Below are 121,700 nucleotides of genomic sequence, written 5' to 3'. Positions count from 1 at the left end.
CTCATCTAACAGAAATTCATTTCTAAATTTCAAGTCTCAGCAAAGCTCCAGAATATAATTACTATACAGCTTCTCACTGGAGCTGGCCATTTATTACTATACTCTTGAAGACATATTGATGATTTTCTTGATTACGTGCACCTACTTTTTTTTTATTTCTACTGATCCCTTTGCTAGAGGGGCTCTCCCACTCCTTTTGTATGTAATCATTAATGAAAGATTCATGGTCTCTATTACATTAAAAGTTGTCCTCTTTGAATGAAAAGCTACAGAACAAAACATAAACCTGATTGATTGTCAGCTGAAGTGTCCATGCTAAAGTTGGCCTCTCTTAGCTGTGAAATCACCTGTGCACCAACCACATTTGCAAACATCGTCGCAGATTCCTTATGTTCCGCAGTTAGACCAACATATAACATAGCATCCAACCTCTTCTGCAAGATTTACAAGCATCTACCATAATTGCAACCATAAGGAGGCCAAGTATCAGAAAGATAGTTGTCCATATATCCACTGTTCTAATTTAAGAAACCTTCGGTTGTTACCTTTGCCACATGAAGAACATGTTGACCAAGACTCCTGTGTTTCTGTACACAGTGACGTATCTCATGTCCTCCAGCTAGGTAGGAGTTGTTTGTCAGTCCTGCTATCTGAGAACTTTTAAACGGTCAATCACATTTTGAAAAGAATGAAAAAGTGCATGACAACAGGGTACCCACCAAGCAAACAAAATTCTGAATTGGTAAAATTTAAAAAACTTGATGTAGCTGATGGTGTCCAAAAGTACAAAAAACATCAACAAGTGTATAATAACTAAATACGTTTACTTGAAGGCCCCACAAGATAGCATTCGTTTGGTATCAGACACTCAACCAAATGAAGGATCAAATTAACTGGCCGACTTTCCAGGTCATTGAATTTAGAGTATATTGAGAAAACCAAAACCATTCCTAGGAAAATTACAAAAAAAAAAAAGAAAAAAAAAAAGGTTTAATTATATCACTGTTGTACCTTACATATCACATAAGGGCATTTGGGGTAAGGAGTGGAGTGCACATGTAAAAAGTTAATAAGTCATGGAATTAATGTTTTTTAGTCATGAGCTTAACTCCTTGGGCCCAACAAAGAGGAGAATTAGCAACTTCACTTCCCCACCTCCTACCCTTGAACAAAGGATGCACGTAATGTTTATGTGAAATGAAACTGAAGATTACATCAAATACAAACAAATATTTACATGTAGAGAACCAACAGTTAAAACTGTTAACTGTTGGTCTTATTCACGCGAATACAAAAATTAATTCAGAATTACCTGGAAAGTAGCCCCATTATGAACAAGATCATGAGCAATGGGGTCATCAACAAACTCCTTTAGTGGCATAAGCATGTCCTCCATGTCATATGGACTGTCGCTTGTAGCTTCACTTGAACCTTTCTGTCTTCTAACATCTCTCTGTTCATTACAGTGGGCAAACAGTAATCACTTTATAGGATTGTAGTAAATAAGAGAAATTGTCAAGATTAATTGATCACAAACATAGGCTAACAGAGCCAAAACAAAAATTATTTGTTGTTAGATTCTAAGATCTCCATCCAAAGCTACGCACTACTCCAAATTAGTTTGTGGCAGCAACTATTTTCCCTATTAGTTTGAGCACTTGAAAATCATTATTGACAAGCTAATGAAAAATAGTTTCACTTCCAGAAAAAAAAAATGAAAGGAAAAGATCATCCATTAAAGCAAGCCGAAAAACAAAGTTCCAGACGGGTTTGGCTTCAAACTATGAGTACAACTTGCTTAACTTATTGAATTCTGATTCATACTAAAACAGCTCCAAAGCTTTATATATAAAGAAACAACTACTTTTATGGAGAAGAAATGGAATAATTCAAAAACCCAAACCCACGAAACCCCCCATTAAAGAAAAGGGGTCCAACTGAGTATAATGTTGCCTAAAGAGCAACAACAGAAGGTCTTCAAAACCAATACCCAAAGGTTAACTTCCTCAAAAATCAGTCCATACAATTCACAAAACTGAGAAAAACTTGCCAAGAAAAGAAGTTGACTTTCTTCAAAATCTTCTCCACAAAGCAACCAAGACAGACTTACTAACGAGAGAGGGATCCAGCAAATGCCAAAAGACTTGCAAGAGAAACCCTCTAAGGAGTCGAGACTCCAAACTCAATATCCCTTCTCCCAAGCCTAAAAACCTGAACTCCCCAATTAAAGACAGAGAAGTGGCAACCTCCGTTGTTTCCCTATTAATCAACTATCGATGAAAACCAAACGAGAAAGAAACAAAGCTCCCCGACCAAACAAGAAAGTACTAAACATTATTAAAATGCACAAGATCTAATTATATTTATCTTCACTCCACTTGAGTTAAAAGAAAATAATCATTAAGAAGCACAAGATCAGCCAACAGTACACATACTCGAGTAAATAGGTCTCCCCTCATCCATGGAACCAAATACTTCCACGGCCAAATATCCAGTGTGCTCACTCCATTTGTCTTTGCACGCACACGTTTGGACATTTTGGTTGCAGAAGCTAGGTCAGGATGTACCAAAAATCTAGCTGCTACCTCAACTGAAAATTCATATGAACTAAGAACCCGGTCAACTGGATTCCTGACAATTGTCACCACCGAAGTCCTCTCCTTCTGTAGTTTTTCCATCATGCTATAATCATCATGAGTAGCTAACAATCTGCACTTCGTCTTGCTGCAATTCAGAATTCAAATATCATAAATACGCACAAAATTAGTTAAAACTATCAAAGAGTCAGTCTTGAATACAAATTTTTTTTAAAAAAAAAAACGGTTCAAGGTTCTGATTTTCCATCTGTTTCCCAATATACTTTGGAGGACCTTTCCCATACTCCCCACCAACAAAAAACAATAAAGAAAATATAATACTGAAAAAGAAGAAAAAAAAATTTAAACAATGTTCTTCCACCATACTAGTCCTAATGCCATTCTCAGTTCTCTTAAGAATACAATTAGACCTCCAGAGCTTTCTTATTCAGGTTTCATTTGTTTGTTGTTTATCTATATAAGCTAACCTTCTGCGCTAACCAAACTAAAAAAATTTGTAAACCGCTCATGCGCCACATCCTAGTTATTTTAATTCAATTACCAATTTATCAGGTTCATGCAAAGGTTGCATGTCACAGTTTTAACAATCATAATCAAACATAACTTCAGTTTGTAACTAAGGGTTGGTAATTATTTTACATCAAGGCGGCAGTAAAGCGAGTAAAACATAACATTTCAAAAGTTGAATGAATGTCATATGAAACAATTTATAAAATAAAATGATAATCATCTAGGAAAAATGAAATTATACTTGGGATCATAAAATTATACCTGGGATCAAACCGTAGCTTATCATAAGAACGGGGACACTCTTGAGAGCTTGGGTACAACTTTTTCAAGAAACTGCATAGTTACAGAACAGAACCAAATAAACACTTAAGACTCCGACACTAGAGTGATTAATACCCACCGAATGTTATGTTTTGAAAGTTACCAGTGATAGTACGATCGCCCTCCTGTTCTTGGAACATGTAGAAAGAACAGTAAATCTTTTAATGTATGTTTATCATTGTTGATACCTTGATGAAGAGAAGATAAGGCCCAATCCTTTACAACCCTTTCACAGTGTTCAAAATTTTTTTCAGTGGTTGAAGCACATGCTGGCATGTAACGGAAAGAACTTAGTTCATCAATGAGTTCAGTAATAGAAGAAAAACGACAATAAACATGATCTTAAAAAATACTACAAATTTTAAGGCTCCAGTTTATACAACGATGAATATGACCTAATCTGATTGAGCTTCAAATTTAAATTTATAGATTCGCATTATTTTACTAGATACAAGGAATATATATAGAGGTAAAAATGATTTAAGAAAAACAAAAGGTTGTATAAAGAAATCTAAACAAAGAAGGCAGGGGTGGGTAGGCACAAACCTATGCTGAAGAATATCAGAAGCAAAATTAACTTAATAGTAGGATCCATGCATCTCACACCTTCAACCACTGGATTAAAAATAAAAAGAAAAAAGAGACACAAGGTTAAAAAAAAAAAATGGAAAAGACCATTCACAGCAAAATCGATTGTGTATTGACTAGAGAACGGGGCAACAGAAACACGTATAGGGTTGTCAAATCCTTTACATAATTTCTTAAAAATTAAGAAACTGAGCTAGAAACAACATTTCAAGCAGACGTAAATTGTTTTATGAGACAATCTCCACACACATTCATAAAGTCATGAATTAAACATCTCTTTAAGGCTTGAACCAGAAATACCCACCTGAACAAAAACGCAACAGAAACACACCAGAAATCACATAGCCACTAAACCAGAAAGAAGAGCCGAATATAGCTCGAACGTTAATAAAACCCAGTACAAGCAAGAGTTAAAAAGAAGCATAGAATAGAAATCCCACAATTAAAACGGCAGAAAAACAGAGCATTAACCCGACAAAAAACAAAAATCAAGAACAAGAAAACCAAGAAGGAAAATGGATGTCCTACAAGTATCGGTTAAAGGGATATCGTGCTCATAAATTCTCGAGATCGTGTTGGGATTCCGAGAGACAGGCCTCGCGATCAATGAGGGCCCACAAAAATTCCGGCTTCAGAAAGTTGGAGCCACTTTTTCCCTCTCGAATTTTCCCAGCATCCAAACAGAAACACCCATCAAAATTTGGGGGAAAAAAAAGAGTTTGAAAAATGAAAGTTCCTTACTTTGCGTTGAAATGGGGAAGAAAAAGAAGGGCTAGATTTTCTCCAGTTCCTCCTCCGAAAACGAAGGGGAGGATTAATCTCTCAGCCCAACAATTGAAGACCTTTGTAGTTTTCAGAGAATTTGGAATGATTTCATCAGAAGGAAAGTTAGAAAAGCTTAAAATATAGAGTGCCACTAAATATATATACAGAGAGAGAGACAAAGATTGACAGAGTTTGACGATGTGAAAAGGACGTTTTAGGACGGCCTACGAAACCGCCAAGGGATTATTCTGAGGGTAAATTTGTAAAATAAAATCACCTCATGCATATGATACTCCTTTGGTTGTGTTGGGGGAATTTAGATCAAAAGTTTGATGGAGCTCCGTTTTTAGATCGAATTGTTATTGAACCAATTATAGTTCATTTAGTAGATGTTCGAAACAATTTTGATTACAAAAGAGAACGAATTGATCATTGGTCCGTCGATAGGTAGGTTTAATAAACCTTTGAAATTTTTTAAAAAATGTCAATTTTGATTTTTCTCAAACCAACATAGATGAGTCATTTTTTATCTTCGACCCCATCCTTGATTCGTTTGGTTTTGGATGCTCAATCTCATCCTAGAAAAATATTTGGAATGTCGCATTTATGTAAGTAAAAGGATTACTCTAATGTAACTCAAAACTTTGTAATCAAGGAGGTGTTTGAACCAAGAATTTGGGAAGTAGAAAATTGAGGAGAATCCTTATTTTCACCCAGCGAAGCTTCTCGATCTCACTACAATCCTTATTTGTAAACTTTTTTTAATTGTTATCTCTTAAAAAAAATATGATGTAGTTGGGACTTTGTTAGAATACTTATGGATTGATCTTTTATTTTGTTTTGTATGGATTTTTCAATTTTATGGATGGATTTCTAGATGTATCTCTAATAGTTGAATTTTTATTTTTTATAAACAATGAGAATATTTCTCCATGCGGAACCCGATCCTTGCAAAAAATTTCGTTCCGTTCCATGAGGAAAAATTGGTAGGGATGGGGAATGTGATAGGGAGCGGGGACAGGTACAGGTACGGGGAGTGGCTTCCCCAGCCCCGCCCCGCACACATCTCTAGTTGACATGGAGTGTTTTCTCTTTCTCCTTACTTCCTTTTCTAGTTCCACCCCTACCCAAAAACATTAATATATGTGTTGAATCGAGATATTTGTAGACATTGGTAAATGTTATCAATACTTTCTCATTAATTTAAAAATAATAATGTTTGAACAAACCTTACATAAATTTATATAAAAATAGTAAAGGTATGAATTAGACCCGTAAACTTTTATACACAAATCAATTTACTATACTTATCAAATTTGCCGTTGAAAATTGTTCATTCACCGATTCTAGTCATCCATTTCGTAGAACCAACATTTGGAGTAGTTTATTCATGTTTGAAAATTAGGCCACATTTATCCTATGTGAAACGTAATCGATCTATTGATAGAAATATAAAAAATAGTCCCTGGTTGTTTACGTTTGTTGTTTACTTATGTTTTGTAATCGTAATGAAACTGTGAGAATCACCTCCAAATCTATAATCAAACTGTTTCAACGTATTTTTCACATCGTCATAATTTATGCAAAAGAATGGTGTTTGATTTGATTTTGCATGAAAATTACATGGGACTCAATACTTTCTTTAATGTTGTTGTTATAATTATAGGTTGAAATATTGTTACATACCCGCATGAGAATTATAAATTTGTCACATTTACTATGACTTTTATCTTTACTGTAACACTTCAAATTTTGAGGTATTTATTATTAACCAAATTATTTTATTTTATTAAGAATCAAACGATTCTTAGTTGTTATTTTTCTTTTATTACTGAGGTTTGGTGAGGAAGAGAAATATAATTTTTCTTTTGTAAAGAAAAGAAAAGAAAAAATAATTATATTATAGCAATAATATTGAATATGTTATTATAATTATAATATTGTTTTCTCTTTCCCCAATAACAAGATTAATATTGGGGTTGTAATGTTGAATTAATCGATTGGTTCGATATTGTTTCTTGAAGGTGTCAATTGCATGAAGACAGTGTTTGAATTTATTGGGTCACGAAAGTTTGGTTGGAGTTCAACTCTCCATTGAATTGGGTAAGTTGTGAAATTTACATTGGTGAGTTAAAAGGATCTTAATGTTTAAGAAAGCATTGATTTTCTGTTCATTTATGTTTAGGATTTGGATTATTGGATTTTACTTCCATCAAGAAGCTTAGGTAATCTTAAGCTACGGAGTTCCTACTACTGGACTCTATAATGAAATTGGAACATATTGATTGTATGGATTTTACTGAACTGAGATGGGTTGACTGATATGTAAATTTAAATATGATGACTAATTGACTATATGGATCTTATTGAACTAAGATTGGTTGATTGATATGTAAATTTAAATATGGTGACTAATTGATTGTATGGATTTTACTAACTGAGATGGGGTTGACCAATATGTAGATGTAAATATGATGACTGGTGTCTAGTATGGTTGACTAAACTGTGATGTGCACCAGTGTTTGTTTCGACTGGTGATATATAAAAAAGGAGAAATGTTGATAGTTTTAATTGTGTTTTGATGTGTTTGTTATGAATTGTTAGAATGGACTAAGAGAAAATTGTTAGTTTTATTTATGGGGTAGTATCTCTTGCGGGTGTCCCACATGATCGCCACCTGTTGTGCATCCATCGAGAGCACTAGACTAATAGATGTATCGTTTGGGAGAACTAGACTGATAGGTACATCCTTCGGGAGCACTAGACTAATATGAGCATCTTTCGGAAGCATTAGATTGATTATGTGTCTCCTATGGGGTTACTTGACTATTAAGATGCAGAGTACCTCCCAATAGAAAGTTAAAAGTTTAATCTTTACTCCTAACAAGACCGACAGTAGGTCTCTTACTGGGTATATTTATATTCACCCTTCTATGTTTAACTTTTAAAATTACCCCTTCTATTTAGGCACAAGTCTTACAATTGAAGAATCAAAAGATTGAGATTACGAAATGTTAGAAGTTTAATTGACTCAAACTATAAGTTCTACGCAGTAATAATCTAACCAAATTTGAAAGAGGTGTAAATTGGTAGACATATAAAAGTTCAAACTTTAGATTAATATAACCCAAAATTTAAAGGTATATTGTTTACTGTTGAGGGTCTCTCGCAATTTCCCAAATTCACAAGTGAAAGTACTGGTTTAAATAAAAATCTAAAATTAGGGAGAAAATGATGAGCAGAGAGATTTGAATAATGTGATCACTAGAGATAGGAATACGAGACAAAGAAAACACGAAAAAATATTAGTTTAATTGAAAATTTTTATCAAAATCTTTACAAATATAGTAAATTACCGTCGTCAATATATGATAGATTACGATAGACAACTATTATATGCGTCTGTTATAATATGTATAGGTAAATACAGATAGGTAATCTATTTTGATTTATCACGATTCATTATAGATAAACTGTGATATTTTGCTATACTTTATAAATATTTTAATTTATTTTGTTATATTTGAAAATAGTAAAAAGAAATGGTATAAAATAATTTTGACTAAATTCTAAAATGGAACAAGTTTGAAGAAATTCAAATTTTGAGCTTGAAATTTAAAATTATTTGTAAAATGTATTCAATAAAATAAAATTACAATCAAATGAAGTATAACATATATTTCCCATATTATGACATAAACAAACCTACAAACAAAAAATAATCAACAAGAGAAGAAGAATGAGATAATGAATTTACATAATTTATTATTTATGTTTTAGATATGTCCACGAATAGAAAGAAGAATCAATGTTAATTATCTTCGAGAGATAATGTATAGAACATTATGAAAGAACGAAAATCAAGGTCATACGACCTTTTATGTTACTTGAAACTCATTACTTTCCTATCTTGCATTTGATCTATTTCTTGTAGATGCAAGAGCTCACGACTTTTCTATTCCTTTTAGATGTGAAAAGACAAATTTAAAGCATATAAAAATATTGACTAGGATTCTCTTCACATATACTTGATATGGATGCAACACAAGACTTACTACACGCACTCACGATTATTTTCCTTGTTTCGAAATGTCCGATAGGGACTATGGATAGATGTTACTACAGAAGCAACTTCTTTGTTAAAGACTTTGTCATAGGAAGACACTCAAACTTCTACTAGGGATCATCAACAATTTCTTGAGCATAAGCAACAATGACGATACCATTGCCTAAACATATATAACATGGTTATTAAATGAGCGTTCTCCCTGTACTATTCTACTCATTATCATTTGCATATGTTATTTTCAATTTTTAAACGACATGCACCACATAACACTATTACTTTGAAAGTGGTTGATTTACGATCGGTCGCAAATAATAAAAGTATTTCTCTCAAATGAATATATTGTTCTTCACATTCAAAGCAACCATTTTTGGATTTTGAAAAAAGTGTAAAGTTTCAAGTTTGACTGGTTTGGACTCTCTCATAGTAGCTTTTTATGATGTAAACAAAAAAATCGATAAACAAAGAAATAAATAAAAATAAGAAAAATGACACACGAACTGGCATGATTCACTAAAGATGTCTTAATTTTGTCCACGATCAGAGGAAGAACTAATTGAACTAGTTTTGTAATCTTGAGGAGAATAATACTACAAAATTAGTATAAAGAATAAATAACATTATCAAACAAAACTAAAATTATAGTCATTTTATACTACTTGAACCTCATTATTTTCCTACTACTAGAGTAAGAATCCATTCCTATTACTTTCAAATGTATTAATTTACGAGTTTAGGGTATTTCAAGCTCTCATTTTGTAGGACAATATAATTGAAAGATGCAGATAGATAAAATTCAAACATGATCTCTTAATAATAAGTATATATCTTTGTTTGGAAAAAAAGTTATTGTGATATCTTCCAATAAGCTTTATGATCAAAGTAATTAAAACGTATTAAACAACTTTTGGATGAAATAGTGTAAAAACATTTTTTTTCCAACACTCAATCATCAAGTCATTATATTATGAAAAAATTTCTAGTTATGATAATATGTATCATCTTTATTTATTATTTGACACATCATTAAATAATTTATTTATATGAACCCCACTTAATTCTCAAAAAGTTATGGGTGTGACATGCAATAAACGAAGATATAATATAGAAATTTATTGGCATGTCCTATTAATTATTTTTCCTCTTCTCTCAGTCTTATAATATCATAACACAACCCTCTCCTTATCCTTTCTCTTTCTCTCTCTCTTTTATTTAATTTTATTATTATCGAATGAATTAATATGGTCACCTCCTTCTATTTGGATATTATCAGTGTATATTAGAACATTACAAGGATTGAATATTTGGGATTATTTGACCCACTGTTCATAACATCACTACCTTTTAAAAAGGAGCCTTTCATGGTTGGTTAAGATATGTCTCCTCCTTTTCATTATGGTTATATTTAGACTTTTGAATTTTCTCTTCATAACTTTAATATCTTTCTTTACCTTGAAAATTCTAATGAGTTTTATATAGCTTTGAAGTTTGTTACTACTTTTAATCACAAGTATTTTCTTCTTTCAAAATTAATAACCAAAATAGTTGATCTTTATTCTTCTTTTACCATTCTTACTTCTACTATTCAGAATACCTTGACAGTCGTGTCAAGATGTTCCCATAGTTATTAGAAAATGTGTTAGTAGTTATACCATATATATATCCTATTGCAAATTTCATGTAATAGCAGAAATTGTCAAAGAGTCATAGGAGCCTTCCAATAGGATAAATGATTTGTTTGTTTTAAAGAATAATGCAATTAGAGGTATTAAAAGATCTAAATTATGAATGGACAAATGTCAAAAGGAATTCAAAAATTTAAAGATTTAATGAATGTTCACGTCAAGTTGTTTCAAATTGAATGTAAGAAAGGGTGCAAATTGATACAACAACAAATAATTTATAATTTAAATTGATATAGTTATTAGTTTAGAGTTTAAATTGATATGAATAGAAAGGTATAAAATGATATATTAAAAAGAGAAATGTTTAAATGGGGTGAGACATCAAATTTGTGTTTATTGAGCAAACTTTGTGTGTTTGAACCTCCAAGAATAAGATACATAAGCAAATAAAATGCTCTCTTGTGATTCTAACTCTAGAAAGAGAAAAAGAAAATAGAGTACAATAATCACTTGGGAGTTCTTCCATGAAACCAATGTGGTTTGACTCGAGATTATTGAAATTTTCAAATCCTAAATTTAACTCTTTTATGACTATTCTTTTCATCCAAAATATTTTATGATTTAATGTGCATTAAAAACGTTTGTAGTGTTATCTAAACTTTGGTATAAATAATAATTTAATTTTTTAACTTTCTACCTTTTAATAATTTAGTTATTAAAGGTTACTTTATAATTATTTAATTCTTATGTTGTAAAATTTATTGTGAAAATTTGGTGAGATTTCTTGCTTAAATAAATTGAGACTCGTACAATTTTATAAAAGTAAAAAGAAAGTAGATAGTCTCTCTACATCATAAAAAAATTATCGATTTTTTTTAATTTTAAGTTATGAACTAAATTGTCAAAAAATTGAAAGTAAAGTATTAAATGGTTACCTGTCAAAGTTTATAAATTGAATTGATACAAAACTAAAAATTTATAGACTGAATTGTTACACACCAAAATTTCGAAGTTAAATTATTATTTTTATAAATTTAGAGACTTAAACTTGAACAATTTTAACATTAAAATTGCAAAATTTATCTAAAAGGTGAAATTTAATAAAATTGAAAGTTTGAGTAGAAAATTGTGTAAGTTTAGGTCAAAATTGATTTTAGAAAAAAGTTACCATTTTAGTTTTTAAGATTATGTTTAAGTTACAATTTTAGTTTTGAAGATTATGTTTAGATTGCATTTGGACATTTGAGTTTTCAAACACAAGTATAGTTTTCAAGTTTCAATTTGGTAAGGTTATGGGTTGTTCTTCTTCTTCTCTCTTTTTTTCTTTTAATTACTTACGGAAATAATTTGTCATATTTTTTAAGAGATTTTTTTAAAAATATAACAAAGTTTTAAAATATTTACGAACAATTTGAAAAATGAAACAGTTGGTGTTTCGTTATAATAATGAGCAATATATTGGAAAAGAAAGAAAAAGAAGAGGCGAATGGAGAGATAGGAAGAAAGTTGTTTTACTTTATTCTCTATTCCCAATAATATAAAAATGTTTCAAATCTTTAGAAACTCTATGCGTTGCATGTGAACCGCCTGTTCTTCGCTCTTTTTTTTCCTTTCTCATTCAAATCACCATATTACCCTTTATAAACAAAGATTTCCAATTCTTTATTATTATTATTATTATATTTTCTCTTTTTTTTATAAAGAAACTTTTCATACCAATTTTTTTTAATGATAAAAAAGTTTATCTCACAACGTTTTTTAAATATGCTACTTTTAGAAATTTAAAAGTGATGACCATCTGATAGTTATATGATTATCATCTGATAGCACTAGTTTTGTCATATTTGTAATATAAAAAAAAATTGGTATCATGAACAGTTTTTTCCTAAATGTTTTCGTCATCTGATGTGGTTTCTCTTTTATAAATGTGAGAAACAAATGGTTGTTTTGGTTGTAGTTAGAGTCGATGAGAAATTAGAATTTTTAAATTAATAATTTAATTAATATTATTGTGGAGGGTATGACACACGGTTCCTTTCAATACTCATTATTAGTTAGTTATATTTACATCATTTCTATTTTCTAAGTGGTGGAGTTCACCCACTTATTTCTTGAAAGGTTTAAGTTTTGTTATAATTCTAAACAACTAGATTAAGTGTATTGAGAAAATATGAGGTGACAAAGAATAGAGACGTGGACATGTGGCATACTAACTTGAAATGAATAATAAAAATGTTGCATGTTTATAGTAATGTGATGAGTTTGTATGATTGACACTAAAGGGTAATGTAGTGTTACGGAAAAGAGAGAAATATAATACTACTTTGTTATGGTAAAGAGGGTATGAAAATAATAATAACAAATGATTAAATTATAGAGAAATTTGTAAGGTAGATGTCATAAATTAAACCGTTAGTTGAAAATAAGTAGAAGATTAGAACAACGTAGTATATTTGGAGAATTTTAGAACTTTTATTCAAATATCACGTTACAAGCTCTTCCAAAAAATACCCTCCCTAACTCTCCTAGACTCCATTTTATACACATGATAGGAGTTCAGAGTTGATTATGCATTCTATTTTACACGATACGTTCACACTTTTACAAGACACATATCTATTTCACATGACACGTAGACACACACTTTGAAGGCAAAATTACATGACATTTATTACTTTTGTACGAGACATGACACATATTTTAACGTAAAATTATCTTTTCATAGGGATTTGAATTTTGTTTTAATTGACTGGCTTTGTCTGTGTATGGATATGATTGAAGAAGTTGGCAAAACCATCTTGATCTTCTTCATGAACATTAGAAGTGATTTCTTCCTGACTCGTGGTGGATGGAGATGAAATCTATTGAATAATAATATTAAGTTCTTCTTCATTTGTAACTTGAGTCATGACAACTATTAACTTTGCTTTCTGGACTAAAATTGCTGGCTTTTTTTTGTAGATTTGGCTTCATAGTCCGAGATATATGGAAAACCATTTTTAGACTACATTCTTTGAGGCGACTGTTGTGTTGAATTCTTCCCACCATTTAATTCGATATGCGTAGAAAAGACCGGAGATACTATTGGTTTGTGTGATGGAGAAATTCCAACATAAATTTCAGGTGATATGAAAATAATTTGAAAAACGTGGTTAAATAAAAAACATTTGAAAAAATATTGTTGGAGAAGAACTTAGAAACTTTCTAAAATTGGAGACGGTAGAATAACCTCATTTAGGCAAAAATATCCCATCAATCATTAAATCATAATGGAAAATTTTGAATACAAATTTTGTGAAACATAATGAAGCCGAAATGATTAATAATATATTTTGATTTATTCAATAATATTGGAAATTCACATATAGTATTACATAATGAAAGGTTTTAGAGGTGGCAGATTTATTTTGATGAGCGGTGTTTTGATGGTGAAAAAATTTCCTCCATGTTGTGGGAATGGACACTCTTAGGATAATATTGTTGTTTTTTGCTTCTTATATTCATCTTTTGCTGTTTGTTAGAAGGGTTAGAATTAAATTTTCATCTTTCTATTCATTCAACTACTTTTCACTTGTAAATTTATCTTCATATTTGTTCTTGATTGTGGGATTAGGATGATTATATTTATGACCATATTCCACCTCCCATTACAACTTCACTCCTTCACATTGAATGCTTTTCTTATTACTTCGATTGTATCATATTGACCAAATTACAAACAACACATGAAATTCAACTCTCTTACACAAAATGAATGATTGGAAAGAAGCAAAGAATCATGAAGAACAAATCAGAATTTTGCACAATGTGAAGGCAAACCAGTCCCATGATTCACTACTACAATCTCAGAAACTTCGCATTTCAACACATCTTGCCTTAGCTTGGCTCCAGCGGACTTGAGGCCCTTCAATGACACTGGTTGATTGAATAGGTTCAATGATGGCAATCTCGAAGCTGCAGGCATTTTCTCATTGGGCAAGAAATTCACAAAGTTTTCTTTCAATAATGGAACCTCAAAATCTTCTTTCTTGTGCTTCACGATATTGTCTTTAGCACTTATGTGAGCCCCTGGTTCCATGTGGTTTGTTGAAAAACTGGCTTGATCTGGGAAGTTAGGGTAGAGACTTACGTACCCTCTTAAGTACATCATGTCAATTAGGAACTTCTTCCATGATGCCTGCCAACCATTTGTTCTAGATTTAGGAATTTGAACTGGGTTCTCTTTTGCATTTTCTGTAAACCTTGAGTTCATGTAAACGTAAAACTCCCTCCAATGTTTGGGAAAGAAAACTGCTCCCCAACTGCATGGGAGTTGATGGAGGTACGGTGTATTTGGATGAATCCGCTTGAAGAATTCTGTTGCATTCCATTTCGGTCTTTCTTTTACTACTTCCACTAATCGAGGTGTGTAGAGGGAGATTGACGATAGCTCTGGGAGAGATATTTGTGGATCATAGTGGTACGCTAGGAGGGCATATTTGATCCATAGGTAGTAGTATGGAGAGACTTCAATATCGTCTTCGAGTAGCAGTCCATAATCATCGTCTGAAGCAGGATACCAACTCTCGCTTACTGCTCGGATTAGCCCTCCTTGGATGATTCTCCTTCTGAGGCTTTTAGGCCCATGGGGCCACTCAAAGGAACTTACTAATTTTATAGTTTCCTCGTCTACTTTACTGTCCATGTTGAAGCTGATTGGTATCTCATCCCCCAAGTAATACGCATCTTTTAGTGATTTGAGAAGCCTTGTTAACGAGCTGGCACGGTTTTGTGTGATAATGTTGATCGAAATTCGCATCTTGTTCCAATCTGAAAGAAAAAAGAAAGGATTATGGTTCTGCTATTGCATGACAAGAGTTTCCATTATGAGACCTAGAGAAAAGGAAAACTAAGAAGTAGCATAGCATTCTTACTTGGAAGTGCTGTTGATCGAAGGTTAGCCATCCAAAGAACTTTCGAAATGGAAGGCCTTGGTAAAAGAACCAGTGTTGTACCATTCAAGTTAGCTTCTGATGCCATTTTTAAAGCTTTTTTCACATTAGGATCAATATCGGCCACGGTGATGATGACGCTAGGATTGTGTATTTTGATCAATCCCTTCATACTAGCATACACTGCTTGCACCACAGGAACCTCAGAGTTTGATATTCCAGAGAGAGCCCCAATAGCCAAGTCAAATATCTTGAACCTCCGTTCTTTACAAACCAGTTTCGGCCATTTAAGAGCATCTGCAACATCTTCACATGGGCAAAAATTGCCCCCCGACACTACAATATAAGCCTTCTTGCCAACAGTGGACCTAAACTTTTCAAGAAGTGGTGCTAGTGCTTTAGCTTCATCAACAGAATGAGCATAAAATAGAGCATCTATCTTTTGAGGATGCATAGCTGCCCATTGTGTGATATAACCCGTAGACAACGCTTTCCACCATTGATCGTCTCGAACTTGAACAATGTCCTTGAATATCACAGTTGTCTCAGACACGTAAGCCAGCCTGTGTTCACTGTCTCCCCATGTTTCTTTGTCTTTTGGATCTACAGGAAGAACAAATGAGCCTGCATCTCTATACTTCTGAAGCTGATAACTGCATAGTTTAGAATTAAGATAATTAGCTAATTAGAACTTCCAGGATAAGTAAACCAAATATGATAGATAATGCTTCATGCAAAGGAAGATTTATTACAGTTAGGAAAATTTCTATTCTAGTGTTGTGTTTGTTTGTTACACATTGTACAAAAAAAAAAAAAAAAAAGAGTTACTAGTTTTTTGAAATGTTGTCATTGGTTATCTTTACTTCCGAGTGCATGTAAGCTTTACACATGAATTCCATGATTGAAGTATTATATAGGGTGAAGGCTAGTTTTATAAAGAAAAGGCACTGAAGAGATTCTAAGTTTTCCATCTCACATTTTCCTAATATAATTAGAATAGTGACATAATACAAACAAATTAGAAGATATAGAAATATGAGTAAGGCATGATTTCTCTTATTGAAAATTCATTGAAATAGTGCATGATTTCTTTATTGTTTTCCTCCCACTATTGTAATTTTTTAATGCTTTCATTCATTACTTTATGTTATGATCCAGGTTCATTTTCAATATTGTAGGGAATGAAGAAGGCAGTAATGTAAATGGAGTGAAGTTACCTTAGATGAAGATCTTCACCAGTTGCAAAGGTGAAGGGGGTTTCAATGAAAAGTGTCTTCACAAGCTCTGCAGATAAGAACCAAGAGCTAGAGAGAAAATCGACCTGCACGATTTTATTGACGGTGATGTCATAAGCAGGATCGGGCAAGTAAAGCCCTGCCTCCTTGGAACGGAACTTTCGATAACTCGGGAATGTGAAATCCTTCTGTCGAAATGGTAAAATTCTTCCTATGCTACCTAAAACTGAATTCTTGTACTTGTCAGTCCCTGCTACATGAGATAAAATCTGTAGCATTTTACGTCCAGGAATCATATCATCATCAAGAATATATACTAAATCGGCTTCGGTTTGTAAGGCCATTTGGAACCTTCCATAGTACTTGAAGTCATAGCTTGAGCTAATGAAGCTAATTTTTGAGTTGTTGTAGCTATCTACAATTCTTTTCAAAGAGAGCTCATTTGGACTCCCAAATGCAAGCACCCAAACGTGGTGGAAAGGAAGGGTTTGATGTAGCAAAGAATTCAGCTGTGCACACAAAGTTTTTCTCTTGAAATGGTTCAAGATCACTGTAACTTTTGGCTTGTTTGGCCCTTTCAAATCCCACTTAGATTTCATTGCCATTAGCTGAGAAAGAGTTTCAGTTCCAAAGCTTTTGCTTTGAAAATCTAGAATCTCATTATAAAGCTCTGTTTTCAACTTTATCATCTGCCCATCATTGGACTTCTTTTGTTCAAAATCAATCTTCTCATTCTCACAAGCTTCCTCCGGAGTGATCGGTCTTAATTCTGCTTGCATCATCATAGAATTCGGTTCTTGGTATCGACCCACAACATGTGGCGGTATTACGAACTGTTTCCATTGTTGAGCAATTCTTGTAGCCCAAGAGAAATCCGGCTTGGTTCTCAAGTCTATTGCTGGACTGACATAATACAAAAGAAATGTTGCATATAATGCAAAGGCAAATTGAAGACATGTGAGGCCGGCGACAATCTTTGTTGAAGAACTTCTTTGGGGTCTTAACTTACCCTTCCCTCCAACATAATCTTTGATCATCCCTTCTATACAATCTCCATTTCCCATCGTGGGATTTCGAAACATACCCATCTTTTTGTTGACACAACCTGCAAAACCAACACAAGTCACACAATCACACATGGGACACGTCCTTTTGAAATGATACTCAAACGAAGGTAAAAAAATATAAAATTTTCTCACCTTAAAACTTCCCGTAGCAGGACGAAAACTACAACTTCCAGCTGAGAAATTCTGTGACAGAGAAATTGGAATGAGAAAGAGGTTTTGTGAAGGAAGTTGAGAGATGAATCAGAAGAGAGGGGGGAGGAATTAGGAGACTTAAAAAGGGCAGAAAGTTTTGAGTTAGTGTATAAAAGAGAAAAGAATGGTGTGAGATATGATAAAAAGAGAGTTTGTACATGAAGAAATGCACTCAATATCACATGGGGTTTGACACTTATAATAATACTGTTAGAGTTTTTTTTTTATTTTTATTTTTATAACAAACAGTGTGAAGAAACACATTACCCTCAATGCCTTTTTGTCTTATAATGTGAAAAGCCTTGAAGATAAACAACACTTTACAATACAAAGCCCCGGATCTGAAGCCTTAGAAAATGGCCATCTCCCCTGCGTTTTGGCACTTCTCTACTCCTTTGTCTCTCTCTAGAAAGTAATTTATAATATATATTTACCGGCCAAAGGAGTTTCATCCTATCTGTTGTTTTTCTGTTTAACTGTACGTAGCCATGGGGTATGGGTATTGAACTTCTAACCACTTGGTTGAGGACCTATACTTTACGTTCAGATATACCTAGTTGAACAAAGTGTTTTGAAAGAGCTAAATATTGTGTAAGACTAATAGATGTAAGTATATATAGTTTTATCTCCATATACTAGCTGAAAAATATTAATATTTGGTTAAATTTCTATCGTAGTTTTTATACGATTTCGAGAAAGTTATTGTTTAAATGTACCATTTTATTAAAAAAAAAAAAAAAGAAGCTTTTTAATTCAAAAGTTAAAAAGAGAAAAAAAGAAATGTTAAAATTATATATATAATGAAAGGTCAAAACGCCATATTTGAAGGCAGATCTAACTGCGAAAGCAACCAAAGGAAGAAGAAGATGGCAGAAAAAAGAAGTAAAAAAATAATAATAATAATACTTACAAAAACAACTTGAAGTTAAAGCAAAAGAATAAAGAAAAGATATCTTCTTCAGCAAACAATCCAAAGCTAAAATGAAGTCTCGAGAAAAAAGGAAAATCCACAGGTTGAAATTGAACACAAAAATGCATCAAAATAAGCCTTAAAATACTATCAAACAACACCAAGAAGAAGAAGAAAAGTGTTTTTTGACTTTTTTTTTTATTTTTTTTTATTTTTATACAGATTGAAACGTATAGAAATGAATTAGCAAGTTCTTGAAAATGGGTTTTAACCAAACTTTAGTTTTGGCCAATTTGAATGCAAAGAAGAAGAAAAAAGTGTTCTCTCCTCTCATGTTGGTTTTTAATTTGGTTAGGTTGTTTGTGAGTGGAAGATGATGAGACAGAGAAGGGTTTTTTTTATCTCTTGTTTTTTATAATTTCAATAAATAAATGAAAATGAGGATTATTTTGATTAGAAGATGAGTCAAGATGCATTAACATAATTATATTAGAGTGGCTAAATTATATATATAAAAAAATTATCTCAACTTTCCAACTTTCCATTTTGTATAAAAAATATTCCTATAATTTCGAAAAGTTAAAAACCACCAACAGTTTTGAATAGGAATCAACTATTGAAAAGTTTAATTCTTAAACTTAAAACAAAACTTTTAAAAACTACCCTCATAATTAGTATATGAATTGAAACCAAATCAATATCTGAAGCTGTTAGGTTTTATGAGATTGACAATATTTTTTTTATGTTATTTTGAAAAAATGTTAGTTGACAAAAATATTGATTTTGCAAGCTAAGATGCTTTCCTTATGGATGATTACTTTCTCTCATTGACATCTTCATTCATTCAATGTGTGACTGTTGAGGAAGTTAGGGTTGTTCCTTGTGATTATGTTGTACATAATCAAAGAACAATTAGTCCTCTGGTTACGATTGATTGTTCGGGTTGTCTTAAAAAGTAATATTTGCATTATCTTATTGTAGCTATTTTGGCTTGTGTCAGAAGAAGTGCATACTTCATTCTCCTTGTGATCCATTGAGAAGAGATTATGTAAACTTATGGAGAGCTTAAGTCATTTGAACAAAAAAGATTTTATTCTAATGCTAAAAATTACAAAACTTTGATAATTAAGAGAGCCTCACAAACTTGAGTGGAGCTCAAAGTTCTTCAGAGAGTGGGTCTCTATCTTTGGGAGCTTAAAATTGTTTGCTACAAAGTAAATATATAACAATTGAAGTAATTAATTTAGAAGTGGAATTAGTATTTATAAACTTTTTTTTTCTTAAATCCCAATTAAAATGAAATCACGTTACTGTCAAACGAGACAATATATTTGTTTGTAAATTCATTCTTTTCGTGCTCGAGAAAACTTCTTCAAATAAATTTATCACCATACTAACTAACGATTGAGATATTTTCAATTTAATTAGAGTTACTTTTGCAAAGAGTTGTTAATGGTTTTCATATACTAATTATGAGTTTCAATAGTTTAGTGGTATTTTTTAAACAAAACTGTAATGACTTTCATCCAAAACTAACACTAAAGTTATTTTAAACTCTTTTAGAAAGTTTGAGTGTATTTTTAAAACTTTTTGAAAGTTTAGAAGTATTTTTTACACAAAATTCAAGGTTAAAGATATTTTTACAAGGATAGATTACAGAAAATGCCCTTCAACTTTGATGTTTGTGTAAAAAGTATCTTTAAACGTTCAAAAATTTAAAATATACCTTTAAAATAATAATTTAGTTGTATTTTTTACTCAAACATCAAAATTAGAAATACAATTTTTATATAATTTAGCCAATTAATTAATATTTTAAAAGGCACTTTTTTGTTGTTGAAAGAAAGACATTTTGAAAAGCACTTTAACGCGTATGAAATAATAAATATAAAATATGCGTGATTTGTTCATTTAATCTATGAATAATTAAAACCAATTAAAGTTATGCTTATATAATAATTTAAGTAAGCACTCGTGGGTATATTTCTTCATAAATAATAAACTAAATTGCTTTCTAAATTTTATTTTAATAATTTTTAGAACACTTTTTAAAAAAACAAAATAAATTAAAATATTTACAAACTATAGAATTTTGTTGAGTTCTATCAATGATAACCTCTCATATCCTTCTATCACCGATATTTAGCTATAACTTGTAAATATTTTTTCAAATTTACTACTTTTAATAATTTTAACAATTTTTTTATCTTTGATAAAAATATTTACAAAATATAACGAAAATTTTAAATTCTATGAATGATAGACACTAATAGACTATCTATGTATTTATAGATATCAAAAGAAGTTTATCAACATCTATTAGAATCTAAAATTATGTAAATATTTTCGCTCGTATTCAATTTACAATCATTTTTAGAAAGTAATCGTGATAAGTTTATTATCTATTATAAATCTAAAGGATACATAAATTAATAGTAAGAATTTATTATTTATTTCATTTCATTAAAAGTACTACTTTATAAAATATGAATTTCAACTTTTGTTTTACATTTTCAATTGAATTTTGAAAATTTTATAATACCTCGACAAGATCTCATTCGTTTTTCAAAAAAAAGAAAAAAAACTAGAATAATAAAAATTCAAATGATTATCAAATAGCATAGGATAACGTTTTTAATAACATTTTTAGCTATAAATACTATTTTTACCGATACGTTTAACTCTTATAAGTTAAAATTTGACTAACTGTAACCATTTTTTTTAAGCTTAGCTTATAAAGTAATGTTAAAATCCATATAAAAAAAAAGAAGCTTTTAAAATTGGGATACAGATATAAAAGTGTTTTTAGAAATAAAATATAAAAAATATTGTGAGGATAAGATGGGAAGAATTTTAAATGATAAAGAATAAAGAATAGTTATGTGTAAGTTTGTTATTGATAAAATAAAGATAAAGAAAATGTGAAAAATGAAAGATTTTGAAAAGGTAATGAATTGATAATAAAATTGAATTCGAAATGAAAAGGTTTGAACAACTTGTAAAATTTACTATAACAAAAGCACTAATTGGGTTGATTTCATCACTTGCCTTTGACCATTATAATTTAGATTTTCTTTTAAGAAAAAGACTAAAGTTTGGTGAAGTTCTATATTTGGCCTGACAATGTGGAAATTTCAAATTAGAAAACTCAATAATAACAACAATTTTATTGCCTTTGTTTTGATTCAAATACATTGTTTCCCATTTGCATACAATATATAATAATATATATATATATAAAGTTTATGTTGAAGGGAAATTTCTGTTCATATTAGTTTTGTGTGGGATCATACCATTATTCAAACATTGAGTTCACTAATTTCCTAATAAGATACGTAGTAGAAATATTGTTATTTTGAATATATAACATTCAAAGAAAATTAGCAAATTGTAATCTTGATATTGTTAAAGAAGATTAATATTTGTTGCTAATTAATATTTTCTTTTGCTATAATTTCATAAGTAAAGGTGAAAACAAATCACAATTTTCATTGAAAATTTCATATTCGTTGAGCTAAAAGATAATTATATATAACATAGAGGAACATATTTGAGTCTGCCATAACAACATTTTGTTAGGTTGTGTTTTGAAATTTGATTTATATTTATACTCTTTGTTAAACACTATTCTTGAATATTTTTATTAATACTCTTGATTTATTTTATATAAAAATTTGTATGATTAAAAAAATAATTTCTCTTAAATTAAATAATTTACCATCACAAACACCAAATTAAATGATTTAAAAAGTGTATAAACACAGTTACAAAATCAATCAAACGCATCTTAGATATTATCTAAGCTATTTTAAATAATAATAATAATTAAATTCAAAACGTACGTTATTGTCACGTTTGAATAGAAATGATGTCAAGAGGTAAAATTTTGAAGGTTTTAAGAGATTTTGAAGTAGCGCAATCAAATTCTTTTAGTCATGCATGCATACCAAAGGTTAACTATTTTATCCTTCAAGATAACCTTAAACTAGATCGATAAAATGCAATGCAACGTGGTCGAAGAGTAAGACTAAAAGTCCAATAATACGTAGACCTAAGCTTAGGAAGAAGAGGAAAAGGGACATGGAGAAACATGTGTGGTGCAAAGGGAAAAAGTTAGAAGTTTGAGAGCCTCTTGAATTGTGGGAAAAAGTCTAATAAAATGTACTTCAATAACCCTAATGTGTTTTAATTATTCTTTTCTTATTTCCTCTAATATATATTTTCCTAAATTTATTTTAAACTCTATTGGTTATGAACATTTTTGTCTAAGATGCCTTTAGCATCTTCATTTTTTTTTGTTTTAAAGAAAATCAACTAATATGTATAATAAAACCCATCAATGTTATGCATAATAAAATTGAATATAATGGACGAAGAATTTAATCAAACCCAAAATTGAAAATTTTAACATTAGGTTATTATTAGTTCATGATTAATTTTAATTTTTACGTCTTCAAAAATAAAAAAATTTAAAAATACAACATGTTTGGTATATTTGTGTTTTAAAAATGATTTTAAGAAAACAACACGTGAAATAGCTTATTTACGAAAACAATAAATTGTTGTCTTTTATAAATTATGAACATGCATGAAATGCATCTTGTATTTTCGAATTCACACTTAACCAAACACAAATTTTAAATTTTAAATAGGAATTTCAAAATCTCAAATCGGAACCAAACATATTTTTTAATACAATAAAAATAAAAAAGAAGAATTTGTTTTTGTTTTTCAAAATAATTTTGGATCACCAACTAAATGAAAACTTAAAATTTCAAACCTCTTTTATAACTTATAATGCTATAGTTTTAATATTTGTAAAGTCAACATGGTGATAAAATAATCATATTGTTAAATACCTAATTAAATTATAGATTAAGATTTTCCTTTTCTTTGAACATTGTGATTCTCCAAACGACCCATCTTTGAAGATAAATACCAATTAGTCAACTAAACCTAAAATGATAAAATATATGTTGATTGAAGTACTAGTAATTAATAGCATGCATTAGAAAGAGATTTACAATTAACAAATTTGGCTTTAAAAGATGTCAATTATTCGAGGGACAAAAGTAATTAAACATGTTTAGTTGGCAAGGTTTGTCTAATCTCAAAAAGTTGGTCAAAAAGTTGTAATATAACAAAGGAAAGAAATCAAATAATATTAATATATCTTGACCTTGTGATCAAATCAAATTCAAATTATTCTAAAGATGGATAGTTTAATTAATAAAATACAATTAATTATACAGGTTAATATAAAGTTTGTATGAACAAAAGAGATTTAGTTGTAAAGAGGTGAATGGTCAATAGAGGGAGGTCATTAATGGTATACTTCAAGTTGAAGTAAGTGGAAGTATACCCAATCACATTTCATTCTCTATCTCTTATGAAACTTCATTGAAGTTCAAAACTTATAATAAACCATGACAAGAATAACATATAATCTTTGAAAATTGACTACAAATACCAAACTTTTCATATATATATATATAAACAACTACAATGGCTAATAAAAGTCTATTAGCAAGTTAAATTTTTTTTTCAAAACCCCTCCATGTGAAACAAAACCTACGTACCCACTCAACATTTAATTGAACCTTTTTTTTTTACTACTAAGTGTTTTTCTCTTTACGAAAAAAAGTGATATAATTGCATGGCAATTGGAAAAGAAAAGTGTTAAGTAAGGGAGAAGGGAGAAGGGAAAGAAAGATATTATATAAGATTCTCAAACTTAATTACTTTCGTGATATACAACCAAATATAGTTATCTTTAATTTTTACAAGCTATATGTTCTCTTACATTTATAAAATCTTGAGTTAATTTTTTTTTAAAAAAATATTCCAATAGAAACATTAAATTTAGATGTAATAAAAATTTAAAAATTATGGTATACTTTTCATTTACAATTTATTTACCTTTCGTCTGAATTGAAGAAAGTTAAAGAAAATGATTTTAAATTATTATTATTATTATTATTTTGTAAATACATTTTAAAATTTTCAACTATTGTTAATAGTTCTCAAGGAAAATATTAGGTTTTGCAGTCTATAAAGTCTTTCATTTTTTATTTGAATACAGTATAGTTTAAGTGATTGGAGTAATTTATGTTTTGGAACAAGAGAAAGAAATTGTTTTTTTGTTATATTACCTAATTGATATATCCTACATGTAGTGAATTATATTTTAAATTAAATTTTGCGAAAATAAATTTTAAAATATGTATTAGTACAGTAAGAGGCATTGATTTAATTATCTTTTCAATAGATATTTTAAACTATTCATCGCAAGCTTCGTGCGAGATTGATTAAAAATTAATGAACTAAGAAGTGTATGAACTCGGTTAATTCATGAAAAAAATAAAAGTCAAACTTTGAGTACTTATTTGGATAAATAGAGTAATAAAAAACAATAGAAGCACGTAACCATATATAAGTGTGTAACTGATCTTTTAACTTTATAAAATAATAAAAGTGTTAGAAAACACAACTAAGCATAACAAGGAGGGTAACATAACTAGAACTTCGAAAGTTATTTTATTACAAAAATCCTCCTCATTTTCATGGGAGAGAGATTTTAGGTTCATAATTCATTCGCTTGATAGATGGTGCCATTGCTAGTTTAGGAGAAGAGATTGTGAAAAGACGATCAACATCAACTGTCGTATCACAATAGGCTTCAAGGATGTCACCTTCTTCAGTTGTGTATCCTAGAGATCCAAGCAATGTAGGCCAACATTCATGTTGAATGGTTCTGATGGCTTGACAACACTTGACACCTAAATACGCTTCTCCACTAAGAAAGAATGTAATAACTTCTCCGGTACATGCTTGAAGTTCATATAGAGACCCCCAACAATCAGATGTCTCACCTTCTAACTTTATTCGTGTTGCTAGACTCGATTTAGGGTTTGGGCTTGATTCAACCGTAAAGAAGAACATGTGAGCTAAAAAAGACGTGGCAATCAAGAGTTTCAAGAGGCTGGCCATTCTAGGATAGAAAATTTGGAAAAGAATGAAAGATGAAGTTTGTAATGAAAAGTTGGGTTTTTTGTTTGATGTGAAATGGATTATAAAGTGTAGAGTTTATATAGAGAAGGCGTAGCATGTAATACTTGGAAAAATGAAAGAATGTGATTAATGAATTTTATGATGGGGAATTAATTATAAGACTATTGTAACTTAAATTGAGTAATGATCGTAGTTAATTATATTTATCTAACAATTTATTAAAACATTTTGTAATGTCTATTAGCTTTCTTCTAGCTCTCCACCTTCCAAAACTCTTCCAATAATAAATAGATTCTAAAGTTTCTTTTTTCCTCTCTTTACTTTTTGTCTTAGTACAATAGTGGACCCGATCACTAACAATCAAATTTAATTTTTTTTGAGTATAATTAAGATTGAAACGAGGATGAACCACAAACATTAGAAAATATGTAATACGATACGTTTGCTACCAGTCGATGCTTACTCGATAATTATTAATAATAGAGTTATGTTTACATGAATAACATTTTTTGACGGAAAACATTATATACTTTTGACACATAATTAATTAAAGAATATTTGATTTAAGATATATTTGGGTATAAGAGTTTTGGATTGAACCCTTGTCGTATGCATGTATGTTTGGGTAATACTAAATATTTACTAGAGGTGGATATCTAAGGGTCGAAGCTCGACTATCTAGCTAGATGTCAATCACACGCCTTAATATAAAATATTGAGTAAAGTCTATTGTATGAAAAAGTTTAATAGGATGGGTTAATTATATTGCTTGTTTTTATTATATATTGTGTTCATTTTGACCATTGAACACGGTTTGGTCTTAGAAGCGTTTTAGTGAATTCATCTTAAATTTTTTTATAGAAACACTTCCTTTACACTCATACAAGTGACTCCTATAAAGAGCATCACATATGCTCTTTTCACAAATAATTATCCAATTATTTATAATGATTTGATCGCTCCCTTCTTCCAAAAATTGTTCTTAAAATTTAATGAAATTTAATAAAACCTTGTTGTAAAAGAAAAAAAAAAAACTTACTTTTAGAGGCTGATAAATTGATTGGTCAATTTTTCTGTTTACAAATAATAAAAACCATGTATTATGAAACTAGATCAAATCTTGTGTTAATTTATGTAAATGACCTTTAATTTTGAACTTTCTTTTTGTCAAATATTTTTATTTCAAATTACCATTGCATAGATAGTGGAATATGGTAATGGTTTCCTCTTTAGATTGAGCAAGAATTTGAAGTGTTTCAACAATTTGTAGACATAATGAAAGTTTATAGAATATTAACTATTTCTTTATTCATATATTTATATATATATATTGAAAAAGATAGAAATACAACCCTAATTAGTGTATGATTCTAAAATTTGAAACTAGTTATACTAAGCATAATTCAAAGTAGTTTAGAACATTATAGTTATTCTATTACAAGAATCATTTTACTCTTCATACAGCAATATTCTTATGAGCTATCTTTGTTTTGCTATGTAGATAATTATGCAAGAGGAGATGATGATGTTGTGAAAGCTGCATCAATACTAGTATCACAATAGACTTCAAGAATGTCACGATTCAAGTAATGTTGGCCAACACTCGTGTTGAATGATTTTAATAGCTTGACAATAGTTGGATCTTTAATAAGAGCTTCATCAATAAGAAAAAAATGTGATAACTTCATCTGTAAATGCTTGAAGTTCATGCAAAGTTTTCGAACAATCCATCACCATCCAATTTAAGTCATGCTACTAGACTCGTTTCAGGGTTTGGTCTCGATTCAATTATATGGGACGAAAAGATAAAAGAAAGGAAGAAAAAACTAAGAGTTTCCAAATGTGAGCCATACATGCTTGTATGAAAGTGATTGAAACAACAAAATATAAAGTGATGAAAAAATAAATTAGATATAAAATACAAATAAGAAAATTGAATAAAATGTTGTTAATATATGTATATATGCATGTATTGTAACTTTGTTTGTGTCGATTTATATTAATTTTGTGATTATATACCCTTTCTAGATTGGAAAGAATGGGAGTGTTTGAACAGTAATTTGTATAGAAATTTGAGTACTTCATAGACATATATATTATATTATATTCTTTGAAAAGGATAGAAATACAATCATAAGTATTGTGATTCTCAACTCTCAAACTGAATTTATAAAAATACTACTAAGTATAACTAAGGCTTCGTAGTTTTGTTCGATTACAAGAATCACTTTGTTTTTTTTTTCATGGAGCAATGCTTTTAGGCATATTATTTTGCTCGATAGATAATGATAGAGGAGATGATGATGTTTTGATAGTATCGATAGTGGTATCGCAATAGGCTTCAAGAACGTCACCTTCTTCAGTCGTGTATCCCAGAGATGCAAGCAATGTTGGCCAACACTCATGTTGAATGACTTTAATAGCTTGACAACAATTGGAACCTAAATAAGTTTCACCAGTAAGAAAAAATGTGACAACTTCACCTGTGCAGGCTTGAAGTTCGTGCAAAGTTCCCCAACAATCTGATGTCTCGCTATCCAACTTAAGTCGTGTTGCTAGACTTGTTTTAGGATCTGGTCTTGATTCAACCATATTGGATGAGAAGATGAAAGAAAGAAAAGAAAAGACAAGGAAGAGTTTCCAAAGGTAACCCATTTGACAAGAGATTTTTTAAACAACAATATGAAAGTTTGTGGAAGTTGGACTTGGTTTTGTGTCCATATATCATGAAATGTAGGGTTTATATAGAGAGATATGATATATAATTATTACTTATTAATTTAGAAAAAAAAGAAATAATATTAATTTAATAAGAGAAGCTAATAAGACTACCATAACCTACAATTAAATGTGAAATATTAACTTTTTCTTAATAATGTCTATCTTATAATCTATTAATTAATTACTGACTATTATTAAAACGTTTCTAAAACATCTGTAAGTATGAATAATTAATTTTTTTATTCTTTCAGGCCTTCAACTTTTCAACTTCTTAAATTTTTTATCATTACGACATTCAACGTAATAATAGTTATTAACGGTAATTTAGCATAGGGAGATGATTGTTATGCTGAAATGAGCTTAGCTCGACTCATATAAATATTTGTTGACTATTAGTAGCTATATAGTTTGAACGTTTGAGAGAGATATCATTCTTATAAAAAACAATCAACTCAACTAGTTTAATGTAGTTTATATCTTTTGATAAAAATTGTCAAATGGTCAAATGTTCAAACTCCAATCTCATACGTTATTAGATTATCAAAAGAATGTACGTATAAAATCTCTAACTAATGATTTCTTCTAATGAATAATTAGGACATGTTTGATAACCATTCCAATTTCTTGTTTTTGTTTTTCTTTGCTTTGTTTTTTATATTATGTTTTTAAGTTTTTGTTTATTAAAAACAAAAACCATATATATATGATTGGTAATTTGTTTTTTTTTTCTGTATTTTTAAAACAAACTATATATTTTTTTTTAATTCTTCAATTTTAAAAATAATTTTCTGGTTACCTGGTTTTTAAAAATAAAATTAAGAAAAAGAAAAAATAGATCCTAAATTTCAATGCTACTTCCATTTGTTTCCCTTCAAATATTCATCCAAGAGTGATTTCTTAGTTCAAAATTGTAGAAATTAAGAGATTGAAGTAAGTAGAATATTTTTTATGGTGTTTTTGTAAATCATAAATAAACAAATTAGAAAATGAATCGTTTTGGATCCATATAGTTTGCTTTGTGTTCTTACGTAAATGATAAAGCTTTACATTTGAGAAGCTGAAAGGGTGGGTGGAGGGTCTAAAAGAAGAAAATTAATCATCCACATACTAATACTAATACCTAATATAGATTTTAGAAACGTTTTAATTACATATATATATATAGTTGGTGATTAATCAATTATAAGATAGTAATTAAGAAAGAACTTAATTCATATTTAATATTTTAGGTTAGCATGCAGTTTTATTTATTAGTCACCTCTTAGTAAATTAATGTTAATTTCTTTTGCTTTTCACAAATATATTATTAGACGATATTATTTTGCTTCTACATAAACCCTAACATTGTAAGTCAAAGGCGATTAGTTAAACTGATTGCATTTTTCTTTCATCAATCAGTGGCAAAAGGGAAAAAAAATATATCATATGACTTTCCCTTTTTCATATATTTTGTTTTTGTTATTTAAAATACCTATACAACCCAAATAATTAACGGGAAGAAAGAGGTAGTACAGAAGGATGTGAATCCAAAAATACCACCACTAGCATCATCCATGATCGATATTATCAAGCTACAGAAACGTCCCAATCCATTGCATACTTCTAAGTTCAGCTCTGTGCACCAAAAACAACCCTCAGAGTCAGAACCCACGACAAGCAAATCGAATCATGCAACGATGGTCAAAGTTGAACTTTCTTGACAATCGAAGAACTCAACCTCGTAGAAATATCAAGGCTCAGCACCCACGAACAATTTCTCTATTGTTCAATGGTTGTCTACTTATAATTATGATGATTTTATTTTGGTTGCATTAGATTTAGCTATTAACAGAAGACTAATGATATTTCATTATCACACTACCAATGTTTCTAACACTGATACCAACCTTTAAGTGATGGGTTTTTGTGAGACCCGAGTTTGGAATAGAAATGTCAATTTTTTTTTTTTGACTATGTGTTGATTAAGTGTTTTGAGAAGAAGCTTGTGTTTTGAAGTTTGTGTTAAGTTGATGCGAGACAAGAAGACTAGCTTTTAAAGACTATTAGGAGCTTTGAAAGTACTATGCAAAATGAAGTCAGACGAGAAGAAGAGCTGAAACTGGGTGTTTGAACCTAAGAAAGATCAAGTCTTTGTGAGTGCTTTTAAAATGTGTTTCGTACTTTAAAGCTTTCTTCTAAAATTTATCTTGATTTGTAATGATGTTTCATTACAATGAAAGTTTTTGTTTAAAGAGGTCTTTTGTTATTTAACGAATGACAAACTGTGTTCAAACCATTAGTCTTACTCCTATCAATGAGCTAATTGTTACATGCACATAAGAGTATATGTAGCCATGTAGAAAAGGCTTGCATGGTGGAGTGAAGCCAACCAATGCATAAAAGATGTGTATTGTGTTTGGTGGCTTGAACAACGAGGACTAAGCCAAGAGATTCTCAAATGTTGTTGATGAAAAGGCTATCAAAACACAAGACGATCAGTCTTGGCATTGAAAATGGTTCATGCTCTTGGCGAAAAGATTAGGATGCTAGACTAATGTGTGTTATGTAATTGAGATATTTGTGAAATGAAGCGAGGAGCCTATTTAATCAACTAATATGATTATGTTTATGAATTTGTATTTCCAAAGGATATATTTTTAAAACCTCGTTAAGTCTTTTGATCGAATTACATTTTAAGTTTTTCCTCCCCATATGATAAGGTGTGAAGACCATGAGAGAAGGAATGATGCAGTTGTTAGGTGAAGCAGTTTGACAAGGCGTTTAGTTTAAAGTTGTTATAGGTTTTGTATCAAAGATACTCGTAATTTGTGTTGTATGCTATGGTTAAAGTTAATAAAAGAAAATGTGAATGTTCTCTCCGCTGTATTATAATTAAAATTTCTTATCTCTCAATGATTAAGTTTTAAATGTTAAGTTCTTAGGTAGACCAGGTAGTAAGACCAGGTTTTAAAAAGGTTAAACTAAATCAGGTCGCATACCACTTTTGCACATTCTTTTGGGTTTATGTACGAATCAGGGCATGACGGTTCTATCATTGATAGCAAGAACTTTTAATTTCTTAACAAGTTAAGCATAAAAGTCTTTTCTCGCATATATCATAACCTGAAATCAATAATTTATTTCAACAAAAAATTGCAACTATATCAATTTCATTTAAACTATCAATTATAAAAGCTATCATATGGATAGTATGTTATCAGTGATTCAAATCTATTATCGATAACATGCTAATCTGAACTATTTTTTTGTCCATTTATGCTAAAAACAAAGAACCACAACAACACTTTATAGTATCATTACCTTGATATTATTGGATATATAGTAACCTATTAAGGATATCACTGATAGATATTAGTAGTGATAGCGATAGAAGAATATCATTGATAGTGTGTAGCTATCAAAAATATCAATTGGTAGCTAATTAAACCTCACAAATCACATGTATTGATATGTTTACCAAGGAGCTATTATTCACTTATAAAAAAAATTCTTCTAAAGATATCACTTATAGTTTCTATTAGCAATATCCTTACAATATAATCATTGATACATAATGACAATAATATCCTTCTACATATGTTGATAGCAATATAGAAAAATTACTTACAGTATATATCAGGAATACCACAAATGATAGCCTAATTAAACATATATGTTTTCATTCAACACATCTTGTCTCGGTAGCAACAGTTGCATTAAAGTGGACAAAAATATAGATCGAGTTTTTCATGTCACTATTCTAAACTGCCAGAAAGCCTAAAATACCATACAATCAAGAACCATCATTAAGAAAGCAACAAAAAAACATAAATCTAACCCTAATTTGAACGAAATCAACAAATTGAAGAAGAAACCAAGTCAACCAAAATGGAACTACAAAACAAAAACTACAAAGAAGGTTTTAAAAATCTAAATGAGTGAGTTAGAATTTGAGGTAATAAATTCGAGATAAAATATGTTATAACATATCGAAGGGATTCAAATTTCAATAAGTGATATTCACTGATAACAATATCATTGATAAGAGATATCAGCGATAGCAACTGACAGTACATTTTTCAAATTGAAAGCTATTGTTGATAGTAGTTATCAGTGAAAGCAGCTAACTATAGCAACTTATATCTCAAATCGAAATTTAGTATGATCTTCAGTGGCTATCATTGATAGTTGTTATCAATGATATCAACCAATATCATATTTCTCCAATTAAAAGCTATCATTAGTAGTATCTACTAAAGATAGCAACATATGACAACTATCAATTGCTATAATTGATAACCAACTATCAATATTAGCTTTCAATTAGAGAAAAACTTAAAAACATTTGTAATGGTGACAAGTTATCGATGATAGCAGCTATCCGTGATACTCACTAATTGTAGTTATTAATGATAACTTTCACCATGAAAAAATCAGAAAGAAGTGTGCAAAAATAATCATTTTTCAAATTGAAAGCTATCAGTGATAGATGCTATCAGCGATAACTTTTAATTTAAATTTATTTTATAAAAAACGCCTACAAGAGTAGATACAAGTGATTATTTTAGTCTTTTACAATTTTTTGTGCTATGTATGCAATTATTTTATTCTCGAACATTACGTGTTATCATTTATGCAACTAATTAACTCAATGCTATAACTAAAAAATTGTATCTATTTGGCTTAAAAACACTATAAAGTTGTCATATTAAGAATGACACTTTTTATTACTGAATATTAAATGAAAATTCGAATGATGGAATAATAGAATGTAAATGACAACTTTCTTTCATTTATAATTTCACGAAATCATATATTATTTTATTTGAAAGCAAGACAGGATTTGGAATGAGACACCAAAGAAAAGTCTGTTCATCAATGAGTGCAACTCACAATTATTGATGTGACACAAAATACAAATTATACATGCAGCACACAATACCTTTGGCATACCATCACCATTTAACTCTACTTGGATATTTTCTCTTTTCCAAACTTACATTTTAATCCTATCTTTTAGACCTTTTATTGTCACTCACTTCCAAATATCTTGTTTTAGCATTTTGAAACTTGTAACGTTTCACACAATACAAATTTGATGAAAAAATATTTTACTATATTTAGTTTATTTGATTATATATGAAAATAGCTTTCACTCCTCCCACTTGAGAGTAAAAACAATTAGAAGTTTATAAAAATGGAAATGAACAGAAAATTTTGCAAAATGGCAAAAGAAAAATAAAAATTGGAAAAGAATTAGGAGTAATATTATAACAAAGTTAGTGAGAAACTCACCACAATTATCCCATAATTCACTTCTATACCCCCAACCAAAATCACACTTGAGTAAACCAATGTCCCCAAACAAGGCCTTTTTAACAGTTGTTCACTACCCCCACCCAAATTTAAAATATTTCACCCCCAATTCTTATTCATTTACAACTTACAACAAGGAAGTATACCCACCAAAACTCTAGGTAAATATATACCCCCCAACAAAACTTCAAATACCACAAAAAAAGAAAAGAAAAAGGATGAATGGCAGGAAAGGAAAAAGAAAAAGAAAAAAGAGCAAAAATGAAAATGTCTACAACGATGGCAGGCAGGATGAAGTTTCCAGATACTACTGTTGGCTACCGTTGACGACTTCGAGCAGGAAATGTCATGGTAGGGCGGAGTGTTCTTTGGGGCCGTGGCGTTGGGTTCCCAGGTAGCATGGTTTGAGAACGAGTCAACATGTCTACCATTGATGGGGTTTGGTAAGCTTGCACAAGGCTTCCGTTGCGTGTTGAATCACCACGTGCAGTGGCTCGTTGCCATGAATGAGAGCTTAGTCCTGATAGAACGTATGCCCTTCCCGAAGCCTCGTAGATGCGTTGGTTTTCCATTCGTTCCTTCATCTCTTTCAGCTCGGCACAAAGTGCAGTGCACAAATGATCACCAGCTTGTCCTGAGATGGTTTCTGATAATGCCCTGTAACAATTCTCCAAGACAGAGACTGCATTGGCCAAATCACCACGTTCGGCCGCAACTCTTGCTTTGGCCATTGACTCCAAGGCATGAACCCGATTGCGTTGCCTGTCGACTTCTATTGATACAGATTGTTCTCCAATCACATTTGGCCTTCTTATCTTTACTTCCTCGATGTCCTCTAAAGTCACCATTTCATTCGTGATGGGATTTCGGTAAGTACATTTGACATTGAGCAATGACATCTCATCATAACCATCAACGGGTACATTGATTGTCACCAAAAAGTCTCTTTCTTCTTCAGCATACAGATCTCCAACACTTACAGTACCAATTCTTGAGCTTGCTGCGATGTTTGATCGGTAATTTCCTGCTTTCAGTGAACTGAGCTGCAAATTAGGATGAACACACTCAATTCTAACTTGAAGCTGTTGCACAACAACACTCAAGAGCCCTCCAATGCACTGCGCAAACGCATCCTGAATAGTCCTCTCTGCTTCTACAAATGAAAACGTTCCCCCCGAGATCTCAGAGATAGAGTGCATTGCCGTAGCATCATGGTCAGTACCAAAACCAAATGAATGAACGGGTATCTGCAGCGCTGTGTTGTTATTGCGATGGATTGATACTGGAAGAAGTGAAAGGTAGTCGGCTTCAGAATGTGAACTACCAATGCCAAATGTATATGTATCCTGACCATCTGAAAGTAGCATAATACTACAAACAGGATTTTTCCACTTCCGATCCAATAATACTTTAGTTCCTTTGTTTAAGCCATCAACGATGTTTGTTCCACCATTTGAAACCAAAGAATTAATAGCTTGTAATGCCTGTTGTCGTCCACTTTCGGTCATCCGGCGAAGAGGAAAGAGGCGTCGTGCTGCAGAAGAGAAGGAAATTACTGAAAGCCGATCTGAGGGGCCAAGGTTCTGTATCACAAAACCCATTGCTCGTTTTAGCAAAGCAAGCTTAGTACCGGCCATGCTCCCACTGACATCAAGAACTGTAACAAGGTCAACTGGAGCACGAGAACTTTGAGACAGAAGAGACGAGGACTGATTTTCACAACAATGTTGCCTCTGATTTGCAAGACTAGCTTTGATATGCACTAGTACAGTGAAATTATCGTGAACTGCTGATCGAGCAACAGCTGAAACTTCAGGATATGTCTTAACCTCAATTGTTCCAGTAGAACCATCAATAGCATCTACAACAGATGTTTCTCCATTAGGGATGTCAGACTGATGATCTAGGACTTCATCATCATCAAACAGACTTGGTTCAGGCCCATGAGATAGAGCTGCTATCTGCCTAGACGCATCAATCGGTGGGGGACGAATCCTTCTTAAAACGGTCATCCAGGAGTCATCTTGTGGCCAATCAATTTGATTGATTCTCATCATTCCATTGGGAAGATCTGAAGCAGGGCTCTGGAAAGGAATTTCTTTCCATTTCGCCCTGCAAACTGGGCAAATTTGGTTTCCATGCTTAACATTTGAGGTTATGCAATGGAAATGAAATGAGTGGGAACACTCAGCAGTGAAGATAGCATGACCCTTCCCTGGCTTCATAGCAGTTAGGCAAATCGCACATGTTCTCTGCCATTTGAAATTGAAAAAAATTATGAGAAAAAAGAACCAAAAACTACAGAACAACCTGTTTAGCTTTTTAAGATGCAGTTTCAGATGCTAAAATGAAAACATTGCCAAATACTTATCATTACACAGAATAGCATACTTTACAGCTTCTTAGTATTTGCTCGAAGCACAAGAAAGCTAATCAAATCCTCTTGTGAGGAAGGGGTTCTCTCTTCCTGCTTCCTTGACTGTATTTTTTGGTAGTGGGAGAATTCTCTTACTGAGATTGGTGTCATCATTGAGAATTTTTTATCTATTTGTTGGAAGCTTTGTTAATATTTTGTTGTTACATCCCTACAGAGGAGAATGAATCCACACGTGCTTTAATAGTTTTTAGCATCATCTCAAGGTTGTTCTTGATTAGAAAGATGTTTTTTCAAATTATATTATGTTCTCCCTCTCATTTGTAATGAGGAGATTAGGGAACATTTGTTTGTGGTGTTTAGTTTTTCTAAAAAACAAAATAATTAAAACAAAAAACAAAAAACAAAACTAACAACAACAACAACAACAAACAGTTCTTAAAACGTAAATACATAGATAAACAAATCAACTCTCTCTTTGAGTATAGGCATATCAAATTCAAGGAGATGCGTAAACTTTGAACTTCCAAGGTTGGTTAATGTTAACAAAGTTTATGAAATTTTCTTTATAAGCGCAATTATCCTACCTTGAGCAAAAAGGTAAGACTTCCTGCCAAATTCCTATCTTAAACCATTCACTTAGGCTTAGGCTAGACATCTTTGGCATATGCACTAAAGAAAAATGGAAAGGTCAATTTGCTTAAAAGCTAATTATCTGCAGGTACTTTTGGTATTAACTTTCGGTTTTTTCTTTTTGCCTCCAAACTCCAAAGGGTATTTTCAACTTACCTTTCCCCTTCCCCCATACTCGTGAGAGAGAAAGAAACCAAACTCAAACAGTAGGCGTTTCTAGGATAAAAGTAAAATTTCAGAAGAAAGTTTAGAAGGCAACGTGATGCTACAGTGTCCTTTTGCCTTGTGCAGCTCATTTCTCAAGACCATGTATCAAAAGAATAGACAATTTAACAACACAACCCCCTAACTAGAATCTACATATTTGAAGAGCTTTATTAAAAAGAAAATACTCATCATTACCACTGTAAAACACAATAGTAAATCTTCTAAGCAGAATAAAAAAGGGAAAAAGTCAATATTAGGTAATAGAGGAGGACTTGATGGATACCAACAAACAGTCAACTAGGTAACTTTCCAAAAGTTAGAATAATTAAGTAACAAATAGAGGATATAAAACAAAAGAAAGAAATAAAAAGAAGAGACCATATAAGTCCATTAAAAGAAGTGAAAATTATGGGTTGCCACAAAAAAATATTGTACTTTGAATTCTTTTTACTATTCACCTAAGTCTAGCTTATTATGGTGATTGGTGGAAGTCATACAATGAAGGTGGGGGTGGGTCCATTGGCTTTTCAAAAATCACCATTGAAGAGCAAAAGGGAAAAAGCTCATGGTGCTGACAATGCAAACCACTTCTCTCACTTCAGGTGAGGATTGAAAAGTAAAGGCAGAGAGGCAGAGTTACTTCACTAATAAGCCAAAGGTTTAATGGTCCTTGAAGGGACTACTCCACTTTACCATTGCCCACATAAATTCATGTAATTGAAAGTAACATTACAACTCATCACATTGAAGCCACAAAGTAAAACAGATAAAAGTAGTACAAAACAGAAGAACAGTGTTTTTCTTTCCCTTGTTATCTTTTCTGAGGCAATTGTTCATGAACACAGAAGGATAGTCCAATGATTTTTTCTTTAACAAATATAATTAGTTTCCTTTCCATATAGTTATCTTGGATTACTAATATCGAACAATCTTAACGGCATAATATACTTCAATTTAACTTACCAAAAATCTACATAAACCAAAAAGGAAGCAAACAAAAATCCTTAAGCAAATTTATTCACAACAAATTCCTTTAAAAAAGCCACCAAGCTGAAACAAAGCTTCCAAGAAAGCTTGACAGCTGAAAACTCCATAAATACAAGTTGAGAAAGAAAGAAAGAAAGAAATAAGTTAAAAAATAGCTTTGCATCAGTACAACAACAAGATAAACACCAGCAGAAAACCAAAAACGTAGCAAAAAGGACCAACCCCAACAAACCTTAGATGATCTGGTTGAAGATTTCGAGAGCCTGAGACCGGATGAGGACGAAGTGGGTGTTGCTGACGGGCGACAATCAGAGCTAAAACTAGCTGAAGAAAGCAAATTCGGCGGTGCGACGGCGTCGGAGGACCTAGAAGCCATGGAAGGCAAAGAATCATGGAGATTTCGAGGGCCATAGAGGCACATATTCAAGCCAAGTGCTACTTTCACCTTCTTCCAAGTGGAACCCATGATTCAATTCAGATCTAAGGGCGAGAAAATCTAGGTAAATCCAAGTGGGTATGAGAGTAAATGAAAAATTTGAAGAACACTGAGGCGAGAAGAGAGCATAGTGTGAAGAAAATTGTGAAGGGGATAAGGAAATTTTGATGAAGAAATGGAAATGGGTAAGAGAAAATTTTGAAAAATGCTTCAACTGGGAAAAGTGAAGACCATAGGAATTGGCAAGTTGTGACAAAGAAGAGAGAGTGTATTAAGATTTGACCTTTTCTTTCTTCTTTTTCTTTTGGATTTATGGGGTTGAGAATGGAGAAAAGTAAGAGCTTGAGAGTTTCAGCAGTCCTTTTGTACAAAGACAATTGTAAATTTTAGTATATTCAAACTAAGAATATTCTAATTAATGCTTCAAACTCTTATTTATTGTGTAATTAATTTTCATTGCTTCTTTTATTAATTATACATACATATATATCTTTTTAGTTAAATGTAAACTTTTATTTTTGAAGTATTTAGAGTTCTTTTAGGAATGAAATATTGATTTATTCTAGAAAAACAACAAACCTATTAATGTTCAACCTGATAACCCATATATAAACTTGATTCAAGTTTGAGTATTTAACCATAAAATGGAAACTCACAAATGGAATTAAAAATACTGTATATTGGAAGGACTAAAATGACATTCTTTTGGTGTATTATTCAATCTTACAGATTTGAGGGTTTTTCTTTCTCTCTTTCTTTTCTTCTTCTTCTTTTTTTTTTCTTTTGTTGAAAACAACGTATGATTAAGAAATGTACCAAAAAAATTTTAAATACAACTGGACAACATTAATGGGAAGGGAAAGTATTAATGAGTTTTTTTAAAAAAAAGAAAATAGAAATTTTAAAAAATAAAAAAAAGTCCATAAGCTCACAACGAGAATAACAAAAATATCTTGCTACTATCAGTCATACACACGTGAAAAAAATAATTTTGTACCCAGTCTAAATAATTTTGTAGCAACGATCTTGTAACAAGTCTAAATGATCTTGTACATTTCTACCTAGTCTAAATAATCTCGTAGCAAGTCTAAACGATCTTGTACCCTTGTATCAAATTTAAAGAATCTTATATTCTTGTATCCAGTATAACAATCTTGTACCTTTGTACCTCGTCTAAATAATCTTGTACCCGATCAAGATGATCTATTAGTGATACAGTGATCTATTTGGGACGAAATGAATAACTGATCATTTAGATATTGATACACGATCGTTTAGATCTTGCACCAAGAAGAAAAAAAATAAAATGAGAAATGAAGAAGAACGAAGAAATACAAAGATCGCATACTGTTTTTTTCAGCATATTCATTTTACCAATATTTATTTCTATCCACATTTTGATCAATTTTTTGTCAACTTCATTTAAACACATTGGATAAAAAATGATGATGAACGAGTAATGATTAATATAAAACATTTTCTACCACATAAAAAGTCACAACAACGATGAATGAAACGTACAAAAATTTAAGTTGAAAAATGATATATACATTAAACTAAAAAGAATATTAATATAAGAAGAAAACATAAACGTAAATTAGTATTTATAATGTGAAATAATACATTAACATTTATGTTGATCATTTCATACATTTTTAAAAGACATGAATAATATACAATAAGTAGTATGCAGGTTGCAATAAAGAGATGAGAAGTTGATGAACTCAATAAGAAACCAAAATTAAAGCAGATTAGTTAGTTAATTAATCAATTAATTATTGGTTTGTGTTTTTGCTTTGACAAAAACTAAACATTGGGGCTGCCAGCTGTATTATAGAAGTAGGGATCTTTGTTTTATAGAAAAACAAAATAAAATAAAGAAAGAGAGAAAAAAGGTAGGCCTCTTTATTGAGTACTTAGCAATGGTCAAAAGTATACAACTCCTACTTTTATATTTAATTCTATTAAATATTTACTTTGCTTCATGATCTTATATTATATTTTATTTTGGTCTTTTAAGTTTTTAAAACTTCTATTTTATGTTTCAATTCATCATCAACTTTTGTATAAACAATTTTATTGGCTCTTTTTATTACTACACACCTATATGTCTACAACTTATTATATGTATATATATATATATATTTATAGCCTTACACGTTTGTACACTGCATCTATATGTAATAATTAAATACCTTAATAAAAATGTCACTTTAAATTTTAATTAAATGATTTTAGAAAAGAAGTGAAAGAAAATTCTCTTCTGATCCTTTTGATTCAAAGTTGATAATTTAGTTAGAATGCTTACTTGATTAGTAAAGTAAGCAGTGATGATGGGGGATGAAATGAGAAATTAGATCCTTATGTTACTTCAAACTAAATCAAGGAGAATTTTAATTATATGTTTTGTTTTAAATTGTTTTAAGTAGAATAAAAGAAATCTATGACTTTGGTTTTAGATTGTCGGAGTTAAACTCTCTTTAGTTTAGTTTGGTGTGCTAACTTTTTAAAATAAAATCTCCTTTTGCATTCTTTTATTGAGAGTTTGAAAAAATATAATCAGTATAAAGGATTTTAGATAGTGCTCTCTTGCAGTGAGATATAGTTTGTGTGATAGTAATTAACCATTTGAGTCGTGGCATTTTCCGACGATTTTAGAGTTATTCACCTATGTTATTGCATGTGTTTCTAACTTTTGTTAATGATGGCCTTAGGACACTTGGTTGATGCCACATCTATATGGTGTCATTAGAGGTTCTCTCCAAATCTCCATTTGGCTTCGACATTTTCTAGAGCAAATAAAGTTTCAACGTATGGTAGCCTTGGAATACATTGTTATAAAGTTAACTATTAGAATAGTTAACTTTACTTTTTATATGTTTTTTATAACCATGGTACTACTTAGTCAAATTAAATTAGAAATCTTACTATCTTATATGTGTTGTCTTGAGGAAGACACATACGATACTCAACTCATTATACTAAAACTTGGCACCCTACCTTTATAAGGTTTGAATATGACATAATAATCACTCAACATCGAGCCAGTGGTAAATTTGTACCGGTGTGGAAATCAAAGAAACTATGAATGAGACAAGACTATTATGCATATAGTTAAAATAAAAAGACTAAGATTTTTGTATGCATACCTCATGTGTATTGTCCTCTCTCATTTATTGATAGTGAGGTTTGGTGGAGTTATTGAGGGTTGGACTTGCTAACATCCTCCTACTCTTTTAGCTGAAAATATAGAATGATTTTTGGATGGTTTAGGTAGAGAAGTGTGTGAAGAGGTTTAAAATCAAGATTTAAAATACCTATGTGATCGAATCAAAATATTGAGCTTTTTATTGCACGAAAATAATTGATAAAATGTCAATGTCGATGAATATTTATCAAAAAAATAATAGCAACAATAAAATTTTAAAAAAAACTTAAATTAGTAAATAAAACTTTGTTGGTAAACTAGGCAAGATGTTTATCATATAGAATTTTATTGTTACAATAGTGACATTTTATTCCTTATTTTATATGTTTTATGAATTTTTAATTTCTACAATATAATAAAAATATTTATTCACATTTCATGTCGATGTCGAACTTATGAAAATATAAAACTATCCATAAAAATATCAATATGTCTGAGAAAAATTGAATGCCCTAGTTAGAAGTGAGCAAACTAGTTTTTAGCCATAGCTATCCCACATATGGGTGCGTTTAAATCTCATGGCGGACCCATAAACGATTCAATTTGGCCATTTGAAGGTCAACAACCAATGCGGTTCGTAAAAATTTTGAAATAATTGTCATAAATGCTCATTTTGAAGGTCTAAAATGGCAAATGACCTTGTTTTTTTTAAAAAAAATGTCAAATGCCTCTTTGTTGATATTACGACCACTCTATATGGAAGTTACATTATCGTTCTTTCCTTATCGCTTTAGGTTTTTTTTAAATTTTATCTTTTCTTCTCCCGCATCGTAATTTCTCCTTCACTAAGCGTCTTCTTCTCTGGCTTTTTCTTCTTCTTCGGTATTACACGTCTTTTTTCTTTGACTTTTTCTTCATCTACGACATGATTTCCACACGAGAGAGGAGTGTGAGATGGACGAGACCAAGGAGAAGAATGAGAGATGGACAAGAGACACATTTAGAGAGATAAAGAGCAACACGGTGAGACTGACAATTATATTTTGGTAAATTTCGTCCAAATTTGACGTCGACATGTAAGGGGTCATTCAATTTTTTTTTTCATACACCTAATCATCTAACATTTTCACCTAATTTTTAGGCCATTTATTCGACCAATTCCAAAATCTTTTAATCTTCTAAAATGAAAGAAGTAAAACGAGTGTTTAACAAATTGAGAATCATAAAAAAATAAAAATCTAAAGGTTTCAAGATTTTGAAATCTTTATTAGAGTAATGTTTGTGTCCTTTGTATCTCATTCAAATAACACTCGTTTTTAGTTTTTTCCAAAGTGTGAAGTATAAGTTTTGTCTAAAAAAAATTACAAGTTTATTTTTTAAGAAAAACCTAGCTACATTAAAAGAAAAATTGTATTTGAATTCTATCTTAATAAGTAATTAAATGCTAAAAATATCAAGTCCTTAGACTTTCTAGTTCTATTTCACATATTGAAAATTTAATGGATCGGTTAAATTTAAATTAAAAATATTGTCTAAATATGATTTTAAACTTTCGATTTTATGTTTAAGATATGTTTACAAATTATAAACTATGTAAAACAGTTATAAAAACATATATAGTAGACTTGGACTTTAAAATTCTAAGAATGTATTGAAAAAGATCTAAAGATCGAAACAGTTTTTAGTTTTTTTTTTTCAAGTCAACGGAAATGATTAACTTGTACTTTAAGCCTTTTGATATTATATGAGAATTATGGAAGGGTTTACCAAATTTACTAGATAAAGAAAAGTAGGTGTAGTTTTAGAGCATTGTTATTTGAATCTTCTTATGAAAAACGACACCGTCTTGTTTAGCCATATACTTATTTTGTCCAAATAGATAGGGCCAACAACATGTGACAATTGATAGAGTAGTCAACTTTCGTTTTTGTAATTAAAATGACGTCGTTTTCATGTATAATATGATATCTATCATATTTCAATCTTTTATGCAAAAAAAATCCACATCTATTAATTTAATTATTGGTTACTTTGATTTTGCTTATTTTCTATATTTTATGAATTGTTTAATTATCAAGAAAATGGAAATGTTGATATTCGCTGTTGTATTGACGTCAGATAAAAAATGTAAAAATAACGATGAAAATATCAACGCTTCAGTAAAGATGCGACGAGTACTTTACATTAAATAATTTGATAAAGTTTGGTTTTAGATGTTTTATGATAGTATAATAAATCTTTTATAACTTAAAAAATTAACAATCGACTTGAAAAGTTATAAGTTATATCTAGCTCGTTTTGTATGAGGTATCAAATTTGTAACGGATATGAAATTTAACATGAATGATAAGACTTAACTCATTGTTGTGATCAAATCTATTATGTATTTGTAAGTGGATAGAATAATAAGTTAAAAAGAAATAGATATTTTAAAATGTAATATTACAAAGTAAATAAGATTTGTCAAAATGAGTTAAACTGAACTATCAGTTCTAACATCGTTAGTTATGAAATATTATAAGCAATAAGTTGAGTTGTTGATGAATAAGACACATAAAGATGATGGCTATTGGCAAAAGGAGAGGAAGACTCAAAAGGTTGGAAATTTTGGGGAATGGAAAAAAAAGTGTCATTATCAATTGGCACTTAGTGTTACGTTTCATAAGCACACTGAATTATGTGTTTTCTGATTGCTACATTTTGTGGGCCTTTGGTCACCAAATGTGGTTGAAATCTATTTTCTCAATTCCATTGCTCTTACATTCCCATTTTCTTTCCTATCTACAATAACTAACATATGCCATAAATCTTACTATCATTCTTTTTTTGTTTGCTCTTATTCTTGTTCGTCCGTTCATTTTCGACTAGTTTTTTTCTTTTTTCTTTTGGTCGTATGTTTCAGGATATTTGAAGTTGTTCTACATAAGAAATTCTTTTGTCAATGTGGTATTGAGTTTACTGTACTTTGATGTTTAAATTAGTACAAATAAGTGACTAACTTTATCGAGCACTAAAAAATAAAAATAAGGTTGAGTATTTCCCTTGTTTGAAGATTACTTATTCCTTCTCTTTAGCATGGTTGAATATAATAAGACTATGTACACGTTTGTCTTCTATCACATACCTCTAGACTTGGGTATGCTCGATTATTTTCTAAATGGTATTATATCCATTGACTCAGCTTATTGATCCAAATTAGGAGGAATTGACGTTTCCCGTTTTGGGATGCATTCCTCATGTTTCCTCCTAATACCCTATGGGCTTGAGTCCGTACGTGGGCTTTGGGAGTGATGCTTAACCCTCTCTTAATTATTTGTGTTTTTAATTCATTTAAGAGAAGGAAGGAATGTGCATTGTTGGAGAATCGATTAGAGGAGCTAATTAGATAATCCATTAACTCGATTGAATGACACTAAAATGAGAATGGGTGAAGTTTTAAGGGGGGAAAAGTTGGTGCTAAAGAAAGTGATGAAGAATATAAGTGACATCCATTTTATAAGGGGGATATGGTCTATATGAGGAGGTCCATTATCAAAGGGGCTAGCTGCCCTAAGCCAACACATACTTTGACTTGGCTAAGGTGTGAAGGTCGAACAAAGGTGCTCTCACCCTTGGTGGCTTTAATAACAATAACAAATGGTCCCTTCAATACTTCAACCTACTCGACTGGATGGAGTGAATGGATAATCCTAATGTTTCATTGAATTTATTATTTGTTTTACTGTTCTTGTTATTATTATTATCCGTACAACTATTGAGAATTCTCATTCAATTCTTAGTACGAGAGGACATGTCAATTATTACCAAGCTATACTCGCTTTCAACTTATTTGACTTAAATTCTTATTAGTGTTAACACATGTTTGTTTGTGGTGGTAATAAAACTTTTTTAAAACAAAAATAAGAAATAAGAACTAAAATAGTTATTTAGTTACATTTCAAAGTTTATTAAACCATACATGTTTTCTAAACGTTTAAGGACAAAAAGAAAAATCAACTTATTTTTTTTTACAATAGATGATAAACAAACTACTTCAATCACGTTGGAGAACTTTCTTTATTCTAGGTGAACTCCACATTAGTAATAAGAATAACCTTGATTAAAACAAATAGCTAACAACCGTAAGAAAGTTAAGCATATTTTGGCTTGGAAAAGATTGAACAAAAATCGAGAAGAAAGGAGAACTTGTTCATAATATAACTTCAAGATTTTGAACTCTCCACGTTCTAATACAAGTTGAAATTATCACCCACTATAATTTTTCTAGATATAAATATATTTTAGCGTTTTTAAAAAAAATAACAAAATGAATTAAATTATTTAAAATTATAGTGAAAGTTTATTGTGTACGATGATAGACACTAATAAACAATGATAGATATCCAAACAATTTACATTTCCATACGTATATAAATATTTTAAACAATAATTTACAAATTTAATTTATGGTTAAGTAATATAAATAGGTTTGTTGGTCAACTTAAAAGAAAGAGGATTCCATATGAACAAAAACTTTAGGAGTGAACCCTTTTAATTCTTTTGCCTTTATTTTTTTGAAAAGCTTTTGTCTAAAATTCTTAATTTCCCCATTCCCCTAAATATGAAGAGACACCACAATTAGGCATTGTTCCCTTGAAAATCTTTATTTTGTACTTTTTTGTTGACTTATTACTCACCAAAACCATCACAATATATATAAAAATAAGAGAAGTTAAATTAATTAAGCTTTATCAATTCAACTATTCTTTTAACAATTGTAGGCATACATAGACACACACATATATAAACATAGCTTAGGGGCGTTTTCTACCAAACCTAATTATACTTTGTTTATTATACTATTTTTATAGAGCATATGTTGCGTAATTAAAAGTAAGAAAATGACATTTTATATTTATAATATTAATGAAAGAATAAGTATAATTTGAGTTATTAGATTAAGATAAGGATATACAATATAAAAAAATTCCACATTCTGAAGTTGAAAGAATGATTTGAATTTGAATTGTTTAGTGTGTATATATATATATATATATATTGTTAGATGATATCCAATACAATAACAAACTTAAAAGCTTAAAAGTTTGAGGGTAATAGATGATTAAAGATATAGTTTGTATAAAATTTTGGAATAAAATAAAATAATGTAAGTGTTGACCAATGAGGAAAAGGAAAAATGAAATAAGGGTAAGTTAAAAAGAGGGGAGTCCAAGAAGGAATCTAAGTGGAAAATGGTGGAATTTCTCAAAAGAGGAGTTAAATAAAAGCATCCACTTTCTTGGGTCTCCATTTTGTGTCTTATAGTGGGAAAAAAAAGCACTTTTGTTTCTCAAACATTGAGCTCTCTTTCACTTTTACAAAAAAAGAAAAAAAAAAACACTTATTTGAAGTTCCATATTGTGTCACTCTTTTTTTCATCAAAAGGATTATTTTTTTTTCCATGAACCCTCTTTTTTTTAATTTCCTAACCATTTGTAATACTTGAAATTAAGAGATAGATATAAATAAACCGGTATCATATCTGAATGAGAGAGATCCTAAGGACATGACTGGTAAAAAAGACTTAAAAAAAATTAAAAGTTAATACCTATATCAACAAGGTCTACCTTCCTTTTCAGTGGCTCGATCATAGGAACTCTAAAGTTAAATGTGCTTAGCTTGGAGTAATTTTATGTTGGGCAATCTTTTGAGAATTTTTTTAGGACTCACGTGAGTGAGGACAAAGTATCCTGAAAGAACTCGTGTTGGTTTGTTGAGAGAACTTTCATATTAATAAGCTTTTAAGAATAGTAAGAATGATACTGCTAGGTCGCAGAAGAATTATTTTAAATTGCTGAAAGTAATTATAGATATAGAAAAAAATTTATAGATAGTTGATTGCGATGACTACTATTTGAGTCTATTTCTGTTATGATATAGATAGACACAAATACAAATAGTAATCTATCACCATTTATGCGATCTCTCGTGATATTTTGTTATATTTGAAACAACTATTTTTTTTCATGTTTTCTCGAAAATATCAATAAATCTTTAATATCCATGTGATCAAAGTCTTCTATTGATGGGTGTTTAAACAAATGTATGAAAATGTCAATGAATATCTTATTTCTACACTCTTATTAACAAATATTAACTTTAGTGGCTATATTTCACTCCATCTTAATTTTTTGCTATTCAAAGTTAGTTTTTATCAAAAATTAATTAAACAATAATAACAATAACTTCTATATAAGAAAAGAAAACAATGTAAATATATTTTAAAATTTCATAAAGAGAATGCTATTACAAAGTTTTTTACCCTAATAACAAAAACTAAATTTAGACATTTATAAGTATATAAAGTAGGATCCAAAGTAATATTTTAGCCAACAAAAAAACTTAAAAGTATTTTTACAAACGAATCTAGTGTAGAGATATGCGTTAGATATTTTTGTAAAATATTAAAAGTGTAGTTGTCCAACGTTGAAAAGGTTTTAAAAAGTTAATTAGTTAATCTTACACGAGAAGGTAGAAAAGTCATGGAACTATAAAAAAAAAGTATGTCTTTAGTTCTCAATTGTCTCAGTTAAAAACACTTTAAGTTTTAGTGTGCTAACTTTAAATAATTTCTTTATGTATTCTCTAGTTGGAGATATAGTAAAAAGTGTAAGTGGCCAAAAGTTTTAAAAGAATGTTCTTGTAATTGAGGTTGGAAAGGAGAATTTTTTATTTTTTTTGTGGTTGTAGCAATTTTTCACATAGTAGATTTCTTTTTTGTCCGTGACTTTCTCTATGTTAGAGTTTTCTATGTAAAATCTTGTGTTTCCAATTTTTATTGTTTTTTCTTAATTTCTCTATTATTTTTCTGCTTATAAATATAGAAAAATAAATCAAAATATCTACGAACATAAGAAGTAAGAGAGGAGCCATAGATGGAGGATTTGGTGGTCAATATTAATTGCATCATCGTTATATATTAGAGAAAAAGAAGGAGAAAATTAGATTTGAGTTTGCTATAACTATTAAAAAATATCCAAAGCAAATTGATGAGAAAAAAATGTAGTGTCAAATTTTCTTGACTATCTTTTTCATTTAGAGATGTCCATTTTGTTTGCACCAATCCATCTCCATCAAGATGGAGAAATATGAGAGGGAATGAAGAAATTTTTTTCCTATTAATTGAGAAAATATATTAATTGGATACGTCTCCGCAGAATTAAGCATTAAATTTAGCTTATATATACGAATACTTTGATATTAAAGAAATCTGATTATATAACTACTTAATTGAAACTTTATATGGTAACAATTTATTTTAATTGATTTTTTTGTAAAGAAAATACATCAAAGGGAAAAAAATCCAAATAGAGAACTCGATTCTCATAAAAAATCTGAACGAAATGGAGAGAACATTCATTAACAACTTTCATAATATTAGTATATGAAAAAGGGTGGTGGTGGATTTGAGTGGATAATAGATTTGGGTGATTGAATGAGAATGAATCTAATATGGATTTGAAGGGACAGAGACAATATGATATGCCTACTTACTACTTATCTACCTTCCAATTTCAGCCCACAGTTTTTGACTTATCTCAAAATCTTTTTTTCTTTTTTTTTGTTTCTTTTTTATAAAATGTATCTCAATTGTTGCATCCAATTAGTCAAATTTCAAAACTATTCTTGATAGAACTTAGATTTAGAAAAAGAAATTTAAAAGCATCTGTACACTTAAGTTTTGCTTTTTAAATTGTATTTTAACAAGAAGTATGTTTTCAATTAATTTCTTATAAATTTCTGCATTTGAGCTTGGTTTGTGAAATTGCTTAAGAAATTTAAAGGTAGAGGGATTAATATGGATGGTTTTCAAAAAAACTAAAAATAAGAATAAAAGTTGGACAGACATTATTGTTTGATTTAGAAAGAAAACATAAGATGAGCTCATAACATTAAAGGTAGTAATAATCCATTCCATAGTAGCTTGTAAATACTTCCACCATTTCGTTTATTTGGTTATTCTTCTTTGTTCATTTAAGAAAAGTCTCTTCAAAGAAAAATTTTATGCAAATCATACCTTTTGTATAACATGTAATCAAACCGATGCTATTGCATTTGTTAAGAATATTGAAGCCCAGTCATTTTAAACCTAATGGGCTTTCAATTTTTTATTTCTAGTTCTAAACATAAACCAACCTAAAGCAACAAAAACCATTTATATCAAATCAAGGAAAGATAATAGATTCAATTTATACTAAAATATTAACCCAATGTCTGGACGTAAATGTAGAGTAGGTCTAAACTTTTGCCACCATTACATGTTTTACTAAAATATTCAAAGAGAGTAGTGTAAGAGTTTACAATGCTGAATCAGGATTTTCGTCATAAATATAGAGTTTGAATTGAATTAATTAATTTAGATTGGTATAGTATTGAATCCTATCAATATTCTTGAAAGTATGGAATTTTGAATGGTAGATTTTCAAGCATGTGTGAGTGGTATTATAAACCCAATGTATAAACACATTACAAATGTAAGTTTGTGCTTGGGGTGATTTGGAATAATACTAAAACATGAATCAGAATCACACAAATATGCTTATGAAAATGTTGAGGCCAAGAAGCACCTGGTGAATTTGGAAAGCAGATCATAGGACTAAACATCAAAAGAGATTGGTTTTCTGTTTTCAAAATTTGACTTAGTTTTTTAAACATTGATAGAAAATAAACAACATAACGTGAAAATCTAGATATAAAAGTATGGTTATCAACTTTGTTTTCAAAAACTAAAAACGAAATGGTTACCAAACAAGACCTAAAATATTAATACACTTCTAAAAGTTACCGTATGGCATCTCTTTGTGAATCAATTTCATTCCCTTCCCATTCCATGTAATACATCTTGCGTTTGTTTGTGTCTAACATCAAGTCAAAATAATTCTAAAGAAATAAAAAAGAAAAGGAGAAGACAAGAAATGAGGAGAAACTAATCTGTTCTCAACTGCCAAATAATACTCATAACCAGATCACCACCTTTGTAGATATGGGCTAATGGATACTTACATTATACACATTTGAAGTTAAGAGCCACGTATATCTACAATAATATTCAACGGTTTCAAATATAAAATTTTGCACTCTCCCACACCCCTTAGACCTTACTTATGCCCTTACGTTACTAGGAGCTTCAAGAGTCAGAAATGTACCTTTTTTTTTTGTCAGGCTGGTTAGTCGTCGTCTGACAAGCAAACGACATTCGAGTCTCCAGTAGTATTAACTGCATTAACCTGCATGTTTCCTGTACTGACTGGTGGGTTAGGTTGGTGTGTATTCAAGGATGCATCCGGTAGAGGAAAATTGTGTGGAAAATTCACACCAGCACGATTGTTCATATCCATCAGCAAGTCTAACGCAGATAAGGGCGCACTAGAAAGTGTAGGCAACTGTTCCAAACTATTAGGCCGATAAGGTCTGTTTAATGGAATGGATTGAAATGGTGAAGAGACAGGAGGCCGAGGTGGATGATGAGGAAATGAGGGAGGGGTCGCAGAAGGGATGGTGGGTCCATGTTGACTAGTGATGCCACGAGGATTAGGTGGCAAACTTGATGATTTAGGTCTGAAGGGTTGCAAATGAGGAGCTGGCGCACGAATAACACTACTAACTTGTGGGTTTCCAGTTGGAGAGGAGATGGAGCCTATATGGAGTGGTCTCATTGAATTGCTCGAGAAATGAGGGGATGCGTGGTGACCATGTATTGATGTTGAAGTTGTACCTTGGCTAGAGACAGGTGAGTTCGTCGACAGATTTGCCACAGCTGAGGTCCTCTGTATATTAACAGAAGGTGCATTGGATGTATGCGAACTGACTAGGGATGGAGTGAAAGATGGCCGGACTACCAAAGGAGGCCTTTGCAAAATTGGCATAACAGTTGGCTGAAAAATCTGTGGCCCAAGAACTGGAACAATATCTGCAACAAATAATAGGTAGAATTTTGATGACGTCAGAATGGTTGAGCAAATTTACAGACCATTAAGCTACAAACATGATAGCGGCGTAAACATCAGATTGTAATACAGAAAACAAAAGAATAAAAGAGACTCGTTCCCTTTAAAGAAAAAAGGAAAAGAAGAAAGAAAGAATAAATAATCAAAACAGAGAAACTACATATTTATAGGACTTAGTAGAGGTAGATACAGAGATCTACACTGTGATTTGTGATGAAAAACATAGAATACTTAAGAATACAAAAACAATTTACCTCCATCATCCTAAATATCTAAGTATCTGATACACTACAATGCAGTTGAAGAGAGAGAACCAATGTAAACTTGAAGTCAAGACACGGATAACATAGATTTGGATTTAGGGAGGACATATTTTATATTTTAGAATATGAAGGTGACAATGTCGACATTTTAGTCAAGGGTGCATGAGAGAAAGAGCAAGGAGACATGGCTTCTCTCCAGAACAGTTGCATAAACAGCCCAACCGAATGCTACAAATTCCTTGGTGGCACACCGTATCATGGGTTTTCACCGCACCACCTAAATAAAAAAGCACACGGAAACACTTTGCACTACCTGGGCACCTTCTGCAGCAGGCAGCAGCATACGAAAAGCTAGAAAAGCAAGAAACAGGCCTTGGAAGAGAGAACTCCCAAGAGAAACTACTATAAGAATGCTCCAAATCTGGGTTGAGTAGCAAAATGGTATCCCAATTTTAAAACAGAATTCCTTAGAATGATAGCTTCTAGCTCCGTAATATGAGACATCACGTGCTATGGGAGTAGAAAAAGAAGGCCAGCAAACCGACAGCCACTTCTAGAGTCATTTTCGCTGGGAATAACTTGAGGGATGATAAAGAACTAAGTCGAAGTAAACTCTGAACATCGTAGATTATAAATATATTGCCAAAATTTAAATGATTTTTTTTAACCCAAAAAAAATTATCACTGGAATACAAGAGAAGACAGTTCAAGGAAAAAACTACTTTTTTTGTTCAATACAGTGACAATAACTCATAAATAACTCCCCTTTCTAAAATTTGTCCCAAGGATAGGGGAAATCATAGATTGGATTGTATAATATACAACAAATTATTAGCTACTTGTAAAAAATGGTGTATATGGTGTATATCACACACATTACATAGTTAATTGTCTAGTTTGATTGTGTACACTCAGTTAATTCCCTAGTACTAATTATTATCATGGAGTTCCATCTCAAAACCAATTCATAATGAGAGGAGTAACTCAAGTGTATCTTAAGTGTATCTTATAATAGTTGTGAGGTTTCTCCAATTTTCCACGTGAGATACTCAGTATACCCCACACAAGATGACGCTTTTTCAGGTTTACCATTTTGGGATGAGATCCCGGTTTTATTGTTTTTTGGAATTAAATGCATGTATGGGCTTCTTGGGCTCTAATACCATATTAGATAAACATAGAATTCCTTTTCAAAACCAATTAGCAATAAGAAGAATAATATATGCATCTTATACTGTACTATGTGTCCACTTTTCCAATGTAGGATCCGCAACACATTTGATTAACATTATTATTTGTATAAATCCCAATCCCATTATCCATATTCATGGATATTGATATTGACATCCTTTGGTCTAGCAGCACAAAAAATATTAAGAATAGCATGATTAGATTCTTCTTTATCAGTAGAGGCAGGATTAAGAAAACTAAGGTTATATTAAAAGTTAAGTCCTTGAATGTTCATTTAGTTCAAGCCTTGAGCTGTCAATTTTGTGTCTAATAGATCCTTCAACTATTAGACTTTCTTTAAAATTCACGAACCTATTAAACACAAATTTGAAAGTTTTATCTCCTATTAGAAACATGATTTAATTTTATATCCAATCAATTTCTAAATTAAAAGAAAAAATGTTGAACATGCCAAGGAGACATAAAGTTGAATGTTAAGGGACCCTTAGATAGCTTTTAGAAACCTTTTAGAAATCATAGGCCTATTGCAAATTTGAAATTTCAGGTATACTCGTGGTTTAACCTAAAACTAACAAAAATGATAGTAACCAAACAGGTTAACAAAAGTGAACTAGTAGATAAGAAATATAAGTGACGTTCATCACACAAATCTGGACCCGCATCAACAACTTACCCCATGACTTAGTATCGCTGTATTTCCATCTGAAAGCCTCAGCCAAGATCTTATTCATCAAAACCTTGTTGTAATTCACATCAAGGTCCTTCTTTCTAAGATCAAATTCAATCTCAGACTCCTGGACCTTAGTGTCGTATTTCTTATTGACCTCCTCAATTTCCTTCTCACGTTCAGATTTCAGCTGCAGCTTCTGCACAAAAAAAAAACGCTCTATGCTGAGTGTGAAACAAATATTAAATCATCAATACAACGGGCACTTCTCCAAACAAAGAAAAGAAGGAAGAAAAAAACAAAGGAAAAAGAAAACAGCAAGTCACATATTGGGTATGGGAGAAGACTTGGAGAAACAAACCTGTTTTGCATGTACATCTTTGTTATGTTCCATTTCCTTGCGCAATTTTTCCAATTCCTTTTCCAGTGGATCAACGTACGATAAAGGAAGCATTTGAGACACTGAAGGCTGCGTTGGTTGCATCAGACCAGTGCTAATATCAAAATTACCCGATATGCTTCTTGTGTCTGTAAAGGACGTTCTTGTATCACTGATGCCAGCATTGAAAATAGAATGTGGTGCAGTACATGTCACAGGTTGCAACAAAGCTTCTTCAATGAGCTCAATAGAGTCTTCAATTGGTTGGCTTGCTGTCTGAGCCAGCTGATCAGAGGAATAGTCTTCACAATTGATTTGATTTTCCATTCCACCGGCAGAGGATAAATCAGCCTGAAAGAAACCAACAGATGAATTTGTTGCTAGTGGCACCGTTAGTGTTTGAGGCTCTACAATTTGTGCTTCCTGATTAGATTGACTGGCAACATAAGGATTTGGAGTTTCATTGTCCCCATTAGTATTCACCATTGCAGTAGTTTGCCGAATGTCATTCATGGACCCAATACATGAAGATTGTAGATTTATTTCGTCTTGCTCTTCCTGATTAGATTGATCAGCAACATGTGTAATTGGAGCCTCAGTGTCTTCATTAGCATTCACCATTTCAGTAGCTTGCATATTGTTCTCCATGGACCCAGTGCATGAAGATTGTAGGTTCTCACATTCTTCCTGATTAGATTGATCAGCAACATATGATATTGGAGCTTCAGGGTCCCCATTAACAATGGCCATTTCAACAGCTTCCATAATGTAATCTATAGACCTAGTAGATGAAGATTGTTGATTCATTTCCTCATGGGCTGCCTGTACAGATTACAGATTCAAATACAAAAATCTATGAAGTTGAAAGTGAATTCATGTTGATTCTAAGAAACAGAAGTATACATGGCTTCCTACAAAAAGCTTTTACCTGACTATTAAAATAAATTAAATTTGAAAATGAAAAATATTAAATGTTACTACGAATAAATATATTGTAACTCAATAAATTTACCTCATTAAACAACAAAGAAACATTGCCTTGGGTGGTAGGTGTAACAGCAAGATCCAGAGGAGATAAAGTGACAGATGGCTCATGAGAATGGACATTGGGGTCAGTATTACCAATTGTATCTTCTACTACACAAGGATTGACCAATTCCCTATGATTGTCGCCATCATTCTGACTGTTGCTGCAACCCACCTCTAATGCTTCACAAGAAGCACTCACTGTCATCGTCGATGAAAATTCTATTTCAGATGTGCTTCCCATTGATTTATTTGGAATTGATTCTCGAGATGAAGATTGACTAGCAGAAAGATTTTTCCTAACACCTACTAAATTAGCAACCTCAGATAACCTTTCAACCTCATTGACTGGCAAATTCAACTCCCGGGGAGATGACTCAAGATTACTATGAGCATCCACAAATGGCTCGGAATTTCCAATTCTACATGTTGCGTTTGAAATTTCAATCCCAGGATTCAATGTGGCCACATTGCCCCCTCTCTCCATAGAGGGCAGCAAAGGTATTGTGAGAACTCTCGTTGAACTTTCAATAAGACCAGCGGCTTCAGTCAGCTTATGAGGGACCTCTTCATCAACATGGGAGACCATGTGAACACTGACAGAACATCTACTTTTAGGCCCTTTCATAGATATCTCCTTGTCTGGATTGCCCAATATGACTCGTTCGGGCAGTTTTTCTACAGAGCAGGAGTTTTCAGAAGTTACATTACCTTCAATTCCATTTGAGATATTTATCCCGTTGTCATCCACAAACTCACTGGCAGATGGTCCTTGAGAACCCATGGTATCTAAAGCTGCAGTCTCACCATTATGTCTCGTTTGAAGAGAACCTTCTTCAACAGTATTACTGCAAATGATATCTTCGGAAAAAACAGATCCTGGGATTTCAAATATTTCTTTCCTAGTTCCTGAGACACTATGAGCAATTTTACTATAGATCTCTTCTGGCAGATGATCACAAATAGTTGTATCATTCTTGAGATAATGGAAATGCTTAGTTTTATTCAAAATTTGTTTGTTTAATAGTTCAACCTGGAGCCAGGATGTCAATGTATCAACCCAATGAGCCTCTGTCGCAACCATTTTATTTCTTTCATCAATTTGCTCTTCCTCAAGTTTCCTACACCGTATCTCCATTTGATACCTGTGCTCTTCAAGCTTTTTTGCATATCTGTTTTCTAATACCTGAAGCTTATTATTTCTCATCAAAAGACTATTATGCAAACAAGAACGAATAACAACCGACTCCATCCGAAACTGTCTGTCTAGCTGTGATTTCTCTTCATCGCAAGTTTTATCAAATTCATCTCTTTTCTCTTGTTGCTTCTGCTTTAGTTTTTTAAATTTCTTGCGGCAAGTTTTCTGTATCCTATTAATACTTTTGACTACAGCTCTCTGGAATTCATCGTCAGACAACACATTGTACGGGGATTCAGTACCCTTGGAACACTTCAAATGTTTGTAGAATATTTTCTTGAGACATCTTAATCTTGAATAAAGCAAGTAGACCTCCTGTCTATGGCAATCAAAATTAAGATGCTCTTTCGCAAGTGCCAACGATTCTTTATAGTCAATTTTGTGGTCAAGCATGGAAGCTGCACTCCAGCACTACAGTACAAATCTACCAAGTTAGAAATATTTCAAAAGATACTGATGAAAGCATGAATGAAAAACATAATTAATTATTTAGATTGGCAACACGATGAGAAGACACAGAGTTCACTTGCGTTGTGTGAGATAGAGAAGACTCCCAATGCAATGTTTATCAATTTATTATAATTTAACCAACACTCTGTAACCATTTTGAGTATCTTGCTAACTCAGGCAGGCTCGCAGCTATGAAATTGCCTTATTCAGAAGACAATTCACATCCAAAAGTCTCAATGGATATTCATGTGGCATTAAGCAGCTAGTAAAAAGTGTTGCATATATGATGTTAAATCATCCGTTGACCATAAGCTTAAGTTGGGGTTGTGATAAATTTAGTTAAAAAAACACTTTTAACACCTCCCCCTCCCCTCACTTGTGAGATTAAAAATTTGTACAAGATCCCACAAGTAGAAATAAATATTAATTGGGGACGGAAGGTAAGTTCTCTCTCGTTCTTTCTCCCTCCCCACCTCCTCTGACCCTCCCTCTTCCCAGTCTTTTGGCTCCTCCAGCATACATTCAGACAAACTCGCCAACAAAAAAAATGGAAGTGGAATTGGAAATCTGCAAGATTGCCGATTCTTACTACTGTATTTGGTTCGAAAATGGGCTTTTTCAAATTGAAGATGTAGACTTTCGAAAAATCCTACAAATTTCAAAGGATCGATTGATTTGGTTCATAGAGGCTTTATCCGAACTTGTAGCTTCCTGTGCAATGTTACTTCCTCAAAAGCGATAACGACAAGAGCGGTACTACGAGATTGACGAAATTTAAAGCTACTTCGGGTTGGATTCTAAGATGCGTCATGCGAGGTTTTCTGGAACACCTTTCTTTCGTTCATGTGTTTCAGGGGATGCGAAACAGGGATGGTTTTCCTTCTTCAAAATGATGAAAAGTTTCTTGATGAAACATGAATATCAGTCATGGCAATCAGATTTACACCAGGTTCCCAGTCCCCTTAATCACTAGAAGCAACATGGTTTTAGCTATTCGAATAAGGTAAAGTCTCACGGTTCATTCACCTCCTCTGTTTTACACATAAAAAAAAGCAGAGCATCAAGTCACAGGGTTCTGAAGAGTCCGGCCAGGAGCACCACTGTTTAAGGAATCATCTCGAAAACCTGAATACGCATCATTATTGGGTTAGAGAAGGCAATGAGATCCTTAAGGAAGACTTCAATAACTTGTGGATCATAACAAGATTTTTGTTTTTGACAACTGGAAAGAAATTACAAGTTTCTTGGAGGATATGTTCCAGGTGAAGATTATCATTAAACCCTTTTTTTTATGACAAAGCTATAATTAAAGTTAACCATGGCAAACTAGATGATCTGATCACCCCAGCCAACAAGCTGCTCTGCCCACCGATTAAAAGAAACACCCAGCATTTCAAGAAATTTTATAGAAAAGTTTATATTTCCTTCTGCAACGCTTGGACAGCCTTGGTGTATTCAAATCTGTTAGAGGAATATCGTGTGAAGCCTCCCTCTGATGTACTGATTAAATCCAATTCCTCCAAGTCTGAAAGCAATCCAGATCTCTTAGACGTTTGCAGCTCTCAAGCCCAACTCCCTGCTTTCACCAACAGGTCAGTATCTTCCTCTCAGTCAATTTAATTGTTCAAGCACACTTCTTTTACCGTTCCTAACTCTAAGAATCGATTTCTTGAGAGGATCCCCATGCCCCAATCGGCTCATTCATTTTTTAATATGAAGGAATTGGTGCTTGATTCCCCCTTTAGTGCAAGTGGGGAAGATTTTGAAGATTTTCCAATTGACTGTGAATCTTTGACACACAAGATATTAACAGCAAAGATCTAGAGGCCTTGTTCACAGCAGAATTGAATGCAAATAAGTTTTTCATGGTGCTCATCATTTCTCTCCTCTAATACCCTCAGAAATACTGTACCATTTGACTTCCATAGTCAAAGATTGTGGTATACTTTTGGCTTGATTCTCGTCACTCAGCATTACGGTGATCAGAAGTAGTTTTTCTACCATGAAGATTGTGTTGTAGAACACAATGGGTCTCAAGGATATATCTAAACGCATAGCCATCAAAAGATTTCTCAAGAAGTTTCATCCAGATATAGTTTTATTCCAGGAATCAAAATTGGAGGAGCTTGATATCGGTCCTATGGAGCTCCAAGGACATCGGGTGGGAGTTTGTCGAATCCTTTGGGCATTCTGGATATGAGAAAGATAAGAGTGGTTGAAACACTTAGGTTGGATATGAGAAAGCTAAGGTCAATTGCATCACGGCTTGCAAAAGATCCTGTTGGATTACTAATGTGTATGGTCCAAATGCTTACAAAGAAAGAAAGATTTGTACTGCCAGAACTAGTCTCACTTTCAGAATACCGAAGTCTAATTGGTCTAGAATTTCATATCTGAAGCCTCACTTCGCACATATGAAATACAGACACAGGTGGGTTGGGCAACACCAGACGGGGATCTGAAAGAAGCCAGTCTGAGAAGCACAGGATAGGGATATGGGGTGAAATGAACGAAGAAACCTATAGCGAAAGCATGGACCTAGACATCAGAGGGTTCATTTTGTAGAAGATTTTATGGACAACGAAGTTGTGCACATTGGGTCTGAGGATGACAGGATTTTGCACGACTGGAACGATGCGACAATGCAAAAATAATGGGACAATGCAGATAGATCTGAACGAACCACGGAAGGATAGAGGTCAGATAGAGGCAGGACGTGGTTGGAACTTCAAGGAGCAAGTTGGAAAGAATCGACAGAGGACCAGAGCAGTGACCAATGATGATGGACAACATTGAGGCACCCACAAACATGGATAGACCATAATTTAAGTTAGCATTTACTCAAAAAGGATTTATTAAGAACTTGAACTCTTTGATACGTATTAATGGAAGTCAGTAGAGGATCAAAAGCAATCTAGGAAAACTGTGGAACTCAACAATGATCCAAATTTCATGGCTACAATGACAGCTTAACTTGAAAGGATTGAACTTGGGTTAGATCAGCTACACTCACCAATTAGAAACATAGAACTAGCCAAAACAAAGCAAGTGAAAAATCAAGAGGAAAATTATCCGTAATTCATCAATAGAGAATAAATAGAGATTGAAAAGCTCCTCAAGAATGGGATTCTTTCAGTGAGAACTTTAATATCCTGGATTCACTTTTTACATTTTGTACAAGAACCTAATTCACTACCACCACTGCGTGACAGACAACACCAGCTTGGTTTGGTTTCTGTAGCTATTTTACCAAATTCCCCACTATCAGATGAGCGTCAAAAGAATACAAAGTATTACAAGAATGAGAATCCTAACTTGACAAAGGACATATTTAATCAAGTTTAAGCCATTGGTCGTTCAAACACTTCTTACTCAAAATAAAATAAAAAAAACATACAACTAAATCTTGATTTCTCATTCCTAGCTATCAGATTTATTTGACCAACTTGGAGGCATTGAACATTTAATGAACAAAGTTCTTCAACCATCCTTGAATAAATTCATTGTAATTTACTTTAATTACATACTAATTTATAGCAAGAACCATGATGAGCGTCTTGATCACTTTAACACTGTTTGTTATACCCTCCACAACACAATCTATACATAAATTTTATAAAATGTTTTTCCTCCGTTAATGTGGGGTTTTCTCTCATTTTTTGGTCTCACATTGTCAAATGAAATAACAATAAAATGACAGAGTAAATGAGAGGATGAAAATAACCAGAGATAGCTGAAAAGCCTGGAGTAATGTAGTTGTTGCTGGTTCTGTTAAGATGTGATGACTATCCATTACATACTCAAAGAACTTTTCAGCCTCATCTTTGACATGCTCCTACAAAGCAACAAGATATGTCAATGGTTGTTCCAGCAGAGCCAACATAGAATTATTAAATGTCAACATAAAAATACCAAACGGAACTCATACGCCAACATATAAAATACCTAAAGGTGCTTACATTTTCTACGCATAGAATGCTCTTAGGCATGTCAGGAACAAACATATTAAACTTTTTGACGAGGTCAGTTTTGGTAGAGATAGAAGTAGGTGATCAATAAGAAAGTAAGACAGAGAGGGTCTTACAATACATTACCAATGTCTTTTTTTATAGAAAATATATTAATTTTTTTTAAAAAAAAAAGTAAATGGAAACAAGCCTCTTCATTCAAATAATGAAATGAAACTAATGCTCAAAATAAAATAAAAGAGAATATAAATAACCAACAAGAGATAAAATCAAGTAAAATGCAAACACTTAGCAATAGACTACATACTAACCAATAGAAGAGGAAGAAACAAAGCACTCTAACTTAAACTAATGACTTGAATAGTCTATAAAAAATTGGAAAAAGAGCAACAAGAGGAGGTTTTGCCAATGTCTGAAATTAATAATCAAAATATCCAAATGGACAGCATGGATGCTGGGCTGTTTGTCGAATCCTAAATTCTCCATCTTCATCGATGGTAGGTCAAGGGGCCGCATAACTGTTTCTAGAGGTATCTGTCAAGGGGACCCCCTTTCGCCCTTCCTTTTTCTCCTCATAAGTGAGGTTTTAGGAGCTATCATCAACAAGCTTCACCTTAGTAGTGGTCAGTATGAGGGCTTCCTTGTGGGCAAGGATTTGATACACCTCCCCTTGCTGCAATTTGCTGATGATACTCATTCTTTTCTGCAAATTTGATGATCAAATGCCTCTCAAGCTTAAGGAAGCTATTAGACTCTACGAATGGTGTCCGGGGCACAAAGTTAATTGGGAAAAATCAGCTCTCAGTGGAGTTAATATACCCGAGGACATCCTACTGCAAACCGCTGACCGAATTGGCTGTAAGGCAGAAAATTTACCTATTGTATACTTAGGTCTCCCTTTAGGAGGCTATCCTCGGCGTCAAGAGTTCTGGCAACCTGTCATCGATTGTATTCATAAGAAATTAGACAGATGTAAGCGCTTTAACATCTCAAGAGGAGGAAGGCAAATTTTGTGCAATACAGTCTTGGCTAGCCTCCCAATTTACTACCTATCCTTGTTCGCTATCCCTCAAAACGTGGCAGTCTCCTTGAAAAAAATCACAAGAAATTTCTTTTGGGAAGGTTATTCCGGTAGCAAGCTTAACCATCTTGTCAAATGAAACTTGGTTTCTCTTCCCTTAAAGGGTAGGGGTCTCAGCCTTGGAGGCCTCAAAATTCATAATTCTGCCTTCCTAGCAAAATGGGGCTGGAGATTTGCTATGGAAGATTCTGCCTTTTGGAGAAAATTATTTGTAGCATCCACGGTAAAGAGCCTTTTGATTGATTCACAATGGGAAAGTCCGAAAATAGTTTAAGGAGCCCATGGATTAGCATCTCAAAGGTGTGGACGTTAGTGGAATCTCTAGCATTAAATAAACTTAGTAATGGTAGTAGAACAAGTTTTGAGGCAGACATGGGTTGGAACCTTATCTCTCAAAGGCCTTTTTTCCCTACTTTACAAAATAGCCTTACTTCCCCAAGGCTTGGTTGCCAATCATTGGGATTTTGCTACCCTCTCTTGGTCCCTAACATTTAGAAGAAGTTTAAAAGATGCTGAAATTGTTGAATTTGAATCATTACTCCTCCTCCTCTCAGATGTACAAGTTCTTGATTTAGAAGATCCCAAGGTTTGGTCTATTGATCCCATGGCTGTTTTACGGTTAAATCTCTCTGTTAGACCACCCATCATACACCAGTATAGTAGGAGAAAGAACAGGAAAGAGAAAAAGGACGAGGAGTTGGTTATGTAACCAACTGCAGGTGGGGACCACAAGGAAATGGAGTGTCGACGCACGATCCCCTAACGGGGACCATGGTAGGGGAGTGAGGGAGCAAATATAAATAGAGACGAGAAGGAAGGGAGAGGGCAGAGAATTTTGGTTGTAAAGAATCCTACTGTTATTCCTTGAGAGATAGGAAGGCAGCTGAGGGAGAGAGGGAGTCCTCGACGGAGAGCATTTTATTTTCTTCTGTATTTTTCATTAGCAGCAATATTTCCTATATTGTATCCTTTTTCCATTGCAAACTGAGAAGGTCGGGTTCTATCACTCTCTCGGCCCATTTGCATTTAGTTTGCCCGATGGATAATCGTTTATTTAAAGCCTTATGGAAGTCCTCCAGCCCCTGGAGAGTTAATATTCTGATTTGGGTGATGATTTTTGGTTCCCTCAACAGGGCTGATATACTTCAAAAGAAGGCCCCCAACAAGTGCTTTCTTCCCTCAGTTTGCCCCCTCTGTTTGAAAGCTAACGAGACTTCAGCTCAACATTGTTTGGGTTTTTTTTGGCTCTCTTCGCTCCTTGATTCTCCAGCTTCTAGAGGGTCCTCTGTTCTCTCAGAAGCCAAGACGATTATGGTTAAATTTGCTAAAAGCTATCCTCTCCGAATTGTGAAAGAAATCAGAGGATATTCCATGACAAAAAAAACATGTTCAGAAATCCTCTCTGCAGAAAGAAGTGCAGCAGCTTGGGTTTTCTTAAAATAGGAGTTCGAGGCTTACTCTATTCAAGATATTTATCTCAATTGGGCAGTTTTCCTATCCCATCCAACCTCTTAATTTTCGTCTAGCATTGTTTCCAGCCTCAATTTTGTATCTCTCGGAAGCTGTATTTTTGTTTCTGTTTTTACATCATCTTTTTAGTCTTCTTTCCTAGTCTTGGCCTATGTTAATTTGCTGGACTTTCTAATTTTATTTTCTTTGCTTAGTTCATGCTTTCTTATGGGATATAATGTTTTGGTGCTAAGGGGGTGTCAACCTAGTTGAAATGTCTGGGTGCACCTTCTGATCCCCCTAGAGCTTTTTGCTTTATGCTTCTTTATTTTTCTCAATGTATATACCTCTTGTACTTTGAGATTTTATCATTGATAAAGAAGTTCGTCTACTTTTCAAAAAAAGATATATAATTAAATTTGTCTTCAACCACAAACTTAAGTTTTTGGGTGAATTGGTGGTTTAATATGGTATCAAAGCGGTAGTCAAGGAAGGTCCTATGTTTATTAAGCTCCTATATTTTTGTTTCCTTCCCAATTAAAATTGATTTCCACTTGTTGGACCTTTCAAATATTTCAAGCCCACAAGTGAAGGGAAGTGTTAATGATATATAATTAAATTTTCCTTCAACCACAAGCTTAAGCTTTTGGAGGAATTGGTGGTTTAATAGTAGTCAATGTCAAAGATACGACTTCACTCAATATCTTCAACCTCAGAAATATTTTACATATTGCAATATCTTCAATCTCACAGATATTTTACATATCGCAATATATATATGGCACAGGGGAAGGGATCTGTAAGGCCCCCAATCGTCCACACCTATAAAAGAAGGGGCAGAAAGGTAAATGGAAAAACAGCTAATGATGAGAGAATGATGGAAAGGGATTGTGCAAGTGGAGCCCATGCGCAGGAATGAAAGAATGAAAGAGGGAGGTATATAAATAGGTCTTTCCGGGATGGGGTAGATAGGTTTTATTATTCTGATGTTTAGTCGGCTGCTGTAGCCTGGGTAGGGTATTCAGCTACCGTAGAAGGAAGCTGGGTAAGTTCTTTATTGTTTCATCTTGTTCTTTGAATATCGTAATGAGTGTAATCTTTTGGCTAATACATAAATAAAGAGTAGCAGAGTGCTGTCTCTGTTTTGCCATTGTGTGTGTAAGTATTAATGATTATTTAGTAGAACCTCTACAGGATCTTCTCACATTCCCCAACATGCTAATGTTGTGATACTTCACCAATACATCTTTCTTGCTTACCATTTGTGTTGTTGATTCCCTTGTTGTCTTTCTTGGTGGCCAAGATTAATTTCTGCTTTATTCTGTTGCGAGGGAGGTAAGTGGTTGGTTGTGTGCTACATTTAATTGATGTAATCAAATGGGCACATTCTTTGCAGTGATTTCGTCTTCTTCAACAACTCCATTCTGCATTTCATTGATTGATTGTTCTTCCTCATTTGGTTGGAAATTAAGTAACTCTCATGTGAATCCATTGATTTTTTCTTCCAATGCAAGCTCCTCCTCGATCTTTATACTTTTCTCATTTGACTCGTCTTCAACTGGTTTTTATTTTATTCCACTTCGTTCATTATTTGCACAGTTCCAAATCCCATTTGGATGAATTCTTGATCTTCCTGAGTAACTAAATGTAATTCTTGATGATTTCTTGAAAAATCTTGAAATTATGATCATGTCTTTCTTGAATTTTTCCCAAAAGAACCCACATTTCATCCATTCCCTAGCGAAAATCATTTTGATAGTTAGATTTATTTAAAAACTTTCAAAAATATTTTGATTTTCTTGAAAACTTTCGACCTCCAAATTGGTGGTTGGATGATTTTGGGGTGTTCTTTGATCATAATATCTTCTTCTTCGAAGGCATATTCAAGTTTTCATGATGCTGTACAAAGCCTACATCCGAAGATTTTGAATCTTCCATCAAATATCTTCAGTAATTGACGTCCAAAATCTCTTTCAAATCTTGGTTTTCATTAATTCTAATGAGATGATTACGATGTTGGTTTCTTACTGGAAAATTTTGAATTCCTTGAGATTCTTGAAGACTTGCTAGTTGGTTTCTTGAAAAACTGGTTTGATTCAATCGTTGAGCCTTTTGTTGATATTTTTGCCTTCATATTCCATCCCAAACTTTCTTAGACATGTCATCATAGTCACTAGGATCACGAATCAAATTTCCATTGTGGAAAATGATAGGTTATTTGAAGAGATCGAGCATGGGTAAAATTATTACGTTGGAATTCCTCTTCTGAATCACTTGCATTAGAATTCTATACCAATTGCTGAATATTTTTCATGGACATTTTTAATCGGTAATACTCTATTCTTGCAAAATCTTGAAAAATCTTTGGTTATATCTTTTCTTTCTTGGAATTTCAAAGGTTCCCCCTAATTAGATGTGTGTTGTTTGGCAACAAGCACAACACTCAAAGCTCCCTCTCATGATCGGCGTCAACGAGAGTTTCCAGTCTTCCATCGACAACAGTCAACGTTGGCCTAGACGGCCCCTCTGATATAAATTTGATGTAGCCTAAATAGATAAAAGGAGAATTCTCTCCAAGAATCCAATCGAAGTCTTTATTATCAATGAAAAATTATGTAATACAAGAGGGACTCTGTATTTATAGAGAATTATAAAATCCTAAAAGGACAACTAAAAGGAAACTAAAAACTAATTGGGTAACTAAAATGTAACTAATAAAGGATTAACCAAGATTATTTGAATTTATCAAATTGTTCTAATCTGACACTCCTTATGAGATTGATGAGCTACTCTTCTCGTTGTCAATTGATTTCGAGATGCAACATATTATAAAATAGCTCAAACAACCATCCTTCATCATGGCTTGAACCCATTCCAACTTTACATTGCCAATGTTAACATAGTGGTTGGTTGCTTATTGCTATTTGCTATTCAGTTTCACACTTGACTTATGAGTCAAGGAAGTTAAAATTTGTTATACTAAATCTGTTTTCACTCCACCTTTCATTTCACCTATCAGATTAAGTTAATCAGTAGTTTAAAATGATATTAGAGCAGGTGGTCCAAAGAGGTCTAGTGTTCAAACCCTTACAATGTTTTTTCCTCTCTAGTTAAAATTGATTTCCACTTATTAAGTCTTCTACATATTTCAAGCCTACAAGTGAAGCGGATCATTGAAATATTTAATATTAAATTTGCCTTCAACCATCCACCTAAGTTTTTGGGTCAATTGGTGATCAAAGAGTTATTATTTAAAAAAAATAATTGTTTAGAAAGATCATCAACATTAGCATGATAGATTCCAGGTGACTAAACTGAAAGCTTATTGATGCTAAAGAAATATTGATAGTATGGGGTTCCATCTCAAAACCAGTTGGTAATGAAAGGGGCAGCCCACCTATCTTTTAAGAAGTGTGAATCGCCTTGATTTTTCAATGTGAGACTTTCAACATCTCAACATGCCCCTCAACACGGTGCCTCTTTTGGGTTCACCGATCTTTAACCGAATACCCGTCTGGGCTTAATGGACTCTGATACCATGTTCGATAGTAAGGAATTCCATCTCAAAACCAATTGGCAATGGAAGGAGTAACCCATCTATCTTATAAGGAGTGTGAGTCTTCTTGGTTTTTTCAATGTGAGACTCTCACCATCTCAACAATATGAATTGAGAAGCCTTTACTTTTCAGTAACTTAGTTTTTGGTCTCCATCGCACCGAGACTTTGTACGTTTAATCATAGATCTCTTTTCATTAATTAACATGATGGTACAGCAAATTAATCAATTAACAGCAATATCAATGGAACTAGCCATCTAACATGTAAAGTACAATATTAACCTTGATCAAACTATATATTTCCTTTTTTTTTTTATATCCATGGGTATCAGGCCAGCTTATGCGCACCTTGACTAATTTCACGGGACAACCCACTTAACCCTACAACATTCCAGTGTCAAGGAAACCCATAGGACATACACCACCTGATCAAACTATCAAACTATATTTATTGATGTCTCTAGGCTGCTGAAGGAAAAGACACTATCTTGAAGAGGGTCAGTAATCATAAAAATAAAAAATGCATAGATAGGTTTAGACAAATAAATAAGGCAACGAGATCTTGAAGAGGGTCAACAATCATAAAAATAAAAAATGCATAGATAGGTTAAGACAAATAAATAAGGCAATGATATCCATACCGGAAGTTTCAAAATCTTGCATAATTGTGATATTTCAGGCTTTAAAAGACAATGGAGACTCTTTCGCAGATCGGTCAGCTTTCTTATTTCATCAAATCCAACTGACTTATATTTAAGAATTTTCAAGATATCATTTGCTATCAAAGACGAGGTGGAGAGATGATTCTCAATGTATGAATCATCCTCACATGCAGCCAAACTAGTTGAATTTTGACATGTATGTTTCGGAGCTTTAGAAGTACCTGCACACAGAAAGAAGTTTAAGAATACTGACTGACAAGAGTAAAGTAAGACAGGAAAAACAGTAAAGCTGCAAAGTAACCTCTAGAAAGTGTAAGATTTAAAATACTCATACCTTCCTTTTCCTTGTGTGTAAAGTTTTCCTCTTGAGCAACTTTCACATTGTTATTTGATACCTTTTTACGTTTACTCACGGATTCCTCAATCTCATATTCAGATTTATTTAAGGAATCATCAGTCTGTTGAACCCTTTTTCGGTTTCTTAGAGATCTATCCGAAGAGTATTTCCATTTTGGGTGCTTTCCACATAGCAGCTGACTCCAAAATATGAAGGGTTGCATTTCTTCAGTCGATAACTTTTTTAATTGACCAGGAAGTTGAGAGCATGCAGAATACACTCCTTCAATCTGTTGAACTTCTAATATGACATGGGAATCATACTTGTCTGTGCTTCTACCATTTTGTGAAATAAGTAATATTAAATCATTTACCACCTCTTCCAAAAGTGTTGAATCTGACAAAGCATCTTCAGTTTTTTCTTTGCCATGAAACTTCTCTAAATCGGCGAGTAAATCAGATGCTCCCCACATAAGCAGCATATTAGCACAACTCCAGCTGATGTTCTGTAAATTGCCGTCCAAAGTTTTATTTTCCAAGGACAGCATAAGAACCTTTTCCTCAACGGTACAAGATGTATATAAACGGAAAATTTTTATTTGGTCCAAATGAGAATCTAGTGTAATTCTTTGAAGGGCTCTTAAATCATTCATCGGGGTCCAGTCACTATCATAAATGACAATGCTATCAATTGACGAAAGTTTAATACTGGGGAGGCACGCTCGAACTTCTAGCAGAAACAAAAATCTTCCACTCTCTAGGTTGTTAAATTTGTTCAGAGCAGCTTGCTTCTTGGAATAAATAAGACCCCCGTCAATGCGTTCATAAGAATCAGGCCCAAACCTCTGACGTAAAAAGTCATCCAAAATATCACCAATGGTGTCTCTTCCAGAGCCACTAATTGACTGCAATTGCCACGTAAAAATTCCTCACAAAAATATAAATACATTTCACTGCTTCACAAATCCACAGATAAAAACAGTAGGAGGGAGAGAGAAAATTTAAAACAAAATGTCGATTTAAGCACGACTTTAGACTAAAAATAACAATTTCATTACATACAATAAAATTCTATCCATTTCAAGGTACACTAAAATGCTAGAAAACATGATGTATCAATTATAAAGAACAGGCAGGTGTAAATGCCCAAGTGTCGATGTCAAACACCGACACATTACCTTTCAAGTAAAGATATGAAAATGGGAAAAAAAATAAGAAAAAGAAAAAAAAAATTCACTACTGTTGTTTCAGCAATATCCATCCAACTTCAGCAACAAGACTTCCTTGCTGTTTGCACGCACTAAACATCAACCACAGGCACTAGCATGCATGATGCAACAACTGTATTTTCTGTTTTACAGCCTCTCAAAAATTTTGGCTCATTTTTTCTCAGTTTTCCATATATTGCTCCTTATGTTTGAATTGATTGTATAGATGTTCGTATGAACGTTCTTTTGATGTTTAAGGTAGAAATTTACATTAAAATTATTAAATAACAGGCTAAATTATACACAACACTAATGGTTTCCATTCAAAACCAAGGACAAGGATATTTTGAACTGTACTTTAAAGTTTAAGGGTTTTCGTTTTTTCTTTTTTTTTTTTTTTTTTTTTTTCCTTTTTTGAAATGGAAATAATGAAACTGTTTTCTTTTCATTAATTCAATGAAAAACTATGTTTCTGTTTCAAAGAGAGAGAGATAGAAGGCATAGAAAAGTAATTGAGGGAGAGTGTTATTTATTTTGTGGGAGTGAGGGACGTTAGAGGAATGTTGGGATGTGGGGTCCAGAGTGAACTGGAGAGCATCCTTTGGGTAGGGAGGTATTATAACATTGAGGGGAAGGTATTTCATTTTCAGCTTTTGGTTTAGTAGAAGCTTCTCATAAGAGAGAAGGGAGGTTGTATTGCCTTAGGGCAAGATTTCCCTTCAATAATATCTTCAAGTAAGGAGCTAACTTACATAAATTCGTTAGATGTCCAACCAATCAAGACATTTCTCCATAGGATTTAGAAATATTGAAATACTTCCAACTCAAAAGAAGGGGAATTGTTCAAAGATCACAATAGAGGGGGAACTGTTGAACGATCGCAAAAGATATAAGCAGTTAGTGGGAAAGGTTATGATTTTTTGGTATGAAATCTAAAAACAGAAATTTGAAAACAAGGGATTTAATGAAAATAGTGTTGTATTTCATGTCTTCAAGTTTGTGTTTGGTAGAATATTCAGAAGATAGATTTGAATTTAAACAATTGTTTAAAATGCGTTTGATACTATATTTATAAATCATAAAATTAGTTGTAGTTCCCCACTAAATATTAGTTGACAATAAACTATTATTAATTTATCTAAGACCATGTTTTATGTTAAAAGCAATTGAATAATTATTATTTTACAACATTATATAATTTATAATACGTTTTCATTTTTTATTTTTTTGCAAAGGTCTTGGACTAACGCATGGGGTAGTACTTGCTAAATGGGGCTGGAGATATTTTAATGAGAAAAACTCACTTTGGCAACAGGTAATTAGTAGTATTCATGGGCAAGATCATTTAAATTGCCATCTGGAGACCCTGGAGGAAAGTGGAAGTGTTGGCTGTGTTTAACGTAGGAAATAGTAGGAGAATTGGGTTTTGGGAGTGGTGTTTTTATTTCTATTTAGTATAATTCTGAATTTAAAATTTAAAATCCAAAACCTTTATGCAACAAAAACATGAAATTTTAAAAACTCTCGAAGTCTCATCACATGGTGCTTCTTCATTGTTGAAGTGGTGTTTGGAGTGTCGTTCAAAGAGCCATTTTGTTCCATTTTAGGTTGTTTTTGTTTGTACTTGCTTTATTTTTCCGGTAAAAGCCATAATCAATGGCCTTTATTTGGTTGTAGTTGTTTCTTTGTTTTTTTTTTGCTTTCTATGTCTCATTGTAATTTGTTAGCTTCTTTTCAATGCAGGAAAAAAAGTAAGGTAAGTGCAGTGCCAAGTTCACAAGCTTTTTTAAAAATTAGTATTAACAACACTTTTCATCCCTCAATGAAAACAACCTATCTCAATCTATGAACCTCAAAAAAAAAAATTACCAATTCGACCACAGGACATACCTGGAAAAGAATTAGGACCCTTGAGCCCTTTTTTTTCATCTCCTTTAGCATTGCATCAAGAAGTTGTAACTTACCACTTGCTTTTATTCCAATACCCAAATACTCCACTTCTGGATGCCCCTTCGTGATCACATGTCCCATTGAAGAATCCACAATATAAGGATGATTACAACACTGTCAAAAAAAAAAAAAAACATTAAGCCATTTCTTCCTTTCTCCTCAGAAATATCAAACCAATTCTAGGCAGGTTCAAAAATACTTTTGGGCACTAAACTTCCAAGAGAAGTAACAATTTAGTCCTTGGAACTTTAAAATTCATAACAATGTAGTCACTATCTTGGTAAATATTATCAAAATTAGACTTCAACTTTTTAATACAATAGGAGTAGGGGATTTGAATCACAGACCTTTTGATTGCTAACACTTTGGCAAAGTTAAATTTCAACTTATGATACATAACAACTTAGTCGTTACAGTTTATAAACAAATTTTTGTGTAGAATCAACAACTAACAACTTTCATTAATCCCTAATTACTGACAATATGCATGTGTAAGAAAATTCACTGTGAGAAAATTCTTCAACAGTTCTATTTGGAAGGAACAAAACTTGAGGAAATGAAAAGAGACTAATGCTCATTTTTTCCTGGTAAATATTGAATTTCACTTTATAGCAATTAACAAAGTTTCAATCAATGAGCAGAGTGTTACAGTATTGATAAAATATTAAATTTATGTTAACCCATCAACTTAAGCTATTGAGTTGATGGGTAATTTAACATCCTTCCGTATCTAGAGTGTCATGCACAATTCTTTGATCTCTTAGTTCAAATTTAGTTTGAAAATTTTATTTTTCATTTTTTATCCATGAGTCTCTGGCAGCTCTAACTACTTTTCCAGAATAACTGCCAAACTCTACTATATTTAGTTTCCAAACAAACTCTAGAATATTAAATCTTAGGTACATAAGCCAACATGAATTATTATCATTCTCCCTTAGCCTTCTGTTATCTACGTTAGCCCTCAAGCAACTTTTTTTCTTCATTTTAAATTTGGGGTTCAATTACTGATGTAATAGGATTTGGGTAAATTATAATTCAAAATTAATATTAATTAATCCTAGATTAGTTACATTCTAATCCCTTTTAGTTATCCTAAGTTACCTATAAACAGAACCTTCTCTTGTATTTCTAAAACTTTGATCATTTGAATAAAATTACTACTTGGTGATACATCAATTACTCTTTATTCCTTCTTTCAGTTTGGTTCATTTTGTCGATATTTATTTTATGTATCATAATAAAGATTTTTTTCCATTGAAACAAAGAAATTAATAACGCTCTACAAGATACAAAGCTCAAGTGACATAAAGCAATTTAATTTTGATGAGAAACAATAAGTGTCCACAACTTAAAAATTGTGGAAGACATTAAAATGGATGTTTTTAAAGGTTCATCAAGTGAGAAATGGTGCCAGAGTTCAAGAATTAACCTTCCTAGTTGAAATGAGCAGATCATGGATGTTGTCAAGCAGATCACTTTTGAATGATGAGCAAAGCAATCCAGAGTTAGAAAGTAGGGCGGCACAATAAAGCTCAAGTTGCACATTTGATATCCGTGCAGGAACCCAATACTCAACAAATCTAGAAGTGCTAATATATGCAATATGATATGATAATCTCTCCTTAAGTTTGCTGATGTTATCATCGCCATTGGTCTTCAGAGTATCTTTATTTTCGACTTGGTCATTCACGTCAAGTACAGATAGAAGATTATGGTAATCATCTTTGATATCCTGCAAGTGAAGAAGTATTAGCGTAAATGATAATTTTTTAGAGTAGAGAGGATAAGAAAGAACATATTGTTCTATACTAATATGTGCAACTCTATGAAGAGAAGAGGTCTATTACAAAAAGAAAAAAGGAAAAAAAAGGAAATGCACTTTTGTTTGAAATAACGGAAAGAGATAAAGACTATGTACAGTGTACAAAGGACAAATTACAAGGTAGGATCAGCAGGTGCATCCAAGTATCTCAACTAGAATGACACCCCCTAGCACCTTCATCACATCCAAAATAAACCAACATACAAAGAGAATACAAAAACTTTTAAAGTTCAGGTACCCAGAGCTAGTACAACAAACAAACCAATACAAAACCATTCCAATGAAGTAAAAATAACAAGCTCTGGACAAAATACTATGAGACTCTGGACAAGTTTCGTTCTTCATGATACTAGTTGAGATACTTGGTCCCACATCAGAATACCCGTCGGTGCCACATCAGAATATTCCTTCCATAAACCTAATAGGTTAAGCTGCCCCTGGTTATTACCTTTTCTGCCCCTATGTTTGTATGTGTGAATGATAGGGGGTCCAACATCATCTTGATCAATTCATGATACGTGGTATTGTAAAAGTATTCTGCCTAATGTAGCCACAAAGCCCACTGTTTTGGTTTCTCACTACAAAAGCAATGCAAGTATGTTTCTAGCCCTTTGTTTACAATCTCTGTTTGAGCGTTCGTCTGAGGGTGGTAAGTTGTGCTTCGACAAAGGCGAGTGCCTTGTGATTTAAACAGTTATGTCCAGAAATGGCTCAAGAAGATCTTATCTCAATCTGTCACAAAGGATCATGGAAAGCCAGGGTGCTTGACTACTCCCTTGATAAATTTATCAGCCAGTCTTTGTCATACTAGGATGCTTGAGAGATAAGAAATGCCCATATTTGCTAAGCTGACCCACCACTACTAGTATGGAATCAACTTTTTCTGACCATGGAAATCCTTCAATAAAATCCATTGACATATTGTCCCAAACTCGATCAGGAACTTGAAGTGGTTGTAGTAGCCCTGTTGGACTCACAGCTTCTGTTTATTCTTTTGGCACACTGTACACTGCTCCACGTACCTCTTGACATCTCTCTTCATGCCTTCCCAATATAATTCCCCTTGCCAATGTTTGTAGAAACCCCGAATAGCCACCTATTACCTAATCATGATAAAAGTGTAATATTGGTGGAATTAGTTGAGAATTTCAGGATAAGACTAACCTGCCTTTGTACTGCAGTGTATCATGGTGGATTGAAAATTTTGAAATGTAATCGGGATCCTCATGCTGTTGGTTCCATACAGTTAACAGTTTTTCTCTCATCACTTCGGCCTTAACCACCTTAATGTCAACTAAGCATGGGACACTTAAATTCGCTAAATGGGCAACCTCCGGCAATCATGAAAGGGCATCAGCGACCTTGTTTTTCGGTCCTGGTCGGTACTGAATTTCGAAGTCATATCCCAGCAATTTGGAAACCCATTTCTGATATTCTGGTTGGATCACTCTTTGTTGTACTAAAAACTTGAGTGCACTTTAATCTGTCCAGAGGATGAAAGGTTGGTCCAACAGATATGGTATCCATTTTAAATAGCCATTGCTACCGCCATAAGTTCTCATTCGTACACATATTTCAGACGAGCTTAAGGGGAAAGTTTATGACTGAAAAAGGCTACAGGTTGTTGTTATGCATTAGCATGGCAACCAGCCCAATTCCTGCTTCCAATTCCTCAAGCAGGTATGTAAACTCCAGAAATCCCTATATGGTTTGAAACAGTCATCCAGAGCATGGTTTGACAAGTTCACTACTTTTGTCAAGTCCCAAGGGTGGAGTCAGGGGAATTCTAATCATACTTTATTTACAAAGGTTTCCAAGCAGGAAAGATTGAAGTTCTGATAGTTTATGTAGATGACATTATTTTTTCTGAAGATGATCAGGCAGAAATCAATAAACTAAAGCAGAGAATGGGTGATGAATTTGAAATCAAGAATGAATTTGAAATCAAGAATTTGGAAAATCTGAAATATTTCCTTAGAATGGAGGTGGGAACATCTAAAGAAGGCATCTCCGTGTCTCAGAGAAAATACACCCTTGAATTTCTTACCGCAACAGGTATGTTGGGATGTCGTCCTGCTAACACTCCTATTGAATTCAACTGTAAACTAGGAAATTCTGATGATCATGTTCTAGTTGATAAAAAACCATATCAGTGCCTTGTGGGTAAATTGATTCACTAATCCCATACTCGTCTTGATATTTCCTTTGATGTGAGTGTTATCAGCCAATTTATGCAGACTCCCTATGAAGAACGCATGGAAGCTTCAATAGAATTTTGAGATACTAGAAAACAACACCTGGTAAAGGGTTGATGTTTAAAACACAGACAGAAAGACCATCGAGACATATACTGACTCGGATAGAGCAGGATCTATTGTTGACAGAAAGTTTACCTCCAGTTGTTGTACCTTCGTTTGGGGTAACCTTGTAACTTGGAGGAGTAAGAAGCAGAGCGTTGTGGCCAAGAGCAACGCAGAGGCCGAATGTCGAGCTATGAGTTTGAGAATATGTGAGGAAATTTGGCTCCAGAAAGTCCTACCTCATCTTCGTCAGGAGTGTGAGACACCATTGAAGCTTTTTTGTGATAATAAACCCGCTATCAGTATTGCTAACAACCCAGTTCAATATAATAGAACTAAATATGTTGAGATTAATCGACATTTCATCAAAGAAAAACTTGACAATGGGAACATACGCATTTCGTACAAGCCAACAGGTTGCTAATGTTCTCACCAAGGGGCTTCTCAAACCAAACTTCGACTTGTGTTAGCAAGTTGGGCCTCATTGATATTTACGTCCCAACTTGAGGAGTGTTAGAATTAGTGGGCTTGGCCCATAGGGTATTTATGGGAAGATTTACCATAATTCCTAAATCTTTTCCTTTTTTATTCTATTATGTAATTTATTTATTCTCCATCATTGTACCTATTATTCATCAGAAAATAATAAAACAACAATATCGTGGTTTTTCTCCCGATACTTAGGTTTCTATGTAAGCCTTGGTTTCGTGTTTAATGCTTTCAATACTTTCCTTTTTACCCCTTCTAGAATATTTAAGCCTTGGTGACCTAACACAGTCCAACAAAAAATAAAGCTTCAAAACACCAAGAAGCCAAAGTACGAGTACAACATCACATACAAAACCCAGAAGCAAACAACAAGATCAAACTTCACATTTAAGAACAACTTATAAACTAACTAAACATAAGCAAAACATTATGGACTAGGGTGAAGGAAAGATGAAGGCCCTCCAATCATTTCATGAAAATCTTGTTTCCGTTTAAAATAATAATAATAATAAAGACTTCAACTTTATTATTTGATCTCTCTCCTTTTATCCTTAAGGCTACATCACTTTTTCTCTAACAGAAAATTTGTCTTAATTGGAGTGATTTCATAAATATCAATTCTAGAGTTTTTAGTTTCATCAATCACTTTATTGTTTGTTGCTTGTTTTTTTTTTACCTATTACTATTTTGAGCATTATTAGTCTCTTTTCATAACATCAAAAGTCATCAATGAAAGAAAATATTTGTTCAAAAGAGTAAATAAATCAAGATAATAAAGACCAAATATTGGCCACTAATATTTACACACAAATATTTATATATTGTGAAAATTCCAACATAAATAAAATTGTGAGTTAATATCATAAACCAGTCACAAAAACAAACCTTTAGCTGATCAGAAAGAACGAGCAGCCACATATTTCCATCTAGCATCTTTATTTTTTCAAGATGTGAACAAATTATTGGGCGTTGACACTCATCAACAATTATTACTTCCCAACTTATACGTTGCAATATATCTAGATCCTGCAAAGAAGATTGAAACTGAATGATAGTTCCAAGGCTTATATAGTATAGTTCAAAAACAAAGAGTGGGAAAAGGATTACTAAAGATGAGGTATAGGCTAAAGTATTTAAAGTAGTTGTCATCATTTCAAGGAGTCTAGTTTACCATCCAACTGCCATGTTATCATCTTGGATACAAAGTCGACTCATAAGGATCCAAAAATTTCTCAACAATAAATTTAACTAGAGGGGCAAAGTATTACCTCCATCATTACTTCCAAGGAGCAAATAAGAGCTTGAAACATCGGGTAACTTCCCTGGTAAAACTCTAGATCTCTTATATTTTTCCGTACATTTTTGTTTCCCTTGTAAACTACAGCATTGAAAGATGGAGCAAAACGTAATAACTCAGAATCCCATAGACCAAGGGCTGTAGAAGTTGTGATAACGAGAAAGGGTCGGAGGACATCAGGTTGCAAAGTTAAAATGAATGCAATAATCTTTGCCATGCGATCCTGCAGTATTTTTGAAACGGAGACAAATTTCTTTATTAATAACAGAAACTCAAAGTACAAGAGAGATATACAATGAGTAATTAAGAAGCCTAAAGTGCAAAAAGCAGTCAGGATCAGGAGGTGCACTTAGACATCTCATCTAGGTTGACACCACTATAGCACCAAAACATCATATAAATTAAACACAAAGCAAACAGACAAAATGCTAGATAATAATCAATAGTATCCAGCTTAAATACAAATGGCTGAGACAGGAAAAATTAGAAAGAAATAGAAAGAAAACCAGTATCGAAAAAATGGAGCCTAACTAAACAGCTACTGTGAAAACAAGTTCAAATGAGAAAACTGAGCTACAAAGAGGGCCTCCTGAAGAGTCAAAATACTCATGTCTGAAATCAACTTCTAAACATGGTATTTGACACAACAAATCCCGAAGTGACCTGCGGATGATCAAAGAAACCCCCTTGACAACTTCAATTATGCTGACCCCTAATTCCGCTCCCACGATTCAAATACACAACGCGAACTTCTGAAATCTTTCCCAGAAGACTGTATTCATAACTGTTGAAAACTTCATCATCAACATTGAATGAAGAATAGGATAGCTCGACAAAAAAACTGCCACCAGGATTTCTCATATCACATGCCCAATAATACATGTGGCTACTTGAAGGACTATCAACACTTATTCTCAGATTTCCAAGAGCAGCCTCTATACTAAAAGAGGACAGAAACATCTTGATATTAGCAAGCAAGTTGTTTAGAGACAAACTTGCTAGATTATTACCCGTTTAGCTAGATTACAAACATTTGATCCTGCAGTTAAAATCTCCTTTCAATATATTACCTAGTTGACAACCTCAGCAAAACAGTAGGAGCTAAAACTATGATTCTAAGAGAAACGTCCCAAACACAAAGGAGAAATGAACAAAGAGAAGAATACAAACAAAGAATTCTTATACAAATAAGAGGAGGGATGCCAGTGATCGATTGCCATTGCAAAGCTTCTTAAATCGAGTTTTCTTTTCCTTTTTTTTTTTTTTTTTGATAAGAGAATTTATTTGAAGAATGAAATAATATATCAGATGTAGAAAAGAGCCTAATCAAAAGGTGTACAAGGTCATGTTCAATTAACAAGGTAACTTAGGCTTTTAAGGGGCAATAAACGTTTACACACCAAAAAAAACTCACACATAAAAAATAGATGAATCCAGGATGTCTTTTGATGATTTTGAGTTGTTGAGGATCCTATCTTTTCTTTTCTCCTAAATCTCAGAAGAAACTGCCCAAATGATGCTGGACAAAATCACTGCCTTGTTGTCTTTGAAGGAATTTTTTTCTTAAAAAAAAAACCTCTTTATTAATATATTAATAATGAGACAAGAGCTCGTAGTACAAGAGAATTATACAATGAGCATGTAAATCATAGATCAAGAAGTGCACTTGGGCATCTCAACTAGGTTGACACCCCATAGCACCCTCATCATATCCAACCAAGCTAAAAATCAAAATAAAGAAGTAATGTCCAAAAGCAAAACAAAACCAAAAGAATCACAAAGAAATACAAATATAAAGACTAAACAAACTAAATATCCCACCCAGCCCTTTAATTTTTGTCCTGTTTTGGAAGATGATTAGCTACTCTGTTTTGGATCTCTCATCAGCTGTTTTTGTTCTGCCTCTTTTTCTACTTGTAGTTTTTCCCAATCTCAGCCTGTGTACTTTTGTTGGACTCATTTAAGTTTTATCATTTACATTCTCTATTTTATTCAGTATCATAATTGGGATATAATGTTTTGGTGCTAAGGGGGTGTTAACCTAGTTGACATATCTGGGTGTACCCTCTGATCCACTATCTTTCTCGCTCTTTAGGCTTCTTTATTATTTTCAATGTATATACCTTTTGTACCTTGAGAACTTATTATTAATAAAGAAGTTGTCTCCTTTTCAAAAAAATATAATTTGTTATTCAATTCAAATTAATGATGAAAATTGAAAAACTATTCAAGTGCACCACCTCCAACAATAATATTAATTATTGAACTGCGGTTTAAAAAGCATTACTCCCTATAATGTATCATCTGTTTATGCTCACCTGGTTATCAATCACAACAGCATTTTTCCCCTCGTGCCAAAACTGATAAAGCTTGTTGACATAGCTTATATAATTATCATTAAAGCCACATGTATCCTTATCTGTAAACTGTGACAGATTAGCCACAGCAGTTCTTTTCCTATGCAGTATCTGCAACTGGTAGAAAGACATCATTAAGAATTTAAGATACATGTGTCAAGGAACAACAAAAATAAATTTCCAATGGCATAAAAGCAAAAGCAGCAAACCAACAAATGAAAGAAACTCATCGAAAATTTTACAAAAATTAAACAAATAAATAAATCAGAGGGAAACAACCACCAGGAAATTATAAAACAAATGACGACAAAATCTCCGATATCTTTACTTTAGAAAAAAAATTAGTATAACAAGTAAACCATAAGAAAAGTAATTTTTTATCTTATCGGAGAAGAGGAAATAGACTAATACTGCAAATAAGGAAATAGAGAAGCGGAGAACGAGAGCCGAACAAGACTGTGAGACCCCGATCATGAGGCACATATGAAAGGAAGAGGGGCAAGAGAGGACGTCTGCTCGGAAAGGGAGATTGATGTGGCAGGGGACATTGGGTGGTTATTTATACGAAGAAAATTCTATGGGGACTACAAAGGGAGGTTTAAAGAGAGTTTTGCAACAGAAAAGCAGGGTGTGAAATTTTTTGGCTAGATTTTGGCTAGAAGGCAAAGCTAGGGGAGAGAATTTCAGGCCCTCTGGAATGTGCCTAGGTATTTGGCGGTCTTGTGATAGTGTTGTATTAAGGCCTTAGCCACAATTTTATTTATCAACTATTGGGGAAGGATTTGAGAGCTCCCCAATCTCTCCACACTTCTCTAATGAGAATTCTATACCAAAATCATTAAGGAAAAAGATACCCTTGCCCTACCATACTAGATATTTAAACAGGCAACTACTAAAGAGAATAACATAATACTTGGCGCCACTCTAACAAACACATTCCTAAGGGCCCACACAATTGGAAAACTACCAACTAACTCCCAATCGTTCTTTCTTCTTTCTGTTCTTGTCTCTAGGGAATAAACCTTTACTATGGGGGTCTATCATGTTGCTTGTTCTTGTGCATTTTCTATTACTTTAAAGACTGTCATTGGTACCTGAACTATCATGTTCTTTCTAGAATTACCAATATACCAGGGAAGGCTAAATTCCCCTGTACTTTGGACATTGTTGGGTTTTTCGGAATACAGGAAGATACCTAACAAATACATCTGATCTTGAAAAATAAAATGATTGAAAATTCTCTTGTAAAAATCCATCAATGTCCAATGGGGTCCAAATCTAAAATCAAATAAAATGGTGAATTAACTGTCTTCCGTGCACAAAAGTTATGAAAAATAACCAAGAAAGATAACTGCAATGGGATGAGGGAAAATACGGATACAAAAAGTTTTCCTTGTTTGTGGGGTTCTTAGGTAAGCAAAATATTCATACAAAAAAAATCAAACAAAAATAAAATTCTGATTTCTGATACAAAGAAGATAGATGATCATAGAAGCACAAACTTTACTTAATCTACCTCGTGTTTCTCATCCACTTCTGAGACATGGGAGGCCAACTTAGCTCTTTCACAGCGGCTTTCATAATTTTTCATAAGACCTTGGCCATCAAGTGAACTTAAGAATGAAGCATTTCCCAACTCCCATGTTGCAAATTTGTAATCAAGGCCTCGCCATTTAACAAGCCACTCATATCGACAATTCAACTCAGCCCCAGAAAATTCCGCATCATGCTCCTCGCATAGCTTAGCAGACAATAACAATCTCTTCTGTAACAAACGCTGTGGAATAGCCCACTCTTCCTTCCACCTTGAATACTGAAAGAAGATTGTCATCAAATTGGAGAAAGATTCATCTTAATAAATAAAATATAAAATAACAACACTAAATTGCAAATGCAGACTGTTTACCATGGCCCATACTCATCCCATTCAAGATATAATCCTTCACAAAAGGAGCTAGTTGGAGAAGATTCTAAAAAATATATCACAAAAAAACAGATGGCATGGTAGTGGCTCAATGTTTTTACTTTCTTTTTTTTTTTTTTTTAAGAAAACAAAAAATTCCATTCATGTAATGAAAAAAGAGACCTACAATTAGATTTACTTAGTTGGAACCCCCCCCCCTTCCTTTAGTCGGGGTGTTTTGGAGGGCTTGTTTTTTTGTTGCCCTTGTACTCTTTCATTTTCTTCTCAATGAAAGTTGTTGCTTTTATTAACAAACAAAAAAAAAACAAGACCTACAATTAGAAGACCAATACAACTGATATGTAGATAATACAAGCCAAATAGGACACAGAATCTTCATTAGAAAGAAATCAGAGAGTTTTTCATGATAGGCCGTCGAACTGGTTAGATCACTTCAGTTCTACTCGTTTACTGGCTTCTTCTTGGAGTTCCCAATCAAAGTCCTTTGCTTATTACTTTTTTCAGGATATTTGTTTACTGGCTTCTTCTTGGAGTTCCCAATCAAAGTCCTTTGCTTATTACTTTTTTCAGGATATTTGTCTTAATTGGAATGCTTTTATTTTCTCCATGTCATTGTAACCATATTCTCTAGACATACTCTCAAAACTATGGAGGATTTTCTTTGTATAGGGATGTGATGAGGGTGTTATGGTTGTTTCAACCTAGTTGAGATATCTAGTAGGTATACTGATCCCAAGTTTCTATGTTAATGTAATTTCTCTTTTCATTTCAATAATAAAAAATTATGTTTCTGTTTCAAAAACAAAAAGAGAGACAAAATTTTCAACTAAGAAGGACAAAAACTTGAGATAGAATCCCCCATAAAAAGGTAAGAGATAAATTGAATCAAAACAACTGACAAGATTTCACAGTAAAAGAGCATGCCTCTTAATAAAGCCTTTGACACCATGGACTGGGATCACGAAAACATCAGAGAAATCCGGAACTTGGAGTTCTCGATCTCTTAAAAAAAAAAAGAAGTTCCATTCATTATTGGCCTGAATCTAGCTCTCCAATCCTCAGACACTTTCTCTCCCTCTACCATCATATTTTACTCATCAGACGATGATTTGACTATGTTTCGCTTGGGGATGTGTTTTGGTTTAATGTCTTTTAAATTGTTGTTTTGTTTGGTCTGTTCAATTTTTTTGGGCTTCTTGCATCATAAATCCATTTTACATCTTTCTGTATTTTCCCCCTTTACATCTTCCCTCCTCCCCTATGGTATCATTGTATTTTTCCTTCTTTCAACGGGGTTGCTCCCTTGTTTCATCTTGTACTTGGGCATTTGTTGAATGAAATGGTTTCTTATCCCAAAACAAAAAATTACGTTTTGAAATTGTATAGCAATAGGCCCTAAATGCCCCTACCCTATTACTGATTTAACAAAATCCAGGCCTCATAAAAATGACTGGATATCTAATTGATAATCCTTTTTTAACAGAAAAATGCCTCTTTTTTTTTTTTTGAAAAGAAGACAACCTCTTTATTAAGATTCATAACTCAATGTACAAGAGGTATATACTAAGAGAGTACAAAAATAGAGACCTAAGGATCAAGGGACGCATCCAGAAAAAAGCCTCTTCATTGAAATAATGAAATGAGAATATTGCTCCAAGTACAAGAAAGAGAAACAAAAGAGCAAAAATAACCTAGGGATTACGAGATGCACCCAGGAATCGCAACTAGGTTGACACCCCCTTAGCACCCTCATCATATCCATAAAATAATCAAAACAAAAGCAGTCCAAACAAAATAAAGGATAAAAAACACTAAGATTTTTAGTTGATACTTTGATTACTTAGATTGTCAGTTACTTAGATTTCTAATTTTTTTTTAAATGGAAACAAATCTCTTTATTAATATAATAAAAGGAGACTATTGCTCAAAGTACAATACAAGAGGATTATACAAAGGGAAGAAAACCTAAGGATCAAGAGGCACACCCAAGCATCTCAACTAGGTTGACATCCCCCTTAAATTTCTAATTGATAATCCTTTAAAAATTATTAAATAAACATGTAGTACATGTATTTATACATCAAATTATAAAAAGTTAAGTTCTATTATTTATTACTTTAAAAAAAATTATTATAATATAGAACAATTGATAAAAAGAACTTTTCATCAATACAATGAAATAGGACTAATTCTAAAAGATACGAATACCCATAGAAGGGCATAACAACGAAACAAACCTAAAATAGACCAACGATACTGTGGTTTTTGGATGAATGACCAGAACACTTCTAAGGAATTATTAAAAAAAAAAGAGGTCCAGCTCTTGAATGAGCCCGTTGAGCTATGCTAAATATTGTGACATTGAATTCCACAAGCTAAATATCAATCAATTAAGAACATTAACTTCTAATTGAACGAGACATAAACTTTTAGAAAGAACAATTCAAAACCTGATTCTTCTTGATGAATCTTGAAACAAGGCTTGAGGCTTCTAAAAGCAATTTGCTCTCAGGTAACCAACGATTATGAGCATGAGCAAGATCTTTAAATTTCACAAAATATTGCTTCTGCCTTTGCGACCCTTGAAGACAATAACAGATAAAGAATCTAAAAAAAATTATATAATTTTCGATCATATAAAAATGAGGAAAAACTAAAAATGACACAAAAAAAGATTAAAACAAAAATCATAAGAAAGCTGTGTCTTGAACATCTACAAGCAATTACTATTACATGTGTAAGATTGAATCACTAAGTAGACCATACCATCGGCATCCGATATCTCTGTTTCTCTTGTATCCCAGATGGATTCGAAGCCCTTTGACACAGCATATACACCGAACTTGATCTTCCTTCTAATACACATTGGACAGTGCCAAACTCCAAGGGGAACATCCTCCAAGGGAGGATCTAGACAAGAAAGATGGAAGCTTCTTCTGCATTCTTTTCCTTCACAGCATCTTAAAGTAAATGCAAAACAAGACAGGCATATGGAAACCAATCAGCAAGATGACTTCAGTTTCAATATAGTTACAGTTTAGAACAGCTATATGCATGCTAAAAATCAGTAGGAATGCCCATATGTTGTAACAGAAACCGGAATTCTCTCATGTGTCATCCTCATATGCATGTCCTCAGTCTTCTCTATTCAAGATCTTTAAGATTTCTTGGGTTTTTTATAATAAGACAAATTGGAACATACTTCAGTAATATCTCTCCACCTCCAAAGGTGGCTAAACAACACATTCGAGTTTCCATTTTAGTGGAGATCTAAACTTGGCCAAACAAATAGTCTCAGAAGCATCCCTAACTTTCTTAGGAAAAACATATAGGAACTAGAATTGGAAGTTGCATTCATTCAGCAAGAGAATTGTCAAACCAAATCAAATAAGGGAAAGAGTGGAATTTTCTTTTCTTCTTTTTCTTCATGCCTACAACAAAACTCATCGTTTTCAAACAGATGCAAAAGTGAAGGTTAAGGATACCGCACCTCACCAGCTCCATGGAAATAATAGAGACTTGGTGGTGACAGATGGGGCTGACAACAAAGAAGAAGAGGGAGGAGGAAAAAGGATGGGTTAAGCAACAAAGAAAAAGACAGGGAAAGAAAAGAAAATGGGGCTAAGTAGAAAAGGAATCATTATGGAGGAAAAAGATGCTTATTGTGGAAGGCATCAAGGATGGGTTAACCTCATGATTAAAAGGCGTCTATTGTGGAATTCACAATCGAAAAACCCTCAACTTTTTCTTAGTCCAAATCCTTTAGATGATTACTTTAACTATGAAGGGCCATAAAGTGGCTTTTGTCGACTTGAAATGGTGGTTATATAGAAGCAACTAAAGCCATTCTTTGGAATGTGCTGGTAGTACAATGTTCCATCCAAAGGCAGTAAAGATCACATCCCAAATTATCCCTTTTTTTAACGGAGACAAACCTCCATCCAAGAGGGTGGGAGGCTAGGAGATTATATATCTGATAGATACCTAGAATAGTATAGGGCTAAGGGTAGTTAGTTATGTAGGCAGTTAGATGGTTATAAATAGGAAGTTGGGGAGGGAAGAAAAGGGGGAAAATCAGTTTTGAGGGTAGTCTTTCTGCACTCTTCCTTGAGAGAGAGGATAGGCAGAGAGAGAAGTCTTTTACTTGTTCTTAGTTAATTTCTGTATTTTCATTTCATATCAATTCTTCTTTGTAATAGTGAGTTTAAATCAATTGAATAAGAACACATTTATTGGTGTTCTATCAAATTTCCATCAATCAATTTTGCAATATCTTCTATCACCGATCCTTTTTTAAATGTTTTCCTCGACAATCACAACATTCCTGATCAAACTCACCAACAAAATAAATTCCCTCCAACCAAATGGTTTTCATACAAAATAAATGTTCAGGAAAACAATATGATAAATCAATAAAATAGTACCCACAAGAGTTTTCCCCCAACTTTGCAGATGAGGCATGCATTTGGGTCGATGTCCAAGGATGCTTTTTCCAGCTTACACCAAACACAATTTCCAGTAGGATCTGAGATGGAATTGCCCATGGACTTCCCTCTATCCTACGACAATAAACCAAAACACGACATTTAAGATCAGTTCAATATAGTGTAACCTTTAAAGATTTCTAAGAAACAGGACATGGTAAATTCTATGAATTAAATTTTTTTTATTCAATTATAAATCAAATTTTCACTATTGTTCACTTTGCCCAATTCATCATCACCCGCAGAGAACCCTTCACAACAGACCAAATTGGCTCAAATTATAAATTAAATCTTCTAAAGTAGAAAAAAGGAACTATTACTAATAAAGATATAATACAGTAAGAAAAACAAGAGAATGACGGTGCAGGGTTATGAAGGAATTTCTCATCTGTTTCATATTGTAAAAGAAAAAATATGGGAATCAGCCCTGGATTACTGGATTAAAGTTGTTCAGAAATTTACTGCCCAACTAAAACTATTTAAGCTGGGGTATTGGCGACCTAATATAAAGTAACTTGTAAGATATTAGCTTAAAGAGATAAAAAGGAGAATTCTCTCTAAGAGTTCAATCAAAGTCTTTATTATTGATGAAAAAAGTTGTCTAATACAGGGGGGCTCGCTATTTATCAAGAATTAAAAGAATCCTAAAAGGATAACTAAAACAAAAACTAAGAACTGATTGGGCACTAAAATGTAATTAATCAAGGGTCAACCAAGATTAATTTGAATTTACCAAAGTATACCAAACCATTTGAGGAGTCCATGGATTAGCATCTTTGAACTTGGTTAAATCTGGATGCTTTGGATACTTTTTAATACTTGGAACGAGTACCAGAATAGTTTTTTGGTTGGACCCATGGTATGGTTTGGAAATTTTACAAAACAATTTCAGCCTTCAACATTTTCCAAATCTTTAAGCCTTCATTATTTTTTTATGGAATCACAACTTTCATAAATAAAAGAAAAAAAAAAGAAAGAATACAAATTACAAGGGCATACAAAAAAACAAGGCAACAAAAAAGGGTAACTCCCCCACAAAGAACATGAAAGTGAACAAGGGACCAAACCTCACCAGGGCCCCTTTTGTCACGAGCATGCTTGTCCAAGGCGTTGTTTGCCTATGATTGCATGCCCAAACATCCTCAAACCACCCCATCTTTAAGTTTTGTACTTAGTTTAGTCTATTGCTTTCCTTTTTATGTCATTGACCTAGAGTATGACATTTCACACTTTTCATATACAAGTCTATCAAAGCTAAAAATGTTTTAAATGTACTATATGGGAGACATACTAGTTGAATCCCTGACCAAGCCTTGCTGTACATGTACTCTTTGTAATCTAAGCTCTTTTTGCAATTTACAGTCTTCAATGATGTTTTCAATGCTTTCCTTTCCCTCTCACATTTTATAAAACCAATTTCTCTCAAAACGTGAAGGGAGGCTACATCATACCGTGAGTTTGCTCGTGACTTTCGGATTTAATACAGCTGACTTGTTCTTAGAACAAGTGTCGCACAATCGCTCGTCCCATGTTTGAAAAGATGCAATTGTGACACCTTTCACTCCTCTAAACACCCTACTATTCCGCTCATCCCATAAAATCCATAAGCTCACATGCACCCAACAAGTCGTAAAATGACCCTTCTCCCACTAGGTTGATTGAGCAGAAACACTTTGATCATAACACTAGTGTCCCTATGATGAGCGTACAAGATATGAACCTCTGGAAAAATAAGTCCCAAATGTGCCTTCATTATTTAGGATTGGTTTTTGGTTGTGCTCTTTGTTCTGAACTTAATGCTTTCATGACTGATCTCTTTCAGTTTGTTGTCACAAAATTCTTGATCTTTTTTTCCTTATTTAATTTTCACTCCCTTTTAGAGTTTATATGCTCTCTTAAGCATTTATCCCTTTTCATTATATTAATGAGTAATTGTTTCTTGTTCAAAAAAATCACCATTACATGCCAATGAAAAAGCCTTTTAACTCCAACCTTGTAATCTCATTCATATCAAGAAGTAGAGAATATCTAGGAGGTATTAGAAGTCTGGACTGAGAAATATAACAACATTATCGTCGGCATTAAACTTTATTTTGAACCGAGAATCTAAACAACAACAAGACAGAAATGCACAAAATATGAATGCGACAGTGAAGAAAACTAAAACGAAGAAGATTGACAATTGAAGAAAGAAAGAATGAATGAAAGAAAAAACAAACAAACCACATCAATAGATATTGTTTCATTCTGCTGCTGATCTATTTCCACACAAGAGCAAAAGTCTTTCAATGAATCATTTCCTAACCTGCAATATGTAATAATGAAGAACCCATCAAACGTGTCAATGGTATCAGGATAAGTTAAAAATTATGATCTTCAAAACTACTTATTAATGATGAAAACAAGTGACAATTATTCCCACTGAATAATCCTCCCCAAAATCCTTTTTCAAAATAAAAAAATGCTTTCATTGAGAAAAAAAATAAAAGAATACAACAGCATAAAGCAAACAGAGCCTGCAATAACCCCCTAGAGAAAGAGCTTCCAACTAAGTAAGAACCTGGGGAATAATTAAAAAAAGTGTTTGAAACTAAACCTCAAAGAGAGTCATGGAACCTCACCTAGGACCAATCTCACAGGGTCCCTATTCATACTATAACACTCTGTTGTTCCTCGTTGTTCCTCTTCACACAAGATTCCACAATAGAGCACGCACCCCAAAACCACTATCAAGACTTTGGGATGTTTGAGGTAAGAAGTGAGTCATTATAGTCCTAATTATTATAGTTGAATTATAACAGTTTGTGTTTGGGTGGAGATTATTTTAGTTTGGGTTATAATAATATGTGTTTATGGAGAAGATTATTTTAGTTTGAAAAGGAAATAGTAATCACTGTAACAAATAATAAAAGAATGATGAATGTCAAGTAGCAAATATGTACCAAATTGGGGGTTTTGAAAGAGTGTTTACTGTAGCTAATTAGGGATTTTTAAATAGTATTTACTGTAGCTAGAGGTGGTTATTATAGTCTTGCATAATCCTCGTCTCAAATGACCACTTTACTGTTTCCAACTAAGTTTGTTCCCATCTTAAGAGCCCAAGATAACAAATAGTTCAGAAAACAAAAATGAAAATAAAGAACAATCATGACTAGTGACTTCGAACACATTCCAACATCCAAGTGCAAGTGAGGCCTTTTATGATCTTAATTCTTAAGTCTAATAAGACTCACTTGTTTTCTTTTTCTTTTCTAGTTTTCGATGATTTTTTAGTTTTGCTGTATTGGCTGGATTCTACTCTCATTGTAATAGGTTGGATATTTTTCTCATTGTTGCAATAGGCTAGTTTTAATGGGATATGATGTTTTGGTGCTAATGGGGTGTCAATCTAGTTGAGATGTCCAGGTGCACCTTCTGATCCCTATTATTCTTCTTCTTTCGCTTGTTTGGACTTCTTTATTCAGCTCATTGTATAATTCTCTTGTACATTGAGTTCTTACGATTAATAAAAAAGTTTGTCTCCGTTTTAAAAAAATTCTTAAGTGGCACCCAAAGGTTCATAATTGTTTTTTATATATATGCATAAAGAGTCAAGCTTTCATTGAAAAGATGAAGAATATATAAGAGCATACAGTTAAACAACCCAACAAAAAGAGTGCAGCTAATATAGGAAGGGACTCCAATTCAAAAGAAAAATAAAGGCCCAAGGTCATAATGCTTACTGTCTATGTCTTACACTTTTTAGTTATAGAAAATACCCCCATTCCCTATCAATATCATTTTGACAACGCTATAATTAATATGATAAACCAGGTAAGCAATTTTACATCATGCAGTATCCTTGACATTCACAATTCAATGACATATTGGCATCTCCCACTGCTTAGTGATAAGTGATTGATGGGTAATGATAAATAACATTTTGTGGTATATGTGACTGTGTTCAATAAGTAACCCATGGTTTCTTGAATTGCAACAAGTACATGACATCAAAAAAATCCCCTAGTCAAGACTTACCTTTGTCTCTTCAAACATTTGCCACAAGTCTCAACTTGATCACCACAAGTCTCAACCTGATCACCACAAGTCTCAACTTGATCACCACAAGTCTCAACTTGATCCCCACAAGTCTCAACTTGATCCCCACAAGTCTCAACTTGATCCCCACAAGTCCCAACTTGATCCCCACAAGTCCCAACCTGATCACCACAAGTCCCAACTTGATCACCACAAGTCCCAACTTGATCACCACACGTCCCAACTTGATCACCACAAGTCCCAACTTGATCACCACACGTCCCAACTTGATCACCACACGTCCCAACTTGATCACCACACGTCCCAACTTGATCACCACACGTCCCAACTTGATCACTCTGTCTACATGGAGACGATAATAACTGGACCGCTTCAGTAGGTGAAGAGCATGTACTTTCACTTCCATTCCTTACTGAGACATTAGAATCTAAGTGCAGCATGCTTCTTTTTCTTTTCAAAGAAATTAATTTACATCCACCATTTGAGTCAATAAAGTCATCGACTATCTTTTCTTCAAGCATAGAATTGGATCTCTCTAATGCTTCCAATTTCTTATCTGCATCGTTGACTGCATGTACAGTACCACTATCTTCATTTGACAGTTTAGTAAGCACTTCTTCCTCAGAGGACTTCTGGCTTGACAGGAAGAAATCCAATTCACTGTCATTTTTCAATACTTCCTCCGAAGTTTTACTTCTAGTTTCAGGATGGTCATCCAAATAAACAGTAGACGATTCCTCTAGACATTTACTTCTCAATTCTTTAGTATCAATCTCATTAGAGTCATCCAAATCTCTAGTAGAGGATTTCTCTAGACAACTGCTTCTCAGTTCTTTGCTCTTCTCACTGTACTTGCTGCTCTGATTCAAGTCTTCCTTGCAACTATTGCTACCACAATGATCGTTGCTTTTTGGCATCTTCGCCTGCTCTCGACAGTCTACATTTCCTGAACATGAAAGATATGAAAACAAAATAAACTTGCTAGAATAGCACTATGTAATTAGGATAAAAGTAATAAAGTGATGCGAACCTAGCCATTCACTTAATGATTACACTTGCATATGTATAGATGTCAATCAACTAAATGATAGTATGAGAACCATTATCCTCTCAAAATGAATAATACAAATCATACAAGGCAGGGATGTCCACGGGGGAAGAAATGCATAAAAAGAGAGTACAATTAAGATGCTAGATGAAGTACCTGTCTTAAGTTTTTCCCTAAACAATGCCCTATAAGCACGAGCATCCATTCTCTTATCTTTGGCATTTTGTGAAACCTCGTCTTGTTTTGGCGATTTTCCAGCCTCTCTAGGGTCAAGAATTAACTGTTCAATACTCTTCTCTTTCTTCTCCTTTTTTTCCTTCGTATATGGTGAGCCTGAGCTTTTATCTGATTTCTTAGATACAGATCCTGAAGAGGTAGATGAACTTTTAACTAATTTCTTTGATCCAGAACCTGAAGAGGTAGATGAAGACTGCTTTTTAACCCTCTCAGATCTTCTAAGCGGATTAAGCATGTCCTTTTGAACAATGGTACCATGTTTCTTTTTATCGCTACGAGTGCGAGGTGAATGCTTGTCAAGTCGATCAGATTTTCTAGATTTGGAAGGGGTCACAATGATTATTTTCTTCAATGATGCTTCTCTTGCAGACCTCCTTAAAGCAGATGAATCTGGTGTTGTAGAGCCCGCTCTTGCTGGAGCCTTCTCACCATTTTGTTTCCCTTTTAGATTATTGTTTTCCTCATTCCTCTCTCTGACACTGGATCGAGTATCCTTCACCATACTTCCGACTACTACGCACTGAACAAAAAGATTCCCATTAGAAGTACATACCAAAGCTTTAGCTACAAATAGATGAATAAAACACCATGTCACGTTTTAAATAGCTGCATTTTCTCCAACAAGCTACATCTAGCTTTTCGAATATTTATTTCACTACACCGTCTAATTATTTGCTCACCACTAGTCAGAGTGTAAAGCAAATTAAAAATTCGCCAAAGCTTCCAAAATCTGTGAACCCCTCGTCCATAATATAATCCAAAAGGGTAAAAAAAAAAAGTTAGAACTGTTGCCAAATCCAACATACAATTCAATAGCTACATTCATTTAAAACAGATTATCTGACCACAAAAAATATATAATTCAAAAAACTGGTGCCAAAGCACAGAATTACGCGACCACGGCCATAGGCTTATCATATCAATAAACAACCAGGAAGAAGCAAATGACCAAAGGAAAAGCTCACGCATATGCTCCAAATGATTCATGCAACACAGATATTAACTAATTTCAAAGTAATAGTTACTAAATCAGAGTGACATTACAAAAAAAAAAAAAAATACCCAGCAAGTGACATGCCCGGGAAACCCTAATGCAATCCGGCAAACCCGGATCGCCGAATATAAAAAGAAGAAAGAAAAAGAACAACTACATACCTCTACCGCATCAAATGCAGGTAGATTGAAGAACCCTAATTCAATAACATATTAAAACTGAAGAAAGAGTAGTAGCTCATATCCAAATAACAGAATTCAGAGGCTATTCGAAGATTAAGAAAAGTGGGTGAAAATGTTGGAAGAAAATGCATGGAGTATTCAAGAATATACGCAAAATGGACCTGCAGATTCGAGGGATGGGAGTGTTTAGTTTGTATATATTCCTTCGCCCATTAAGCACTGTTTCGTTTGATTGTGTACGTGAAATTTTGGTATTTCCTCTCATATTTATATGACATATTAATTTATTGGATCTCTGTTTTATGACTTTTCTTTTACTTTGGTTCAACGCATAAAGTTTCCAACCCCAATTATTCATCCTTAACCTTTTTTTCTTTTTTCAAAAATAAAATATAAATAAATTTTGTCTTTTTTTTAAGTAAATTTTTTGAAAGACATATTTGAATCACAAACTAATTGTTTCTAAATTTTAAAATAAAATATTTTCTAATTAAAATAAACTTATTTTAACCAAAAAAAATTAGAGGAATGACTTAAATCTACTCCAAAATTTCACAAATATTCTAAATCAAATGAAAATACTTTATTAATTCTACCTAAAATAGAAATCTTTTCTAATGTGTAATAATTTATTTTCATCACCAATTGAATTTGTGAAATTTGTTCCAGCACATGCAACCACTTCGTTTTCTTCCTCCTTCAATTTCGATATTTTCTTTCATAAATTTCGACATCAGTTTTCTTGTCCGATTTGTATTTCAAAAAATTGTTTTCTTCTTCCCTTTCGATTTGCTACTGAATATATTGTTGGTCTTTTTTTCCTTTTCATTTTTCGTTTTGTATATTCTTTCTTTTTCCATTTCGTAGCATTTTTTTTCTTAAAAGTTTGTCCTTCTTCCATTCCGTAACATATATTCCGGTCATGTTTCTTTTATTTTGTTTAATTTTTTATTATTCAGTTCATCTTTCTGTCATGTTTGACATACAATTTTTATTAAATGTCTCATCATTCGTATGTACTATGGTATACAACTAAATAATAAATTTATGTTTTGTGATTTTTCACATATATACTACTGCATATATTCAATAATATATACGCATATTCTTTTTCGTGTTCTATGATTTTTTCTTATTGCGTATATATACCAATATATACACATATTATATATTCATTCAGTATATTTTTTATTTCTTACATATATGCTACTAAATAATTCATTTATGTTTTGTGATTTGTTACATATATAATATTGCATATATTCAATAATACATACACAAATTTTTTTTTCATGGTTTGTGATTTTTTCATACTGCATTTATATACCACTGTATACACAGATTATTTATCCAATCAGTACTTTTTTTTTAATTCTTATATATATACTACTGCATAATACATATATTTTATGTGATTTGTTACATATATACTATTTCATATATTCAATAATACATAAATTATGTTATCTTGAATATATTCAATATACCCTAATGCATTTCGAATATGAAATATAAATTCTTAATAACCTTAAATTTTTGCCAAATTTTTTCGAAAGATCACTGTACCAATCGACCATCAATGTTCTTCTTCTTCACCGCTTATACTTCCCTCAATCTTCTATTATTCAACGTCTTTTGTGAAGAAAATGGATCAATATTCAACGTATTCGAAGAATGAAACTTTTACTTTTTATTTTTAAATTTTCTAAACCGTAACCTACGTCCCTAATTTCTCTCCTTGTTGGTTCACATTTTATAAACAAATTAATATAAGAACATTTAATTCATAAAATCTACACTTTATTATTCAATACGTACTATAATTAGGTGAAAGATATGAAAAATAATGTAAAACTAAAGAAAGATTGGATGGAGAGAGAGAGATTGGAAAGTGAGAGAGATCAAGTGGAAATATTTTTTGAACAAAATCACCAAAATAAAAATAATTAAGGGAATTTTTTATTATAATATTACCATAATAGAATTAATGACTTATCATATCTACGTAGAATATCCAATAAATGCAAATGTTAATAATGGTTTACTTTCCTTTTTAATTTTTCTATTTTTTTAATATGCTATTAATAATAAAGATGGGTAAACTGGTCATTTAGGCCTTATATCTATGTAAAATATTAGTCAATTTAGGACATTTCTGAAAAATTTAAAAAATTTAGGTCAATCTTATAATATGGTATACCATTTTAGGCTATCTTAGTTAAAGACCATTTTAACAAATATAACAAAATATCAAAATTTTACGGTCTGTGTATCAAAATCAAAAAGCCCATGAAGCATCCATTTTTTTAAATATATATTCCAAATTTTCCCTTCCTGTAAGGCCCTAATCCACGAAGAGGAATGCAAACAGAGAATAGGTGAAGAAAATAGAAAAGTGTAAGTCCAAAAGTTCTATCACGTGAAGATGAGTGACGCAATAAGAACGGCTGGTGGGAAGGAAGCATGTGTGAATGCCAAAGAGTTAGGAGTTTAGCATTTCACTGCAAGAAAAAGTATATGCACCCAAGAGGATGAAGCGAGGAAGCAAATATCTTCTCAAAGTGACTTGACAACTCGTTATGGAAAAGAAAACAACGATGAATTTTCAAAAAGCTAGAGAAAAGGGCAATTGGAAGAATTAAGAGTTTGGCTTCTTTTAAGGATATAAGGTGTGTGTCTCAAGGAAAATTCAAATCGTCGCTAATGGTTAGACTACGTGTCGAGTTCGAGTTGGCAGCATGGCGCGATGTGTTAGTAAGGTGACACGTGTAAAGCGTAGAACTGACCTTTTGGAGATGAAATGCCTCTATAAATAGGGTCAAAAGCCAAAGAAAAAAGAAAGTTTTATTTTTTTTGAAAACATTAGATTTTCTGACGAAAATAAGAAAAGAGAGTTTTGGATGCTAAATAATCGATTGAAGGAACAACCAGACGAGAGGAGAAAGTTGATAGCCGAGAAGGAAGGAGTTGAAACTAAGTATCTTCTGTGAGTGATAAAAACACAATGTTTTATAAGTATTATCTGTGATTGAAATCCAATGTTTTGCATGTAGTACTGTTTGCGAATGATAAATGTGATTTGCAAATATTTTTCTTATGATTGTTTATTCTTAGTGAGTGATTCTTGTAAAAATAAATGTTTGTGAATGACTAAACATTTTCTATATCTGAATGCGCGTTATGAATGTTCTTCAGTGAATGACTAAATGCTTTCTGTGTATGAATAAGAATATTTTTTTGAAGAAGATTAAATGTGATTTATAAACGAATGTGAACGCCAAATCGTTTTTCGAATATGATTTCTAAACCGTTGCTTATGATCCTCGTTTAGGAAAAGAGATGTTTTGTAAAAGAGATTTATTGAGTATTCTTTCCTATGTGATTAAATTTATAAGATATCTTGTTATTATGTTATTATATGTGCTAAAGTAAGCAAAGTGTTGTTGTTTCCTTGTTGTATCTGTGGTTGCCTTGTGGTGTAGTTTGATCTGTCGTACGATACTGATGGAAATTCCAGGTAGCTCGCATGACACTGGTTGAGTGAGAATTCTAGGTCTAGACGAGGAAAAAACCTTAGGTCGGGGTGAGTTATGATATTCTATTAACAATGAACGTTGGTGGAAATCCCAAGTAACTCACATAACGTTGGTTAAAAATGACTCTCTGGTCTTAGCAATGAGAGAAATTTAGGTCTATGCAAGATTGTGATGAGACACTAGTTGAGTGTAACTCCCAAGTCTGAGAAAGATCGAATACGAAGAGGCGCTAGAGAAAATCCCAGGTAACTCGTAAGACGCTAGCTGAGTGTATATTTCTAGTCTAGGTGAGAGGAGAATCTCATATCTTATAGTTGAGCTTGTTGTAGTGTTTGTTGTTTGGTTGCTGATTTGTTATGGTTTGTTGCGACGTGACTTATTTAATGCGATTTTACCTTATTATTATTAATTATGTGTGTTCCTCAAAAAGGTTTTCTCAAAATCATCTCTCTCTGAGTTCGTTTAATTTATGTTTTAAGTTTTTTCCTCTCTAGATTGTCAGATGTAGAAGTCATGCGAAGGTTGATTTGGAGACGTTGTAGCCAAGTTAAGAAGGAAAGCCAGAGTTACTCTCTAGTCTTATACGACATGCTAACCATGGCATCTCATTATACGCTTAAGGAGCCAGTTCGTAAGTGAAGTGCTCCTTTGCATGAATGGCCCGACTCATAAGGAATACAAGTGCAATACCCAGGTTGGTGAGGCCTAACCCGATGAGCCAGAGAGCCAAGGAGTCGAGTTATGACAATAAATAATAGTCATCCTTTGCATATTGACGACAATTATAAAATGTCACGAGTTTGTATAATATATCCTTTTTTCCTGTCAAGGATATGTCAATTGTGACTGTTTTTATAAAATCAAATGTCATTGTTTCGATATTGATGATAGTTACAAAATGTCACAAATTTGCATACCATGACATTTTTTCCTTGTCAAGGATATGCCAATTGTGATACAGTTTTTATAAAATCAAATATCATTGTTTCAATATTGACGACAATTAAAAAAAATGTCACGAATTAGTAAAATATGACATTTTTTTTCAGTCGTATATTCCTCAATTACTACATTTTTATACAATAAAATACACTTCCGGTTCTTCTTACCGCTCTGCCATTATACTAACCAGTTCAATCACAAAGTTGTTATAATACATCACACCCATATGAAAAGAAAGAGTCAACACTTTAATACATATACGTTATGATACACTTTGTAATATTTGTACACTAAGATTGACTAATAACCATTTGTTGGTAAATTGTAGTTTCCATACAAAAAGAATAAACAATGACATCTTTTGCTACCAACAAACCTAAAATAAGTACACTGAAACAGAAAAATTACTACCGACCCTACAAAAAGTCTTATATCAATAAATTGCTCTAAGTTGGTTTCACTGCTCTAATTGATTATTCCAAACCTAGTAAGAAAACAAAATCTCATTTTAGAGTATGACTAAAAAACATTTCCAAAGCAAAACAATTCACAAGTATAAAAGTTTGTACACCTAAATCAATTCACTTAGTCATCCTACAAAGGATCATTCCACAAAACTTCCTACCAAACAATCCACAAGTGAGTGATACTAATCTTTCACATGCCACAGTGGATCTAAAATACTTCCTACAAACAATGAACAAGTGAATGAACCCAATGATATAACAATTTAATACATATAAACAATATATATAGAAAATAAAATAAAGCACTAAACTGTCCCATGTAAACTGTCCAATAAACAGAAAGAAAATGAACAAAGAAAACTAAAAATGAAGGAAAAATGAAAACAAAATTAAAAAGAACCCATTGATCTTCTTAATATGAAGAGGAAAGATGAAAACATAAAATGCAAAGATGATTATCTAGTTCTATAGACTAATCAAAACTAGAAAAGACATTGCTTCAAGCAAAAATAATCACAAATTTAACTCAATATCTTCAAATAACCATAGATTTGACTCAATTCATAGTCACCAAAGGAACCATATGAAAATGAAGAAGAATTCAATCTAGCTTCTAGTTTTGCTGCATAAATACATAAATACAAACATCACAAACATAAATACAAGTAAAGGTGTCTAACGTTAAGAATCATCCTGATCTCATTGTGATTCCAAGTAAAGGAATTTAGTATTTCAAAATCAAGGAGCAAGAGATGGGCTTAAGTAGAACAAATTTAATTATCACGAAAACAGAAACAAGATACTACTCTCCTCAACAATTTCCCACACATGCATCTAATGTATGGTGCAAATTCTTTTCAAGTGCTTTTCATGAACACTCTCACAAATATGCAAAGTTACTCCGAGGATCCAACCCAACCATTGAAGAAGAAGATGCTAATGAAAATTAAACTTCCTTTAAGATATCAAACTTTATAGTTCAAGAACATCTCACGTGTTTCAGCAAGTAGAAAATGTCCACAAACTTTCCACACAAGCATGCATTAATTCATCACCTACCGTGTACCAAATATAAAAGATCAATTAATTTTTTTTATCTCGAAAAAAACATCATTTAGATTTGGCTCTCAAATTTGAATACAAAAAAATAGCAAAATCTAAATGATCGTGTAGTCTTAAAAAATCGTTTAGATTTGGGTAGCCAAATTTAAACGATCGTGTACCAAATATAAATGATCCTCTACCAAACCTAAACGGTCGTGTACCAAAAAAATCTTCAAAAAAATCATTGAGATTTTGCTACCTAAATTTAAACGATCGAATATAAACAATTGTGTGCCAAATATAAACGATCGTATACCAAAAAACACTGGAAAAAATCATTTAGATTTGGCTACCCAAATTTTAAATGATTAAATCTAAACGATCATGTACTAAATAATAGCCAAATTTAAACGATCGTGTGCAAAGAATCTTAAAAAAATTGTTCTCATTTGTATAGCCAAATCTAAATGATTGTGTATGAAAGAATAACCAAATCTGAACGATCGTTTCCCAAATATATTACGTCATAATGTCAATTAATCACAGACATTTTTGTATTTTTCATTGTGGGCTTGAGACTTTTCCGTTTTTGAAATTGTTTTATAATGTGTAAATATTTTAGCGATTTGTTATATTTTTTAAAAAACCCCTTTTATAGAGTGTTATTTTCAGTTAATTGAATGCGAAGTTTTTTATTTTGTGAAAATTGAAATTAATCAAATATTTGTTGGATAATATTTAATTAATTTGAGTATTTGGATTTTTGTGTTTTATTGAGAATTAAATTAAGTCGTATGATTTGTGGTTTTAATTAAAATGGTGGATTTTCAAGAATTTGTGGTTAATCGTAGGTTAATTGTTATAAATATAACAAAACACCAAAATATTTACGGTCAATGTAACAAAATCAAAAAGCTATGGAGAACACTATTTTTTTAGAAAATATTTCAGGCTTTTTCTTATTTCCTATCTTTTTTCTTATGCAATTTTGTCTTTTTCTTTCCATTGTCTTTTTTTGCCATTTTTCTTTTCTTTTCTTTTTATTTTAAACTGTTATTTGGTTTAATACAGTGTACAAAATATAAAATATCTATTTTTTATATTTTTTTCAGACTATTTGGTTGTTCAAGAATATGTGTCAACATAAAAGATCTAAAAAAATAGTTGGAATATTAGTTAGACAAATCTAAACGATCGTGTATAAAAAATTTAAACACAAGAAGCTTAAAGAAAATCTAAACGATTATGTACAAAATATAAACAATCGTGTACCAACAATATTATATACTTTATTTTCATTTGGCTAAATAATTTTGCGTGTGGCTATAACTTTATTATACGACTGTTTTGGAATTTCTTTACCTTTAAGATAGTGAACATCACGAGGCCAAGAGCTTATTTAATCCAATAGACTTGAGTTGGTCCCTCGATCCAACCTTTTTTCGCTTTAGCCAATTTCGAGGCTAAGAAGCCTAACTTTCGTACAAACATGTTCTTGAGGCCAAGAATCATGCATAGAATTTCATTAGGTTACTAAATAATTAGTTGAATTTCAAAAGGCAGTAGAAAAATACCTAAGTTAACCTCATCTATTATAAATACATCATTGTAGTTTGTAGCTTCATATGTGGCAATTTAAATAGTACTATAAAAATTATCGGTTTCTACACTTTTTCACTTTATGACTTAAAGCATCGTTGTATTCTTCTACCCTCAAATAAATTCACTACTCGCGCCTCTTGAAATCATTAAAATTTAATTTAAATGATATAAAAATTGCATTTCAAAATGATAATTAAATATAAAATTAATTTTGAGTGGTTAAGGGTATATTTGGAAGTAGTTCTAAACATACTAGAATCACACTTTTCATTTTCGAAATCACTAATAAACATGTTTTTAAGTCTTCAAAATGAATTTTAGATCATCCAAATTAATTTCGAGCGACTAAAACCATGTTTAAAGTCCTTTGGAAAACAACAAAAGTCCGTAATATTAAACAAAAGTGTATTTGAAAGTTGATTTTGGAAGATGATTTTTTTTTTTGCTACCATTTAAAAATCATTCAGGATGAAACATACAAATCATCGTCAAAATTGAATTTCTCACGATACACATGTTGAAAAAAGAAAAAAAAGAAAGTCAAAATCTTTTCATCCATAGCTGTAAGCTACCAACTACATTAAATAAAATTAAGGTTAAAATGGATAGGAAATTTGAATACAAGTTGAAGAAAAACATAAGAAAAGATGGAATGAAATTGTTAGCAATAAGTTGAAATTTTTGATAAGTTCTCTCATGCAAATATTGATTAGCATCATTTAAAGTCTTTTTTTCCTTAGCAATTTTCACACGTGATACGCTCATCACTTGACATTTTTTCTTAGCTTCTTTTTCAAGTATCATGCCACCAGGGCTTATTCCTTCATTTACTTTAGTTTTTGTATAAAAAAAATTGAAAATTTAAACTTCTAAATTCAAAGAAAAACATGCATAGATAATCGTCGTCTGTTCCAACCAAACAATGGGCGTGTTAGAATTCTCTATCGATCAATTACATGGAAATATTTGAAATTTACTCGACACTAATTTGATTCATATCAAAGTTTCTTTGAGGTTGTTGACAAATACTTTTAAATTTATGCAAAAATTCATAACTAGGTTTCTTTAGCCCAATTTAAAACCGTATTTACCAGTAATAAAAGAAACAATTATCGTTACAACTAAAATAGATTTTCATAATTGAAAAAAAGTTGTTATAAACCTAGTTTTTAACTATTTTTTATTTTTATTTTTGAATCTTGAGAGTGATTAATGGCATACCTAAAATCTATCATTACTCACGGTTTCATATCCTATCACTAAATGAAAAAAACATTTAGAAAAAAACTAGCACATAATTTTTTTTTTTTTTGTATATTGCAAATATGACAAAATTAATAATATCAAACGGTAATCATAGAGCTATGAGACGGTAATGATAGAGTTATCAACTTTTAAATTTTCTACTTTTTTTTAATTTAGAAAATCTAGTGACATGTGTCTTATTATCATAAATTCTTTTGCTATTATTGCAGGAGCCTTTAATTTTTTTCCTACGAGGGGAGATGAGGGAGGGAAAGCCAAAATTCAACCTAATTCAATTGATAAAAATAAATTAGTAAGTAAAGAAAATATTACTTAATTCATTGATAATTTGCCAACTTTTTTTTAAAAAATCACCTCAAGGACAATTTAAAAGCATTTTCCCTATCTCAAGAACAAGTATTAGTTTTAAAGCTTCAAAAACCAATTTCAAATCTCAAATAAAAATAAAAAAATAAAAGGTAGATTTTCCCTATTTTTAAGTTTAAAGCTAAATTTAAAACAAACCTAACCATTGTGTGAGTAAATTTTAAATTCAAACTAAAATTAAAATAGGGTGGTGAATTGAATATGTGATATTCAAAATTAGTACTAAGACTTCATTTATTGCACAACTTTAGACAACAATTTTAAGAAAAGTTGGTACAAAGATTTTGGTCAATTTTCTTGTTGAGTGCATATAGTCAAAACTTGTTTCATCATCTCCAAACTTTGTTTTCATTTTTATTATGTTTTTTTTTTATAATTAGCAATTTGATTAAACTTTCAACACCAAATATTAAGAAGATAATTAATTACTAATTCTCTCTCTTATTTAGTTTAATAATATGCATGGATTAAATTATACGTTTAGTCTTAAACCTAAGATGGTCATTTATGAGCTTTCAAAATTTTAACTTCTATTGCCTAAATTTTCGAATTTTCAACCATTCAAGAATCTAATAGTGGATTTTTTACGTATAAAATTGTAAGTTTAGATCTCTTGTTAGTAATTATTTGACTTTTCAGATTTTATAATTAAACCTATAAGCATCCTTTTTATTTTTAAAAGATGAAATGATTGATTATTAAATTAATTTATATTTTAAAATATTTAAATTAATTAATAACTTAAATAGGAGGCTTTTAAATTGCCGCTTCAGATTTCATTAATGGCGTTTGGTGTTGGTTAAATCAAATAGTTATCGAATAAAGTTTTAAAGTTTTATTAGTGAGTTTTTTAAAAAATAGAACAAAACGTGAAAGTATTTACAACGTATAGAACAATTTTAAGAAAAATGTCTACAAGCCCATAACATGAAATAACAAAAATACTCCCACAATTAATCGATCACACATGTGTGAAAAAATAGTTTTGTACCCAATCTAAATGATCTTATATCCAGTCTAAACGATCTCTTAGCAATTCTTAACAATTTCGTAGCAAGTCTAAACGATCTTGTACCTAGTCTAAACGATTTTATATCAAATCTAAATGATATTGTACCCAGTCTAAACGATTTTGTACCAAAAATCTAAATGATCAATTAATGATAGTGATCTATCTTTGTCTATCTCAGATAGACAACTAATCGTTTAGACATTGGTACACGATCATTTAGATCATGTACCAATATCATTTAAATCTTGTAGCAAGGAAGAAAAGAAAAAAGAAAATGAAGAAGAATGAAGAAATTCTCGATGAGAAATGAAGCATAAGGAAGAAATTCTAAAAAAGAAGTGATAATATGAAAAAAAGATGAATAAATTGCAAATAAGAATAAGAAAAAGAAGTGATAATTATATGCATTATTCAAGGATAAACTTAAAATTTATGAAAATATCATGGATTTTTTTATTTTGTTATCTGCACCGTAAATATTTGGGTGTTTTTGTTATATTTATGAAAATTAACATTTAATTAATAGAACTAAAATTTTAAGATTTTCAAATTTAGCTATTAGACATAAAAGTGAAATGAAAAGTTAAAAGACAATATATTACATCTTAATTTAAACGTTTTTGAGACTGTTAAAAAAATTCCAAGAAATTCTAGGGAAACTTCTGATTAATTCAAATATCTGATACTAAGCATATTTTTTAAAACGAACATGAGAAAACAATGTTGAAACGGAACCTCCTGAATTTGGACTTCTTTTGCTTTAAATACTCAATGATTGCAATTTTTCTTTTTTCTTGGTGTAAAGTTCATATTTTCTTCGAAAATTTCAAACTTTGTTGTTTGCTGAAAATACATAGTAGTTGAAGAAAAATGAAGCTAAGGTTTCCAAATGTTTCTTTTTGCATTATATTCACATTGTAAGTTGATGCTATAAATAATCTTTAAAAACACCTTAAACCCATATTCTTAAACCACACTTTCACAAAGAGAGATTCTCTAGAGAAAAGAGAAAGTAGGTTAGAACATGGGAAACATCCTGTGCTCTTTGATCTTCTTTTCCCTTCTTTTGTTTTCATTAAAGGCAACATCCCAAGAAGTTGGTGAGCTCCCAAATTATGAACTTTTTTTTTCTCCACTCCAACCTGCTTTAAATATTTTAGTTCAGTTGTAATTGAAAGATCCGTTCGAAAAATTAGGGAATCTCACAATATTTATGAGATTTCATGAACTATGTATTTCTTATTTAGAGATAAAACCTCATGTTTTTTAATATGATATCTTAGGCTCATGAAGTCTAAATGGGTATCCCATCATCTCAAATTATAAAATAAAGAGACCTCACAATCTTTTTTAACGGACTTGTACGAGCTACTTCTCTCAATGTCATCAATTATTAGTTTTGACATAGAGATAATAGTTTTATACTCTAAAATATTTTTCAATTATACTCTTTTCCTTGGTGAATGTTAAATTTTTTTTTTTTTTTATGAATATGATGATATGAGTAGTAGACGAGAATAATACTTGGGAAGAGTTAACGTAGATTTATAAAGGGAGGAGTCAAACCACCTATAAGAGAAAATGTTTCTAAATCATTTCTAACATTTTAAGATTATGGTATAAATTTGGCATTGAAGATTATTCAGTTTTTTTCTTCAAATTGTATATTATTTGTTTAAGGATTATGATTGTTTATGCAGAGAATGAAAGAGGGTTTGATTATGAAAGAGATGGGGAAAAAGGACCAACCCATTGGGGAGAGCTTAGAGCAGAGTGGCATAAATGCAAGGGTGGGTTAATGCAATCTCCAATTGATCTATTGCATGAAAGAGTTGAAGTTATTTCACATTTGGGAGACCTTCAAATCAACTACAAATCTTCTAATGCCACACTCAAGAATAGAGGCCATGACATGATGGTAATTAAATTCCTTTTTCCTAGCTAGGATTAAACCAACTTTTGTTATATATAAAATCATTCTCTCTATATATATAAAACATGCTTTTAATAATCTAAAATCAATTTTTAACGTACGATAACTTTATATAAAAGTTTTTTTTTTTAATACGATAATCTTGGATATGAAAGATCGAACCTCCAATCCTAGAGGTTGAAAAAGACCACGTCAATTACCAAATTGAGTTATATGCTTACTTCGACACGTATAGAAGTATGTTAAATCATTAGATTGATATTAAATAATAATATTAAACACATATGTGTTCGTTTGTAACTTCAAATAAAAAAAAAAACACATTTTTCTCCCCAAGTATTGGGTCTAGTTTTCATTTGGTTCATAGGTGTCAAAATAGGTTGCACTTTTATTCTTAAGTTTTGATTTTGATTTCAATCTAGTCTCTCGATTTCAAAGTACTTATAACTTTACCCTTAAAATTTAAGTTTTGTTTCAATTGGATTTATATTATCTTCAAGAGACTTACACTTTCACGACGTTGATTTTTCACTCAATAATACTAACTTTGATTTAATGAAAAAAAAATGATTCTATTCATTATTTTAAAATCATGGTTGATCGATGAATTATATATATACGTATAACATATATGCTGCATGTAAAAAAGAAGGTGTATTTGTGGTTATACAGATGAAATGGGTGGATGGAGGTGGATACATGGAGATGAATGGAACTCAATATAAACTAAAACAGTGTCATTGGCACTCACCTTCTGAGCACACCATTGATGGCAAGACTTTCGATCTTGAAGCTCACTTAGTTCATGAAAGCTCAAATGGAATGATTTCTGTCATTGGAATCTTGTATCAAATTGGAGAACCCGATTACTTCTTATCAACGGTCAGTTGTTTAATCCATAATTGAGTCGTCATAGTTGATAAACAATTTAGATTTTGTTTTATCTTTCAAATTCACTAAACTTAATGGATATAAATTTGACAAATAGTTGTTTTTAGATTATCTATGATCTAACCGTCTAAATTCTAAATAAACTAACATTGTTTAGAGTTTTTTGACATTTAAATATTGTAGAGTCAAACGAGGGTGTCTTGAAAATTTAGTGAAGACAGGTAAATTGGGTTTGAATACTCGTAATAATATAGAAAAAAATATATATTTGATTCAAATTTTGAAAATTGAAATGAATTATAATATAGAAAAAAAAGATAAAGTTATAGTATTTCATGTCATAAAGTACTCCATTTATTATTTTTTTCAAATGTAAACATGTACATATAATAAAATTATAAATTACATACTTAATATTATATTATAAAATAATAAATATACAGAAGAGACATTTTTAAAAATAGCAAAATAACCTAAAATATTTAAACATATAACAAAATTTTAGATTCTATGAAAGATTGACCTTAATAAACTTTTATGATTGTCTATCAATATGACTGATAGAAGCATATAAATGTCTATCAATAATATAATCTGAAATTTTGCTATATCTTATAAATATTTTGTCAAAATTATAATTTTAAACGATTCTTTTAAAAATATTTATATATTAACCTAGATATTAGTAGGGCAGCTACAGCGTCTCTGAACGAGATCCCAATTTGGGTACGTGGTAAAAACTATATATATGAAAATATGAAATACAACACACAATAACTGCCTAAATTTTGTGGAAAAGGTTTGAATTAATAAACATTGTTTGATCAATATTGTGATGGTATCAGATCGAAGAAGATTTAGAAGTGGCCTCAAATACACATGAAGAGGAGAGAGTGATTGGAATAATTGATCCAAATATATTGAAAATGGGTAGCAAACAATATTATAGATACATTGGCTCACTTACTGTTCCACCATGCACTGAAAATGTTATGTGGACTATCATTCACCAGGTACATTATTATTTTTCTTTTTCCAATACTAAATTTCAATATATATTAGAAATAATTATGTCAAATATGTATGGTTTTTTGTTTTTATCATAGAAAATAAACAACTAAAAACTAAAATTTCATTTCTAATCTTTTATTTGAAAACATACCTTACCACCTTCTCTTCCACGTCTGAATCTCTTATTAGATTTAAAAGCTTGTTTTTGTTTTTTTGAATTAAGTTATGAATGCAACTAAGATTGATACAAGCAATCGTAAAAAAAATGAAAGGAAGTAGATTTATTGTTTGAAAATGAAAAACAAAAACGAAAAAAATGTTTGAACACATAACCTATATGGGATTATTCTAAAATTTTAACAATTATGCTGATTTTAGCTAATTGCTTAAACAATAAAACTTATATAGTATATTTATATATTCATGCACTATAATTGCTAACTACATGATTTCAATAGGTGAGGACTGTTACAGAAGAGCAAGTAAAATTACTTCGAGTGGCTGTCCATGATGTAAGTTAATTGGAATGATTTTTATTATTTTTCTAAACCCTAAGCGTGTGGTTATTTGATTGATGAAATAATTAATCCTTTAATTTTGATTTCCACCATAGAAAATAAATGGATCATCTGCCATCCCAAATAATTCTATAAGCCTAGGTAGCCAAAATTCTGTAAAATTGAGAAATTCATTATTAAATTAGTAGATCCTATGTGAATAAAGAAAATAATAATTGTGGAATAATCTTACAGCTTCAAGGAAGTAAAAATTGGTATGAATTTTATATTTCAATTGGAGAAGATAGTAAAATAAAAAAAAACTTTACTTAACCCACTTAAAAGAAAGGTTTGATATGTGAAAACAGGACTCGGATTCTAATGCAAGACCATTGCAACCCTTCTACGATAGAACAATGCAACTCCAAAGATCCAAAGAAAGTGAGCAATGAGGAGAAAGGATTTGATTTATATATTGTATTATTTCTAATTGATTATAAATCAATATTTTCCTTTTCTATGTAAAATCAATAAATCAATATATATATATACACACACAGTGCTCTTTTAATATATAGCAAATTGATTGACATGAGGACAAATTACATTTTGACTATCTAAACATATCAATTGACGAATTAATTGATGAATAAATATCTCTACCATTTAAAGAAACTACCCTTTAAAATACTTAAATAACTTAAATGAGAATTTTTATTTGCATTAAAACCATTTGAATGATTATATATATGTTTTAAAATTAAATTAAATTATTAACAAATTTGTACATAGTCATCTTCAATTACGATATTACATTGCTAGTTCAATCTTTAGAAGTAAAAAATGTTGTTGTTGTTTTTCTTTTAAAGTGGTCATTTCAAAAAAATAAAAAATGGTTGAAACTGTTCTTGGGAACAATGCTTTCGAAGTGAAGGTAGGAGCTTGAATATGGAAGCCTATGACAGAATGGTTGAAATCTAATAGTTTGGATTTTGGTCCCTTGGTAATCTTACCGCCTAGTAATTATTTGTTCGCCTAGGTTAATGACATTGGGTGCTCTTCCAGTGGAAGTTTGGACATCTAGAGCATGCTTCTAAAATATTGCAAAAAAGAAAATAGTAATTAAGAAGAAGGTTGAAGTCACGAATCAGACTTTCTTTAAGACATTTTGCAACTCTGCTAAGAGTGCAAACAATTCAAAAAATGTCATGACGCTCTATGATAAAACAACAACCAACTCAATTAGAGCTACACTAGAATAATTGATCGAAATACCAAACACTCTTTAATTTGATTTTCTCGAAAAACGCAAATAACGAAGAAGAACATATATTGGCAAGCTCTTATCTAGAGTGAGTTTTGTGATAACGTCTCAATCATGTAATGCCTTAACGATCATCATATGTAACTCCCCTCAATGGATAAGAAAATCATTTTGGAAACGAATTTTTAATTAATTAAGGAATAATAAAGTTGTTTTAATTGAAAATAAAGTGTTGGATATAAGGACAAACATTTTAAGTTAAAAAAATACATATTTAATAAAAGTATATTACTATTTTATTCCTCTCCATTCCTTGCCAAGCCGAGTGACGTAGAAACACCAACAAATCCAGATTTGTTTATCCCACACCCTTCTAAAACTTGGGTGCCTTTCTAGTACTAAAAATAAAATAAAAATTAATTAAAGGACCTCTCAAACCTATTTTAAAAAACTAAAGAACCTAGAATGTGAGACTTGTGCCTGAGTAGAAGGGTCATTTTGAGAAAGAAAAATCTAAGTGAAGGATTTTGAAAAAAGAAGTTTTTATAAAAGAGAGCGTTTTGATACTTGACGTTTTGGAGATCACAATGCGAGGAAAGAATAAACAAGCAAGGTCTTTATAAAAGGTTTTGGAGATCCCAATATCGTTTTTTCATCGCGTACCTCATCATAACACGTGAGTTCTTTATTAGTACCCATCTCATTGCATTACTTGTTTCTTTCGCTTTAATCTCATCATATAGATCTAAACACGTTTATGGTCTCACAAGTACTACCTCCTTATTGAAATTTCGTCTTTGAAATTCAGTGAGTTTGTACGAAAAGTTGTGGGTACTTGGTTTTTATTAGCTCCCCACTTTCTCAAGTAGATTCTTCAACGCCATGGTTGTCTCGCAAAATTTTGACCATGGGGATCACCTTTGTTCTCAAGACTTGTTCCTTTTTGTCCATTATACACAAAGGCCTTTCTTCGTAGTTCAAGTTTTATTTTACTTCAAAAGTTTAGAGTATGTGCGAGTAGTTTGATACATACTTCCTCAACATGGAGATGTGAAAGAAATTATGAATCCTAGATAGTTTTGCAGGCAATCTTAGCTTATAAGTCATTGGTCCTACGCTTGCTAGAATCTCATAAGGACTAATATAACGTGGACTAATATAACCTGATCACATCCTTCCAAGGTGATAATTTTAGAAAAACTTTATCCCCAACCTTGAATTCCAATGCTTTACGACAATTATCCACATAGCACTTCTACTTATCGCGGAAATTTTTTAAATTTTATCTAATTAATTTGATGTTTTTCGTTATGGCCTAGACTAACTCTAGACTGTAGAGCTTCCTCTCGCCCACTTCTTTCTAGCGTATTGAAGTTCTACAACGCCTCCCATACAACGCCTTAAAAGGGGTTGTTGTTATAGACAAACTCAATCAAGGACAATCAATCATCCTAGCTCCCTTTGAACTATAGAACACAAGGTCTTAACATGTCCTCTAATGCCTGAATAGTTCTTTTAGATTGGCCACTGTCTATGGATGAAATGTGGTGCTAAAATTATTTTGGTTTCTAAGGCTTCCTATAACTTTGGCCAAATTTTTTAAGTAGATCGTGGATCTTGATTTAAAACTATAGAAACTGGAGTTTCGATTCGTTCGCGCTAGGCATGCCCGCGTGTTAACCTCACCCATAAACACGTGGGTACCTCACCTGGTCGTGTGTCAGCGTCTCACATAGCCTTCCTTGTGTGCTTCCTTAGCTGCACGCCCGTTGTACACAGACTGTGTGCCAAACACCAGCCTAAACGCAACGCTAACCTCTTTTAACCCAAAACACATGTCCATCTTGTCTAACAACCTCTGACATTCGACTAACAACCTCTACTGTCCAAAAACTCATTTTTGGCTAAAACCTTAACTATAATTTATAAGCCAATATCTTAAAATGAAAAACTCAAATGAAAATACTTTCTTGTACAAAGTTGCTGGAAAATGTCTTAACTTTCATACCTCAATTTTTTTAAAAAAAAAAATCCAAGAAACGAGTTCTATAGCCCTCTATGAATGCATCTTGCCCAGAATTCTCCAGTGAATGACATTTCTCTCTTCTCTCAACTCAAACTCAACCTTCCCTCTCTCTCTCAAATTAAACCTGTAGCCCTAATATAGAAAATAGACGCAATATTTGATCATTTGAGACTAACAATGACAATTTCATTGTTTCATAATCCAATTAATAGTCATAGGTGGTAAATGTCAAGAGAAATTGATTATTGGCGTTAAATCAATATCGTTTTAAGCAATATTAATGACACTTTTTAGGATGCGTCAGTAAATGTCCTATCTTTACAAGCACTTCAAAGATGCAAAATATGTGACATGAAAACCGTTTATGACACATATTTTGTGTTGTTAAATCTCAGTTTTCTAGTAGTGACTGATTGCTATATCACATATACTTGTCAATTTTTCTCTCATTTTCCAATTTGAACAATTCAAATTATTCAATCATATTGTTCTAAGTTTATTCCATATGAGCTATTAGGGAACCTATTAAACCTATAGATCACGAGCTTCATCGATTCGAGATTAACTAGCTAAATTCTTTTAGAATAAGCTAATTAACATTCGTTAACTAACTAGATCATTCCATTAAAATTTCTTAGTTTCAGTTCCTTTACTATAGATATATTTGTGTCCATTTGAAATAACTATGATTAGTAAGTTAATCTTTTACAGGTTATTCGAAATATCGGCTAAGTCAAGGTTATCGTTTTACCCTCGAAATTACATCTTATTCATTAAGTTAAAATTAAGATTAAGAGTGCGTTTGGTTTACCTATGGAAAAAAAATATTTTTCAAGAATACATTATTTTTAAACACTTTCCTTAAAATGAGTTTAAAATTTAAATATTTACATGTTTGGTTCTATCCTTTTATAAGAGTTTATATACATAGTTTTCTCAAAATTTGGTTTTGAGCATTTTCTTTAAAATGAATTATTTTTCAATCTCATTTTTTAAAAATACATTTTGAAAAGTTACCAAACACCTCAAATTTTTAATTTTTTTTTTCAAATTTAAACACTTTAAAAGATAATCCAAACACACCTTAAGTTACCCATGTCATAAATAAAACGAAATAATCAGTTTAAAACAGTAAACGACAAATTATAAAGTAAAATTGACTATTTAATGATTTAGTCTTATTTAAACTCTTTACATACATAGAACATAGATGGGAGAGAGAAGAGAAAAAGTTAAACATATATATATGGACACACATATACTATATAGAAATAGATTATGTGTATCACTATTTAATCAAGGCTATACCATTTTCATATAGTAGTTGGAAGACAATAATGCCCTCTCTCTATATATAGAGAAGGACATATTATTATGATGTAAAGATGTAAAGATGTAAAGATGTAAAAAGATAACATTGGAATACTTAGTTCCAGAATTTGAGGGGATCTTCCCAAGATATGAGCTCAAAGGTATGGGAATATGGATCATAATGACTTGGGGCCTTAGGCCACAACTTAATCTTAGCGATATATCCCCAATGAGTTCCATCACCATTTGTAGCTTCTATCAGAAGAGAATACAGCTTGGCAGTATCAACTTCCTGCTTCAGACCATTCACTACACGAATGAAAACCAATGTATCGTGTTTTTGATCGTTATGGATTTTAACTGCTTGCCCTGCAGCAAATTTCACTTCTGAGTCATTCACATCCTTAATTGGTTCTGCTCTACCCATATTGTGTATGTAGTAATACTTTTAATTCTATGATTTGTTTATGAATACTTTAATTACGAGTTTGGTATTTATATAGTTGTGTGTGGTTTAATATATATTCTAGGAATCTTGTGTTTGGACTTAAAGGTTGTGAACTAAAACGAGGGATCGATGATAATACACTGTTCATTTACGAGATATAGTTTCAAATCAACTTTTTTTTGTTTCTTTTCTCTTTTTCAAAGTTCATGGTTATGTGTTGTCTTTGTGAAACAAATAATTTCACTTTTTGTGTCCATTAAACTAACACGTGATATTCGTTCAGGGTTGACTTCTTTTAATTGGAATATTTTTAAATATAGTCAAATGAATCAAAGTATAACAAATATTTATATTTATAAATTTTACCACTATTTTTAATAGTTTTGTCATTTATAATAATTCTTTCTAAAAGAAAAATTGTTTTGGAGATTTTTAAAAATGTTTCGTTAATTAAATTCATGATACAATTAACTTTTAATGTTAAAGCGGGTTTCATTAATTAATTTATTGATTAATTATTTTCCTACATTCACTACACAATTGTATGCTGTATCTAAATGATCAATCGTCTATCTAAGATAGATAGAGATAAACCACTATCACTAATAGATAAATGATATATTCAAACGATCTTTTAGATTTGGTACAAGATCATGTACCAAGAATATTTAGATTGTGGTACAAGATCGTTTAGGCTATGTACATGATCGTTTATACTTGATACAAAATCATTTTTTGCACGTGTGTGGTCGATTAATCGTAGAATATTTTTGTTATTTTACGTTGTACGTTTTTTTCTTTTTTAAAATTATTCTATACGGTGTAAATATTTTGCGTCTTGTCCTGTTTTTTAAAATGCCTCTAACGGATAAATCTAACATATAAATCTGACATGGAAAAGTAATTCTAACATGATAATTGGTTGACTAATTAATAAATTAGTTTACTTTTTTAATTTTCCCACTTAGAAAAAAGAGAGAAAAATATCTTATGAAAGAATTTTTTTGAAAAGTTAAAAATACCAAAAGCACAAAAAGAAAAAGTATTAAAAGAAAAAGGAACAAATTGAAAAACAAAAAGAGAAATAACTTTAAAAAATTGATTTTTTTTAGCAAAACATACTTTTTGTAGCATTGAAAAAATTGTTGAAGCTTAAAGATAAATAAAATAAAATAAAAATAAAGAGTTATTGTAACATATAGCAATTTTAGAAATAATAATTAGGTATATATCAACATTTTAAAAAAATTACAAATATAGTAAAGTTTATTGGTGGTAGTGTTTTATTCTTGATAGACTCTTATCTATCAATGATAAACTAGTAATTTGCAACATATTGTATAAGTGATCGCTTTTGACAAATTTTTACTATATTTGCAATTTTTTTTAAAAATGCTGTTATATATGGAGATGAGAGAATAAAGTGATGTGAAGAGAAATATTTGAGTCTAAGTGCCATCGCGTTAAAGGAGCGACACAATGAGAATAACCGATGAAGAAGAAGTAAGCGCTTAATGCTAAGTAATAAGCGAGGGGGTAGTAAGGTAGAGAGAAGTACCTAGGCCTCAGTATCTTGCGATGAAGTAAGTGTTCTGTTGACAAGACTAGACAACCCTCTAAGGACAAGTAAATGACTGGCATTTTCCACTAGAAGAAGTAATGGTTATCTGGCAAAAATCACAAAATGCATAAGAAATGTCTCTGTAACGACCCAACTTTTCTAAGTAAGTCGAGGTCATTAAATTTTGACAAAAGACATTGGTTGATACAAAATGAAACGTAAGCCAATTTAAAAAACAACTTTAAGTCATGCCTGATTTTCAAACATTCAAAAACTAAAAAAAAAAGTACTATTTACAAATAGAAGTTTGTAAGCTAAGTTTCAATACCACATCTTTAAACCTTAAAAGAAACAATAAGCGGAAGCAAGATAACACGTTTCCTATGGCAATCACGCTTCCTTCCTGCCCCTCGCCGGTTTGCCACCTTTATTTCCTTTGCCTGAAAATTAAACATAAGAAGGGTGAGTATAAAAATACTCAGTAAGAGACTCTCTACTGGTCCCGTCAGGGGAATAATAAATTGTTAACATTCTATTGGGACACCCGGTACAGTTGCAGTCTTGTGATCCCGTAGGATGCACATTTTAGTCTAACACCCCAAGGGACGTACATTTCAGTCTAGTGTTCTGCAGAAACACATATCAGTCTAATGCATCCCGAAGGTGCAGAATAATTGGTGATCCTGTGGGACACCTACAAGGCACACATCCCAATAAAAGCTAACAATTTTTCCCCTCATTCCATTCGAACCATCTTTCAGTTACTTAAAATTATAAAGTTCTTTCACTCAACGTTCTAACAGTCAACTTATCTCACTTTAGCCCAATGTCCGTCAGTAACATACTAATATGTCAGTCAATCAAACTATATGGTCATAACATCCCTCAATTCACCAGTACACAGGCATACTTTAATGTAACGTACACCTAGTCTAAACGACAATCACAAATTCACATCCGCATCTCATACAAACACAATCTACAATTGTCGTCCTGTCTACATCCACACACACATGTATAAATTCCAAGACAATCACAATATGCATTCAACATCAAGTCTACTTCAATCCATGTGTATATATATATTTTCAGTCATTCCACAGTATACATTCAACATCAAATCTACGTCCATACATGTGTATATATATATCAGCTCAACATCTTTACTCAGTCAGAGACAACCATACAGACATACAGTTCACAAGCATAGGTGAGTCCAGTAGAAAATAAAATCCCTTACCTCAAGGTTGCTCAACTTCTTAAACAAACTATATTCCACGAAAAATACGAAGTATTGGCGAGCCAAACTCCAAAATTCACAATTTCGGTTATGAACACGAAGGACCCAATGTCACTTCCAACACCTTCAAAACAGTATCAATCAAACGTTTCATTTGATATTTTATCTTAACAATCCATCAAACAGAAACTATCAATTTTACTTATCAGAGAACTCACAACAAAAACGGCGGCAGCGATGATCGAACCTAACAACGAAGATCGTACAAACAGATTAGAGTGTACGTCGGTTGTGAATTGCGGCTGGAAGGAGACGTGCGCGCTGCCTCAAAATCGATCGACGATCTGACGCGACGATCGGGCTTCACGAACGGAGAGTAAAGGAATGGGCGGCAGTTGGGCTCGGCTTCGACGGAGACAGAGGTTGCGCGGTGTAACGGACATACTTGTCCAAGGTGTGTTACCTATGGCCGTATGCTCTGATTAGCCCCAATTTATCTTGTCTTTATGTCTTGTATGTAGTTTAGGTAGTTGCTTTCAATTTCGAGTCGATATGCTTGGGTGTGACGTTTCGGCATTTTGCATATGCAAGCCTGCCAGAGATGAAAAAGTTAAAAATGTACTATAGGGGAGTCATACCTGTTGAATCCCCGCCCAAGCCTTGTCGTACTCTTTGCAACCTATGCTTTCTTATTGCAATTGACAGTCTTCAATGCTTGTTTTAACAATGTTTTCAATCAATTTAATCATCTTTCACGTTTTCTAAAAATATTTTCCAAGAACGTGAGGGGAGGTTGAAGCATGTGTTAAAGTTGTCCGCGAATTGCGGATTTTGATCGGCTGACTTGTTCGTCGAGCTAGAACAAGTGCCGCACAATCGTTCACATCGTGTTTGAAGGACTACGATTGTGACAAGTGGTATTAGAGCCAAGTTGGCTAGTTGACGGTGCGTGATAGAAAGATGTCGGTAGCGAAACAGTCTAGCAAGACCCATAATGAACGACTTATGGGAATCGAAGAGCAGATGCTCTACCTGGTGGAAGTTCCTGATTCCATCCGGTTCTTGGAACAACGGCTTGAGGATATTGCCATGAAAGCTAGTGGCATTGAAGCCGTGTCCGGTCGCCTTGACGGACTACCCATCCAAGAGTTACTGACTAGAGTCGACACTCTAGAGTCCCAAGTTTTGAGAACGGGAAATGTCACCTACGAGCGTGGGGACAGTTCATCGGGCTCTGTTGCCCAGATGGAAGAACGAGTTATGGAGCTTGATAACTCGCAAAAGAACATGTTGGAGATGATCAACGGCATGACAGAGGATTTTCGAGCAACCCTCGATGTCGTGAGGAATGAGCTCGCAGAGGTAAACACGAGAGTGAACCTTACTATGCGAGCACTAGCAAACCAGGCTCCAGCTGGAGGAGCCATTCCTGTGGGCAGGATCAAGGTTCCTGAGCCCAAGCCCTTCTGTGGGGCGAGAGACGCCAAGGCATTGGAAAACTTCATCTTTGATGTCGAGCAGTATTTCAAAGCCACGAACACAATTGCTGAAGAGGCCAAGGTGACGTTGGCAACCATGCATCTGTCAGAAGATGCGAAGTTATGGTGGAGGTCTCGATACATGGACATTCAAGAAGGGCGTTGCACAATCGACATGTGGGATGCCCTAAAAGGAGAACTTCGTTCGCAATTTTTCCCTGAGAATGTCGAAATTCTAGCCCGACGGAAGCTGCGTGAATTGAAGCACACGGGGAACATTCGGGACTACGTGAAACAGTTTGCGGGGGTGATGTTGGACATACGCGACATGACCGAGAAAGACAAAGTTTTCTGTTTTGTCGAGGGCTTGAAGCCGTGGGCTAGGACCAAGTTGTATGAGCAACGAATTCAAGACCTCACGTCAGCATACGCAGTGGCTGAACGGTTGTTTGACTTATCTAGCGAATCCCAGGATGCAAGACGGCATCAAGCTTCCTCACCTGGAGGAAACAGAAACAACCGCCCAAATTCCCCGAAGACTGCAGGGGGAGACAAGCGACAAGGTGGAGATCGCAGGCCCTTCCAAGCGAATGCAGGAAACAACTGGCGAGGACCAAACAATCAGAACAACTCCGGTCGTTCCATCAGTTGTTTCATATGTAAAGGGCCCCATCTTGCCAGAGAGTGCCTCAACCGTACCGCCTTCAACGCTTTTCAAGCCACCCTAGCCTCAGACTCAGACGATAAATTGAGTCAGACGGAAGGAGACGTTGGACAGATAGAAGAGGGTGAGAATCCTCGGATGGGGGCCCTAAAGTTTCTGTCATCGCTCCAGAGGAAGATGGGGGAGACTAGTGGACAAGCAAAGAATGGTCTCATGTATGTGGACTGTTGGGTCAACCAGAAGCCACCCAAGAGTACTATGGTGGATTCTGGTGCCACCCATAACTTCATTGCAGAGGCAGAAGCCAGACGGCTGAATCTCCATTGGGAGAAGGACGCAGGAAAAATGAAGGCCGTGAACTCAGCTGCCCTACCTATCATTGGGTTGGTAAAACGAACGACCATAAGGATGGGAAAGTGGAGCGGCCTCATAGATTTGGTGGTGGCAAAGATGGATGATTTCGATGTGGTACTGGGTATGGAGTTTCTACTCTAGCATCAAGTCATACCAATGCCGCTAGCCAAATGTCTAGTGATTACTGGAACAACGCCTACTGTTGTTCAAACGGAGATTCGTCAACCAGATGGGATAAAGATGATCTCGACTATGCAGTTGAAGAAAGGCCTCGCTCGTGACGAACCAACCTTTATGGCTATCCCATTGGAGTCGTTGGAAAGCTCAAGGGAAACAGTCCCCAAAGACATCCTGAGTGTCTTAGAGAAGTACAAGGATGTGATGCCAGACAGCCTGCCGAAATCATTGCCTCCGCGGAGAATGATTGACCATGAGATTGAACTGCTGCCAGGGGCAAAACCGCCTGCGAAGAATGCTTATCGTATGGCGCCGCCGGAGTTGGCCGAACTTCGGAAACAACTGGACGAACTGCTGAACGCAGGATTTGTGAGACCTGCAAAAGCTCCATATGGAGCTCCAGTCCTTTTCCAAAAGAAGAAGGATGGAAGTATGCGGTTGTGCATCGACTACCGCGCCCTAAACAAGATCACGGTCCGCAACAGATATCCGCTACCAATAATCAACGACCTATTTGATCGCCTTCATGGAGCAAAGTATTTCTCGAAGCTAGATCTGCGATCGGGCTATTATCAAGTAAGAATTGCCGAAGGGGATGAGCCCAAAACCACCTGCGTTACGAGGTATGGGGCGTTCGAGTTCCTTGTCATGCCATTTGGTCTTACCAATGCGCCTGCAACGTTTTGTACGCTAATGAACCAGGTCTTCCATGAATACCTTGACAAGTTTGTGGTGGTCTATCTGGACGATATAGTGGTCTATAGCTCCACGCTAGAAGAACACAAGGACCACCTCAAAAGGGTTTTTCAGAAGCTGAAGGAGAACCAACTGTATGTCAAGAGGGAAAAGTGTTCCTTTGCTCAAGAGCGGATCAATTTTCTGGGTCATGTGATTGAATGTGGTCGAATCAGCATGGAGGAAGGGAAGATCGTTGCGATTCGTGATTGGGAAGTACCAAGGTCAGTCACCGACTTGCGCTCCTTCCTCGGGTTAGCCAATTATTACAGGCGATTCGTGGAAGGATTCTCTAAAAGAGCAAGCCCGCTGACTGACTTGCTGAAGAAGGACAATAAGTGGAATTGGACACTCGAATGTCAGGCCGCCTTCGACGAACTGAAGAAAGCTATGGTCAAGGGGCCAGTTTTGGGAATCGCAGATGTGACCCGACCTTTTGAAGTAGAGACCGATGCGTCTGATTATGCATTGGGTGGTGTACTCTTGCAGAATGGACATCCCATCGCTTATGAGAGTCGAAAACTGAATGCCGCGGAGAGGAGGTACACTGTGTCCGAGAAAGAAATGCTTGCCGTAGTACATTGCTTAAGGGCCTGGAGACAGTACTTATTGGGGGCAACTTTTGTTGTGAAGACGGACAATAGTGCTACTTGTCACTTCTTTACGCAACCGAAGTTGACTTCAAAACAAGCTAGATGGCAGGAATTCCTAGCTGAGTTTGACTTTGAGTTTGAACACAAAAAGGGGGTGAGCAATCAGGCCGCTGATGCGCTTAGTCGAAGAGGCGACCACGCTGCTTTGTGCATGTTAGCACATCTCTACACAAGCAAGATTGATGGCCCTATGCGCGATGTCTTGAGGGAGTTCTTACAGAAGGATTCTGCGGCTCGAAGTGTCATGAGTTTAGCTGAGGCAGGTAAAACAAGGCAGTTTTGGGTTGAAGATGGGCTGTTAGTGACGAAGGGGAGACGGTTGTATGTCCCTAGGGGAGGAGACCTGAGGAAGAAGTTACTACACGAGTGTCACGACCCTCTGTGGGCCGGCCACCCCAGATGGCAGAGGACATACGCCTTGCTGAAGAAAGGATACTTTTGGCCTCGTATGAGGGACGACGTCATGCATTACACGAAGACGTGTCTTGTCTGTCAACAAGACAAAGTTGAGAAGGCAAAGGTTGCGGGGCTTCTCGAACCTCTACAGGTGCCAACGAGACCGTGGGAGAGTGTTTCTATGGACTTCATCACCCATCTTCCAAAAGTAGGCGACTATGAGACTATATTAGTCATCATAGATCGATTCTCGAAATATGCCACTTTCGTTCCCACTACGAAGCAGTGTTCGGCGGAGTTAACAGCTCAACTATTCTTTAAACATATTGTGAAATTGTGGGGCGTACCAACAAGCATTGTGAGTGATCGAGATGGACGGTTCATTGGCACCTTTTGGACAGAGTTATTCACTTTCTTAGGGACAAGCCTGAATGTGTCCTCAAGTTACCATCCCCAAACGGACAGTCAGATCGAGCGGTTCAACTGTATGCTCGAAGAATACTTGCGCCATTTGGTTACCGCGAGGCAAAGAAATTGGTCTCAGTTGTTGGATGTCGCCCAATTTTGCTTTAACGCTCAGACAAGCTCGTCAACTGGAAAGAGCCCTTTTGAAATTGTTTGCGGAAGGCAACCGGTTCTGCCACACCTTGTTGATCACCCCTATGCGGGGAAGAACCCTCAAGCTCACAATTTTACCAGAGAATGGAAGCAGACGACAGACATCGCTCGAGCCTCTTTAGAGAAAGCCTCGAAGCGGATGAAGAAGTGGGCAGACAAGAAGCGCCGCCCTCTAGAGTTGCGGGTCGGAGATCAGGTTCTCATTAAGTTACGACCAGGACAGATTCGGTTCCGAGGACGCAAGGACCAACGCCTCGTAAGAAAGTACGAGGGACCAGTGGAAGTGCTGAAGAAGGTAGGGAACACATCTTATAAAGTAGCGTTGCCCACATGGATGAAAATCCACCCAGTAATTCATGTGAGTAACTTGAAGCCCTACTACCAAGATCCTGATGACATGCAACGTAATGCCATAGCCCGACCGACCATCAACCTCAGCCAAAAGGAGAGTAAAGAAGTTGAAGAAATCTTGGCCGAACGAGTGAGGATGGGCCGAAGACCAACAAGAAGGATCCACGAGTACTTGGTAAAGTGGAAGAACCTTCCTGTGGAAGAAACCAGTTGGGAACGTGTCGAAGACCTAGAAGCCGAGGCGCAGAAGATCGAGGAGTTCAAGCTGCACCAGTCGACAGGGACGTCAACTGTTTAGGTGGGGGAGAATGTAACGGACATACTTGTCCAAGGTGTGTTACCTATGGCCGTATGCTCCGATTAGCCCCAATTTATCTTGTCTTTATGTCTTGTATGTAGTTTAGGTAGTTGCTTTCAATTTCGAGTCGATATGCTTGGGTGTGACGTTTCGGCATTTTGCATATGCAAGCCTGCCAGAGATGAAAAAGTTAAAAATGTACTATAGGGGAGTCATACTTGTTGAATCCCCGCCCAAGCCTTGTCGTACTCTTTGCAACCTATGCTTTCTTATTGCAATTGACAGTGTTCAATGCTTGTTTTAACAATGTTTTCAATCAATTTAATCATCTTTCACGTTTTCTAAAAATATTTTCCAAGAACGTGAGGGGAGGTTGAAGCATGTGTTAAAGTTGTCCGCGAATTGCGGATTTTGATCGGCTGACTTGTTCGTCGAGCTAGAACAAGTGCCGCAATCGTTCACATCGTGTTTGAAGGACTACGATTGTGACACGCAGCGGGGCTGGGTAGGGGGTCACACGACGCTGGGCAGTGGTCATGCGGCGGCTGACGGTTGCAGCGGCAGTTTTTGGATCGAAGAAGAAAAGAATGGGTGGCGGTTGGGTTCGGCTTCGGTGAACGGAGACAGAAACAGACGAACCCGGTGGACGGCTCGATCTAGCGGTGCAGATCTGGACAGAGGGTCACACGGTGCTGGGCGGAAGGTCACGCGGCGGCCTTGCTTCGCGAACAGAGACGGCGGCCGACGGTTGCAGCGGCGGTTTGGCTTGGCCTGACCGTCGACGTCGAACGAAAGAGGAAGAAAAGAGAAGAAGGGGCGGCGGCTGGACTGCGGCGAACGGAAGGGAAGAGGATCGTGAGGCTGCTGTAGAAAACGAAAAGAAAAGAGGAAGAAAATATGAAGAATAAGGGAAGGGCACGCGTGAGAGGGGAAGAGAAAAGGGAAAATTTTCTTTTTCTTTTCTTTTATTTAAATTAAATAATAAAATAAATAAATAAATAAATATATATATATATATATTGGGGCGTTATAGTCTCTCTTTCGATGCAGAAAGCCATGTCAGAGAGTGAAAGGATAAAAGCCCTATGACAGTGGAAGATTTTACAGAACTATTTCTCAAATTAATTTGAGAATCTTAAAATACCAGTACATTGGCAAAATCTTATAATCAAAAGTCTAAATAAAAGATACAGATAACTTACTTTTCTTGATGTTTTTGAATATGCAAACCACCGGCTTGGGACACCACTCGTCGGAGATCTTTCTATCCTCTAGGATGAGATTGGTTTGTGGGAACCAGTTGAAATGAAAAAATGTTTAAAGGTAGTTGAGAGAAACTTTTTTATTTATGTAAAACAAAAGCCTTCACTTTCCTTTTTTGATGAATTTGTTAAAGA

The 121,700-nt window shown here is 33.0% G+C and overlaps 5 protein-coding genes across 11 annotated transcripts in view; 1 reads left to right on the top strand and 4 right to left on the bottom strand.

Annotated features, from left to right (window-relative positions):
* LOC101207379 (protein-tyrosine sulfotransferase) overlaps positions 1–4,921 on the bottom strand; it is a 7,641-nt gene extending 2,720 nt beyond the window's left edge. Inside the window, exons 1-8 of one of the 3 annotated variants that reach the window (XM_031880151.1) lie at positions 4,545–4,921; positions 3,975–4,043; positions 3,532–3,697; positions 3,369–3,440; positions 2,436–2,724; positions 1,313–1,453; positions 546–650; positions 287–434 (exon numbers count right to left, since the gene is read on the bottom strand). In XM_031880151.1, the coding sequence (XP_031736011.1) occupies positions 287–434; positions 546–650; positions 1,313–1,453; positions 2,436–2,724; positions 3,369–3,440; positions 3,532–3,697; positions 3,975–4,023 (970 nt within the window). In that variant the 5' untranslated portion in view covers positions 4,024–4,043; positions 4,545–4,921. Of the gene's footprint in view, positions 1–286; positions 435–545; positions 651–1,312; positions 1,454–2,435; positions 2,725–3,368; positions 3,441–3,531; positions 3,698–3,974; positions 4,044–4,320; positions 4,523–4,544 lie in introns of those variants that run through there. The other 2 variants (XM_031880150.1, XM_031880152.1) reach the window with 2 other exon arrangements.
* Positions 4,922–14,114: 9,193 nt separating this feature from the next.
* LOC101202906 lies at positions 14,115–18,915 on the bottom strand. Of its 2 annotated transcripts, none has more exons than XM_004139510.3 (5): positions 18,808–18,915; positions 17,838–17,888; positions 16,621–17,743; positions 15,386–16,056; positions 14,115–15,281 (listed from the first exon to the last, which is right to left on the bottom strand). In XM_004139510.3, the coding sequence occupies exons 3-5, from the start codon at positions 17,724–17,726 to the stop codon at positions 14,263–14,265; spliced, it is 2,796 nt and encodes a 931-aa protein (XP_004139558.2). In that variant the 5' UTR covers positions 17,727–17,743; positions 17,838–17,888; positions 18,808–18,915; the 3' UTR covers positions 14,115–14,262. The 2 variants fall into 2 exon arrangements, with proteins under 2 accessions (XP_004139558.2, XP_031737430.1); XM_031881570.1 differs by lacking the exon at positions 18,808–18,915 and adding an exon at positions 18,165–18,594.
* Positions 18,916–33,757: 14,842 nt separating this feature from the next.
* On the bottom strand, positions 33,758–38,824 carry LOC101222940 (E3 ubiquitin-protein ligase WAV3). The gene is made up of 2 exons (XM_004139508.3): positions 38,268–38,824; positions 33,758–36,086 (listed from the first exon to the last, which is right to left on the bottom strand). Exons 1-2 carry the CDS (start codon positions 38,499–38,501, stop codon positions 34,152–34,154), a joined length of 2,169 nt encoding a protein of 722 aa, XP_004139556.1. The 5' UTR covers positions 38,502–38,824; the 3' UTR covers positions 33,758–34,151.
* Positions 38,825–50,439: 11,615 nt separating this feature from the next.
* Positions 50,440–92,439, bottom strand: LOC101222705 (helicase protein MOM1). 4 transcript variants are annotated; one of them, XM_011655665.2, is made up of 21 exons: positions 92,324–92,416; positions 91,667–91,716; positions 90,906–91,506; positions 89,681–90,647; positions 87,887–87,968; positions 85,608–85,738; positions 83,946–84,139; positions 83,630–83,760; positions 80,772–81,068; positions 79,217–79,372; positions 76,870–77,121; positions 76,487–76,627; positions 72,420–72,722; positions 70,931–71,104; positions 67,831–68,737; positions 67,476–67,717; positions 60,504–60,614; positions 55,118–56,740; positions 54,088–54,927; positions 53,733–53,925; positions 50,440–51,568 (listed from the first exon to the last, which is right to left on the bottom strand). In XM_011655665.2, the coding sequence occupies exons 3-21, from the start codon at positions 91,486–91,488 to the stop codon at positions 50,826–50,828; spliced, it is 8,070 nt and encodes a 2,689-aa protein (XP_011653967.2). In that variant the 5' UTR covers positions 91,489–91,506; positions 91,667–91,716; positions 92,324–92,416; the 3' UTR covers positions 50,440–50,825. The 4 variants fall into 4 exon arrangements, with proteins under 4 accessions (XP_011653967.2, XP_031745876.1, XP_011653950.2 ...); XM_031890016.1 differs by lacking the exon at positions 92,324–92,416 and adding an exon at positions 92,142–92,317; XM_011655648.2 differs by lacking the exon at positions 91,667–91,716 and having other exon boundaries at positions 92,324–92,439.
* Positions 92,440–103,379: 10,940 nt separating this feature from the next.
* LOC101222465 (alpha carbonic anhydrase 7) lies at positions 103,380–107,181 on the top strand. The gene is made up of 6 exons (XM_004139506.2): positions 103,380–103,497; positions 104,098–104,315; positions 105,003–105,212; positions 106,067–106,234; positions 106,691–106,744; positions 107,098–107,181. The coding sequence occupies exons 1-6, from the start codon at positions 103,422–103,424 to the stop codon at positions 107,179–107,181; spliced, it is 810 nt and encodes a 269-aa protein (XP_004139554.1). The 5' UTR covers positions 103,380–103,421.
* Positions 107,182–121,700: the final 14,519 nt, after the last annotated feature.

Source organism: Cucumis sativus, chromosome 1 (genome assembly GCF_000004075.3).
Source record: "Cucumis sativus cultivar 9930 chromosome 1, Cucumber_9930_V3, whole genome shotgun sequence".
Classification (NCBI taxonomy): domain Eukaryota; kingdom Viridiplantae; phylum Streptophyta; class Magnoliopsida; order Cucurbitales; family Cucurbitaceae; genus Cucumis; species Cucumis sativus.
This window is presented reverse-complemented; position numbering and strand designations above follow the sequence as displayed.

What these genes read in the sequence shown, in the direction of transcription:
- LOC101222940 (XM_004139508.3), bottom strand. Translation starts at nt 38,501, where the DNA reads ATGGGTTCCACTTGGAAGAAGGTGAAAGTAGCACTTGGCTTGAATATG. An exon ending in CTTCAACCAGATCATCTAAG is followed by an intron (nt 36,087 to 38,267) that starts GTTTGTTGGGGT and finishes TTCAAATGGCAG; the next exon opens with AGAACATGTGCGATTTGCCT.
- LOC101202906 (XM_004139510.3), bottom strand. Translation starts at nt 17,726, where the DNA reads ATGGGTATGTTTCGAAATCCCACGATGGGAAATGGAGATTGTATAGAA. An exon ending in GGTGAAGATCTTCATCTAAG is followed by an intron (nt 16,057 to 16,620) that starts GTAACTTCACTC and finishes TAAACTATGCAG; the next exon opens with TTATCAGCTTCAGAAGTATA. An exon ending in TCGATCAACAGCACTTCCAA is followed by an intron (nt 15,282 to 15,385) that starts GTAAGAATGCTA and finishes TTTTTCTTTCAG; the next exon opens with ATTGGAACAAGATGCGAATT.
- LOC101222705 (XM_011655648.2), bottom strand. Translation starts at nt 91,488, where the DNA reads ATGGTGAAGGATACTCGATCCAGTGTCAGAGAGAGGAATGAGGAAAAC. An exon ending in AAATGTTTGAAGAGACAAAG is followed by an intron (nt 87,969 to 89,680) that starts GTAAGTCTTGAC and finishes TACATATTGCAG; the next exon opens with GTTAGGAAATGATTCATTGA. An exon ending in AGAGATATCGGATGCCGATG is followed by an intron (nt 83,761 to 83,945) that starts GTATGGTCTACT and finishes ATTGTCTTCAAG; the next exon opens with GGTCGCAAAGGCAGAAGCAA.
- LOC101222465 (XM_004139506.2), top strand. Translation starts at nt 103,422, where the DNA reads ATGGGAAACATCCTGTGCTCTTTGATCTTCTTTTCCCTTCTTTTGTTT. An exon ending in GGCAACATCCCAAGAAGTTG is followed by an intron (nt 103,498 to 104,097) that starts GTGAGCTCCCAA and finishes TTGTTTATGCAG; the next exon opens with AGAATGAAAGAGGGTTTGAT. An exon ending in CCGATTACTTCTTATCAACG is followed by an intron (nt 105,213 to 106,066) that starts GTCAGTTGTTTA and finishes TGATGGTATCAG; the next exon opens with ATCGAAGAAGATTTAGAAGT.